At 32.7% G+C, this 135,505-nt stretch overlaps 20 protein-coding genes and 1 pseudogene across 42 annotated transcripts; 9 read left to right on the top strand and 12 right to left on the bottom strand.

Annotated features, from left to right (window-relative positions):
- Positions 1-329: 329 nt before the first annotated feature.
- On the bottom strand, positions 330-9,769 carry LOC101216971 (pentatricopeptide repeat-containing protein At1g71210, mitochondrial). Of its 16 annotated transcripts, none has more exons than XM_031880592.1 (8): positions 9,292-9,753; positions 5,343-9,143; positions 3,413-5,054; positions 2,991-3,090; positions 1,425-2,845; positions 982-1,079; positions 780-901; positions 446-606 (listed from the first exon to the last, which is right to left on the bottom strand). In XM_031880592.1, exon 2 carries the CDS (start codon positions 8,947-8,949, stop codon positions 6,208-6,210), a length of 2,742 nt encoding a protein of 913 aa, XP_031736452.1. In that variant the 5' UTR covers positions 8,950-9,143; positions 9,292-9,753; the 3' UTR covers positions 446-606; positions 780-901; positions 982-1,079; positions 1,425-2,845; positions 2,991-3,090; positions 3,413-5,054; positions 5,343-6,207. The 16 variants fall into 16 exon arrangements, 14 of the variants coding, with proteins under 14 accessions (XP_031736452.1, XP_031736450.1, XP_031736446.1 ...); XM_031880590.1 differs by having other exon boundaries at positions 1,425-3,090; positions 3,413-3,452; positions 4,947-5,054; XM_031880587.1 differs by having other exon boundaries at positions 457-606; positions 1,425-1,631; positions 2,724-2,845; positions 2,936-5,054.
- A 9,219-nt stretch (positions 9,770-18,988) lies between these two features.
- LOC101221073 lies at positions 18,989-22,078 on the top strand. Its single transcript, XM_004144689.3, has 3 exons — positions 18,989-19,154; positions 19,896-20,054; positions 21,600-22,078. Exons 2-3 carry the CDS (start codon positions 19,907-19,909, stop codon positions 21,743-21,745), a joined length of 294 nt encoding a protein of 97 aa, XP_004144737.1. The 5' UTR covers positions 18,989-19,154; positions 19,896-19,906; the 3' UTR covers positions 21,746-22,078.
- A 1,583-nt stretch (positions 22,079-23,661) lies between these two features.
- LOC101221312 (probable L-cysteine desulfhydrase, chloroplastic) lies at positions 23,662-27,569 on the top strand. Of its 3 annotated transcripts, none has more exons than XR_968639.2 (3): positions 23,662-25,370; positions 26,835-26,931; positions 27,140-27,569. XR_968639.2 is itself a non-coding variant. In XM_004144690.3 (2 exons), the coding sequence occupies exon 1, from the start codon at positions 23,992-23,994 to the stop codon at positions 25,357-25,359; it is 1,368 nt and encodes a 455-aa protein (XP_004144738.1). In that variant the 5' UTR covers positions 23,672-23,991; the 3' UTR covers positions 25,360-25,370; positions 27,140-27,569. The 3 variants fall into 3 exon arrangements, 1 of the variants encoding a protein (XP_004144738.1); XR_968640.2 differs by having other exon boundaries at positions 26,822-26,931; XM_004144690.3 differs by lacking the exon at positions 26,835-26,931 and having other exon boundaries at positions 23,672-25,370.
- An 875-nt stretch (positions 27,570-28,444) lies between these two features.
- LOC101221548 (nuclear envelope-associated protein 2) lies at positions 28,445-32,835 on the top strand. 2 transcript variants are annotated; one of them, XM_011650581.2, is made up of 6 exons: positions 28,452-28,729; positions 29,031-29,379; positions 29,560-29,667; positions 31,425-31,886; positions 31,971-32,072; positions 32,359-32,835. In XM_011650581.2, the coding sequence occupies exons 2-6, from the start codon at positions 29,182-29,184 to the stop codon at positions 32,530-32,532; spliced, it is 1,044 nt and encodes a 347-aa protein (XP_011648883.1). In that variant the 5' UTR covers positions 28,452-28,729; positions 29,031-29,181; the 3' UTR covers positions 32,533-32,835. The 2 variants fall into 2 exon arrangements, with proteins under 2 accessions (XP_031737349.1, XP_011648883.1); XM_031881489.1 differs by having other exon boundaries at positions 28,445-28,729; positions 31,425-32,072.
- Positions 32,836-35,836: 3,001 nt separating this feature from the next.
- Positions 35,837-39,257, top strand: LOC101217212 (probable receptor-like protein kinase At2g42960). 2 transcript variants are annotated; one of them, XM_011650579.2, is made up of 7 exons: positions 35,837-36,112; positions 36,756-37,412; positions 37,913-38,017; positions 38,181-38,303; positions 38,420-38,590; positions 38,708-38,837; positions 38,925-39,257. In XM_011650579.2, exons 2-7 carry the CDS (start codon positions 36,778-36,780, stop codon positions 39,141-39,143), a joined length of 1,383 nt encoding a protein of 460 aa, XP_011648881.1. In that variant the 5' UTR covers positions 35,837-36,112; positions 36,756-36,777; the 3' UTR covers positions 39,144-39,257. The 2 variants fall into 2 exon arrangements, with proteins under 2 accessions (XP_011648881.1, XP_011648882.1); XM_011650580.2 differs by having other exon boundaries at positions 38,754-38,837; positions 38,925-39,044.
- A 2,591-nt stretch (positions 39,258-41,848) lies between these two features.
- Positions 41,849-41,967, bottom strand: LOC116402295 (annotated as a pseudogene).
- Positions 41,968-43,776: 1,809 nt separating this feature from the next.
- On the bottom strand, positions 43,777-49,197 carry LOC101221775 (inactive glucose-6-phosphate 1-dehydrogenase 4, chloroplastic). The gene is made up of 12 exons (XM_004144692.3): positions 48,980-49,197; positions 48,289-48,532; positions 47,952-48,208; positions 47,429-47,523; positions 46,847-46,961; positions 46,512-46,717; positions 46,248-46,356; positions 46,134-46,171; positions 45,938-46,058; positions 45,660-45,862; positions 44,554-44,754; positions 43,777-44,438 (listed from the first exon to the last, which is right to left on the bottom strand). The coding sequence occupies exons 1-12, from the start codon at positions 49,067-49,069 to the stop codon at positions 44,201-44,203; spliced, it is 1,917 nt and encodes a 638-aa protein (XP_004144740.1). The 5' UTR covers positions 49,070-49,197; the 3' UTR covers positions 43,777-44,200.
- A 3,388-nt stretch (positions 49,198-52,585) lies between these two features.
- On the bottom strand, positions 52,586-56,245 carry LOC101217444 (GDSL esterase/lipase At1g09390). The gene is made up of 5 exons (XM_004144756.3): positions 55,772-56,245; positions 53,706-53,900; positions 53,421-53,581; positions 53,047-53,311; positions 52,586-52,972 (listed from the first exon to the last, which is right to left on the bottom strand). Exons 1-5 carry the CDS (start codon positions 56,004-56,006, stop codon positions 52,740-52,742), a joined length of 1,089 nt encoding a protein of 362 aa, XP_004144804.1. The 5' UTR covers positions 56,007-56,245; the 3' UTR covers positions 52,586-52,739.
- Positions 56,246-58,919: 2,674 nt separating this feature from the next.
- Positions 58,920-61,497, top strand: LOC101217670 (WAT1-related protein At1g09380). Its single transcript, XM_004144757.3, has 7 exons — positions 58,920-59,098; positions 59,295-59,357; positions 59,544-59,660; positions 60,036-60,291; positions 60,384-60,542; positions 60,627-60,778; positions 61,253-61,497. The coding sequence occupies exons 1-7, from the start codon at positions 58,920-58,922 to the stop codon at positions 61,431-61,433; spliced, it is 1,107 nt and encodes a 368-aa protein (XP_004144805.2). The 3' UTR covers positions 61,434-61,497.
- Positions 61,498-66,770: 5,273 nt separating this feature from the next.
- LOC101222006 (trafficking protein particle complex subunit 4) lies at positions 66,771-68,852 on the top strand. The gene is made up of 3 exons (XM_004144693.3): positions 66,771-67,066; positions 67,274-67,442; positions 68,356-68,852. The coding sequence occupies exons 1-3, from the start codon at positions 67,007-67,009 to the stop codon at positions 68,550-68,552; spliced, it is 426 nt and encodes a 141-aa protein (XP_004144741.1). The 5' UTR covers positions 66,771-67,006; the 3' UTR covers positions 68,553-68,852.
- Positions 68,853-69,080: 228 nt separating this feature from the next.
- Positions 69,081-69,652, bottom strand: LOC105434718 (the record flags this gene model as incomplete). The annotated part of the gene is made up of 2 exons (XM_011651811.2): positions 69,081-69,284; positions 69,439-69,652. Coding segments are annotated over 2 exons (336 nt in total), but the record flags the coding sequence as incomplete, so codon positions are not given.
- Positions 69,653-72,658: 3,006 nt separating this feature from the next.
- On the bottom strand, positions 72,659-73,132 carry LOC101217914. The gene has a single exon (XM_004144758.3). It carries the CDS (start codon positions 73,130-73,132, stop codon positions 72,659-72,661), a length of 474 nt encoding a protein of 157 aa, XP_004144806.3.
- A 1,688-nt stretch (positions 73,133-74,820) lies between these two features.
- Positions 74,821-75,375, bottom strand: LOC116401638. The gene has a single exon (XM_031880825.1). It carries the CDS (start codon positions 75,373-75,375, stop codon positions 74,821-74,823), a length of 555 nt encoding a protein of 184 aa, XP_031736685.1.
- Positions 75,376-76,013: 638 nt separating this feature from the next.
- Positions 76,014-78,352, bottom strand: LOC101218151 (octanoyltransferase LIP2, mitochondrial). Its single transcript, XM_031880824.1, is given in 6 exon segments — positions 76,014-76,262; positions 76,264-76,579; positions 76,581-76,634; positions 76,636-76,700; positions 77,151-77,204; positions 78,299-78,352. Coding segments are annotated over 6 exon segments (792 nt in total).
- LOC101218389 (alkaline/neutral invertase A, mitochondrial) lies at positions 78,230-82,378 on the top strand. The gene is made up of 6 exons (XM_011650574.2): positions 78,230-79,334; positions 79,988-80,147; positions 80,386-80,597; positions 80,877-81,370; positions 81,531-81,579; positions 81,758-82,378. Exons 1-6 carry the CDS (start codon positions 78,543-78,545, stop codon positions 82,082-82,084), a joined length of 2,034 nt encoding a protein of 677 aa, XP_011648876.1. The 5' UTR covers positions 78,230-78,542; the 3' UTR covers positions 82,085-82,378.
- Positions 82,236-83,222, bottom strand: LOC105434559. The gene has a single exon (XM_011650575.2). It carries the CDS (start codon positions 83,153-83,155, stop codon positions 82,592-82,594), a length of 564 nt encoding a protein of 187 aa, XP_011648877.1. The 5' UTR covers positions 83,156-83,222; the 3' UTR covers positions 82,236-82,591.
- Positions 83,223-86,317: 3,095 nt separating this feature from the next.
- On the bottom strand, positions 86,318-93,957 carry LOC101222247 (intermediate cleaving peptidase 55, mitochondrial). Of its 3 annotated transcripts, XM_031881261.1 has the most exons (15): positions 93,564-93,948; positions 93,374-93,484; positions 92,482-92,556; positions 92,087-92,350; positions 90,849-90,941; positions 90,461-90,667; positions 89,716-89,819; positions 89,481-89,547; positions 89,274-89,381; positions 88,921-89,013; positions 88,568-88,658; positions 88,277-88,347; positions 88,034-88,089; positions 87,734-87,794; positions 86,318-87,337 (listed from the first exon to the last, which is right to left on the bottom strand). In XM_031881261.1, exons 2-15 carry the CDS (start codon positions 93,419-93,421, stop codon positions 87,224-87,226), a joined length of 1,452 nt encoding a protein of 483 aa, XP_031737121.1. In that variant the 5' UTR covers positions 93,422-93,484; positions 93,564-93,948; the 3' UTR covers positions 86,318-87,223. The 3 variants fall into 3 exon arrangements, 2 of the variants coding, with proteins under 2 accessions (XP_031737121.1, XP_004144742.1); XR_004214571.1 differs by having other exon boundaries at positions 88,282-88,347; positions 93,374-93,957; XM_004144694.3 differs by having other exon boundaries at positions 93,374-93,947.
- A 1,362-nt stretch (positions 93,958-95,319) lies between these two features.
- LOC101222484 (importin subunit alpha-4) lies at positions 95,320-102,948 on the bottom strand. Its single transcript, XM_004144695.3, has 10 exons — positions 102,413-102,948; positions 101,827-101,923; positions 101,655-101,746; positions 101,420-101,551; positions 98,758-98,943; positions 98,488-98,651; positions 98,173-98,251; positions 97,839-97,967; positions 97,450-97,577; positions 95,320-96,039 (listed from the first exon to the last, which is right to left on the bottom strand). The coding sequence occupies exons 1-10, from the start codon at positions 102,629-102,631 to the stop codon at positions 95,652-95,654; spliced, it is 1,614 nt and encodes a 537-aa protein (XP_004144743.1). The 5' UTR covers positions 102,632-102,948; the 3' UTR covers positions 95,320-95,651.
- Positions 102,949-113,758: 10,810 nt separating this feature from the next.
- Positions 113,759-114,825, bottom strand: LOC101222722 (transcription factor bHLH149). The gene is made up of 2 exons (XM_004144696.3): positions 114,658-114,825; positions 113,759-114,568 (listed from the first exon to the last, which is right to left on the bottom strand). Exon 2 carries the CDS (start codon positions 114,520-114,522, stop codon positions 113,956-113,958), a length of 567 nt encoding a protein of 188 aa, XP_004144744.1. The 5' UTR covers positions 114,523-114,568; positions 114,658-114,825; the 3' UTR covers positions 113,759-113,955.
- A 7,146-nt stretch (positions 114,826-121,971) lies between these two features.
- LOC101218624 (probable pectinesterase 66) lies at positions 121,972-123,517 on the top strand. The gene is made up of 5 exons (XM_031880823.1): positions 121,972-122,198; positions 122,278-122,503; positions 122,680-122,910; positions 123,012-123,259; positions 123,361-123,517. The coding sequence occupies exons 1-5, from the start codon at positions 121,972-121,974 to the stop codon at positions 123,515-123,517; spliced, it is 1,089 nt and encodes a 362-aa protein (XP_031736683.1).
- Positions 123,518-125,389: 1,872 nt separating this feature from the next.
- Positions 125,390-132,056, top strand: LOC101222961 (solute carrier family 40 member 3, chloroplastic). 2 transcript variants are annotated; one of them, XM_011650572.2, is made up of 14 exons: positions 125,390-125,967; positions 126,358-126,592; positions 126,715-126,778; positions 127,208-127,332; positions 127,416-127,505; positions 127,625-127,804; positions 127,884-127,958; positions 128,167-128,268; positions 128,344-128,461; positions 128,547-128,693; positions 129,064-129,170; positions 129,262-129,375; positions 129,632-129,925; positions 131,745-132,056. In XM_011650572.2, exons 1-14 carry the CDS (start codon positions 125,798-125,800, stop codon positions 131,751-131,753), a joined length of 1,830 nt encoding a protein of 609 aa, XP_011648874.1. In that variant the 5' UTR covers positions 125,390-125,797; the 3' UTR covers positions 131,754-132,056. The 2 variants fall into 2 exon arrangements, with proteins under 2 accessions (XP_011648874.1, XP_031737156.1); XM_031881296.1 differs by having other exon boundaries at positions 125,393-125,967; positions 128,344-128,446.
- The last annotated feature ends 3,449 nt before the right edge of the window (positions 132,057-135,505 follow it).

The following is a 135,505-nucleotide window of genomic DNA, read 5'->3' as shown; positions in this document are numbered from 1 at the left end:
GGTCTATTGTGGTCTATCAAATATAAAAGAGTAATTTAATATCTTAGCTTTATTTATTCAATCATATGAATTCAAATTTATGTTTTCCGATACAACTCACAACCACCTGCCATCGTGCCAACATAAATAAGAGAAAAAATGTGCATGTTAGATATGCAGCCAAATTTAAAAAAAGAAAAACAAAGCATATGGACTCGTATATATGTATGTTGAAGATTAATGAATGATATATATAATGTGGGGTGTAGCTGATTGTATTCTATTTTAGAAGTGCCCATAAGCATTAAACCCTGATGGCTCTACAAGTTGAGAAGAATTTCAACAAATGCTTAAATAATGTAATTGCACGTATACCGATGTCTCAACTGTCAACCTAATGATAATATAACAACTATTTTTTAAATTTATATTTTAGTTTCTATATTTTAATACGACTCATAAATTCTAAATTTAATATAGTCGTATCTAATAAAGATTGGTATTAGATACAAAGTCAAAAGTGTATAATACATTTTTCTAAGCTAAAAACTTGTTAGATACAATACAAACACACATTTTTTTTGTCATCAAATAGCCAACTTCCCAGTTCCCAACTCCAATGCATACCTGCGCCAAAACATTAATGCACATTTCTTCGTCAACTAAAGAATAAGTTATAAACATAACTCAACAAAACATTGTATCAAATAAACCAAAGGATTGAAGATTTAAATCTCCACCCGCACATATTATTAAACTAAAATTCTAATAATGAAAATGACAAAGAACAAAATTGTTACCTTCTAAAAAACTTTGAAGATTGAAAAAACTTGATTCGAATTTATGTAGGTGAGAAATTGAACCATCGATCTTTAAGATAATAATTGTGTGATATCTTGTTCGTCTTTACGAAACAGCCAACCTTTTCAATAGAACGAACGTGATAGAAACATTTTAGATCTTAAACTGAGGTTTAAGACTGTCTAAAATATAAATACATACTTATCTTCCAAAATCTTGAGTTAATCCCTTTAAAAGATAGATGAAACATTTGGCCACTAAAATTATAGCGTTCGTGGTTACTGCTTTTTCTGTCTTGGCTGCAATAAAAAAGTTGAACTCATTTCAATCAACTTGACGCAAGGAATGACTTTCAACAACATAAAAGAAGCAAGAATATGGAAGTTTCTATTCATCTTCCAACTTCATGCTCAATGCTAGTATTACTAAAGCGATAAGTAATCTTTTCACCCTCGCTTCTATAGACATTTTTTTTATATTCGTGAGTAAAGGTCAACTTAGTTCATTTCTTTTTTAATGAGAAAGGGTAAGGAAAAGGCTAACCTTCTTTCCTCTTTCTATTTTAAATCTTCCAACATAGAGGAGGAAACCATTTTTTAATTCTAATCCTATATCATTTATTGATAGATAGGATAGATAGTCACCTGACAATGGAAGTCCTCAAGGATAGTCAAGAAGAGCATTGCACAAGGCATCCCATGTGAGGAAGGGGTCTTGAAAGTGAAACGACATGAACAAATCAACAGCCTCCAAGTGTGCATTCTTAGTTTGAACAGAAATTGCCAAGTGTTGAGTCCTCATCATTATTCAGCACAGCAGTTGGAACACAATGGAAAATGTAGAGATACTAACTACACAATCACAAGTGCAAGTAACTACAATCATAGAAAACTCTTGGGAGTTTTTTACCTTGAGTTTTTTTATGTTTTAAATTTTTTTCTAAACCATTTTCTTATGATTGGTGAGCATGAATTAGCTAACGAATTACCAACATAATACTGACTATAAATCATATTCTTATGGTTAGTAGATTATCAAAAGTTAAAAGTTAAATTTCAATAAATTTAAGAATTTAAAGGCCTAAGATTCCCAACCAAGGTTTCAAGGTTGGTTCTTTGGCTATATTGATCTATATAGCTTTTTCCTCTATGGCATGAAAATTACTGCCGCGCTGTCAACAAAGTATTCTTCTTTGACAACTTTTTATACTGCACTTGCACTTGTTAGTATGTTAGGTTTCCACCTAACAAGAGCTCCCAAGAAAAGTAAAGAACAAAAAGGATAGAAATATATATTGCCATATCATTTAAGAAACTACGATGTACAAATTACTACCAAAAACTTCACACCTTTGCTCCCAACTCACTCCCTCTATTTACAACTAAAAGTCCTAACAAACTCACAACCTAATTACTAGTAGTATGCCACTACTGATAACCATACTAATAATCCCAATACTTCCCTAACTAGGGGTCTTAGTCTAGGGCTTGATTGATCTCTTTATTCATACAATATTGAATGATATTCTTTTGGGCTCATTGAAAAGCATTTGTTGGACTTTTCTTGAGCCTGTTTCTAAAAAGATCAGAAACCAAAACTTGGAAAGAAAACATTGCTTGAGCAAGAGAGCAGAGAGATTAACTCCTAAGATAAATGCCTTAACCGCTCAAATTCGGTTTGTTGAACTATAGTACTTTAAACGCTGCATGTTACAATGACTTGATTTTACAAAAAAATCATTATATTTGCAATCTTCAAGGAGACTCTATCCGAAAGGAAATAAAGAAACTCTACCATGAGGCATTTCTACACATCATCTATTTATAATGTGGGGAAGTTAAACCTATATTTTTGTTTAAGTCATAGACCAATCCTTTGAGAGCAACTCTATTGTGACAAACCTCTGGCATCAGGAAAGTAATTTGTAAAAGTGGCCTACTCACCTTGGCATGTGAGGCAAAAAGTTCTGCTTGAACAGAAGCCACATCTACTGCAAATTCATGACGAGTTCCTACGTTGGTGCTGAACGAGTGGCTCTGTGGAAACCGTTCACATACGTCCATCCCTTCAATTAAAATTACTGGTTAGATTCATCAAAATAACCAAGAGATGCACAATCACACCAGCATAAACTGACCATGAAAAATACACATACAATTAACAGTTATTATATGCAATTACGCATACATAAAACAATTCTAAAAGAATACATCCATCAATTGTCAATCCATGTTCGAAGGAGCAATCTCGATCTGTCTGACATGTAGGATTTCCAATGTGTTGTCTTTCTTTTGTTTTGTCTTTTTTTTCCTGAAGGAAAGACAACCTTTCATTGATATAATGAACAGAGACTAACACTCAAAATTACAACGAAAGTTGAAACAGAAATAAAAGAAAACAACAATAGCACTAAAGATTCTATAATCCAAACAGAAAATTAGCCATTAAAAATAAAGGAAATCATTACAAACAAAAGACTTGAAAAGAAAAAAATACTGAAGACTTAGAAATATAACACCACACAAACTTTCAACCCAAAAACCCGGCTGGAGATACTTTGACAGCAAAACCTACAACTGATGAAACATAGCCTTAAGAAATGCTCCAAACACTTCATAGATGCTTGACGAACCTCCAAAAGAAGCTGCTGGAAATCATAATGAATCGATCTCCTAAAAGAAACAACCCACGTCAATTAAACTCCAACCCAAACAAAAGCAATTGGAATAAAAAATTGCCATCAAATAATAGATAACATAGCCTCATAAGGATATAAAAATATGTAAAAGCCTCCACCCAAACATTAATCTCTTGTCTTTCTTTTGTCTTCCACTTCAAGATTAATCTCTTTTCATTTCTTCAATGAAAAGTACCTTCCGTGTGTGTGTGAGAGAGATAGAGAGAGGGAGGTGGTAGGGAGGAACGCTCTAAAGAAAACCTCCCTGCTTGTTCCAGATTCAAGAGGCACATGATTGAATGCCTGATTAGGCAAGAATCACAAAGGCTCTAGAACAAAACAAATTCAGAATATCTTTCACAAAGATGAGGAACAAAAAAACTCTTGGTATAGTTATAACTACACAAAACCATCTTATTGCAGCGGCCTTCAGCTGGGATATTGCCACTGCTTTGCATCGTAATGTATCTCCTGGACATTAAGATGATTTAGACACTCTTGTTCACATTTTTCAGAAATTTAGAGTTATGTTGTACAGCACTGCATATTTTATCTTTAGCTTCAACATTACTCAAGACTTCTTCAGACTCAAACTGGCAAGTGCATGTTTCAATCTGTTGGTATTGCTATAACTTCCCTTTTCTAACAAGAAACTTAACGCATACAAATTTTGAAAATGAGTGAAAAAGAAAATTATATATAAAACAGCAAATACACCCATATAAAGATTTAGTTTGGCCAAAGAATATAAACATTGAAAGAACCAAATATTTCCAATGTATTCGCCTAAAGGGAAGGTGGAGAAAGGAACTTCTCGATCATCTCTCTACAATCACTATGTCCAGCCTACTCACACCAAACTCATCAAAGAAACAAGTCATGCCACATAGAAAAAGTTGCACACCAAAAAAAAATGATCCAGGTCCTCTGATTACATTCTGCAAAAGATTGCAACACCAGAATCCCACCAAATCAGGCATCTACTTAGGCACTCTGTCCAAGGTGCTTTTGCGCACCAGGCCAAACTAAAGCTTCATCTTCTTGGAAATTTCTATTTTCTCAAAGGAGAGGTGTTTAGCAGATGAAGGAAAAAGGACTGTTAGATACCAAGATTAGTATAGGATTAGGGATATAAGGGTAATTAGATAATTAGCCGGTTACCAAGAGTAGTGGTTATAAATAAGAGGTTGGTGAGGAAGATGGGGGTTGTTGAGTAGTTAGGCCTCGAGTAATATTCTCAAGAGAGGGGTCCCAAGTACCATAAACTTGGATAATATTGTAGCTCTTCATTAATTCTCAATATATGAAATATACTGATTCTTGTTAGGAGGTATCCTAACAAAAACCCTCGATGGATTAGGACACCAAAAGCAAAATGTCCTTCTCCCCACAGAGGACTCCCCAAACAACAGAAAAACAACAATATTCCACGTTCTGTATCAACTGGAGAAAAAACTCCAAAGTGGGAGTTGGTTGAGCCATAAATTACCCATCAAACCATTATTTAAAAGAAAATAAATGGTATAAACTTGGAAAGCAGAGCCAAGGCCAACGATGCTTTTAACCACCAATGTTGTCAAAAAACTGTACTTGCCTCCTGCACCCAACAAAGAATCAATAAAGACATTAAAGAGAAATGCCTTGATGTACCCACTCTTTCAGAAGAAAATGTCCTTAATGAAAATAAACAATCGCAAGAATTAAAAGTAAGTCAAAAACCATGATCAAGTTGAATTAAAGGATAGTTGGGACAAAATATGAATGTGTGGTCAATTGTATCTTCCAATAAATCACCCAAAACAAAAATCATGAGAGAAATCCAATAACTCAAATAAGTGCAAAAAGTGGAATACTAAAATTAGCTGGAAGGTAAGAAGAAGATTACCAGAACAACCATGTCATCAGCTGCAACAAAAGACCATCGAGCACAGACAGACTGAGTGTTAAACGCAGTCTATGCTAAGAGAGCTCAATTGATAGTCCTGAGTCTCCTGACTAAGTAACTGTCAATGAGCATCCATAAGTAAACATACTGAATTGATTCATTGCTAGCATTATGAGTAAACACAATGAATTTGAATCCTTGAAGTAGCAATCCACCATCCCCCTCTCCCCCACGCACGTGCACACACACAAAAAGAAATTTTCGTTACTTCATCATGAAAAAACATTAAAAGAAATTTTCTTTTTTAAAAAAAAAAAGAGAAAAAGAAAGGAAAAAAAAGATTCAAAGATTTTTGAAGTCTTCTGAAACTTCCCACTTATTATGTTTCCTTACATTTTTTATCTAGAATTTTACATGCTATTTTTCAGTTTTTTTTTCCTCGAGAACATTGGAAAATTTAATAAATAAATAACGAATGCACTTTGCCAGCATAAAGAGAAGTATAGTTCCAAATATTCTGGGATTCCTTCAAATGCATTGACGAAGCATTATATTGGTATCATGTGACTTGTTACTCATCTTGCAAACAGCTTACAAAAATTTAGATGAGGACTCTAATTCAAAATTACAACAAATCATTATAATTTAAAATAAGAAGAATTATTTCGAACTGTAGAAATGGTTGGATTGGAAACCACTATCTCTTTGACTAAACAATCTTCTACACCACTTGTTCCATGAAATATTAGGCCAAGAAATGCATTGATGCTTTGCTGGACAAAATCTTCAGGGTTTCCCACTCTTCATTGGACGAAATAAAATAATATTTTGAGGAAGGAGCACAAAGGGCAAAAATTTATGTAGATCACGACCTCATGTGAACACTGTTGGATAAAATAAGTGCTTGGGTACACTCTGTCAGACTGAACCCTTTTTTATGCATTATTTCCAACAATCTCTTAGCCTCTACCGTCCTCCCTTGCTTGAAAAGACCATGAACCAATATATCATAAGTCCACTTATTTGGCACATACCCTTTCTCACACAATCGATCAAACAATTCAAATGCTCGTTCCATGTCACTTGTGATTAACGTCCTCAATAATAGATTGTACGTATAGATATCAAGTGGGAAGCACTTGGCAATCGCTTCTTCCAGGTTCTTAATAGACTGGCTTACTCTAATATGGCCAGAAAATGCCTTAATTAGCAGGCCAAGCATAGAACTTTGAGAAGTCTCCACCTGTCCCACTCTTGAGTTAACCCAGGCTTTATAGAGCTTTTGAGTCTTCAATGAACTATATAGGAGTACATTACCAAGAAAGGATGTAAGTGGACGCCCAACTTTATCAAGATCGTTTAAAAGATTTACCACCGCATCATATCTTTCGTTTTGACAGAAATGCTTAGCCAGTTCCTCGTAGCATTCAATACTAGGTACTGTACCCTTATCTCTCAGGTGCTTCCAAAAATCAAATGCAAGATTAGTCTTGTTAGCTTTGCATAGACCAACAACCACGACGTTGGAGATTTTCCTCCCAATAGTTCTTGTCTGAGACAAATTACTTAAGAAAATCAAAGCATCAGAAATGCGCTCACTATATAAGTACCCCCTTAGCAAAAGAATGTCAGAACTCAAATTTGGTTGGATTCCATTTCTCAACATCATATGGTATACTTCATTTGCAAGCTCAGGCTTTTTTGCACGTCCAGCTGCATAAATGAAGTTATTGTACACCTCAGAATTGGGTTCTTGACAAGATAACTGTAACTCAAGCAAGTTAAAGAATTGCTTTTCCATATTCTCCATTTCAATAAGACAGAGAATGACAGATCTAAATAGACCCCTAGGTGGATTGTGACCCTTTTCCAGCATCTCAATTAGTAGTCTTGCAGCAATATCACCCCTTCCTGACTTGATAAAACCTTCTATCAAAACAAAGTAAGTACTCCTTGTGGCTACTACATTTATTCTATTAAGTTCACAATGAATCAGGTATCCATCTTCAACTCTCCTAGCCCTACATAAAGCATATATAAACTTGTCATATGTGGAATCATTAGGCATACAGTTCCTCTCTAAGGCAAAAATAACCAACTCCTTCATCTTATCGAGCTTTCCCTCTCGACACAAAGCACTTGCAAGTATAGAAAATGTTTTTTTTCCTGGAAAGTAACCTTCATATATGGAGCATTTCAAGATGCGGTATGCTTCATCGGTGCTTCCATCCCGACATAAAGCATTGATCAAATAGTTATATGCCATAGTATTGGGGGAAATCCCAAATTCAAAGTTGGAGTTGTATAATTCAAGTGCAACTTCCACCATCCCAGCTTTGCAAAGGAAACACATGGCAGCATCCATTGTAACTTTATCAGGGGAAATATGCTGATCCATCATCTCCGTAAGCAAGTCAAACACCTCCTGAAGCCGGTTTTCTCTTAGAAGTCTATGAATCAACATATTATAACGAAAGACATCAGGAATGTAACGTCCATCTAACTTGCTGCTATTTAAGAACTGTAGAGCACTCTCCAACTTTCCAGCCCTAATAAGTTCTGTAATCCACACACCATACACATGCTCCATTGAAACTATCTGTAAGTCTCTAAACCATTCTACCAACTTCCATGCCCGCTCAAAGTTTCCACTTTGGCAAAATGCACCAACAAGTAAATCCAACATACGCCCATTCAGTTTTTTCCCACTATCTACCAAGTCATGCAAGAATGTTTCTGCCTCATCCAACTGATTCTGCTTGCAGAAACTTTTTAGCATCAAATAATGTGTGATCTCATTCACAAATCCCCTCAAGGTGATCTGCTTGATAATAACATTCACTGCATCAAAGCAATTTTCCTCAACAAGAGAATTCAAAAGAACATGGTAGGAAAAAGGATCAAGATCAAGGCCTTGAAAGCGCATTTTACCAAACAGATGAAGAGCAAAAATGGGTTTACCAGCAGCGGCATAACCCATAACCAAAATATTGTAAAAACAAGGCATGTGGTAAAGTTTATGTTGCACACAGTTTTCAAGGAAATCAAACATGAGGGAAACGAGCTTGGCCTTGGAGAGAATCTTAAGGATGGCATTGAATGTGGCACGTGTATGGAAGAACCTTTCCTGGCGTCCAGCCCAGTCAAAGAACTTGAGGCAAGACAGAACATCCTTGGAGCCAAAACGGAGGACATCTAACACAAATGACTCATTGAGGCGAAGGCCAAGCCTTGAAAGAGCAAGATCAGCAGCGGAAGGACGATATGGTATTTCTTGGTCATCTCTAGCCCCACGGAGGATTTGGAAGATTTTACCATACAAAGGGTTGCTTCCAGATTTGAACCACTCCTTAAAGGACGACGCTACTTCCTTGGTAATCATCCCATCTGCACCAGCTGATAAGGTTGAAGCAATTTTCCAAGGGAAAAACCTAGGAATATCCCTGTTTCCATTACCACTAGTTCCAGCAGCAGACGAAACAGAATGTAAATTGGGACAAAGTGAGGCAGATACAAGAGCATCATTGAAGATGTCCTTAAACGAGGAAACAAAAATTCCATTTTTTGTTTTAGATTTAACTCTAGCAACACGATGTAGCAAAAGCATGGTTAATTACACGACTTAATCATATCTCTCCAGTAAAATTGAGAAAACAATACCCTCCAGGCAAATAAGTATTTCATATCGTCCCTTTCATTAAGCTGGCCAGTTCTACAACGAAACCTGAGATGTAACTCCTAGAATTCATATCTAACTCACTTCACATCAATTTCAACTTCATTGCAGAAGGAACCGAAAACCTGTTCAAAAAAAAAATGCCTCACTGCCAAAATTAACTTCATAAACCACTTGATAGCATAACCCAAATAAATAAATAAATAAATAAAAGAGAATGTGTAAGGAAGTGAATACAAAATGAACACATCAAAATTAGAACCTCAGCCTTACCAGTAAGTGGGGAGAGGGAAAATCTGAGCATGAGTGAAGATGGAGATTACCGGAACTGGGTTTCTCAGTCGAATTGAGAAAACCCAAATCGGGTTGGTTAGGATCTTTGTGGGGTTTGTTGGGATTAATCCCCTTTTCCTTCTCAGTTCTTATACCTCATGAAAACCCTTGTGTTCTAAGCTTCGGCAAACTGATCTAACTGAAGAGAGAATGAGTGAGTGAGAAATCTTTGAGCAAAGGGAAGGGCGAATGGCAGACGGGTAAGCTGAAGAGAGGATGACGGAGGCAGTGGCCGTCGCCGTCGGCAATGACGAGAGAGACGATGGAATCGCCGTCGCCAGTGAAGAGAAAATAACCCAAAAAAAGGGTTTTTGGATTCAATTGTATAGATGAAACAGTGGGTCATGGGTGTGGGTGATTCATACACATGGACTCCAATTTTTGGAGGTCCAAACCCAAAACGATCGACTAATGAAAAATGACCCCTGCTGCCCTACCATTGTATGAATTTACTAATTTGTTTTTCTCTATGCTTTATATTATACACTTTACGGTATATATTTGATACTAGCTACTCAATACTCGATACTAATTCTCTACATTTCTTTTATCGTATAAATGTTTGCAACTTCATGCTTAAAGAAATACATATTGAAAAAAAGGTAGAAATGTTAAAATAAACATGAAAAGAAAATTTATAAACATAAAACAAAAGAAAAACGCACATTTAAGGTTGAAGTGACAATTTTACAGCGTGTTATATGATATAAGTGATAGACTTTTTTATGTTAAAATTTTTTATTTGAACCTCTTGTTTTAGGCCCATACTTTGGTAGAATAATTAAATAGATAACCCTTAAAATGGTCATATGAAAAATGACCTAAGTTAGAAAGCAAAAGAATTCAAACGTTTTATTAGTGTCATCTTCCTATGTAATTAATTACACTTAACTTTGCGTTCTTTCTTCTTCTTTTTTTAGTCTTTTTCTTTGTTATTTTTTCTTTTTCTCTTTGTTATTTTTTTCTTTTTGTTGCTGTTCATCTCATGTGCTTTTTTTTCTTCTTCTTCCTTCTCAAAAAAAAAAAAAAACTCTTCATTCTATATATTTTAAATTTTGAATGAAAAGTTGTATGTATGATGAATAATGACGAAGAGACAATAAGTTTAAAGGTCGAACAAGAAAAATCTCTTAACAAAAGAAAATATTTGACAGAGAAAAAATTATAGATGTTGAATTACAAACATAAATTAAAACGAGAAAATATCAAATAAAAAATTGCCTAAAGAACTAGAAAAAATAGCTAAAACTAGAATGAGAAGCTAGAAAAAGAGGCTAGAAAGAAAAGGTGGAATTAGAAGCGATAATCCGTCAATTTCAAATCGTTGCACACAATATGAGGGCAAGATGGTACTTTCATGACGTAAGTAAAAGACCATTTTTTGAGCAAATTTGAATCATTTTGACCTCTGAAAAGGGCTCATCTATACAAAAGTCTATGTATAGATGACTCATTTCGAAGGTCCAAAATGACAAATGACCCAAATTTTTAAAAAACGTGAAATGTTCGTGTGCTTATGTCACATTCGCAAGAAGTTGTAGTGTTGCCCTTTTCTTTTACTATGTGTTCTCCCTGCATGTTTTTTCTCCCTCTATGTTTTCCTTTTTCGACATGACAAGTCCACTTGAGCAACTTTGCACACGATAACTTATGTGGAAATAGAGTGGTGAAGAGTAAGAGAGAGAGCTAGTGAGAAAGTGTGTGAGAGAGGAGTGTGTGCTTGAGAGAGCGAGAGTGTGTGTGTGAGAGAGAGTAAGAGTAACACCAGATGGACGGGACTAGCGAGAGAAACAAAGCTAAGTTTCAGCGAAAGCAACACAGATTTTGAGCAAGACAAGTGAGAGCAAGACTGCTTTTTCGTGTGCGTGAATATATTTATATAATTTCACTCAAATTCGACGTTAGCAAAGAGTCATTTGACATTTTAAAAGTTTCTATAATACTCCTTAACTAATTTAAAAAATTGTTCAAAGGATTACTTATCATTAAAATTGTTAGGGTTGTATTTAAAACAATGAACTCTTAATAAAAGTTCAAAAATACCATATTTACGTATTTGAACAAAAATCATTAATTCCTATTAACAAAAATAACTTTAAATGTTTGGAGTTTTATAAAGTTTGAAAAGAATCAATTTTAAAACAAATTATATAGATATTCTAATTTCTTTTTTCAAGTTGATACTCACATATTTCTATTAATTTTTCAATTTTTTAATTTTACACCAATTTTCTCCCACAATTAAAATAGAAACCAAATTTTTTTAAAAGTATTTTCACACAATTTTAAAATCCAAATCTCATCTTAAAACATATCAAAACCATAAACATTCAAATAAAAAAAATATTTTGACTATTAATACACACTCAACTACTAAGGTACGTCATAATAATTAAGTTTAGAATCATATAGTGTTTTATTTATTTTTGTTCTTCACAATTTTAAAATCATTTCCAAACATCCACCTAAACCATCGAAAAGGTAACAACGTAACGGAAACAATTACAAAGGAAGCTATTTTTCAAACATAAAAGGAAAAAAAAACCTACATGACCAAAAGTATTCTTATAAATTACGGGTAATCTGAGTGTATGACCATGTACAAATCTTCGAGCTACCACGAAAAACACTTTGGAATTTAAATCAATCAAGGATGGCCTTCCTAACAATTCCATTATATTAAATACTATTGAACTTGATTATATACCATTGCTATACCACTAGATGCAACTTTCCAAAACAAATTGAGAGACAATAAGTAGAATAATACATATGGAAAAGAGTAGCAATGCTCCATGCACAATTGCCTTTGAACTTTTAGTTTGATCGCCATCGAGAAGCTCATTAACACAAAATCGATGTAGATCATCATACAGTTTCCTCCACTCTATTGTAAACGATCTTGAACTATTTACGTGGAGACATTAAAAAGTTTTTTTCGGTGTATAAAACTAACTATTTCGTTTATTGATGACTTAGGTAACTTTAATCTTGATCTTAATCAAAACAACGATAGGAAACAAATTTATTAAACATTTTTAAAGTCAAAGAGCTTATTTTGACGATTTTTATATAGAAAATTAAAATCTAAACTTTTAATTTAAGGATACACACAATACATTGAAAAAGTTCGCGAATATCACACGTGTTATGGTTATGGTTGTATATAAGCAAAGTATGTGGCCAAATTCAAGCAAACTTAGGAGAAAAGAAATGAAGATTATAATTCAAAGTTAGAATAAAAAGTAATATAATTGATGGAATAAAAGAGAGCAAAAGAGGAGTATATAATTCTTCCAAAAGCATGCAATTAACTTAACATAATATATGCTTTTCCCATCCCCTCAAAGACTCAAAACATTAAGAATCTTCAACTATGAACCATTGATTTAATATGACTTGAAATGGAACAAAGGTCTAATTTTGGACATCCTCAAATGAATAAATCAAACAACACACCCTAACTAATATAAAAATCAGAGAACAATTTTATTAAGAATAATCAAAAGTCCCATAAATTTATTCTTTGATTAAACTTAAGTTTAATCGATCCAAGCTCGATCCCTAGATTTTAGATTTATTTTCATTTAGTCTAAGCTTTAAAACGTTTCTTTTTAGTTCTTAAATTTTAAGTTTGGTTTCAATCTAGTCTTTTTATTTTAAACCTTCCATGTTTACTTTTGAAAATTAAGTTTTGTTTTAATTTCATCGCTACGTTTAAAATAAACCTAAAGAAAGTAAAATATAAGAAACTTAAACTTATAATTCAAGTTTGACATCGTGTGTGTTTTTCTTTTTACTTTTATATTTGTAAGTATTCGAGCCGGTTTATATACTACAGTACAACTTGTTTGACTCTACAACATTTAAGTGTCAAGAAAACTCATAATTTAAAACATATTATTAAGGTGTAGAAACTAAGTGAATTATCCAATGATAGACAAGAGACTAGACGTGTAATTTAACTTTGATAGCGTGTGTATTTTATTTTGTTTACATTTGTGAGTGTTTGAGCAAGTTTACGTGCATTATCTTGACTAATGTCACGAACAATGTAGCTAACCCAAGAGCACCATAGGTTGAAGGGATAGTGATGATATGTTAGGCAATATTTATGGTTTGGATAGTGTGTGTATGTTAAATGTGTTAGAAAAAGTATTATTCTATATAGTTAAAATCCAAGGGAAAAAAGAAAAATAGATAGGCATAAAACTTTATATGGAGGGAGATTGAGTTATAATGATCACTCAATTGATGAATGAAATTTGGCCAAAGAATGAGGACATGTCTTATTATTAGTCTTGTCTAATTCACGTCTTCTATTATAGCTTTAGGGTTTACGTCGGGTGGATATTCAATCACAATTTAATATATATATATATAATATATATATATATATATATATATATATATATATATATAGTAAGTGATCTTCATTGTATTATAAATATACAAAGGAATATTAAAAGAATAAAATTTTACCATTATTTCTGAACCTAACTATAATCATATGGTTTTATTTATTTTTTAGTTTTAACTTCACAATGTTGTTTTATTAATATGCTTAGTAACACGCAAATGTATAGTTGGAAATTCATTTTTGTATTGCATTTTAATTAATATTATAGATTATAGATCACCGATTATGATTATGATTAATTTTAATATGGTTCAATCTTTTGCATAAATAATAAATAGTATTGTTTGAAGATGGGGTTTTAGATGGTTTGCTTTGTGTCCTTTGTTGATGCATGGGATCCCATGCTAACTATTTGAATACATGCACGTATATGATTCTATAAAAATAATTGTAATAAAGTTGTATGAAAATTTGAAATCTCATAACATTTCTAAATGGTTTTCAGTTAGTTAATTATGATAATAAGAAAACAAAAATAAATATTATTTACTCTAATTATTTATTTGTTCATGGTATATATATATATAATTTTACATATTTTCCTTAAAGGAATAATATTTTTTCAAAGCCAATCTCAAAACTCATCAAATTGGAGTGTTTGTTTCTCAAACAAATGTATGACAGAACAATAATAATATAACTATATACTAATGTATCATAATTAGTTGGGCAACTCAATTTTGTAATTCTCAAACAATAGAGTAAGAATTATTACTTCAAAATAATATATGTTGTCAATAAGTTTGAACTTAATCTTTACTGTATAGTATATATATATATGTAAGAGTTACGGATAAAAATCTTTATATCTTCAAATTCGTTTTATTTTTAAATCTTTTAATAATTTTAAATTTGTTCATTATTACGTGTATTTGACTCGTTTAGACCATAAAAACGACTACTCCAAACATGCACATTAGCTGCTTTAGAAACCTAAGTTTTTCAAGTACTCTGCACTTCCAACATTAAGCATTTGTGATTTACTTGCTTTCAAAACTCTATCAAACAAACTTTTAGACGTTTGATTTCAAAATCTACGTGTGGATATCTATAAGTTTAAATTTTAATACTTAAAACAAATAATTACAGTTATATTCATGCGAGTATAAATTCTCATATACTAATTGTTTTTTCTAATTCAATTACAAATACATCGGGTGTAGAGATCAAATTCGAAACTACTAAAACTGATAGTTTAAAAACGTATTTTATGGTCAATTAAACCATTATTATTCATGGTAAATTTTAGGTTAAACAACTTCATTTGTTTGCACGTAGAAAAAATAGAATACATGGACTTGTGTGCATCAAACCTCTCGCTATTTACACATTTGCTCTAATGTTGAAGTTCATTTTCTCAAAAAAGAAAAAAGAACTCAAGATTTTATTCGGAGAAGTTTAAGAAAGTAGAAGAAAACGTATGAACTATACGTCGAAAAAGATATTAATATCATATTAATTATATAGTTAACAAAACCATATATATAATGACATCACAAAAGTTTGGATCTCCCATTTACATGCAAACTATATATTAAAATATATCATAAATGTATATTATTATATATACAAAATCTCTTACACTGCCTACATAAATTAACAAGACACTTCTTCACCTTTTCTCTTCTTTTGTATCGAGCATTAAATTTACTTACTCTTGTATATATATGCAACTAATTTAGAATTTGGATTTGCTATATATAAAACTGTACATTTACATGTGTTGAGTGTAATACACTTGGAAGGATATGAAATTAAACAAGATCATTCAATATATGTTGAAGAGGGAAAAGATAACAACAATACGTACACACTTAAAAAAACATATATGAACTATATATCTATATACATATACACATATAAGATATAGATATATGCATAACAATAAAAAGAACTAATCCAAATTAAGTTTGGAATGAAGTTGTCATTGGGTTTGGGAGGAGCGGATTTGGTGATGAATTTTTTCGATATAAGCTTTGGCTTTTCTATCAATGCCAGGCTCAGCGACCCAGTGTCGACCTTTGTCGCCATCACTCGGCCACACCTTTCGTGTATCGTCCATCGTCATTGCATCATCCCACCTCTTTCCACCATCTCGAGACTTGAACAAGCTGAAGATTGAGAAGCAACACGAGGTCGACTTCTGGCGCTTTTGTCTCTTGTTGTTGGCTGATGAAGCCATGGCTAGGTAGGGCAACGACAAAGAGAGAAAAGAAGCAGAAAGTTCTGAGTGTGTTGAAGATTTGAAGAAGGGGTTATATTATTTTGGTTGTTTGAGGGAGAATGGGAAGTGAATGAAAGACTTATATAGGGAGAAAAAGAAAAAAGAAAGGAGGGGTATAAAATTAGGGTTTTTGTGTAAAGGAAGCTGAAAGAATATAATATAAAGGGGTGTGTTTTGTGTATGAAGACCTAGCTAGGGCTAAAGTTACATAAAATTAAAATTGTGAAGACCTAATCTAGGAATTGACATTAAGGTTCTTTTCCAAAAGCATATTTTTCTTGGTTCTCCTTCACTTTAGCACAAGTTTCACTGCTCATTTCTAATTTTTATTTTCCCTTTTTGCTTTTTCTACCTCTTGCTTTTTTTTTATACCACAATAATGCATCCAGCGCGATTCGATTCATGCCCTGTAATTGGTTTTTTCTTAAGAACATACTTTCTCGATCACTTGTGAGTTCAATGCAAAAGTGAATTATCGATATTTTGATTGGTTATTGGCAAGGAAATGACTTTACAAGGTTTTGACCGTACAGTTCATGAATTCTTTTTTATAGTTTTCATATGTGAAATTACAAATTTAGGTCTTACCCTAATGTCTAGGTCAAGTTATAAATTAAATATTTGTTTGATTTATTTAATTTTTATTTCTTATAATCTTTAATTAAGAAAAGATTTTGTTACTATTTCCTTTCATGATGGTGTTAAGGGAAAGGTTGGGATTGAATTGATTAAAAAAATGTACGAATTCGACTAGAAATGATTTGATAGTGATCGATGAGATCAAAGTACGTTGTGAGAATCAAATTGAAATACATAAATCTTATTTTTTAGCCAAACTTGAGGTAGAAGATATAAATAATTAATCATATACTTCATGATTACTAATATATTCGTATAACATACCGAACTTTTTAGAGGGTATTTTTGGCATTTACAATTATTTCAACTTTTTTTAATCTTTTAATTTGGATCTTCCATTTTGAATGTAGACTTGTGTGGAATCTCTTCAGACAATTCAGCTTTTGTTAAATTGTGTTTGTAGGAATATAGTTTTTTTTCCTTTCAATATACTAAAAAAGTGTGTAAACTCTCTTGAGTGATTCATATGAACTATGGAGGGATCTATATGGTTGGTCTTCACTATTTTGTTGTCTCCCCTATTGCTATAACTAAATAGTAAATCTCTTACTTTTCCCTATTCATCAATAAAATTTTCTATCATACTTTCCAACAATCACATTTAGCTTAACCTTTAATTTGCCTTCAATCCAAGTGTATATTACTTATGTGAAACATTTATTTTGATTCATGACTTTTTCAACGTTCCTTTAAGTCTAGTTTGATAATTATTTCGATTTTATTTGGTTTTATAAAATTAAATTTAGTTATAAATATGAATTATATGATATATTAGAAAAATTGAAATCAAATTCTAGAATTAAAAAAAAATAGTTTTTTCTTTTTTTCTTGAATCGACTAAAAGTTTAAATCTTTTGTTAGGGACTATAAAACCCATGGTGTGGTGTAAGAAAACAAACGTAAATTTTAAAAAATCAAAAACCAAATAGTTGTTGAATATGATATAAGTTTTTCTATGTTCTATTTTTTGTATATTTTTATTTGTACCGGTGACCCATTTTGTCCCCAGAATATGCACGAGGGCTAATTAGCATGAATTTTCTTTGCTCCATCTTGCTACTCATTTTCCTTCCTCTCGTTACTTATCAAACAACAACGACGATTTATTTTCCCTACGTGTGAATTCTTCCTATCGCTTCTCCATTCTTCATCTCACTTATTCTTCTTGCTCATTTTGCAAGTGCATATACAACCTTTGGTCCACCCTTGAAAGGGACCATATGTACACAATTTCATATCTTTAAAGAGAGTTGTCAGTCACGGTACAAAACTACTAACTTCATTCAAGAGATGAAAACATTCACATCTTTACCCCATTAACTCAATGGTTATACTAATAGTTGGAAAAACATATTATTGATTTAAAAAAATAATGGTTGCAGTGGTTAAGGGAATTGCCTAACAAAATAAAAGAAGAGAGAAAATTAGACGGAGAAGAAAACTTTCTCCGTGTGAATTCCTCACGAAAAATTCCTACTCGATCATTTTGCAACAATGAGGAATGAAATGGAGTAGAGAGTGGGAAAGTCATTCTCGATCTCCCCTTGCCTTTTTGGATATCTATACTAAAGATGATGAGTTGAGTTAGGTTATAAATTTTTTTTACCAATTCAAATTTATGGGTTGTTCAAATTGGCAACCCAAATGATCATCCAAATAAGATTTTTAACCTAACACAACTCTTAAAATTTGGTTTGGATGGATTTTTTGGGTTATTTATTTATGTTATTTTATTTTTTAATTATATTGTTTATTAATTTAAAATACTTAATATATTAATAACTAAAAATTTTATAAAACTCAAATATTAAATATTAAAATTTAGGTAGGATAAATCCAAATTTCAAAATATGTGACCTCATCCAACTCAACGTGAAAAAATATATATATATATAAAATTCAACCCAACCTAATTTTTACTATTTGGGTTGGATAGTCCGGGTTGATTGAGTTGTCGGGTTATTTGAACATTCTTAATCCCCACTCTTAAAGAATGAAGTTCCTCGATCACATAAAAATTAAAATTAATAAGTAGAACTCAAATGCACATAAATATGTTAGCAATCCATCAATAAATTACCGAAAATGCGAAAATAAAATTAGGACTATTTTTAAATATAACAAAAATGAACCAAAAAATATATAAAATATCACAATATTTCTATAATAAAAATCTATGCCTATTTACATCGTAATACACATACGTAGAAATCTATCTTAATCTCTCGTAAATAGATTGTGATATTTGACTATATTTTCATTTAAAATTATGGTAATACAAAAAAAGAGTTAGAAGAATAATAGGAAAAAAAAAAATAAAAAAATATTGTAAATTGAAAATTTAAAGTTTAGAAAAGCAATTTGTCAAGGGAAGGGAACTTCACTCTCTCCTTTGGTACTCAAACCTCAAATTCTTTAACCGGCGGCCGGCCGCGCCCAAAGCATCGGTACGCCGACGAAGACTTGTGGTCATCGCCTCAACAATTCATCTGTGTTTTTTCTCGCCCCCATTTTCTTTCGGTATAATATAGCTTCTTTCTTATCTTTCTTTTTAGTTCAATTTCTCTGCCTTCGTGATTCATTATTGTTAAAGTCTCTTAGTGATTGTTAGTAATTTCTTGCAAATCGAAAAACTGAACCCAGAAATCATAATTGGAATCCATTTATACTTTATGTAAAGTAAAACATAAATCTTCTAATTTGAAGAACCCACGCTCAGAATATGAAATGTCACATTTAAGACAAGGACTTTTGTTGGCATTGGTAATTCTGTTAGAATCTTCCTTTGTAGAATCAAGTGTTGTTTCTTGCCTTTAGAACAATCTAGCAGTGGGAATTAGAATCGAATCATCTTTAGAATCTTGATTTAGTGAAGTGAAATGATAATTGATGAGTGTAAAGTTTTTTACCCTTCATTGTCCATAGTCTTTATGTTTTGATCGTACATTGTTTTTTATCGATGGTTTCATTTCGAATTGTGGTGTATGTTCATGGTAATTTCAGGATTAGCTCGTATTTTTTACAGAAAAAAAAGCCTCAAAAGTTCATTTGGCCTCTAAAATTGTTTATACCCTAATTCTAAGGATCTCGTGATTATCATTTCTGTTGATATTACAAGGTCGTGATTAACGTTTGGAACATTGACTCAACTATTTTGGATTGGGTTTGCATTCATTTTATTGTTCCAATGACTGAATTCTGGACAAGAAACGATTGTTCTAAGCTTAGTTTATGAAATTGCCAATTTTTTATCTGGTCCAGGAAATTAGCAGATGGCACTTAGACGATTGTTAGGCTTTTCAGATGGTGAGATCATGAGATCAGATGCTAAGCCTTGTTCACAGTTGATGAAACAGACTGCTGGGTTATGTTCTGTTGAAGGAGCACTTGGGTTCTGGATTCTTTGTAGATTACATTATGGTCTGTCAAGTATTCTTCTCAGCTCATTTGGTTTGATGTGCATTATCAAGTTTCGTGTCTTTCCTTTTTCCTGATCAACTTCTAGTGAACTCAAATGGCACTTTAATCGTCAATTGTTTTCTAATTGATTCTACTATATTTACTTACTCCATTTGAATAGAAACCACAATGTTCTAGAATTGTCTTTAGATGTACATGGATTCAGTTGAAGCAGTTTTTTTGGACCAATGTGAAAATCGAGGTTGGTTAGGTTAGCTACCCAAAAGAGCAGAATAGGGTCTCCAACCCCTCCACTAAATTTTGGTTTGGGTTCAAAAGAACAGTTGAGGCCCAAGAGTGAGAGTTGAGGGAAAAAAATGGAATCAAGATTAGGATTGTGAAGACTGAAAAAGAAAGGTAGTCGAATAAAGGGGAGATGAGAGATTGATATAATTAAGCGGGGACGAGATATGAACGCCACACGAAGATGGAGAGGTTGAGATGGAGATTCTATGAATGAGACGAGAGGAGATGATAGAGAGATAGAAATAAGTTGTGTATGATTCAAGATGGAGAGAGATGGGGGAGACGTGAGAAGGAATTGAGAAGTAGACAGGAGTTTGAGATGAAGAGAAACAACATGAATGAACCCTAGAAATTCCTCAACCCAAAAACTGAACCAAATTTTCAATTCTCTAAAAATCCAACCCAATGCAAACCCAAAGAAAATTCTAACTCAATCCAATCCAAACCCAAAAATAAAAAATCTAACCCACACTACTTTGGTTTGGGTAGCCGGGTTTGCTCGAGTTCTTGTTCTTGGGTCATTTGAACACCCTATATTGTGGAGTTTTGTTAAGTATCATGACTAAGTTTACCAAGTATGAGTATCTCTGGAAGAACTTTTGAAACAGAAGTTTTTTTTAAAAAAGTCTTTAATTACAACCGCAGAAAAAAAGTGCTTAATTATGGAAAACATCTGTGTTTGGTTCTGCTTTCTTAATTGTACTTTTAGATTCTTTCTCATCAAGCACTTGGTTGAATGGGTCAAATGCACTTTATTAGTGTTTCTCAGGAAACATTTAAGTGTTCTGGACTTGGTTACTTTCAAACTCGTGCGAGTGATCTGTGCTTTTTATCTGTGCTAGAAGCACTCCCATACAGCATATGCATGATAGTTTGCTGACGTTTCTCACCTAACCTTTCATTCATGGCTTTTTGGCTGCAGTACTAGGAAATTGAAACATTTTTTCATGTTCTTTGAAAATAGAAAACAATTGCGACTTTGTTTAAATCAAAACCAATATTTATCCACCCTTTCCATTTAAAGTGGATTGCCTGTCGTCCTAGGGGATTTTAATACTGTACTCTTAAGATGCACATACATCAAACCACTTTTTTTCGCATATAAATGCATTAACCTGTCGACTTTAAATTTCAGCGATGTCCATGCCAAAGTTCTAAACTCTTAAAAATGACATGGCACTATGTTTATATTCATATCCATATCCATGCTTCTTTACTCGTACTTAAGCTTGTGCGATGCTGGATTGTGTTGTGTGATAGGTCCAAGAATTACAGTACGTAGGAGTCTTCGTTGGGCAGCTTGTGGAGCAGCATCGATGAGTGCAACCTCGGCTTTGCTTGTCCGATTGTTTAGTCCAGAATGTGAACCCCAGAATATAGCTGCTTATGACAATAGAAAGTTGTAAGGTAATTGACATTTATAGATTAATAATCTTATTGTATCATTAAAAAGTATTATTCAGATGTTTCCTTATTAGGAGCTAACTGATGTAATTAGTTTTGGTTAGTTTATGCTCTTGTTATTGTTATGTCTTGTTGACTCTTATCAAAGCCAAGATCCATGTTTAGATTGTATGTGTGGCTTCATGCCATAAAACTAAAAAGGAGCCTTAGGTCTACCTTTGTATTTTGTTTTTCTCAATAAAAGTTAGTTTATGAGTAGAAAAAAAGCTTTTAGTCATGTAACAAAGACCAAATTTTCTAATTTTATTGAATTGGATTGGTGAATATTATGTTAACTTTTTTGCTCTCTTTATGGACTCAGCGTTACTGATAAACAAATTTAGGTTGTCTTACTTGTTTCATCCCATGGTTTGGACGTTAGTGTATATTTGTTTGAGCTTATATTTAGATGTTTGTTTATGCCCAAAATGGTTCCAAATCCTTATTTTCTCCACTAATTTGGGTTTCAATAATTGATAGGAGCTTAAATGGAACAAATCTAACTACATAGATGAAAAAGAACGGAGTCTAAATGATAAGGACTAAAGTAGAAATTGAAAGACCTAATAATTAGGAAGCTATTTATACATGAGTAAGATGTCACTGAAATATCTCATGAGTTGAGTGGAGAAAGAGAGGAAGATGATATGGAAACCATATAATATATATTGCTTTTTAGGGGCAGCTCTGGAATTATTGTTAAAGCAACTTCAATTCCATTTGTTGATTAGACATTCTTTTTTGTAATGTTATAAACAACATATATCTTTTTCCAATCTATACATTACTTAGGTACATATCAAATATTCCTTTTATTTATGCAAATATAAATCATGGACCCACCCTCTCAACTGTTACAGTGAAGTTGTCCATTGCCTTTCATTAATCAATCTTGATATATACGCAAATTATACACATTCGGACCGATAAACTCATAGGATGTAACTAAAAAAAGAACGAACTTAGACTTAAATTGTTTCTATTTGACACATCTAACCGTGATTGTTAAAATAAAAATTTAAACCAGATGGATACTAAGTTAATGAAATTTCGCTATCAACTTTAACATGTTTCATTATATCATTTAAATTCCGATTTTGACTTATAAAAGTTCTTTCTCGTAGACACGTTTATATTATCGTTATAATAACATGTTGATTAAGCAAAATATAAGATAAGGATGGATGAAAAAGAAAATATATTGTCTTTTACTTAGCACAACCAATGTACAACTTTAAATCGCATAGTTGTCATCTATTTGATATGATTCCCACATTTATTCTTCTCAATCTCATCTCCTTCAATCGAAACGATCCTAAAGTGATTTTGAATTTGTTCACGTTATCAATGTGCCGATATAGTAATATGAAACCAAACAATTGATCAATGAAATTAATGAAGAAAAATGTATTATGTTTGAAAAATCACAATATTTGTCTTATCTTCTTTTTATTTTCTACGTTCATTTATCTTACTCATCAAACTTACAGTGACGATACACTCATAGATTTGAAGAAGAATTTATACAAAACCAACATCCAATGTAAAAAGTTTACATATGATGCTCTTATACTAACTACAAAACATGTCGCATATGTAGTATCTCAAGAACAAGAAGCTCAACTTTATACCGTTTAGATTATATAATTGAAACTTGAACCACGTTTATTTCACTACATAAAATTTAAGTCAACACAAACACAAAATATCTGATGAATTTAGTTTATTAGATTGAAGATTATAGTATCCAATTTTAAATTTCTAACTAACAACTACTGTATGGAAAGAAAAATGATTGAAAAAAGATGGTAGAGAAGGAGGAAACCTAATGGAAAGTGTAAAAGGAGATGAAAGCACCAAATTTTTATGTTGTTTGTGGGTGGGGATGACATAAAAGGACGAAGGGAAAACAAAGCCACTTGAAATAGTTTTCTCTGTTAATGGTGGAAGCCAAAATTTTCTCCCTTTGTTCATAGCACTGTGCAACCCCACTTGTCTATGCTCTCATTATTTTTCTCTTCATTCGTTCGCCTTGACGTTTTCCCCTCTTCCGTATTCTCCTCCCTCGAACAAAACCTCCCTTCTTATCGCATTTCTTCGACCCATTTCCCCATTTTCTCCTTCTCCCTCGTCACTTTCCTCATTTTCTATCAATTTCAGCTTCACCCATCACTCTTAACCCTAAATTCTGCTTACCCATCTCCCTCCAATGGCTTCTCACTGTGAAAAAAACCACCTTCCCCCCGATTCTACCCCTCATCTTAACGGTGACGCCAATACCCACTTGCCCAAAAGGCCTAAAATTGCCCCCACTTTCATTTCTGACTCAGAAATTCAATCCGAGTTTGCCCATCATGACCCTTCTGTTGCTCGGATCAACAACGGGAGCTTTGGCTGCTGCCCTTCTTCTGTCATCTCTGCTCAACAACAATGGCAGCTTAAGTTCCTTCGCCAGCCTGATTGGTTCTACTTCAACGGGCTCAAAAAGGGGATTCTTGAATCGAGAACCATCATTAAGGATCTCATCAATGCCGAGCATATTGATGAAGTTTCTATTGTTGATAACGCTACCACTGCAGCTGCTATAGTTTTGCAGAAAATCGCTAGGGATTTTTCTGAGGGGAGATTTGAGAAGGGTGATGCGGCGGTTATGCTTCACTATGCGTATGGTGCTGTGAAGAAGTCAATAGAGGCATATGTTTCTCGAGCTGGTGGGCATGTAATTGAGGTTCAATTGCCTTTTCCTGTTAAGTCTAATGATGAAATTATATTTGAATTTCGTAAGGCTTTGGAGAGAGGAAAGGCTAATGGTAGGAAGGTTCGTCTGGCTGTGATTGATCATATTACATCCATGCCTTGTGTGGTTATACCGGTTAAGGAGTTAGTTAAGATTTGTAGGGAAGAGGGTGTTGACCAAATTTTTGTTGATGCTGCTCACGCTATTGGGTGTACTGATATTGATATGCAAGAGATTGATGCTGATTATTACACAAGTAATTTGCATAAGTGGTTCTTTTGTCCACCTTCAATTGCTTTCTTGTATTCCAGGAGGTCCCCAAATCATTCTGATTTGCATCATCCTGTTGTTTCTCATGAGTATGGTAATGGGTTGGCCATAGAAAGTGCTTGGATTGGAACCAGGGATTATAGTTCTCAGTTGGTGGTTCCTTCAGTTTTGAAATTTGTTAATAGGTTTGAAGATGGGATTAAGGGAATAAAAAAGAGGAATCATGAGGCTGTTATTAAGATGGGAGAGATGTTGGCAGAATCATGGAAGACTCATCTTGGCTGCCCGCCAAATATGTGTGCAAGTATGGTCATGGTGGGGTTGCCTTCATGCTTGGGCATCTCAAGTGAATCTGATACTCTGAAGTTGAGAACACATTTACGGGAAGAGTTTAGAGTTGAAGTCCCAATATATTACCGTGCTCCGAAAAAGGGGGAAACTGCCCCTATTACCGGGTATGCACGAATTTCTCATCAAGTGTACAACAAATTTGAAGATTATGTTAAGTTTAAAGATGCAATCAACGAACTTGTGCAAACTGGCTTCACCTGCACTCAACTCTCCAAATGAGGACAGAGGAGGTATGATGTCTTTTGCTTTCATGAATATAGTCCTAAATCTTTTATTGATTTACATCAAGTTTTTAGATTCTTCATGACATTCTGAGATCTTATATGACCCACCTGTGGTTAGAATGAGAATCCAACAGGTTGGTATACAATAATTGGGGGAGCAAGTTCTCATAGTCCTAATATTTAATTAAATTACATGTGAAATCTAAAAAAAATTACTTCACGTGGGTAAGTATCTATTTTTCTCCCTCTCGTGTAGTTGTGTTGATTAGTGTTTGAAATAAGGAAGCCCTTTTCTTGACTTGGCCTACGTGCTTTATACCTACCTTTTTAAAGAACTCGATTTCAATCTTAATGATAAAATGATGGTTGCAATTTTTGTTCAGATGTATTTTCTCTAAGGAATTAGTTAGTTGTCTAGTGACAAGTAACCTAGCAGCAGCATTTATCCAATTTCTTTAACATGCCTTTGAGTTTTTCACAGCCAGAACAGTAAACTTTAGGGGAAGAAATAAGGCCTGTGGTGGCATCAAAATGGACAGACTGCTATCTGGTATTAAAATATCAAAGCAACATAATCCACAATTTGTTTTGGTGTTGAGACTTGAGAGTCCAATAAGCTCTTTTTATTTCATTCATTTATGAAATTATTGCTCTTCTAGAAAAAAAAACGTAGTTATAATTTGTCTACATCACAAATTGATCTATGGGAGTTCCTTCCTTTCTTTTCGAACCTTATTCTGTAGCCCATTTTGCTATTTGTTTGTCCTCGTCTTTTTCCATGAATGTGTGAATACCACTTGTGGCTTAGCCTTAGGATATTCATATCAGCTGCTTGAATAGTTAAGAATGTAAGCTTAAAAAATATTACTTTCTTTTAATACAGATAGTAGCTTTATGATTCATATTTGCAAAATAGTTTTTAGAAGATACTTTTAAGAATATTGATTAGTTGACCTGTTAATCTGTTATGTTATGTTATATTAAGATTATTGTGTACTGACACAGACCCATGATTTTCGAAGGACAATTTTAGCTATTATAAAAACAAAGTACCTCTGAGGACATTGAGAATTAAAAAAAGGAACATTTTAAAATTAGTCAACCTAGCATGTTTTTGTTGACCTTTTGTTCTTAAAAACAAAAGGTGGTTTTAAAACACAACTTCAGACACAACCCATCATTTGCTCTGTCTTCGAAAAATAATTTTCCAAAGGGAACAGCTGGGTGCTTCCGATTTGCAGTTCATAAATGATGATAAATTAGTGCCCTTTTGAATGCATTCTCCTTACAAAAACATATGTCTAAGAACTATTTGTTAAGATACATGTCTTCTGGCTGAATAGAGGCTGGAAGGTTCTGGGAATAATCAGGTGTATCAATTTTTTCTAACGATGTTTCATTTAGTATCTTTCTATAAAAAACAGAAATAAAAAGTCATGTAGTATCTTTCTGAACAGTTACATTGAACAGCGTTGCATCTTTGCTTCAGCATTCGGGTTGGGAGTTGATGTTGTGATAAAGTTTCTTGCATTTTGTGGTTCTCCATCTGATAAAAACAATCAAACATGTAAGATGGTATATAAAATTACTCCTGTATAGGCTGTATTAGGTTGTTTCATCATATGTATGCTGTAACAAAATGCACAAACACATGTACATGTTTCAATTTGGCTATTTCTTTCTCCTGATCATATAATTCCAAGATACATTTGTTGAATATATCTTGGACATGAAAGTTGCCATTAACAAGTAATTCTTGATTTCTGCATATACAGCAAAGGCTTATGAAAGCGGCACGCGGTGGTTCTCTTCTGCTGCATAGCCATGGTTTCGGTACCATGGGCACACCCCCAAAACACTTCAAAGGTGGATGCACCAAGCAGAAATAATGTCATTATCTTTTTAATGACTTGAAATGAAAGTCCTTGAGGACAGCTTAACTTGTGTATCAGGCTTCTTGATCAGAATAGTACTTGTACATATTCGAATCTCATGTTTTCGACTCTTATTTAACTATCAAATGAAGTACTGTTTTCGTCATCCGAGTAAGGGTCATGTAATGACAGACCAGACTGGACTGTAACTTTAGTAGTTGTCAAGCTCTTGAGTTTTCGTGCAGCAAGTGCTTTTGTATTCTCCATTACTACAAATGACTGATGATTTTGATGAGTTGCAGTTTCCTACGATCTAATTCCCTTGCATTTCCATCTGATGTTGGTGATGTGACATTCTTTAGTTATTGATGAGATTAGTTCAATGCTTTTTGTTCAGAGGGTAAATTTAACTGTGTTTTTAGGGAACAATGATTTGTGAGACTTATGAAAGAAGGTTTCATCCACTGTGGTTATATATTTTCTTCTCATAATGTACTGAAAAATCTGATTTGTCAGCTTACAATGAAGACCGAACTAATTGTAACATTATCAGAAACGGATTTTGTATTTTCTACTAGGTGACGTAATTTTCAAATGCAATCATATTAATTATTCTACTATAAATTTGGTCGTTAGTCCAAATATACTTTATTAAATAAAGGAAGATGCATAGAAACATTAAGGAACAATATAAGTAATGTAATGTAATGTCCAAATTTTGGCACACACGATGAATGACTTTTGCTTTTAGTTATTCAATCACGAGCAATAAATATTTTGAGTTTTGTTACATTTATGTAAATTACTCTTGTTACTAATTTAGAGATAGTTGCATTAGATTCAAAATTTGCAAATATATAAAAAAATTTTAAAATCTATCAATTATATACGATATATCACTAATACACCAGAGTCTATGATATAAGTCTATGACACGTAGATTTTGGTATATTAAAATGTTGTTGTGTGGTTAATTATTATTATCGATAATTGAAGGTTTGAGCAATAAGATCGGAAAGAGTTTTGGTTTGGAAATTTTGGCGGGCTTTGGGTCACTCGAATCAAAGTCACGAACCACACAAATCTCAGGTTCGGAGTAGTCAACTTTTACCGAACCCGAGGGTGGGAAGTTTCCCCCAGTTGCTTTGCTGTCGGCCTCTTCGATTGAAACCCCAATACTGACAAAAAGCAAAATTCAAATCCTTCCAAATTCAAAAATAACCCAATTAATCTAAATCAAATCCAATGGCTTCCTAAATTCACTCCTTCACTCTCCGTAAAGCTAAACAAAAATCATCGAAATATTCCACTGATTCGTTACCCTAATCCTTAATCCTTCTTCACCAAGTGTTAACCCAGAACAACAACAATCCACCACTTGGCTACTCTACTGTTACTTCTTCTTCTTCTTCTTCTTCAACTACACAAGGGTGGGCCATTTTGATTTTACGATTCCAACTCTTGGGATTTCTCATTTCAACTTCAAAAATGGTGATTTCATTTTCTCTCTAACTCATATCTTCATCTCTGATTATGGGTTTGTTTTATTAGAAGAATATTCATTGTGGGGTTGTGGGTTTTCATATTCTCTTTATGTTTGACTGAACTTTCCTGAGAAATTTATGGGTTTGTCTATTGGGTTGTAGTTAAATATGGGTTTTGAAGCTCTGTTGAAAATTTTGAGTGAATTCTTTCTTTTAATCATTTATTTCTTTATTCACTTATAGAAAATTTTATTTCCTTTGTCCATACTTTTTATTTAATGCACGCAACTACCCTCTTCCACATGCAGATGCATCGCTTTAGGTTTCACACTGCAACCCCGTGAGACCACTTATTGCGGGTCTCTGAGTTGAACTGCATAATTTCTTTGATGAACTTGCTTAGATATATCTTGAGAGGCAAATTTCCTTGCGTCGTTCGATCCAAATCTTGTTCTCTCGATGTCTGTTCAAGAGAAATTTTCTTCGTTGCCATCATCAAGTTCTGCTCGAGAGGTTGATCCATTGTTGAAGGATTTGAATGAGAGGAAGCAGAGCTTCAGGCGAAATGTTGTGTCGTTGGCGGCAGAGTTGAAGGAGGCTAGAAGCCGTCTTTCGTCTCAAGAACAATCGTTTGCTAAAGAGACTCAAACAAGGCAGGCATGTGATATTTTTGGATGTTTTCGGATTCTGAGGCATCTGGCTTTTTGTATCGTATTGTTTATAATTCATGCTTTTGACTCAATAAAATCGCTTTTTAGGTGTTTTTCCCTTGTGGGGGTTTTTTGTTGGGAGTTGGAGTTGGAGTTTGAGTGATTTTTTTTTGAGCTGTTTTTGCAGGAAGCAGAGACTAAGGCTAATATTATGGAACAAGAAATTGGGAGATTACATGCGGAATTGGAAGAAAGGGACGGACAACTCAAGGCTTCTGCAACTACTGCCACCAAGGTTTCATTCCCAACTCTGTTTCTTACAAAAAAAAAATTATTTTTCTTCCTTCTGGTGGGATTTAGGTTTGAATGATTAAACTTGGGCTGGTCCTTTGAAGTTGTATTGGTTTTTTAATAATTGCTTTAGGTTATCATACACTACTCGTGATTGCTTTACTTTTCTCTAACTGGTCAGATTGTGGTTATAAAGTTCCCAAAAAGCTATTCTTCTAAGTCTCATCTCCCTGGAGGCCTTTTTCTTTGCCATCTCTGTTTTCCTTCTTTCTCTTTTGATGGGAGGAAAATTGGAAAAGTACTATATTGTTACTTTATTATTATTATTTCCTTTCCCTCCTATTACTTGAATTCAAATAATTGCTTGATTTGAATATGCAGTAGGTTAGTTCGAGGGAAAATGAAGGCAAAACTTAAATGAATCGGAATGGAGAGATTGTCAATTTATTTTTGAAAGAAAGGAGTTCTATCATATCGGACAGCACATTTAAATTGAGTAGGATTTAGGAAAGGATTAATTAATTATCAATCCCTAATTTCTTAGAACCATCTTACGGCTTACCCTGTAACAGATGAGTTTTTTTTTTTTCTTTTTTTGGCTGAATTGAGACAAATTTGTTGTTGTTCAGTTTTCTTTTTCTGGGATTTACATGTGCCAATTGGTTGTTGTAATGAGCTTTCCTTTCCATTTGTTAATGATTTCTTTTGATGTGCATAACATAGGCAATGGATGGGGTATAGATCCTTCATTTATTATTTCCTTCATGTGTGAAGAAGTAAATTGGGCTTTTACGAGTTCTCCAACGAGAGGGTTGCTATTGCTAGATTCTAAGCTATGCCTTTGGGCCCCCCCTCCTTTTAATGGATCTTTATGTTGCCAAATTAACTATTTATGTCAAGCTTAGATAAACAATATTTAATACTTTGGGATGTCAATTTCTTTCTATCCCTATCTGACAACCGTTGGACCGTTTTGTTCTTTTTTCATTTTTTATAAAGAGTGCAGAGTAAATCAAATTCCCTACTACTACTACTACTACTATTATTATTGTCATCTAAAAAGGTTTTTTTTTTTTCTTTTTTTAAGAAATGTAAGATAGACCTTAAACTGATATTTCTTTTTACAATCTGAAATTTGTATTAGTTGCTCTAAATGACGAGCATGTCTTATTTGTATCCTTCCTTGGTCATTAAATCTCTATCGTAGCTTTATGGATATATGGAAAAGGAATCTGATAAAAACCATTATTATGCACATATAGTGAGAGAAATATATTTATAATTGACTAACTCTTTGACCACTTGTAAGTTATACCTTATGTTACAGTCTAGTGTTGTAGACGGAATATTATCCCTTGGACATGGCTGTTTGGCTTTTTTCCGGTACCTTGCAATCTAAAGAGTACAGATATTGTTATGAGATTAGTAAAGGTTTCATTTTCATGTTATAAAGATATTTTGATCTTGTTAAATTTGGAAATTGATAGTAATGACTTATTGCTGCCTTTGTTATTGTCTGGGTAAAAGCAGATATGTGTTTCGTGCTACCAGAATTAGATTTTTATAAGCAACCAAACGATGCCTTTTCTTGAGGGTTTTGGTTTATGGTTTCTTCCTTAGTTTTGTTGCAATGATTAAACAGATCCTCAATTATCTTCATAAGAGTTTTTTCATGCATTATAACCCAGCACTACGAGTGTAGTTTCTTAGAGTTGGCCTAATATCTGTCATTGTGATATCTGTATTTGTTGTTCAATGCAGTATCTCCATGAGTTGGATGGATTAAGATTACAGCTTGTCGCCACTCAAGCGACTGCTGATGCGAGTGCTGCATCAGCTCAATCTGCACAGAACCAGTGTTTGGTGCTTTTGAAGGAATTAGACGAAAAGAACACTTCTATAAAAGAGTACGAAGATCGAGTAAAAAGGTTAGGAGAACAACTAGACAATCTACAGAAAGATCTCCAGGCAAGGGAATCTTCTCAGAAGCAACTGAAGGATGAAGTGATGAGAGTTGAGCATGATATTTTGGAAGCTCTAGCCAAATCTGGTGTGAGCAAGGATTGTGAATTGAGGAAAATATTAGATGAAGTTTCCCCCAGAAATTTGGAGAAGATCAATAAGTTGTTGATTGCCAAAGATGAAGAGATAGCGAAACTCAAAAATGAAATCAAGATGATGTCTGCTCACTGGAAGCTTAAAACCAAGGAGTTGGAATCACAAGTATGCAAACTTATTTGGCTATACTGTTACTTCCTTGTATCATTTTTCGTATTCATTTACACATTTTCATTTTCTTATCAACAGTTGGAGAAACAACGACGAGCCGACCAAGAGTTGAAAAAGAGGGTGTTAAAGCTGGAATTCTGTCTGCAAGAAGCTCGCACTCAGACGCGGAAACTTCAAAGAGTAAACACTAAACCTTGTTTAGAATTTGATGTTTTATTAGCTGTAGTGTAGAAAAGACTTGCATTGAACATAAATTAGTTGATAAAACATTCTTGGGATTCAATGAATTAGATCAACTTGCTCTACAATAAGAGAGGAAGGTGGGCTTTCTTTTTGGACCCACCTGCCTTTCATGGCCCATACAATAAAACCAATGGCTTCCTCACCCTCTTCCAAAGATAATGTTTAAGTTTCTATTATTGAAGTAGGCCTCAGATGAAACTGAACTGCATTTGGTTCATAACAGATCGGAGAGCGACGAGAGAAAGCCATAAAGGAACTGAGAGATCAGTTGGCAGGAAAACAAGGTGGAGCCTGTTCTGCTGCAGATGCCGAAAAGCATAACTTTTGGGAAACCTCAGGGTTCAAGGTCGTGGTTTCGATGTCGATGTTGGTATTGGTAGTATTTTCTAAGCGATAAAGTAAATCATTAGAATGTATAGTAGTAGCATGGCTAGAAGTCATTTTAGAGGGCCTTACTACAGTATAGGAAGTAGAATGTAGAGGAGAATTTCGCCCTTATTCTCCCTTTTTAGCTCTTGGAAAATGTAGAAGAAAGACCACTAAAAAAATCTTTATGCTAACATGTTAAAGATTTATAGTGACAGTGGTATTTTCTAAAATCACAGGAAGTGATTCTGTATTTATATGTAGAGGATGGTACCTTTTGATGAATGGTGCTTCATCTAATTTTGTTTTAGAAGTAAAACCTCATTAACATCCATCACATTTAACATTTAGAAAGTTCATATAAACAGTCCATAGCTTGTTTAGAAAACAAAAGGAAAAAAAGAACAGCCTATAGCTTAGAAGGGAATTTTGGATGATTTGTGGCTCATTTTACTTTAAAAACTTTTTTTTTTCACAACCGTCAAATTCAAAATTAGTTAGATTCAAAATTAGCATTCTCGAAATCTATCGAGAATAGATTATATCATTTATAGGAGTCTATCAATTAGAGAGTTCTATTAATGGGAAGCTATCAATGGTTTGATAGATTCAATATTGTTACACTTAATAATCCGTCCATACGTTTTGGCCGACAAGGCGAGATTGAAATACCAGCCACAAAAAACCATTTCTTTCTTCCTTTTCACAATGCCTTTGTTTGCTTCATCCTTCAACATCAATTTTACAATTCATCAGCTACTTGACTTTCCCAACCACCATTCCCAACCTACATTCAATTAGTTCAATTTTTTTTCAATCAGGTTGAATAATTAAATAAGGCCCAAAGGCAAGTACATAAAAATAATAATTGCAAGAACTAATGTATTAAGTACTAGGTGAGCTCAAGGTTGAGCTAGGAGTGAGGCTTGATGCTATCAAGTAAGTTATTGCATGATAAGCCTTAATTTAAGTGGATCATAAATTAGCTATATGAGATCTAATGGATTGTAATTCAGCTAGGTAAGACTATGTACTACCAAAGAATTATTATGGTGTGACTAGGTAAGGATTAGAAGATAGTATACATGATTTTACCAGGTACGATCACTAAGTGCATAGCCCAAACTTGAAATAGTGTTCGACTATGTTATCTATCTTACAGGCTAGCAACTCATTATGGCCACACATAGAATTGTAGTTGTTTTAGATCGACGACAACCATGCCAACTTCAAGCTATTATTCCTTCTGTTTCTTCCACTTCACTAGTTTTGTTGTCTTCAAGAAATTTCCTTTTTGTGTGAATCAGTAGTGTTTTCCATGTCATCGTTCATTCTTACTACAACAACAATCACATAAGCCACATTTAGTATATTTTGTCAACGAAATTCCTTGTCTAACAGAAGGTTAAAGAGCGTTGGAGAATTTCATTCCTTTGAGGCTTTAAATGTATTTGATCAAAATATATTTAGTTGATCATACCACACCGATGCCTATTATTTCGTGCTTTGTAAGTTATCTTCTATCACAATATCCATCACTACATCTCACGTTCGACTAAGCTGACATGAACTCAATCAACTAGCTAGTTGTTCATCTAAAACCATGCCACAACATGATCATATTGAACTCCAAACCACCCCTTTCTTTACTACCTAAATTAATGCATTCTCCAAAATTATAACCATATATTACATTATTGAGACATCATTTCAATCAATAACTCTTTCCAAGCATACATATATAATCGATGTTATAACACTAAAAAGTCTAGTCAATGTTGCTGCATCAATTTGAACGTAACAGTACAAACCTTTATCTGGTTGTAAACCTTCACCAACTTGCATTATTATAGAACATAACCACAACCAAAAGAATCCTCATTGAAATCATTTGGTGGAAGCAATAATAACCAAATTCAATGTCCCTTTCAAATGGTTGCATGAATAATATATATGAATGATTTAAATTGAAAAATAAGGCATTTCATTGAGGACACAATTAGACATCTACCAACCATATCTGTTGGTTGATTTTAAGTATTAACCACTAACACTTCTGGATTAGCAAATAGCACCACCTAATTAAAGCTTTACTATTCATTAATTAGTTCATTCAAATCCAAATTTCCATTTTTAATCAAATAATTATTCAACTTAATTTCCCTTTTTCTTTCATTTGTAATAAGTATTATTGTATTCATACCACTTATTATTTTCTTAAATTTCTTCGTTGTATTGACCCAAATGAATAATGATAAATAAATTGAACACAATGGATATAACGGCATTCCATGCAAATCGACACACGTACTGAGGTTTAGAATGTCACGTTGCGTGGAGATTTTCGATATCTTAATTTTATGAAAATATTGAAGTGTTAGATAGATACTTCAAACAAAAAAATATAAAAATAAAAAATAAATAAAATTCGTAAATAAATAAAGAAACAAGTTTTCGTGTTTTTTTTATTTAATATCATAGTAACGCTACAAATGCCCTTATTTGAAGGTTTCATGCGATGACATTGAAAATGTGTTATTATAACGGACAGTTAAAGTTTATCTAAATTAAAATACAATTTAGTTTAAGTTTTCGACATTTACTTAAGAAACCAACCATATAGTAGGATACGACTTCTTAAGTATTTAAAAACTTTATTTTCACTTGAAAAAAATCCATTTTTAAACATTTAATGACATTCCATGTAGATCATATCCTTTATTCTTAACGTGTATCTATTTGACGATCATACGACTCTCAAATGAGAGAGAGTACTAAACATATATTATTGTGTAGTCAAGATTTTGTAGTAGTGAAAGTGAGATGATTAAGTAGCAAAATTAGCCTTTCAATTCAATGTAGATTATCAATGGATTTGCTTTTTTATGGTCCATAAAATCATTATTGTTACTTCTTTTACAAAGTTAATGGATTTAATTAAGGAAAAAATAAAAGTCAAAAGTGAGATAGTTAATTATCATTCTAAAGTATGTACACTTGTGAACAAATTAAGTAGCATATAGCTAGCGACATTTAGCTTAATCGTAACTATATCATGATCTTCTCTTCTTTAGAGGTCGCAGGTTCGATCTTTCATCAACAAATTGTTGTACTAAAAAGAAAAGAATAAAATCTTAGTTAAAGTGAGTTTAGTTCAACGGTAATTGATATAATTTTCATCTAGAGATCGGAGATTCAATGTTGTTGCTCTGTACTTAAAAAAGTAGATTTGTAGCTTTAATAGATTAATCATTTCTTTCAAAATGAATGGGCTGATGAGAAGTCATTATCACTTCAATCAAAATGAATCCCATGAAGAATTTAGCCAACATTTTCTTCTTGCACCTTCTTCTTGATTCTTTTTTTTATTCTTCAAATGCCTTAAAAAATTTAAATTATGATGAAAATTTCTTCACACTTTCTACTTCTTCTTAGAGCTATTTCTAAGTGTTGTTGATCTCTGCTGCAATATTCAGTGATGTCTTCTTCACAAATTCATTTTGTGGTTCATACAAACCATGATTGCTTCTATGGCTTTAGCAGATTCTTGGCTGTGGCAAAGGGTTTTCACATGTTGGCCTTGTAATAAACAACTACAACAAGCTCGCCAAGTAAGTGGATAAATCAACTTGTTGATTCTTTAGAGAGGAAAAAAAAAAACTTCTTTTTATCTTGTTTCTTTCATTAGTAAAAAATTCATACGATCGATGAGTCGAGGACGAGAATATAAAATTTGACCTGATAATGCTTTATATGTACTTTATATATGCTTTTTGACTTACAACAAAATTAATTAAGCTAGTTGACTCTGCGTCTCCTTCTTCGTTCTATCCCTAGTTGTCACCTATTAAAATTTTGGCTAAATTATATACAAAATTATTTATATTCTTTCGAAAGTGTAGTATTACACTTCGTTTCAAAACAATAATCCTTAAAATCTTTAGAAATCCATACAAATTTTGAGGCATGAAATAGTGCGGCGATACAAACTCATTGTCATACCATTTTAGGATCTGGTTTTTAAAAACTAAGAAATTTCTACTCTGCGATAATTTTGAAACGTTTATGAAAAGTTAAAGATAATATTGCAACTTTTGAAAGTGTATAGAAATATGGTTGAAAAAAAAACACAAAATTAAGAGATTTTTGTAATTTGATCTAAATTTTTTTGATTTAATCATGAGGATGTGAGTGATTGAATATATTTCAAACAAAACAAAAAGGACTAAGGAATTATTTCTCCACATTTGACAGGAATACAGAAGAAAACAAAGGCATGGCCACCAATGATCTAAACAAAGAGCTCTCAAAGAAAACAAACATATTTGGTCTAAAAGTATGGGAAGTCATTGGAATTGGAGTTGGCCTTTTCATAATCTCAATCCTCTGTATTCTCTCACTTTGTTTAACCTCATTCAACAAGAAATCAAAAAAATCATCACCACCCAAATTTCCTCTTACTCAAATCCCATCTCATTCAAAGGACATAAAGGCAATTCATATAACAACTACTGATCACAAAAAGCCAACGACAACCCAAATGGGAAAGTTTGAAAGCCATAATAATGATTACAGTGGTGAATCAGGAGGATCATTGTTTTATCCATTGAGTTATGGCTATGGATCACAATCAGGAGATGAAGGCAGCTCAGGAACTGTCACGACAACAACAATGTACCGACGTTCAACGTCGCCTACGACAACAACAATGACGGCTCCTTCGCCGTTGTTGGGCATGCCGGAGATGTCGCAGTTGGGATGGGGGTATTGGTTTACTTTGAGAGAGCTGGATTTGGCAACTAATTTGTTCTCAGAAGAGAATTTGATTGGAGAAGGAGGGTATGGAGTTGTGTTTAGAGGAAGATTGTTGAATGGGACACCAGTGGCAGTTAAGAAGATTTTTAATGGACAGTAAGTTGTTTTTAAAATAATGATCATAACGTGACGAACAGTAAATATGAGTATGCATAGTGTGATCATAGCACAAGTAATTTTTTGGAAAAATTTATAGTAGTATGATAGTACCTAACTTCATATTCTTGTTCATGATTTGACACTCAACAAATTATATTATATTAATAGAAAGTAAAATTTTGAAGTTGGGAGTTCTTAGAAATTTTCTTAATGATAACATGACAGGTAATAAGTAGCTGAAGTATGCATGATATTGTAGTACTAGTAACTCTTTTTTAAAAACTTCTATTGCTATGGCAATATCTACTACTCTTATTCATTTATTTTGTAGACTTCATCGATTTCTTACATATTTGGATATATTTACAAATTTTTAAAAAGTTATTATAAACTTAATTATTAGTTTTAAAAATCCTACTAACTGCAATACCATATGACAGTCAATGAGTTTTTCTCAACTTTTAAGGGTAAATAATTTGGCGTTTTCTTTTTCGTAGAGGCCAAGCAGAGAAAGAATTTAGAGCAGAAGTTGAGGCAATTGGGCATGTAAGACACAAGAATCTTGTTCGTCTTTTGGGATATTGCATTGAAGGGACTCATAGGTATCAAACACCTCTTAGATCTCTTACCTAACCATTAGTTCCATAAAAGGGGAAAAAAATCGGTTGGATTAACCTAAAAATAAATAGTTTTCAAGAGAGATTTGCGATTCGAAATAATTATAAACTGTACAATATTTTTATGCTTTTGTTTCACACTTTTTAGGATGTTGGTGTATGAGTACATAAACAATGGAAGCTTGGAGCTATGGCTACATGAAGGAATGGGGGAGAATACATATCTTACATGGGAGTCTAGAATGAAGATTATGTTGGGGACAGCCAAAGGGTTAGTAAAATCAAGTTGATCATGTTTAATTTGAAGTTTTTTTTTTTCTTTCTTCTTTTGGGTTTTGTTTTAAACAACCTATATGATTATTAATTATTTTTGTCATGTCACAAAAGAATTGCATACTTACATGAAGCCATTGAGCCAAAGGTGGTGCATAGAGACATAAAGGCCAGCAACATACTAATAGATGAAAATTTCAATGCTAAAGTATCAGATTTTGGGTTAGCAAAGTTGATGGATGCTAACAAAACTCATGTCACAACAAGAGTTATGGGCACATTTGGGTATAATTATTCTTCTTCTCTCTCTCTCTCTATATATATTATTCTCTTTTTGGATGATCCATATATTATATATAGTTTTATATTGTTGTTTGGTTCGGATCTATATATATACTATAGTTATGTGGCTCCTGAATATGCAAACACCGGGCTTTTGAATGAGAAGAGCGATGTGTATAGCTTTGGAGTTGTGCTGGTGGAAACAATCACAGGAAGAGATCCAGTGGACTATGGACGTCCACCCAAACAGGTAGGTTACGACATTGATATATATTTTGTTAAAAGTTTATGTAGGTAGTAAAATAAAATAAAGAGGGATTATTATTAATTTGTACAGGTGAACGTGGTGGATTGGTTAAAAATGATGATTGGAAGTAGGAGATGTGAAGAAGTGGTAGACCCAAAAATAATAGGGGTTGGAGGAAGGGCATCGACAAGAGGGTTGAAAAGAGTTCTATTGGTTGCATTGAGATGTGTTGATCCTGATTTTGACAAGAGACCAAAAATGGGCCAAGTTGCTAGAATGCTTGAATCTCAACATCATCATTCATTATAATTCTTCATCTTCTCATACACCTCCCTGCTACCACTTAACACTTTCTTTAATTTCATTTTACATCTCATCTTCTTTTATTATGTATAGAATATATATTGCTTTATAAAATATATATATTATTTGTGTGTGTTTTTTTAACTATTTGATTCTAAGATGATGGTGAATTGTGGTATAATTACACTTTACTTATCTTCTTCTATTCATAAGTTTTAAACATTAACAAAATTATCAGGTTTTACATCAATAAAAACATGATTAGTATGAGATTAACAAGCAGGTTGAGGCAGAGGCAACTTTCATTTTGCCAAAAAAATATACTGCTATTTTCCAAAATGAAACTTTATAAGAGAAAAAGATGAAAAATGTCTATTTGATTAGGTTTTTAGAAACAAAAAGTTAATAGATGGACAATTCCAAGAAACTACGAGATCTCGTAAAGCAGATGAGCAAGAGTGAAGATTTTAGCAGCAGCAGCAAGATCCGAAAGAGCATCAGCAGCCAGTCATTTTCCTTCTGAAAAATAAATGATCATTTGTGGGGTTACTGTATCGGCTGGGCAAGTAACTTTCTTTTTCTAATACTTTCAAGTTTTTAGAATTCTTTTTCGTGTGGATTTGGAAAGGGGTGGGTGGTCGGGTGACTCTCAAAACAGTTCATTATATGTTCTTAACTTTCATGGATCATGTTGCATGCATATTCTATACAAGCATGGTGTACGTACACCACTATCCATTACAAAGAGTTACCATGCATCTTTGTAAGTGAAAGTGGAGACATTGGAAAACAGTTTTGGTGTCTGAATTATATAAGAAAATATTAATGAGCTAAACCAAAATATATTGTAAAAATAAGATTTTTAGTAAGAAAATATAATGGTAAGTGCTCTACTTTTTTGAATGAGAATGTATCACACCTCATGGTAGGAGAGACGAGATTTTGTTTGTTTGTTTTATTTTGTCATATTATGTTAGTGGATAAATCTTAGCTTAGCCTTCCTTTTGAGATTAATATATGATAATGCTTCCTTTGGTGAATGGTTTCTTGATAATTTCATGATACTTATGACTGGAATGGATTAGGTGAAGTTCCTCTTAGTTCGTAGAAGGCAATTTGGAGAATGACTATGATCTTTCTTATTGAGTTCTTCCCTTGGTGTTTCTGCTTTTCTAGGATTTTTTTTTTTTTTTAGCAGATTTCTTCTTTCTTTAATTTGATTAAAAATAATTGGATCCATTTCTTAAATTAAAAATTTGTTGCATTTATCTTTTGTAGTTCAATGCACAATGGAAAGGATTTGTTGCATTTATCTTTTGTAGTTCACTGCACAATGGAAAGGATATTGCCTTAATATTAAGGCAAAACATGAGTATTTTCTTTAAGGAAAGAATTTGCCCTCACCCATTGGCTTTAGCTCTTGGGGCAGTTAGTGGATTAACAGAACTTATCATCTACAAAATTAAAAAAACTACCTACTGCCACGGTCGGATACATCCCAAATTGAGAGGAGGAAAGAAAAAACGGTCACAACCAAAGGTTCTAATTCAATTTATTTGATTTGCCTTCATTGTCATTGTACTTGTAGGTACCTATACACAATTATGGATGCATGGAAAACTTTGAGTTTTTACAAGTTTTTAGATGCTGGATCTGTCAGTTTCTCGAGGTATATATAAATAATCGTGCGCACAATGGTTGAATGCAAGATTGCTTGGTGCAGAGTATGACCAACTAGTACTATTGTGTGTGAAATAGATAGTTACATTATATGGTTATTATTTCAAAGATATACAACAAGTTGATGGATAAACTTCTTATAATGAACATTGATATAATTGCTTTAGCAGACTTTAGATAACTATGGTGTGTTCCATTGTCACTGCTTGAATAATGATATTAAAATTATTATATGTTGTATATTATATTTATCAATCTCTTAACATCTTCACTACATTAGTTTTAGAGTGTTGTGGGGCGATTGGGACTAGAAGAGCTATGAAATCTCTTTTCAATATCAAACTGGGTAGATGTATTTTCGACAATCTAAACGAAAATCTAACCAAAATGGATTCAATGAATTGCTACGACTCAACACTCAATAAAGCGTATATGTTTATAAACCCTTTCTCCCCAATCATCCAACATAGATACTTTTTTGTATCCCTTGTCGCCCTAAGTTTTACCCAATGAATTCTTAACAATCCAAAATTAAAAAAACTTTAAGTTCTACCAAAATTATCTACTCCAAAACCCTCAAAGAAAATATGTGAAAGGAAGTATCTTACCGTGCCAAACAAAAGAACAACCGTATTGTATGGTAGAAAGTTTTGGATTGTTAAGAATGTGTGGTAAAACTTGAGGTATAGGAATATGGAAAAGTCAGCGTAAATGTACTTTGAATGATTTAGAAGAAAAAGGTCGTAAACATGCACGTTTTCTTTAGTGGGTGTTGAGTCGTAGCAATTCATCAGATTTTTTCGATTAGATTTTCTTTCAGATCGTCAATAAAAGATTGTAGAGATAACTTGATAGTACCCCTATCATTGTGATCTTGGAAAGAGAATTCATGGCCCCCTCAGCCCAAACACACTAAGAATAATGCAGCAAAGTTAGAGGTTGATAAACTTTTTAAATAGTCAGAATCAGATCAGTGTGTATGACCCAACACCACACCAAGAGTGATATTCGATTCGATTTCGTAAGTACATTTGGTGCAACATGAGAACTTTTTAAATGGTCACCCAACTTAATACTATTATTGTCTAAATACGCTTAACTTAAGAGATCTAATGAGATCCAGTGTACTAGTGCTAGTATGATCGCACCCATAGACATTTATCAACTCGGTCGTCACATCAACAAAAATCAAAAGCATGCAAACCATCATAAAACTGTTAATTACAACTAAGAAAAAGAAAAATCAAAGAGAGAGATTAAGGTCAAGCCCCTTTTTTACTTCTACAACCTTGTAATGTTTATCTTCTTCTTGTTGTTTCTTTTCATTGAATTGTTTTGTTGTTGAAGATGAAGCAGCTGATAATTGAAGAGGAATGATGTTGGATTTGTTGTTGTAATTATAACCATCTTCTTCATTGAAATCTTCTGGTTGAAACTTCGGATTCCAAACCCCTTTTGATTTCTCTTCTTCTGTTAATTCTTTTGAATATTTCATTCCGTCTCTCATGGCCTTCGTGTTTTGAATCAAAGCATAGAACAACTCCATCTTTTCATCTTCTTCTTCTTCTTCTTCCTCTTGCAATTTTCTTCTTTTTCTTCCACTTTCCATGGCTTTTTTGTTCCAATGGTGAGATATGGATTAGAGAGAGAATTGCAAAAACAGAGATGTATGATATTTGAAGAGATGATCAAAAGTGATTGATCTTTTTGTTTACTTATTATTTGTGAAGAGCTTCATCATGATATGCTATTTAATTTGGATAATGAAGAAAAGATAAGAGAGCAATTTTGTTTGTTTCCACACTTTATTTTGGTATCCCATCCTTTTATTTTCCTCGTATAAGTTCTTATAAAATTTGACAAAATGATTTACTGTCAACTTCAAAGTTAGAGACTTGATTTCGTTAAATTTCTTTTTTTGAAGATTCAAATCGTATAAGGTCAAGTTTAGTCTTTAAATTTCTAAATTATTATTGATTTTTCTAAAAGATCAAGCATTTAAAAATATCATTAAAATTTTAATTGTTAATTGTGTCCAATAGATCTCAATAACTTTAAAAGTTAGAATTAATCTTTACATAAATTGAAAATAAGGTACACACCAAGAATTTCATACTCTTCTTTTAATATACACGAAATTTTCTTTTAAGATAATAACTAGCATGTGACATTTTTCATTGTGTCGTTACATACGATGTAGATTGCATCCCATAGTTGTTAAAAACATGTTATAAACGAGAGTAACTTGGTAGTTTAACCAAAAATGGATTCATCTTTTAACTTTCTTGCAATTACTTGGTGTGGTGTGGAAGCCACAAATAATTTATATCCTCTCTTCTTGATAATATGGTATTTTTATGCTTAGAAATTGATGGCCCAAGTGGGGTTCAATTTCAACCTACTGTCAAAGTATCATCTTCAACTAATCCATCATTAAAGGGCAATCATTAGTCAACTAGATTAACACAATCAATGGACATATCGTGATACCCCAGAGCCAATCTCAATGAATCAAAAGGAAGCACAAAGAGAAAAGAGTTTATCGAACAAAGCAAGAGATGAGTTTGAAATACAAAATCGATAACAAAGTCAAGAGATATTGAAGAGGCATCTTAAGGATATCGGGTTTCTAAAGGTGCCATTGAGAAAAAATTTGTATTGTTTCAATCTAGCCAAATGTCCGTCAGGATCCATAAAAAAGAATGAAAAAAGAGAAGATGTAAGTCGTCGAAGATGAACAATGTTAGATGATGACCACTGTCTGAATCATGGCCACTTCTTTTGCCCTTAATTTCCACAAATTTCATGGCGGCCTGTTTTTGATTAGTTCACCAAAAATATCTTCAAGTCTTTGTGGATCCTACACTCTCTCAAACCCTCTTACTAATCAAACATAAATAATTAAAAAGGATTGGATTAAAAAAAATGAATATCAGTTTATATCTTTAGTATTTAAAAATGGTAAAAACTATGATGTAGAACTCATAAATTTTATAGGTCAATCAATTTAGCCTGATCGTTACAATTACATTTTTGAAATCACCCGCACATTAATTCTCACAAGTGTAAATACATAAACAATTTTCAGAATAGATTTTGTGCAATGATTCTGTTGCATAAGGTGTCTGGGCCAGTACAATCCTCATATTCTTCCAATGAACATCACAAGAAACTAAGTTGAGAATCAAAACCAGCAGTTGCATCATATCATCATGTGGTTTTAATTCTACTAGGTAGGTTCAAATCTTATGTCCAAGACTTGCTTCCTTCAATTGATTGAACTAGTTGCATGATGAATGTAATGAGTTCAACCATTTGGCAAATCTTGTGTTGCCTGATTCTCGTGAGAGAGCTTTACCACATAATGAAATGTGTCCTGTTGTTTATTCCTCGACCCATCGAACTCCGTGTTTTGCCCAAAGATAATAAGCTCCGATAGGACCTCTGCCGCCGAACTCGTAAAGTTCTGGCTTTATGTTATTCTTCTTAATTTCATTCAGGATCGGAGTTAGGATGTTCCACGCAATTGCAAGTTCATCACTTCTCATGAACAAATGGCTATCCCCATCAATGACATCAAGGAGAAGATGCTCATATGAATCAGGCACGTCAACGTTGTACCTACAAAGAAAGAGAAACAAAAAACCATGAAAGAGAATAAAACAATATCTACATTAAAAACCAAGCTGGCAACTAGCAATCGCAAAGGACAATATTTTTCAAAGCAAGGTCGCACTTGTCTTTGTAAAGCAAATTGAGTTCTGGAGAGTCCAATCGCAATCCCAATCCAGGAATCTTGTTATTAACGCGGACAAGAATGGCCTCTTCAGGTAAGTCGCGCAAAATAATCTCATTAGTTGCGGATTCATTATTATACCCAAAGTGCTCACGGTAAATGTTCCCCGGAACCTGGCGAAATTGTATGCGGATCTCTACACTGTGTAATCTAGAATTCAGAAACGTATGTCTTATACTCATTGAGTCAAAGCAATGTTACATATTTATAAAGAGAATAAACTAAACCCTAGAGACTATGTAAAATTACAATAAAGGACATATGTATATATATATATATCATAACACACTGCATTTTAGAGCAATTCACCATCAATGATTATAGATATTCCAAAGTTGGTGGTGGTCGACCAATTCTACTAGTTGACTTGTAAGAATAAACAGATCTTAAATCAGAATGCATGTTATGAAGAGAATATGAAGAATAATTAAAATTATGACCATACCAAAGATTTTAAATAATCATTCTGTGGAACTTTTAACTCGTGTCCAGAACCAGCTTGAGTAAAATTATGATTCATATAATGGTATGTTTTAGGTATAGCTATGATATGCCATTTGTATTTGATATTCAGGTTGATATTTCAAGTTTTTCTTGTTTTGGTATCCATGAGGGTCCAGACCAGCATGCACACCTTTCTTATGGAACAACCTGTCTTAACCTATAACATTTAGGTATCAAGGAAACTCATAAGATATTAAATCCAAGGTAAGTGATCACCATGAATTAAACTCATGTCTTAGCCTTTTACCAAGATCATGTCCCCTATTTACTACTAGACCAACCTAGGATGGTTTCACCTATCAAACTCTCCTTCCTTTCAACTTTTGGTTTTTAATTTCTCTCGTAAATGGTCCTTCTCTTTCTTCTCTTTTTTGTTCCTCTCTTATCCATAGCTTCCAATGGATGCATGTGCAATAACAAGAAAGAAAACCAACAAAAAGTCATCCATTACACTTATAATCTTGGGATGACAACGAAGTCTGCCCCAGATTCCCAGTCCTACACTTTCTGACATGCAATAGCCTTACCAATGAAATATTTACCAGTGTTTAATTAGTCCCAAGCCACTTTTAATCAAAAAAGGGACGCCATCCCAACGTGCATTGTCGATATACAAAGCACCCGCAAAATATGTTGGGGTCAGATTGTCAAGAGAAAGGTCAACTTTGTCATTAGTACTAGATTTGTACTGTCCAAGAACAACATCACTGGGTTCCAGTGGGCGAATGGATCTCAGCAACTTAACCTGTAAAGAATCTATACATTTACGTTACAGTGATTGTACCATGCAATAGAACTTTCTTGAAAATTCTATATTTACCTTCTCATTTCGAATGGCTTCACCATCAAGACTAATGGGGGGTTCCATGGCAAGTAAAGCAATTGTTTGTAGTATATGGCTATGCACTATGTCTCCAATAATCCCACCACCGTCCAAAAATCTGCATGGAAGGAACTGTCAGGTAACAAGAAATCAAGACGAAGGTAAAAGAAAAACCAGTGAACTGTCAGGTAACCTTTTTGTTTGAACTCCAAGTTCTTCTGACAAAATCACCTGTAATATTTTTTAATTTGAGTTTAGTGAGTATTGAGTGTGAAAGGATTAGAATTTATTTTATACAAATGTGTACCTGCACACTGTTTATGAATGTACGACTCCACAGTGGTTGAAAAACTAAATTAGCAAACCTTAAAACTGTAAGGTTTTCAATAAGGTTCTTCCCTAGAAGATGATCGATTCTGAAATACAACGGTTCAAAGTTAATTTATATGTAGAAATCTAAAATAACGTAAAGAAAATGCACATAAAGGGTTAGCTTTGCACTCAGCTTGTGGAAGTTTTGGGTATTAAGTGTGGTGTTAGTGCTATGGAAGAACGGATAATGAAAAGACACCTGTAAATTTGCTTTTCCTCGAATTGAGAAAGAAGAGATTTTGTTATAAAATGAGACGACATCATGTCAAAGCCAAAAGGTTTCTCAACAATAACACGATTCCAACCCTTTTTCGTTTGAGCTTTACTGGAAAGAGAGCATGCAACATCTAGAAGAGCGTCTTGTGGCACGGAAAGGTAAAATATCCTATTAGCTTTGGAATGCCTCTGCAGTAAGTCAAATATTTTACAATCATTAATCAAAGATCTCTGCCTGCATATTGAAAAATCGAAAATAAGGAAATGCAATGAAAGAAAAAACTTTTTCTCAATTAGCCAGTGCTCCTATATAACCACCTCAATCTGCTCCATCAGTAAATTGAGCTTTGACATGCCCTTATTGTTGTCATAACCTCCATTTACATGGAATGTTCTACTCAGAAAAGTATCCATTTTATCACTGCAATTTTGTCTACAAAGAAACAAATTACATTTCACCAAAATTTGGTTACTTATTGCAAAACAGAATGCATTTGTTTACATGCATAACGTTGCAGAAATACTCTGTGAAATTCACTACAATTGACATCAGTAATTGTCAGCTCCAAAAAAATCAAGTTTATACAGTTGGTGATCACCTCAACAAATACTGAATTTTGAGGTATAAAAGGTATACTTTACTGTAGAAATCAAGCCTTAATAAGTCTTCACAGCATGCTTGGTCTTCATTTTTACATGCTATAGCTTCAAGTTGAGCATGCACTTGGAGTATACCACTCAATATACATTTTTTACATAACAATCATACATATTAGATTGGGTTTTGAATTCCAATTTCCTAAACAATGACTTATGGCACCATAGAACTAGATTTTTTACACATTTAACACATGACAGTCTAAGATATAAAGAGATTATCTAGGAGATATAGAGACATACTGATGATCAATACGGCAAGTTAAAGTGGCAGATATAATAGACCGCAGTTCTTCATCTGTTATATTCTTCCTTGAATAACCAAAAATCCCAACATTCTGCACCATGGAATATCAAAATAGCTGTAAGTCAACCGTGTTCACATAGATATCAAACTAGGAGATGCAATCTCCATTCATTTATATTTTGCATAAGAATCTCCAATCAATTTTTTGAGGTAGATCTCTTTAATAACCTGGAATATTTTATTGTGCAGAAAAACTAATCAAGACGCATACCATTCTCAACAATACTAAAATGTGAGAATTGTTTCTTTAGCACAAGTAAGGAGCCCCGCAAATAAAAATGAGTGTGCAGAACAACACGAAATTGAAGGAATGCCGAATGTGTGTGTGGAATATACATTTTAAACTGAACATTTCGAAATAAATAAAGTATATTTAGGAAACAACATACAGTACAGTGCACAAGACATAAGAAACAAGGATATTCTGTATTTATGTCATAGATGTGAATATCACCATACCTCCGGAAGAAAGCCACTATAATACAGAGCAAACAGTGCCGGAAAAATTTTTCTTGTTGCTAGCTCACCAGTAGCTCCAATGACAGCAATACAAAGGGATGGGACTTGATCATCCCGAACGACGTAGTTTAACATAGGGGATTGTTGCAAGGATCCAGAAGACCCAGAGGAATTTTCAACATCCACTGAAGCATCCGATTGCAGATTCTCAGATCCTTTAGAATGTGTAGCTGCTTTAGTTGTTTCTGAATTGGAATCTGATGAACCAAAATCAAAATGCTTAGTTTCCTCAAAAATTAAGTAGATGAAAAAATGGAAGCCAACTACATTGACTAACCACTGGAAATTTTGGATTCTAAGACCGATTCAGGAACTTGCCGAGCATGTGATGAAGTTTCCTCAAAAGGTTTCTTTTCAAACTCATCTTCTTTATGATTTTTTATAGTCTTCAACTTCTGTGATGATCCAGATTTCCCATTATGTTGCAGAACACTTAGGGTCTCACTTATCCAGAGCTTTAAGCCATGAAATATTTGGCAAAAATTAGAAGCTCTTCTTGACCTTAAGCTATTTCCCATAATCTACATCAACCCATAAACAAAAAGACACCCATTACTAAGTTTAGTAAAAAGAAGTTTGATTAACACATTGAGAGAGTGCTATTTATATAGACAAATAAAAGGGAAATCCCCAATTTTTTTAATGAGTCTTCCTGCCCCCATTCTACTTCTTCAGTTATAATATTTACAAAGCTAAAATCTCAACCATATGATCAAAGGATTAATAGATAAAGCTTTCCTCTTATGAACACCACTTCTTTCGCAACTTGAATTAACATATTGTGGAGAAGATCTTTCAATCCTTTCAACTAATCGTCATTTTTTCTTTTTCCAAAACATAGTTAGGAATTCTAACAAACTAGAATCTTTCATGAAGATCAAACAACTAGGAAGCAAAATTGGCAAGTGAGAGACAGAGCATGAGTTGAAGAAGTAATAGTGAGAGTTAAGGATATCAGAAACACTCACATGGGAACTCCGGTTGGGGATTCTACGGCCATGGGAGCACAGAGGAAGAGCCCCTGTAGGAGCCGAGAAAGTTGAAACTGAAAATGACATTGAAGCTTGTGTTGTTGGGTGAAGATGGTTTGATATCGGAAAATTCTCTCGTCCTCCTGAGTTTAACCGGCCATGGTAGGAAACTCGAAGACGAGTGCATTTCTCGAACCATGCTGCGGGTATAGGAGATTGTAGCCTAATATTGTTGGGCCTGGCCCAATTCAACTTTTGAAAAATGGACCAAATTTCTTTTGGAAAATTTGGTATTTCAAATTTATTGATTGGTATATTGAATGAGAGAAGTTTGTCTTTAGGTATTTTAAATGTATTGATTAGTTAATTTATTCTTTATTGGACACTAAATTAGTTATCCAAATAATGCAAATGTTTCGTTAACTTGTCTCGTAGTGTCGTGACAATTGCTCTATGACATTAATTAAACGAATCATCCAATAAATTGAATATGACGCGTTACAGTAAGATTAAGGAAAAAGTTAAGACGATTATTAACTCGTTAGTGCTTAACTATCCTAACCAACCAATCATGCAATGTTGTGAAAGGTTCATCATAATTAGTCAATCAATCACACACGGGCATGCATTGATTTGTGCTACAAATAATTGATATATGCACAAATAAATGCTACCCCTTGTGAGTCATTTACTGGCAAAATAAAATATACATATATATGCGAGGTGATCTATCCAAACATAATCAAAAGCATATAAATTCAAATACAAGCTAATATATTCTTAAATACAAGTCCTCACGACATAATACAAATAGTTTCTTCTTCAACCTAAGTAGAAGAGCGCTTATCTTAACCACTAAACATTGAGATCACGTTCTTCATCACCAAAACATGAAAATACATCTAAAATGGTATAGAATAGAGAAAATTAAGAAAAAAGAAGTTGAAGCTTGATGTTGTGTCTTAACTTAAAGAAAAACCTTTCATTTTCATTGATTTGTCGCAACGTCTTAACGTTAGGTCAAAATCTATTAGCACAAATACTTTTCATATCAACAATGTCATATAATACTCAACCCTTTTTAGGCTACTTTCTTCATAGTCAAGCCTAACATCATCATGCTATGCCTCTAGTGGTTAAGTCTTTTAACTTTGACACCACTTTGACTTCGACATTTCATTTGACCTATAAATACTTTGTTCGATCTTAATTTTCATTCTAATACTCAAATCTACAAAATCATCCATTAACACATATTAAACCACATAACAAACTTGAGTTAAGTTGAGTAAGATACCACATTTCATATGCTATAAAATGTTCTTTTATTTTTCTGACGTGGGGTCCTCAACAACTAGGAAGATTATTTTAAACTCTTACGTATGTATTATGTTTAATTTTTCAAATATGCAACAAGAGTGAAAAAATGGTTGCAAAATATTTCATCGTACACCGTCCAACATAGAAAGGAAAAAGAAAACACTAGGATGATACGTATCAACATGATAATGTATTATTTTGTTTTATAAAGTTTAAATCATTCTTAAATAGTCTTTAGCATGAGAAAAAGAAGAAAGAGGAATAAAGGTGGTGGAGAAGTTCTATAGAGTGTAGGATCCACGAAGACTTGAGATATTGGGGTCAACCGATCAAAATTAAAAAAACAAGCCGCCAAGGCATTGTTTGAAATTAAGGCAAAAGAGAATGGCTCATCATTTCATTTTTGGGTCAAACCACTATGGCTTTTCATAGCTTAAATCTCAACCCATCAAATTAACACAATGACATACTAAGAGGTAACCAAAAATATTATGGCTCATTTATTTCTTAATTATCTAAATGTAGATTCACTTTTCATATCAAAATTGTTTTTGATATTATGAGTAAGAGGTAACAAAATTATACTTTTTCTCTCTGTTTTGTTCATTATCCAAATTTGTAGTATAGCCCAAGTTGATGAGGCTATACAAAACATAAAATAACATAAGAAACCCAATTACTTTTTAATTCTCTCAGTAAAACTTTCCACATGTCTCTGCACAAACCTGTCTTCAACAGTTCTATGTGAATCATCTTTCTCTCTCTCTCTCTCTCTCTAATCCATTTCCACCAGCTATGGAAGGAGGAAGAAAAAGAAGAAAGTTACAGAATAATGAGAAAGAAGAAGAAGAAGAGGAAGAAAATGAAGAAGAAGAAGAAGAAGAAGAGAAAAAGATGGAGTTGTTCTATGCTTTGATTCAAAACACAAAGGCCATGAGAGACAGAATGAAATATTCAAAAGAATTAACCGAAGAAGAGAAATCAAAAGGGGTTTGGAATCCAAAGTTTCAACCAGAAGATTTCATTGAAGAAGATGGTTATAATTACAATAATAAGTCCAACATAACTCCTCTTCAATTATCAGCTGCTTCATCTTCAACAGAAAAACAGAGCAATGAACAGAAACAAGAACAAGAACAAGATGAAGATGAAGATAAGGTAGGAAAAGGGAAAAATGGGCTTGACCTTAATCTCTCTCTTTGATTTTTTTTTTTTTTGTTGCTTTTTTGTGTGTTATTAACACTGTTTTATAATGGGTCGTTGTTTTTGGTTTACCTTTATTCTAATTTGGTTGTTATCTTCTTAGCATTTTGGTTTATGCTTTTGAGCTTGCTCTGTTTCTTGTGTTCTGTTTCCATTGAGAATTTGAAGAACCTTTCTTTGGTACTCTATGGCAAATTTTAATTAATGTGGTTTCAAGGGAAAAGTTGTTGAAGACAAAGGTACTCTTTGTGAGAATGAAGCAACGTTTTTTTAGGACCGAAAGTGAGGTTAATCAATCTCAAGTTCATATGCTCGAGTTAGTATGTTTGTGCTTTAGGATTTGACTCATCATAATTGGAAGAAGTAGAAGAAGTAGATTAAGAAAGTAAGATTCAACTACTAAAGCTCAGCAGTGTTTAAAATCCAAGTTGAATCGTTTACACCAACTCCAACCATCCCTTGATTTTAGTTCAATCCTATCTTTGTTATCACATTTTCTTGTATGTAACGATAATCAATTGTCCATCTAGAATTTATGCTCTTCTTTTCTATATATAAAATATATATGTTTGTAGCAGATCAGAGTTAGGCATTCCAACTATAAACTTCTTGATTATATTAATACATCTTTAAGTTAAGCAAAGCTAAAATTATAAAAAAAAAAAAAGTTAATTATTTTATATTTCATATACAATTCTCTATAGTCACAATTGAAAAATCAGTAACCATAAATTGGGTTGTTTTCAAACTAATTTCTATTTTCTAAAGCTAAACTTATCTACCTTACTTATTACTTCTTGAAAAATGAAAACTACGGTAAAGAAATTGGGTTAAAAAAATAAAAACAAAATTCTTATCAAACATGAAAACTAATATAAACATTTACTTCTTTAAGCATTAACTTAATCTAAAATGAAGTTGGTTAGAAAATGGCATGATGTTCACACATAAGATAGTGATAGCACTTTACTCATCTATGTAGTTTCCATGTTGACATGTGTATTTAGTTATTTTGTATGTAGTTATTTTTCCCAATCATTTGCTTTTTTCTCTCCAAAATTATGCATTGAAAATCAGTTGTTGTTTAGAAGAAAAAAAATCAACATCATTTTTGAGAAAAAATTGCAAAGAATATACAATTGGCCTCCAAAATTGTTTCAAGTGAAGCAACGCATGAACACAACCGATGAAAAAGAAAAACAGGTTGTTTCTTAATGATATGAAATGAAATCAATTAATTGTGGCAAAAGAAATCAAAAGGCAATGGTGGAGTTGAATAAGCTGTTGAAAGTACTTTTGAAGCCACAATCTTGTTTGCTTCTTCACTATAATGAATGCCATCCCAACTTATGAACTTTGAATCTTCGTTACAAACTTCATATCCTGGCTGACCACATGTCACTCTAATGTTGTAATTGTATGGAGGTCCCCCGGCGCCACAACACGCCATTAGAGGATTGGAAAAACCTACGAAGATGATCGTTTATCTGAGTTAATGTACATAAGTAAACTTATGATCAGGAGTGAGGGTTTGAACTTACCGTATAATGAAGAGTTGGCAATGAGATCGTATTTGATAGCGTAAATATCAACGTAAACAATACTCGTGTCTTTCAATTCATCTCTCATGTTTTGACATAAACTTCTTAACGCTGTATTGAACAATGTCGCTACGGCGTTGAAGCTGGAAATGCATCCGTGTCGATCAAGACCTTTCATGGGAAACAATGAGATTTTTTGAGGTAAACAACCTAATGGTCCTGTGTTGTGTATCCAAAATTTCCTTCCACCTTGTTCATACAATGCCTGGAAAAACATTAGTTTTTTCAATAGAAGACGGCATAATTAAGAAAAATAAAAAAAATCTTCCAAATACAAGTGCGCTAGTACTAGTAATCACAAGGTCCACTCTCACCTTCACAGCATTCTTGATTTCTGAAATGATGGATGGAATTAGATTAATCACTTGGGAGTACGAAAGGTTTTTGGAAAAAGAGTCAGCAATGTCATTTTGGCCGATGTCGATCATGTACAACGCGTTCCTAAAACCGCTATCATCAATCAAATTACCATGACCTAAAACGAGACAAGAAAATCTCAATCAACTTTGCTCTTTACCTATAGAAATGGGGCAAAAAGAAAAGAGAAAAAATAACAATGACATAACACATCTCTATGGATATAAAATTCATAAGAATACCGGGATTTGCGTTAAGAAGTTCGAGCGTTCGGGATCTAAAGTGAAGGAACTGCATGAGTTGAATGTTGAGAGAGAAAGGAACATATTTGGGAAGAGTGGAAGATCCAACAATTGCAAAGTTTGCTCCATTTTTAAAATTTGATCCTGCTAATGAATCCATGTAAGGGTTTAACAACTTTGTGTTCAAGCTCTCACCTGCAAAACCCAAACCAAACAAAATTCCATGATCACGTTATAGTATCCATTGGATAACTATCTCGTTTTTACTCTTTTTAGGTTAATGCTCCAATAATCATAGCCAAATGTCAAGAATAAAAGGGAGGTTACTTTTACAATTTTTTTTTTTTTTTTTTTTTTTTTTTGCTTTAATCAAAATCATTATAAATGAGGCTTTAGAGTTAGGTGTAACTGATAAGTTTATATTAATCCATTCAAAATATCTAGATTCCATTTTAAGATTGATTGAAGTGATGATTTCTTTTGGGGTTTGTTCCTAATTAAAATTATTCAATTTACAACCTTTTGCTAATTATTCTTTTTTCTAATAAATGATTTGACAATAAGCAAAGGAAAACCCTATCTTTTTTTATTCTATGGGGACATCACATATTGACAAATTATCACAATAAGTAAATAGAATCAATAAATATTAACTCTAGAGAATTACTAAAATTTAACTGTATCTTTAACCCAGAAAGTCTTTAAAATTAAAAAACAGAATAAAACGCAAAAATATTTACACGATATAGAATCATTTTAAAAAAAGAAAGTGAAATAACAAAAATAACCCGCAATTAATTGGTTGGACAAGTGTGAAAAAATGGTTTGTACCAAGTTTAAACGATCTCGTACCCAATCTAAACAATCTTGTACCATTGTACCTAATCTAAATGACATTGTATCAAATCTAAATGGTATATTAGTGATACTGGTCTATCTCTATTGATGTGAGATAGACAATTGATCGTTTAGATATTAATACACGATCCTTTAAATCATATACATATATCATTTAAATCTTGTACCAAGAAGAAAAAAAGTAGATAGAAAATGAAAGAAGAATAAAAAAATTCTAGGAGAGAAAACAAAGAAATTGGTAAATATTTAAAAATCTTCCTCATTATTTAAGGACAAGCTTATGGAACTTTTCATTTTGTTACACGGATTCATAAATTTTTTTGTTATATTTATGAAAATTAACCTAAAATTCATTCCAATCACATTTTAATAAAAAAGGGAAAAATAAATAAATTGTAAAGAAAAGTTGATGCAAAATTGATGGTATTATTTTATTATTGTATTAGAATTTAAATTGCATAAATAGTATGTATATGAACATATAAATAGTATTTCAAATGGATCAAAGAAGAATAGTAATTTTGCAAAAGAAATGTGTAAAAATGTTAATAGATGAAAGAAGCAGAACAAATTAGTTTTTGAGACTAACTTTTAAGCAACAACCAAAATTATAATATTAACATTGTAACAAATAAAGTTAATACAAATTGATATTTTAACTAAGAGAGTTTTATCAAAAGCATGAGGAATAAATTCTATGTTACTTTTAATGTTACTTTAGAATAAATCAAAATATTTATAAAATATAATTAAACTTTTAAATGTTAGGTTGTCTATTAAAACTATTTACATAATATACTTTAAAAAACTAAAATATATTTTAAAAAATCATTTATTTTATATTTTCTTTGTGTTTCTCCAAAATAATAAAAAAAAGGAGGGAAGATAGGTGGGACCCGCTGATCACAGAGGAGGTGCCACGTGGAATAGAGAACACAGAAATCTATATTATGAGCACTCGCACACGATTCCGACCCGATACAACTGTCAAGTCGTAAACATAGCCGGGCCCACACAGATTTTCAAATTTTGATAACATCAATATCATCCCCAAAACTCTCATAAATTACAACAACACCACAAAAGACTTCAGATCTCATAACCCATTTCATCAAACACAATAAACGCTCAGATCCAACGCCACGTAATAATCCAATTGATAAACTTTCTTTAATTAAAAAAGTTTCTAAGAGAAGGGGCCCACTTACAGAGAAAGTCGATGAGAAGACGTCCGTCGGACAGCCGGCCGGTGGATCTCCGGAAGAAGGATCGGCCATTGGGGAGAAGAACTGGAAACCCAAGTCCGGCGACAAGGCCGCCCGTGTCGGAGTTCGAATCCCCGAAGTTGAAGATCACTGGCGGCCGGGCAATGCAGTGAGAACAAGCGAGAGTAAAAAGAAGATGAAGAAGAAGAAGAGTGAAGAGATCGACAATGGCGGCCATTGTTGCGGAGTCGGAAGAACTCTTGAAGCTTTTTTAATTTGTTGGGTATTAGATGCTTTTATTTCTATTTTTGTTATTTGTGTTTGGAGTTTGGTTTTGTCCTTTTGGAGAAAGTAGAGATATGGAGTGTCGGTGGGAAGCATTTTCTTGGAGGGTTTTGTTTTTTTAACTTCAGGGTTTGGATTTTTGTTAGTTATTGCCCAAAAAATCATAAAAAAAATTTGTACTTTGTGAAGTTAAAGGAAACATTTTAGAAATAAATTCTTTTGAATTACTTGGAATGAGAATGATGATAATTTAGAAGGGAATTTGGTAAATTTGACATTGATGATGTTTTATTATTTTGATAGCATTTTAGTCTACATGGTTGCTTTATGCAAGAACTGTGGACGACCTAGCGGTACTATGAACTAAGTCCTAATAATACTATGGAGAATCTTTGCAGTGAAACTAATAGTAATAGCATCATGCCGATCCATGGAGGACACCTTTTACAGCTTTGTGCTGGGGGCATGGTAGTGGTCTAAATTCTTACGGACAATTCATGAGGGGTTGATGGAAAGTTGAGCGAGTGAGACATTAGTTGTCGCTTTCGATTATGGTGTTATGAATCTTTGAAGAAAAGGATGCTTGATCAATTTCACCGATTGAAGAGAATTCAATTATTGTTGGTTAATGGACGAATAAAACCAAAAGTATTTACGACTGTAAAACAAAAAAATAAAAATTTACCGAGCCACAATTGAAAGGTATTGTAATACAGTTAGTGAACGGGTAGATTTGAACTCAAAACCTCCTATCTTCACGTACAAATATGTGACATTTGAGTTAAAGTTCATGTTGGCCAGAATCATCTTTATTGGTTTTGCATTTCTCAAGACGGGTATTGAATTTTCGCTTATCTTTTTAAAATTATTTCCTCTTCTTCTTCTTTGTATTTCTACTCCTTTTTGTTCACAATTTTTCATCTCATTTTCCATCATTTCTTTCTTGTTTGTCATCTCGCATCTTCTTTTACTACACAATCATTATACCAAATTTTAATACATTAGTCATCTGTACCAAATAGACATAGTTAGATCATTATCATTATATGTCCCAATTGAATTAGATAACTCATAGATCTAAACGATCGTTTATTAAGATCTAAATGATCTTAATACACAATCTTGTACCAAGATCGTGTATTAAGATTGTTTTATGTACCAATATCTAAACGATCAATCGTCGTCTATCCCATATGAATAAGTGAATAGATTCAAAACGATCGTTTACCAAGATCTAAATGATTGTGTACCAATATTTAAACGATCTTTTAGACTATATTATACGATTGTTTAAATTCAAAGCTTTTTTCGCGCATGTGTAATGGACTAATTGTGTGGTATTTTTGTTATTTCACATTGTGGATTTGTTTGGCTTTTTCATTTTCCAAACTTGTACTATATATAGCGTAAATATTTTTGTGTTTTATTATATTTTGAAAAAACTCTAAACTATTAAAGTGAGGTATGTTAAAGATCTTCTACTATTGTACTATCAATTTAATCAAAAACTCAGGTTGACTTAAGTATTTGGGTGTGTAAGGTGGATGACACCATATACTGTGTTTCTATTTTTTCACTGTATTTGTAGGCAATTGAGCTATTTCGTTTCTTAATAATCTTTGCCAACCTTCCCCATTATTCATGAGTTGTTATTACATTGCCATAAATGGTTGCATTTTTGTGGGACTTATCCTCTTCCCTAAACATTATATTATATTTCCAATGCAGAATAAAAACTTTATATTATAGCTACGTATGGATCATTTTCCCACATTAATTAATCAATTCCTCCCTTTATCCAATCGACTTGCACCACCTTTCACTAATCCCAAGCTTCAGCCATGCAGAACCCCAAATGAGCTGTATGCAATAACCCAACAACAAAGAAAAAGTTTGGCAAATGAAAAATCCCAAGAGGAGTATTCTCATTGTAATATTATGGAAATAGTTTCTTTTTCTTTTTTCTTTTGGGTTCAAGTTCTAATTTTATCCTTTTCTCCAAATGTGCCCGTAAGAACCAACTTTGTAGCCTAGTGGCAACTTTCTGTTCCATGCAAGTGCTTAAATTGTGCCAACAATGTTGACCTATGTGTCTTTCTTTACTTCCATTGTACTCTTGCCAAAAAATAAATAATAAACAAATCTTCCTTCTAATTATATATATCTCGAAATTGTATTTGATAACAAAACAATGCATGATAGTTTTGATGTATACGTACACATTGGCATATACATACGTTTGTTCATAACTATATCTCTTATCGTTTGAAGTTAAAATATATAATTTTGATAGTTTTTAGGTTCCATTTTTATTAAATGTTATTTTTCCCTTATGGTATCCAAATAAAATTTAGTCCCTATTAATCTTATCTCTATAAAATATGTTTTATTTGAAGACATATATGCATGACAGTGAATAAAAAGATGGTCATAAAAAAATGAATTAGAGTTAATAACATAAACTACTAGAATAAGATTGGCCATTTTGGGACGTAGTAGTTTTCTCTATTAATTTCGACATGAACATACATTTAATCCATACCCTTTAAAATGAACTAGTTAAATTACAATTAATACTCAAGTTAGCTTACCATTTAAATATTGAAATTCAAAATAAAAACTTTTAATATTCTCTCTCATACGTCTAACATAAATCAACATTATTATTGCATAACTTCTCACTGTACCTAATTCCTCTCTCCTTATTAACCTCACACACGCACACGTATATATATAATATATACTTGTTCAAAATATATCTGTCTCTCCTCTCTCCTTCTCTCTGTGTCCCCCATGCATGGATTAACAACTTATCTCTGATCTTCTCTCTCGAAAAGATCTCTCAAGAACAAGAAGAAGAAGAATAATGGAAGGGGATGATATTACAGCACTGATAGGGATGATTATATTACAAATATGTTATGCTGGTATTAACATCATCTCTAAGCTTGCTATGCAATCTGGAATGAACCCTCTTGTTCTTCTCACTTATAGACAGATTTTTGGCACTTTGGCCATTGCTCCTTTTGCCTTTCTTACTGAAAGGTATACCCCTGATTCTTTAATTTCTTTGTTATGGTGTCATTTTCTTTAATAATAATAATAATAATAAAAGAATCTTTAGTTTCTTGGTTTATGTTTGATTTTTTTCTTTTTTTTGTTTGTCATCTTGTAAAGATTCATGTAATCTTGTGTTATCTTTTTATTTTTTATAATATATTATGAGTTTTTCTGGGTGCAGGAAAACAAGGCCAAAGATCACTTTTGCAGTTTTGTTTCAAATCTTTGTGTGTTCCTTATCAGGGTGAGTCAAAACTCAAAAGGTTTCATCAGTAAGTTTTGAACAATTTTAATTCGATTACGATTTGGGTTTTTTTCTTAGTTTTCAAAATGTTTTGTTTTTTAAAAAATAAAAAGTAAATAATTATAATTGAGAAATTGAACAAAGAGCAGACCTAACCTAAACATTCTGAATGTTATGGGACGACAGAGCAACAGGGAATCAGATATTCTTCTTTGTTGGGTTAAAGTACACAAACCCAACAATTTCAAGTGCTATGGCCAATGTTCTTCCAGCTGCTACTTTTATTCTTGCTGTTCTCTTCAGGTCATTTTTCTATATGCATCATTTTCGTTCAGTTTTATGTAACGTATAATCCACTTGTTGCATCTAAGAGTCTACAATATATATAGAATGTCATGTACTATATCTATTCGATATTTGACACGTCGTACGTCATCATAGAAAATATGTTAATAGTATTTTATGGGTCCAACTATAATTCCATTAAATATTGGAAATTGAGGTAATATGAAAAATGATTGTAGTACTAGAAATTGTAATATAGCTTTATAAATTATCATTATTCTTTGGATTTAGGGGATGTTTTTTAAGAAAAAATTAAGGGTTTTTTTAATTTTTTTTTTCATCGAAAGGGCTTGATAAATAATGTATATAATATGCAATAATTTATTTGGGCAGACAAGAGAGTGTGAGAATCAAGACCAAATCTGGTTTTGCAAAGGTAATAGGGACAATTGTGTGTGTAAGTGGGGCAATGCTACTGTCTTTCTACCATGGACACACCATCGACTTAGGTGAATCAAGAATTCATTGGTCATATGTTGAGAGATTGATCAAGGAAACAACCCCAACGAATGGTCAAGGAAAGCACGTACTCGGTTCGATTTTGTTGCTTTTGAGTTCTTTTTCATGGGCATTATGGTTTGTCATCCAAGTAAGTAATTACTTTTTAAATCACCCATTACCCTAATTTTGCTACATTTAATTTTCAATCCACTTGAGAAACTTATTATATATACTTTGTAGGCAAGATTGAGTGTCAAGTTCAAAGCTCCCTATACAAGTACTGCATTGTTGTGCTTCATGGCCTTTTTTCAATGTGGACTTATAGCTGTGATTTCAGAGCACAATATTGCTGCTTGGTCTTTGAAAAGTTCAATCCGACTCGTCGCAGCTCTTTACGCAGTATGTACCGTACTTAGTTGTCATTACGATAAACTTTTGAGAAACTATTGGATATATGATATGTTATATGTTGTTTATTGACAGGGAGTTGTGTGTTCTGCATTGACATTTAGTATCACTTCATGGACTATACAAAGGAAAGGCCCTCTCTATGTCTCCATTTTCTCCCCTTTATTGCTTATCATTGTGGCCATAATCAGTTGGGCTCTCCTCCATCAACAACTCCACGCTGGAACGTGCGTATTCTCATGCATTTTTCTTCAATTCTAAACATTATTATCGTTACCAAACGGTCATTTTAACCATCTTACTCTTTAAAAACGTACATAAAACCTATCATATCTTAGCTTATTAGATTGATGTTTAAAATTTAATCTTAGTCTAAATTCAAGTTTCTAATATGTCTTGTTCGTAGACCCCATTTGAAAGTTATTCCTTTTGTATTTTAGTTTTTATGTTTTTTTATCAACTTTTTCTAATGTTTTAAAAAACAAACCCCCTTTTTGTTTTTGTTTTTTTTTTTTTTTTTAAAAAATTGATTAGGGATTTAAGTGTTTCTTATCTTCGTCCCATTGAAAATTTTGAAGAAAATAGAAAACTAGAAACAAAATTATTATCAAGCAGCGTGTTCATTTCAACGTTTCAGAGGTAGAATTTTGTGTTAATTTCTAAAGTTGTTAATTATTTGTTGTTTTTTTGGGATTCAACAGTGTTATTGGCTCTGTTTTGATAATCACTGGGCTTTATGCTGTGCTATGGGGAAAATCCAAAGAGATGAAAGTAGAAGATGCTCAACACAACATGGAAAAGCCAACAATAGAAAAGCATAATGGAAGTCATATTATTGAAGAGAAGGATGATTTTGAATTGCAAATCACAAACATCAAGTAAATGTGGAGAGGAAAATGATCAAAGAAAATCAAATGATGTGGAAAGATTTATATATATTCATCCCAAAATTTGTCTTCAAAAGTTCTTTTCAAAGTGTTCAAATTTGAAGTGTTTGTAAAGTTTTTTTTCTTTTGCAAGTTTAGCCCTCATGTATAATATATATGATATGTTCCCAAGAATTTGTATTGTTCAAAATTTTCTTTATGGAATTTATTGCTATAAGTTTCATTTTTTTTTTTGTTGTCAAAATTTAAACATAATGTAGTTGATATACATGAGTTTCCATATACCACTTTAGAGTCGATGTTTTGATCTCTCAGTCCAACTAAATAATTATTGTTTACACACACCTTCTTTTAAACTTTGGTTGGCTTAAAAATAATGATAGAAACAACTCCAAGTAGCAAAGTTATTGTTTTAGTTCAACAAATATTGGTATGAAGAAGCTCAGGAAAACGATGATAAGCTTTTTGGCGAATAGTAATGTCATATTCATTTAATTATGTTTAGCTGTTAGAAGTTCAAATATATTAGTAACCTTAGACATTTATAAAACTATTTATGGTATAATGATATATAATTAATGTTATCGAAGTTAAACATAACTCAACAATAGTTGATATATATACTCATTTACTTGAAAATCTAATATCGTCATGATCATTGTCACACCCTATCCAACGTACGTCCTTGCTTGGTACGTAAAACACGACATGAGTTGAGTATTTCTGACTCGTTAAGCACAAAAGATGTTCAGCTTAAGTCCTTGAGTTCTTGATACTTGGTTTTATCGCTTAGCTCAAACTTAAGTCCTTTAATCTTACTATGCGACAAAGAAAACACAACACAAGGGACATAAACTTAAACTTTTTATTTTGCTTTAAGCAATGTCTACAACACACTTTACAACAATGCAAATAAAACACTTAAACTGAAAAGGTAAACGCCTTGACAGCTTTCTCGCCTAACCGGCTCTCCAACAACCCTCACTTGGCCTTAACGGCTGGTTTTTGGAAAGTAAACTTTAAAACGTGGAAGTCAACGGACTTAGTGAGGTTTTAAGAAATTCTTTTCGCAAAACTTTTGCAAATATCATTTTATCAAATATAACATGAAACATAAATATAATATATCAATTTATATAAACATATCATTTCGCACAAATGCTTCATCTTGCATAAACACACATTGGTTATCAAACATTCTTTTTGCCAAGGATCCCAAATCATTCTCTACGCTAGCTAGGTCTCATTACTCTGCGTTTAGACTACTGTAACAACAACATCCGAGAATATACATATTCACTCTTGTTGCTCAAGTTGAAGCACAATACACATCTTTTATACATTGTCCTGTCTCATCTCACAATATAAATGGTGTTCTCTCCATGGTTGCTGACTCATTATGTGCACATAATAGTTAGCTCATTGATTGATAGTAAGTAACTAATGATTTGAACATCATATCATAATCAAATCATACTCTTAAAACATACAAGCTTTTTATGTAATTATCTTTAGAAACATTTATATTGAAATTTATGAGAACTTTTCTTACTTCTTCTCTCGCCTAGACTTTCGCATCTCGTGTAACACCTCAATCGCATAGAACCACTTAAACGTCGAAAAGTTCTAACGTGTACCATTTCCTCAATGCGTGCTTAATTAACTCAATTGTTAGCGCTAACAATTCAGTCTTTCTTAAATACGAGTGTTACCATCATAATCATCGTTGAAACAAAATTTAGGGAGGTGATCGAGTATCCCATTAGATTGTATTCGTGGTTGTTTATCTAAATCTGCAATAAGAATCAATAATGGTTTCATTGTTTTTCTTATTATACCTTGTAATCATGTGTAATCGGATATATTAATCCCACCATAGATGATATTCTTATCGTGACTGCATATTACAAGGACCAACACCATAAATTTTTTTCACTTCACATCATCATTTATCCTTTCTCAATTTTTGAATTCTTTGAATATTCGGTTCGGTTCGATTTAAAGAAACGGTTTGGTTTTTTTGGGGTTTGAATGGCCACCCCCACCCAACTGCAACCGATAACCCTAGAAATCACCGAGCTCCCTCCAGAATAAAACCTTAAGCGCCGCAACACTTCTTATATATAATGCCCAATTTCCAACCCGCCGATTCTTAGTTTCTTCTCTGAATGATCATATTCCTTTGCGACTCCCTTTGATTTTAGTCCCCATTTTATGCATTTTCGAACCCATATTAACACGTCTTGCAACTTGTTTTGTTTTCAGCATCATTTTCCTCTTAATTATCACCATATTCCTGATGGGTTTGCCTCTGTTTTTGTCAATTCCATGATTTCAAGCTCAATCTGCACCCCTTTTTCTTCCGATTTACATTTTGATTTGTTTGTTTAAAGCTTTAAATTTTGTTCCTTCATTTTGCCTATCACTTGTGGACGTTATTATTTTCAGAATTTGTTATTGTTATTCATTACAATGATGATTGTGGGAGATTGTAGTTGGTTTGTGATTCTTCTAGCTTCCATATATCAATGGCACTTTTTGTGTAAAAAAATCCACTTTACTTGAAAATTTGATCTTCTCTTCTGAGATACCCTGAGTCCCTGAGTGGTTTTTTTGTCCATTCCATGATTTAACAATACAATTATTTTATTTGCATTGCTGTGTGTATTTTTCCTTTAACTGGGTCTTGGGCCACATTCATTACATTATGTTTCAAAGCTAATTTTGAGGTCTTCACCCATCTAATGTCTAGCCCCAAGAATTTTTATGTTATTTGGTTTTTTCAACCTATGGTTTGCAAAGAACTTCGGGTGAATGTGTTTACTCTGCGGTGATCACCTGTCTAGGATTCACGGATATACAAAAGAACTTTTTGATCTACGGTTTGCATCAGTTTCGATTATCTTTTTAAAAAACGTCTCTGAACTTTCCAAGTCCTTAGCAGTTAGCACCAAGAAAGTGCATGAAATGTTGTGTACAGAAATTAACTTTTTGGTTATTTATGCTATTTGGTAGTGTGCTTATGTGCGGTCTTGTGATGATTAATTTACCATCACCAGCACACAACATATTCATAGGCTACATTCTTGCCATCTTTGTCTTTCAAGTTTTTCTTTAGGTTTTTTAAGGAAAATATATCCATGTTATGGCAGATGTCTGAATCACAACATGGTGCTAATTTTTAATCATCTGGCTATTTGTGTTTGTGCTTATGGACGGTCTTGTGCCGATTCATTTCTCGCTATCGGTACATAACAAAAACCTAAGCTACACTCTTGCCACTGTCTTTTACAAGTTCCCCTGTATAAAGTGAGGTGAACTATCTGTGCAATGGCATATATCTTTTAATACACATCTCAAGCCTTTTGATAATTCTTTGGTTGTCAATGTCTTTCTATCACACATCTCTTGCGTGTTTCTATTTTTGTGAATGACAGTTGCAATGTGCTTGTATGGTCCTCTGCTGATTAACTGGCTCTCATGCATCGTGATGTTCAAGTTTGTCATAGTGGAATTTTAGGGATAGCTTCCGTTGCATTGGCAAATATCTGAAACTAAGCTGTTTGTAGTAATGTAGCTGTCATTGCTCTTTGTGATTTTGTTGATTTGTCTTGGATTTAGTTGATTCTCTAGATTCTAGAATTCATACGCTTTTTCTGTTGTTTGAAGTCTCTGTGCTTATGGACGGTCTTGTGCTGATTCGATTGTTGAGCCATCAGCACATAACAAAAACCTAAGCTATATGAATGCCATTTATTGTAATCCTTCAGTTTTTCCCAGACTTTCTATGTGGGGAAGCTTTCAACAATATGTGGCTACATGTATACAACCTTGGTGTTCACTCCTTAAAAGCTGCATATTGCCTCCTTACTCCATCTAGTTGATATATCTGGATGTGCCCTTGATCCTTTGTTCACTTTTTATTTGTTTTGTACTCTGTTTAAGACGAATGCCTTTTCACTTCAGGCATTTTTTACAATTAAATTGGATCACAAACTTGCACATTCAATAGCAGATTATCATTTGTTGAGAATTGGTCATTTGTAGAGCTTTTCCCCCTCTGCATCCCATTGTTTCCCAAATTTCCATTTTAATTCCTGGAATATCAATCTAGGTTTTACCAAGATCACCGTTGAGCATGATCTTAGTCGTTCATGGATTGTGCTAGTTTATGTTGCTCGGATGAAGACTCCTCTCTTGTGTAGCCTATCCAGGGATATGTGTTTGTTTGCAGGTATACTCAGCCATTTTGAAGCACATTTGTGGCCGTATGATAATCAATCAAACGAGGAGGGAGATGGAATGGACACCTTTCCTAACACATCCTTCTCAATTCAGGACAGAATAAAATAGTAATTTGCTTCTTTCTTAGAGTTGGGATGTCACTCTTGATTTCAGAAGAAATGGAAGCAGTTAAGTACTTGGGAAAGGCACGATAAAGACGAAGAAAGAAGAGGGTGAAGTGGAAAAATTACAATTTTAGAAATTTCAAGAGATCGGTTTTGGTTTTGAATGAATGTTCGTTTGTCTTGAATCTTGACATTAAATACGTCAATTAGGATCATATGATAAAGAACTCCCATTTATTGGCTATCAATTCTTTGCTATTTCGCAAGTTCTATAACATTCCAGTCTTAGATGAAGAAATGATCAAATTTGGAACAGTGGTTTGTTATGTCTAAGCGGATGTGGACACTCGTGAGATATGTATATTGTAAATTCCACGAGGAATAATATCGATGGGGAATGGTTTACTGTTAACCAAGAAGCTATCGTTACTCAGCCATGTTACAACCATAAATGACTCAAGGAAGACCATTGAATTAGTTTTCTAAACAACAAATTGGAAACGCCCAAGGAAGGGTGACATCAACTTAGCATTAAACTTTCAATTAAATCCCTATAATTTGGTCTAAATTTCATTGTATATGTTAAACTAGTTTTTTTTTTATGCTTACATCTCTCAAATCAACCTTTAATCATTCATTAACATTTTTTAATAGACAAAAATCCACGTTAAATCATTAGTTACTTGGAGAGTCCAATAACATACGTTAACTATTTGGGAAAAAAAAAAAGAAAATCTTTTAAATTTGCTATATTTATAAATATTTTAAACATTTCTATCTTTTAAAATAATTTTTTTATTCAATTTAAGTTAAATAACAATAATATTTTCAAACAGTAAAACAAAAAGCATTAGGTTTCATAATTTGGAGAAAAAATGTAAACAATTAATAAAATAAATTTTTATTATAAAACAACCTAGATTAAATTTAATATTTTTTGAAAAGTATTTTAATTCCCCTATTTTAGTATAGAAATTGAAAAAGAAAAAAGAAAAAAGAAAAAAGAAAGTCGTCGTAATTACATTTGATCCCCGCCACTGGCAACTCCCCCCCAGTCTCAAGCTCCCCGAAACTCCGCCTTAAGATCGGCGTTCACTGAACTGGATTTTGCGCCTTCCAATCTACGTTCTTACCCACACTTAATCCCTATCCACACCCATATTTATTTTTATTCTCATTTCCTTCATAATTCTTCAAATTTTGGATAGATCTAAAGACGATGGCAGCGATTTACAGCCTCTACATCATCAATAAATCTGGTGGTTTGATCTTCTACAAGGTAATCAACCTATTCAAACTACTTGTTCACGCAATTGGAAACACAAATTTCCCTTCATTTCCACCTGGGTTGAGATTTTTTAAGCTTTATTTCGTTTCTGGGAACCCCAGATTTCAGTTTTTTCATCTCATATTACAAAGATATATAATTCGGTTCTGGGTATTCTGTATGGCTTGAACCTCTTATTGGGTTTGTTTTAAAATTTAGGATTATGGGTCTGCTGGACGAATGGATACGAATGACAGTTTGAGAGTGGCGAGTTTGTGGCATTCTATGCATGCCATTTCCCAGCAGCTTTCGCCTATAGCTGGTTGTTCGGGTGTTGAACTTCTTGAAGCTGACACTTTCGATCTCCATTGCTTCCAGTCACTCACTGGTACGTTTTTCCTTCCTGTATTTTGTTTACTTTTTTTGCCTCAAACACATGGTTTCTGCCTCACATTCTGTGATTCCATAGATAAGCAGTTAAGTGAATCCCAGAGTGGGAAAGCACAGCTGAAGTTCTAGAAACGTTATTGATCTTTGTTAAGTTTCTTGTTGAGCTCGAGAACTTATGAGGATGGGGATTCAAACATAACTTTTGGTTGAAATTATTGTGCCTGATTGGTTGAGTTTTGCTTGATTGTAAAAATGATATTGATGCTCTAGTTGAAAAATGTAGCCTTTTTCTTTATAGCCATGCTATAGTCTCCATAGATATGAGTGTGGGGATTCAAATATAAATTTTGGTTATTGAAATTGATCTTTGTTCAGTTTATTGTTTCAAGTATAAGAATGTATGAGAGTGGGGATTAAAACATAAATTTTGGTTGAGATTATTATGTCTTGATTAGTTGAGTTGTACTCAGATAGTTAGAAATGACATTAATCCTTTATTAGAAAAGTGTAGCTTTTAATAGCCATACTAATATACCGTAGTCTCCTTCGCAAATATTTTTGTGTTGTCAAACTTTTGGAGGAAAAAATTAGCATGTGGTCAACAGAAACCACAAAATTAGTTTTTTGAAATCTCGACTCTGTAACTGTTCATGTTTAATCTTTTGTCATTACACTTTGCTACTTGCATAGGGGGAGGAGATTTAAAGATTGTTTTGATATGGATATGAATGGCTTTTGGTGTGAAGAATTAATAAATTTTTCATTATCAACCAACCTACATAAGAAATAGAAATGCTTGTTCCGAAGTATAATTTTATATTTCCTTGTTCAAATTTTTTTTATCTCTGCAAAGTGTCACGGCATTAACTTTATAAAGAACCAGAATCATGGATGGAAATTGTCTGTTGCAGGGACAAAGTTTTTTGTTGTGTGTGAACCTGGGACTCAGCACATGGAGAGTCTTCTGAAGTACATTTATGAACTATACACAGATTTTGTATTGAAGAATCCATTCTACGAGATGGAGATGCCTATACGGTGCGAGCTCTTTGACATCAACCTAGCGCAGGCAGTGCAAAAAGATCGTGTTGCTTTGCTTGGCCGATGAGCTTAGGATATCCTTCATTTTGTCAGTATTAAATTCAAGAAAGAAAGGCTCATGATATCATTGTGCAGAATACTTGATAATTTACCATCCTTAATGCTAAATGTACTCCGTTCCTAGTGATTCATGTGAGATTTGGTGGAAATAGAATGTTTCTTTTCAGTGTTGTTCATCAGGAAGTCGGGGTTAGTTTTATGCCCATTTTTTGTCATGTATACAGATGTGGATCCAGTTAAATGACAGAGCAATGTTATAAGCTTTTGGGATATGGTTAATTTAAGCAGCCAAAGTACTTACATTTTACTTCGACCAATTTAGATGAATGAAAGCATCAACTTCATGATGTTCATCGTTGAAATATAACTATGAAGAAATACAAGATAAACCACCCTCGAGCACACCAACTCAAGCTCTAGATCACTAAAAAGTTGTCTACCTTTTCTCACTCATCCTATCTTTATAACAAGACTCCGTAACTAACTTCCTACCAAATTACCCCTATACCGCTTTAATACTACCATACAAATATATTCTTATCTACGTACATTACACTATAACATAGTTGTGTAATGAGGCTGTGTGCACTTAAGTCTGGCAGGGATGAGCGAATAGATCAAGTGGCAAGAACATGACCTGCGACCGCATCCATTGCAATGAGGATTCTCAAGTCCCTCTTCCTCTCGACCAATGGGCTATCTGGTGTTGGTGGTCTACAGGAAGCCTCTTCTCTTGGTGCTGCTCATTCAGCCTCGACCATATTGGCATAGTCTTTCTGATTGAAGTAAGAAATTGCCTGCACCAATGCCTGCCTGACCTGGCTTCAACCGATTCTGCAAGTCTTGAGAGCAGCTTTCGTTACTGTATCATCAGTGCTGGCCTGAAGTTCAACAATGAACTGAGGTCCTGGAAGTGTTTCTCAGCACTTGGTTATTTGCTATCAAGACCAAACCAACATCATCTGCTGGACCTTTCAGATTTTCATTGAAGGTTTTATTGCAAAACCCATAATCCTCATTTTGATGGCATATTCGATTTATCTGCTGCTGTGTTGCCGGGTCACCCAAAGCTGGATGAACAATGAAGAGAGTGAGGAAGAAGGTTAGCAGTTATGAAGAATATGAGAAAGCGATTCTTACTTGGGTGCTAATGTTTGGAATTCTGACAAAAGCAGAATAAGGTGAGAGTAGCTTTTATAGGATACTTTGTGCTGCTATTGTGCTGCTATTTTATGCACAATCTTGGCATGCATTCTTATACATTTTCTCTTGATTTTCTGGTTGGTGATTTCAGTTCAAATAACTCAAATTAAAGTAAAAAGGAAGATATATATTAATTGTTTGTTGGTTTATACTTAGCTATAGTAGATCTTTTTGCATATCGTTTTGGAAATTACAAGTTGAGAGAAACAAATCTGATCTTGCATGCTATAGTGGTACATTCAAGAATTCAAATTTCTTCCTTGCATGTTATACTCTTTTTCTAAAACTTCCACGATTCACATTTCTTTTCCATATAATTACAAAATTTTTCAATTTATCTCTTTCATCATTTACTTTTCTTAGTCTAGGGATAAATCAAAACATTACGTAGAAGAAAAATTCAACTAACAAACTTATTTAGTTCATATTCAACAGACAAACTCAAACAAAACAATAAGAACAATAAGTAATGTTCATTGTTTCATTACTTATTGCTTTTATCAAACATTTACTGAATGGTGACCATTAGCAGCAGCACATTGATTTACGCTTATTGAAATATCACAACATAGGATCATAAGTTTGTTCATGACTTCAATATACAATGAATTGATTCTAATGGCTTGACTACACTTTAGAACAAGTCTCTTTGATGCCACCAATGGACCATTCTCTCTGAAGATCTTCTGCTGTGAGAACTGATAAGCTTTTTGGATATTTGATTGAATTTCATGGTAATACTTCACACAATGCTCAAAACTTTTCTTCTCCTCGGGATCACTCTCATTCTTACTTAGTTTGTAGAAGGTATCAAGGTTTTGATCTGCTTGTTTCTTGGCCAGATTGCTGCATATAAGTGAGAGCTTAGGGAGGTTGGCCGAGACGGTACGGGAATCATTATTAAGGATTTTCTCACAGAGCGACGGATTGGAGGTTTTAGAGCAAATGGTGACCAGATTTTCATGGGGGATTCCATGAGAAGGGAAAACGGTTAGGGAAAAAGCTGCCAAAAGAAGAGCTGGGATGAAAGAGGTAAGATTTAGACAGCAATTCATTGTTGGTTTCTTAAAAGAACAGATTGTATGAGCAGTGGCTTTCTTTGGAAACTTAGAAAAAGCTGTTTAAATAATAAGTTTGGGAGAAAAAGTAACTGATTGTGCTTTGTGGGATGCCACTTTCTTTCCTTCAAGTACATTACAGGGAAAAAGTTAAGGATCCTTCTTGGAAAAATAGCCACATGGGATACATGCAAGTTAAACTCTTGAGAAACAACAATGGGAAAGCTGTATACCTCCTTCATTTTAGATATGACTAGACTAGAGTCTTACCTGCTTTACGACCTTACTTCGACAAGTCTGTTCTTTAGGTTGTACAATTGTGTCATTGAGTTCAAAGAACTTTTTCTACTTATTCACATTTTACATTTCCTACTAACCCAATTCAATTTGTTGACTGTGAAAACTTCTTTTAAAGGTTAGAGGTTTGAGATCCTCTTTAATAAAACAATATAGTTTTTCTTCTTTGGCTAATTTATACTTGTCTGTTTTGGTTTGGCCAAATGTGTTTTTGCTTTAACTTTTTAACTTCTGTTTTTGAATTCTTTGTTAAGAATTCCATAGCTAAGAAATGAACATACAAAAACTACTTTAAGTGTTGAAAAACAAAATTGATCATTGTTGTGTCGTGTCGAACCACTGTCTTGAAACCAAAATTCAGCGCAACCTCAGTGCGAAATTGCATATGTCGATTGTTCTTCAAGGTTAACACAACTTTCTACTCATGTGTGCACTTGTGGGAGTCAAAATAGAATCAGAAGAAATTTTTTTGCTCCGAGAGAAAGAAACCTAGGTTTTTCCTTTGAAGAAGAGAGAGCTCTACGACATCAAAATACCCTAATATATATATATATATATATATATATAAAGTATATTGATTTTAGAACAACAAAATAATAATAATAATTATAATTAATTTTCAATTATAACTAATACATTGATAGTCATTTCCAACAATCCCCATGAATGACTACTCTTATATTCTAGTTAAAATAGTAATAAAGCATTTCGTTCTTAAAACTCGAAAGTGTCCATTTTAGTTTCTTAGAAAAAGTTTAAAACAACATTGAGCTTTTGTACTTAAAACGACCAAGTATATATAACGTTTAGAGTTGCTTTGGTTTCTAATTTGAGGTAGGGAGAGATTTAGGAAAAATAGTTACAAATATAACCGTTAGATTCAAAAATTGGATTTGATTTACAATTGTAATATAATATAGATCCATCTCCTAGAGTTTATTACAATTCAAAAGTTGCAAATATAGCAATTATAACCAAAATAATTAAGTATATAACAAAATTGCTACATACTTAATAATTATTCTAAAAATTGTTATCTAGTGTAATTACCCATTCTAAATTTCTTAAAATATAGTCATAAATATTTGTATCAAGGAGTTTTAATTGGGTATAAAGTGATCAAAATGATTACTTTTAAAGTATATAGACCAAAACAAACATTCTGAAGCACAATGAGCAAATTGATGCAAAAATTGAATGTGCACGAATCAAAGTTAACAATGCATGGATCGAAGTGAATTAAAATTCAAAGTATAGAGAAAAAGATAGTATTTTACCAAAGTAAACATAATTCAACGTAATAAATTGATATGTATTAGTATATTTGACCAAATTCGCTCAAAACTATTTAGTAGAGTGGTGACTATTTTTTAAGCACTACCTCAGCCTAAAATAGTTAAGTAGAGAAATAACAATGATAAAAATTGAATAATATAAACTCCATTTTAATTTTTGAAAAATCAATTGAAGATCTGTGTTAAAGTGTGCTCCCCAAATGATCATCAAATGGATTATTACATCATAAAACAACACACAAGCTTTTATGAATTTAAAATCAACTAATGCTAGAGCCAGATGCTATAGCCATAGCAATGAGAATTCTCATATCCCTATTAATTTGAAAAAGTGGGTTTTGTTTGGGTGGTGGTGTAGTGCTGAATATCGAAGTACAACTTGCTTGTGCGCTTGGTGCTTTCCTCTCAACATTCAACATTTCCTTGTAATATTTTTGTGAGAACCATCGGATCCCTTCTACAAACGCTTCATTTACTGCATAATATCCATTTTCACACACTAGTAACGCTTTCTTTGTTGTTGGATCACTTACGCTTCTCAAAAGTTGTTCAATGTAAACAAGTGTACTAGATGCCTTCGTGTACACTTGATTGTTTGCTATTTCAGTTAGTCCAATATAGTCTGCTGAACCACTTTTCAAATTCTGATGGAAGGTTTGGCTGCAAAACTCAAATTCTTCCACCTGACGACATATTCTATTGATTTTATCTTCAGTTCCACTATCAGCTGCCATAGTCGACTGAAAAACGGTGACCAGAACGATGAACAAGGTAACCCACAATTGAGAAGACAAAAAACATGTTGATAAAGTCATATTTGAATTTGGGCAAAGTGAAAGGAAAAAGAGTGTTGAATTTATAGGATCTCTTTGTAAATTGACTCGTGTTTTTCAATGACACCCTCATTTTTTTCCATTTATTTTCATCCATTCTTTTCAAACATCTTCTAATTTTGGATTCTTTAATGGTAATCAATCACTTGTCTACTTTAGTATATATGTATGTTTGAATTGACACATTCCTAAATTGGATTCATTTATATTAAAAACAAAAAAAAGAAATCTCAAGTAAAATATTTATATTGAATATCACTTTTTATATGATTAACCACAAAACAATGGATCTTGAACAAAAAAAATAAATTAAAATGATTATAGTATTGGATTGGATCATGTCTAGTAATGGTAATCAATTCATTTTATTCAACAACACTTCCACTTCTGTCCATCCATTTCCTTAATTCCATTTTTCTTAAACACCTTCCTAATTGTAAACTTATGATCAAGTTAGGGTTGTAAAAGCAATTATACATATGTATGTATGGTCGTGGGAGTTAAGATATAGATACTTGATTTTATCAATTAAATGTAAGATTTTATAGCACAACGATCGAAAGTGATTATCGCGTTGAGCTAAGTAAGCATTTGCTAGTAAATTAAGTTTAACTCTTACAAGTTTTTCTCTAAATTATATTAACTCAAATTCTAGGTAAAGTACATCAATATAACCTTTACCATGCAATGTCATAATTCCAAATCCTCATTTAATTTCTATATTGGTTTTATGTCTAAAAAAATTCATTTCATCACATTAAATGGAAAATCTTTTGAAAGTATAGGGTTGTTGATTATCCAATATTTGTTTGCTGCAAAACAGAGATATATACCAGAATATATCCAACTTTCAATAGACTTGGTTCTTTTTCCATATATTTTCCAAAGAAGTGATCAAAGTACTCAGTTAGATTTTCGAATTTCGAAGTATTTAATAAAGATTGGAACTATAAACTTGTTAGTTAGTCACTAACTCATCTATATTTTAAGTGTGATTCCATGAAAATGTTGGTGGTCATGATATTCATAATCTTGTCCTACAAGATAATGTTCTAAGGATGCCCCTCACAATCAAGTTCTGGCCTAGAGAAATTTTTTTATATCTTGTTTCGTTGCTTTAATTAGTTCATTTTGGTTATGGTACATTTATGTAATATCCCAACCTTGAGCTAATGATCATTGAGTGTGCGGATGACAGAGAGAAGAGAGAAAGAGAACCAAAGCTGGGAGAGCTGGTGGTTCACACAAGGAAAGAAGAAGAGACTAAGAGTTTTTTACTTTTTCTTTTCTTTAATTAACATGTACCGATTTCCTTACAAACTTCTTATATAAGATAGACAAACTACTCCTTTCATTAAAATTTGATTTTTAGATATAAATCCCTTAATATCAAATCAAGGAGACAATCAATAAATTTGGTAAACTCATTCACTCAAAACCCTTTTAGCAAGCTCACATGACTGTTTTGTTAGCACTAAATCAACCTAAAATAGTTGAGTAGAGAAATATTGATAACACTTGAACAATATCAAAGTATAGAGACAAAAAATAGTATTTTGCCAAATTAATAAATTGATATGAATTTAAAATTAACTAATGCTAGAGCCAGATACTATAGCCATAGCAATGAGAATTCTCATCTCTCTATTAATTTGAAAAAGTGGGTTTTGTTTGGGTGGTGGTGTAGTGGTGAATATCGAAGTACAACTTGCTTGTGCGCTTGGTGCTCTCCTCTCAACATTCAACATTTCCTTGTAATATTTTTGTGAGAACCACCGGATCCCTTCTACAAATGCTTCATTTACTGCATAATATCCATTTTCACACACTAGTAACGCCTTCCTTGTTGTTGGATCACTTACGCTTCTCAAAAGTTGTTCAATGTAAACAAGTGTACTGGATGCCTTCGTATACACTTGATTGTTTGCTATTTCAGTTAGTCCTATATAGTCTGCTGAACCACCTTTCAAATTCTGATGGAAGGTTTGGCTGCAAAACTCAAACTCTTCCATCTGACGACATATTCTCTTGATTTTATCTTCAGTTCCACTATCAGCTGCTATAGCCAACTGAAAAACGGCGATCAAAACGATGAACAAGGTAAGCCACAATTGAGATGACAAAAAATATGTTGAAGAAGTCATATTTGAATTCTGGCAAAGTGAAAGAAAAGAGAGTGTTGAATTTATAGGACATCTTTGTTATTTGATTGCTTCATGTTTTTCAATTAAACCCTCACTTTTAATTTTTTCATTTATTTTCTTCAAATTTTTTCAAACATCTTCTATTTTTGGATTCTTCAAATAAAACTATAAACATTTGAAATGATAATTAATTATTTGTCCACTTTCACCTATATATGTTTGAATTGACATATTCCTAACTTGAGTTTATTTATATTAAAAGAAAGAAATCTGAACTAAAATATATATTTATATCCAATATCATCTTTTATATCACAAACACAAGACAATTAAAAAAATGACTGGTATAAATATTAATTGGATTGGATCATATCCATTGTAATTAATTCATTCTCAACAATACTTCCATTTCTGTCCATCTATTTCCTTCCATTTTTCTTAAATACCTTCCTAATTAGTTGGTATTCACTATAAGAATTAAAAAAATTTCTTTTATGGGTATGTAATGGAATATGTAATTAGCAAGTGTGGAGGGAGAGTTTGATTTAATGGTCACTCACATGATTAGGGGTGCAGTTATATCAGATGTTGCAGCAGTAACAATAGATTGAGAATCAGTTTTAGGAGAAAACTTGAGTTTATAATGGGAGTGAGTAGGAGGGATTAACAAAACTTAACAAAAGTATAATTGGTTTATAACAACTAAAATCTAATTCAGTTAAAGGAATCTTCTCCACCTCAGTTTTACAATAACCAAATAACTTAACAAAACAAGAAATCAACTGTTCTTCCAAAACTTCTTCACTAGGAAGCACTTCCTTAGTCTCTTTTCTCAACTATGTTACATCTTTATATCAACAATCCCACAAGGGCACAATATGCTTAATTAAAAGACATCAAATCAGGATCCACATTAAAAGCTAAACCATGAGAAGTAACCCCATTTGAAATTCTAACTCCAATGGCTCCAATTTTCCTATCTCCAACCCAAACTCCCGTTTCCCCTTTCTCCCCAGCTCTAGCTTTCACTCCATACAAACATGCCATCGTCTGTCGTTCTAGCTTCTCCACATACTTTCTATCCCCAAATCCAACATCTCTAAGGGAAATTATTGGGTACAAAATGGATTGATTTGGACCATCAAATGCAATGTCTCCCCCTCTCTCAGTGTAGTGAAGTTCAGTTCCTAGCTTCGCTAGATCGGACAAGGATTAATAGATTATGATCAGTTCGCCTTTTTCCAAGTGTGTATGTTGGTTAAGAGTGTGTCTGGGATTTTACTAGATTTTCTAGTAGAGACTAGTCTTTCTTGAAGATGAAGTACCTTTTTAGGAGCTGTTTAAAGAGCTAGAATGTGATGAAGTAGATTACTTGAAATCAGAAAGATGTTGGAATGCACGAGGAACGAATATGTGAAGTGTGAAAACTTTTGAAAACAAGGTTTGGATTAAAAACAATGAGAATGAATCCAAATATGAGTTTTGATTTCATTAGATTACATTCCTATTTCATTATAGTCCAACAAACACCTCCTTAATATCTATGGTTTGGAATCTAAATAGAATCGAAGAATATATAGACACAGAGGGAGCCTTTTCGGGGATTTAGATTCGGCTCTCTGTGAAGTAATATCAAAATTTATCTCCTCTCTATGATATGCTTTAGTTGTTGAGATTGATTCTAGAGGGTGCTTGATTTGCATAACAAGAAATGAAAATGAAGGGAGAGCAAAATGTATTATTGCTTAAAGGATTGATGTAAATCCACACCATACCTGAAAACAAGCAAACTGAACAACTTGCAATCCCAAGGCTTCATTCACACATGGCTAAGTTATCAGCATGGAACCATCTCAACATGAGTATATTCAGAAAAACAATATAACATTAATCTCAAAAAAAAAAAAATTCAAGAAATGGTTGAGAACTTTAACAAAACCATCGTGCTCTAGAAAAGATTAAGATGAGTTCTCTTTTTTTTTTTCAGAATCCAAACCTGGTACCGAATATATGTCACTAAAATGATTTTTTTTTCTCATGACAGCAACGTAAACAACAAGATCATCCAACAAAAATGGAAGGAAAATAGCTATAGAACGAGAACATGTAAAGCTGAGTATTGTAGGAATACTTTAAATTGAAAAGCTATTAAAAATGGACATCCAAATTCAGTCCTCTCGTATCCTTATTGGAATGGAAAGCAGTAGCAATTTTTAGGAAAAATCCAAAGAATAATATCCACTTATTCTCAACATTGCTCTTCTGCACAATTTACTTAAATATATGAACCTCATATATTATATTAAAATACACGTTTACATAACAAGTAATGTTCTAGTTCATAAAAATATCTAATTTGTTGCAATAGAAAATCCACACATAAAGAGGGTGCCACATGTAAAATTTACCATTGTTGGTTCCTATGGGTGTTTGACATCTCTAGATTATCACTTTTGATGTAGAAAAATTATCAACGTCTTAGTACGTGTGTGTGGCCGTGTTTCAAGAGGGCATCAAAAACTTTTAAGATGTCCTCTATTTCGGACGTTCTAAGATGCTCGAGAATATAATATTTAGATATCAAGATATCTTACTATTTAAAATAATTACAGATCTAAAATATTTTAGGTATTTAATGTTAAAATGGATAAGTAAAATATAAATGTAAAGTTCCATAAATACTTTTGCCTTTTAAAGGCAATTTTGCTAAATATTGGCCCAAATAAGAGAGAGAACTAAAGGAGGCGGAAAATCTAAAGGCAAAAACTTGAGTTATTCATTTCCACTTGAGAAGAATCCAACAATTCCCTTAAAAGAAGGATTATAGATTTGTTTAAAATCTCAAAATTAAACTTGAAAACTTTTCTAATTTGAGAGGAAAAAAACCCACCACTTAATCCACCAATTAGACAACTTTACCTACCTTTTTCTCGTTAATTGCATCTATAAAATGAAACCCAGTTAACGTTTTTCCCATACCAATCATTTGCTTCTTCAATTTCAGATACCATTCTTCTTCAATCAATCAATCAATCTCAAGTTTCCCTTTAAAAAATTTCTCTGTAATTCGCCGCACGACTGTTACACGTAAAATTCTTGAATCTTATCCACTTTTCACTGATTTGATTTTCTCTGGTTTCTTTTTGTTCTGATTCATTGTTTTGAATATGATTGCTTTGCTTGATAATTCGACGATGAAGGCTTCTTGTAGGCTTCTAATTAGTTGTAGGAATTCAGGGTTTTTTGGGTTCTCACCTGTAAAATCCTCATATACTTCGCCCCATAATTCTTGTTTGAACTTTAGCTTCAAATTTCATTCTAATGGTCGTTATACTTCTCACCCTTTTCATTTCTCGAGGTCTCAACGGTTTTTGAAAGGGACCCAGAATTGTTCTATGGCTAGATTGACTTATGGCCAATCCAGGGTAATAACAAGGCCTTGTAGTTATAGTATTTTCCCTGAAACCAAAAGCGGTGTGTCTATAATTGCTAGAATTGCCTCAAAAGTTCGTGATTTTTCGACGTCGATTGAAACCCGTGTGAATGATAACAACTTCGAGAGGATATACGTTCAAGGTGGTTTGAATGCGAAGCCTTTGGTTGTTGAAAAGATTGACAAGGATGAGAATATTGTAGGAGAAGAAGATTCTAGAATAGAAGTTGGTAGTGAACATGTAAATGGCGAAAACTTAGAGGATTTGAACAAAGCTAAGGTTATTACTTCCAAGAGAGAGGAGTCTGATATTGAGAAAGAGGCCTGGAGATTGTTGCGTGAAGCTGTTGTGACATATTGTGGAAGTCCGGTTGGGACTATGGCTGCAAATGATCCGGCTGATAAGCAACCATTGAATTATGACCAGGTCTTTATTCGAGATTTCATTCCTTCTGCCCTTGCGTTCCTGCTGAACGGCGAGGGGGAGATTGTGAGGAACTTTCTCCTTCATACCTTACAGTTGCAGGTACCTTTTTCCTTGCTCTTCATGGCTTTTGTTATTTATCTCTTTTACTTATTTGTCTGATTTGGTTGTTCTTAATGTTTATGTAACGTTTTTAGAATCTCCCTACTTTTTAGAATCTTCCAACTTCTTAATGATTAGGAAAATTTCTTCTCCATACCCTACAACTGCTAGTTCTTACATAAATGTGTTAAATTTTGATCATTTTTAGTAAATTATTCGATCTCACTCACTCTATGTGGGTATTTATGATATGGGATTCCATTGACCATTTAACCAACATTTTCAACCAAAATATTAGTAGCATTCATGGTTTTAGCCAAGTGTTCTGCAGCTGCATAGAAGAATTATAAAATGTGTATCGAGTCCTCGGGCACAAAGGATATAACTTAAATTTTAAATTTAAGGATGTACTTGCATGTGAGATATCATTTCTATCTCAGAGGTATTGTTCTGGCTTGAGTGTGTAATTTTAGTTTGAGAAATTTTTCTTGTCAGTCGACGATCTTTTGTTTATTGCTTATGATTGTTCAATTGACACAAAGTGTTACTGTTTCATAACAAATTTTGTATCTGGAGTTAGATTGATTCAAAAGAGATTCCTATATTGCTACTTTGTATTGTATGAAGCTTAGAAAAGACACTTATTTTTTCAGAGCTGGGAGAAAACAGTTGATTGTTATAGCCCAGGACAGGGCTTGATGCCAGCAAGCTTTAAAGTCAGAACTGTTCCCCTTGACGGCAATAACTTTGAGGAAGTCTTAGATCCTGACTTTGGAGAATCAGCTATTGGCCGTGTGGCACCAGTAGATTCAGGTTACTACGATTACTTTGTTCTTGTCTGTTTGTCATCAGCAGTCAGGGTTACACTTCAATTCATTTTAATTTAGCTTATAACTCCTTCTGACGATGTTTTGAGGTATAACCTATTTGAGTCAAGTATCGATTAGGAGAACTATTTTTCTGATTCATGAAGCCAATTTTTTCTCCTTTTTAGAAACTACTCTAAATAGAAACATTTGAAATTAATTTTTTTTCCTCTCTTCTTTGATAGGATTGTGGTGGATCATTCTTCTAAGGGCTTATGGAAAAATTACTGGGGATTATGCTCTACAAGATCGGGTGGATGTCCAAACAGGGTTGAAAATGATACTTAACCTCTGTCTAACAGATGGGTTTGATATGTTTCCTTCCCTGTTGGTTACTGATGGCTCCTGCATGATTGATCGTCGAATGGGTATTCATGGTCATCCCCTTGAGATCCAAGTGAGTTTCAATGGTACTTAGACAAACTGCACGCTTCATTTAACTTATTGCCTAAAAGAATTTGAATTTCACCCTGGATTCACCTTCAGTTCTTGATGCTGCTTCTGTTGCATTACATTGCATGCTTATTGCTTCTTAAAGCATCCAATCCATCAGATGAAACTCTTCTTTTATCCTATCCCTATTATTCCAGTTTCATATTAACCATGTGTGGACATTTTGCCTTTTTTCATTTAAGTTTTGTCATGTGCATCCATCATAACAAGTTCGATTATGCAGGCCTTATTTTATTCAGCTTTAAGATGCTCTCGTGAAATGCTCACTGTGAATGATGGATCCAAGAACTTAGTGAGGGCCATTAACAATCGACTCAGTGCACTATCGTTCCACATCAGAGAATATTACTGGGTTGATATGAAGAAGATTAATGAGATTTATCGCTATAAGACAGAAGAATACTCCATGGATGCTACAAACAAATTCAACATCTATCCTGACCAAATCCCTCAGTGGCTAATGGACTGGGTACCAGAGGAAGGAGGTTATTTGATAGGCAATCTCCAACCAGCTCATATGGATTTTAGGTTTTTCACACTTGGAAATCTTTGGTCTATTGTTTCATCTTTGGGTACACCAAAGCAAAATGAAGCTATTCTAAATCTTATTGAAGCTAAATGGGGTGATCTTGTGGGTCATATGCCTCTTAAGATATGTTACCCTGCTCTGGAGTATGAGGAATGGCGCATAATCACTGGCAGCGACCCCAAAAATACGTGAGTTTTATCCATTATATGTAATATGTATTATGTTCTAATTCTCTGCCTTGCATTATCCTTCTCCGTAGAGTATCTAGATCTACTTTATTCCTATAAAGAAAATTGTTCCTGTGATTTGTTGATGCTCATTTCCATTTATCTTTTTGACTCTTTTCAGTCCATGGTCATATCATAACGGTGGATCCTGGCCAACACTTCTTTGGCAGGTAACATAAAAATGATGATAGCAGTGAGATTGGTCCTTCACTCATTGCTTTTCGTGAATAGACGTTTCGGAATCGCTCCTTTTTTTGTTTATTGAATTAAGTAATTGCCTTGTAGTCCACTAGTGGGGACCGGTCTAATAGTTTCATATATAACAATTTTAAGTCAAATATTTTGCAGTTCACTTTGGCATGCATCAAGATGGGCAGATTTGAAATGGCCAAGAAAGCAGTTGCTGTGGCTGAGAAGAGGATTTCAAATGATCGCTGGCCCGAGTATTACGACACTCGTACTGGAAAGTTCATTGGAAAGCAATCCCGACTCTATCAAACCTGGACAATTGCTGGGTTCCTGACATCAAAAATGCTGGTTGAGAATCCAGAGCTTGCATCATCCTTATTCTGGGAAGAGGATTATGAGCTACTTGAGATATGTGTTTGTGCACTTAGCAAGACGGGCAGGAAGAAATGCTCTCGCGGTGCTGCTCGCTCACAGATCCTTGTTTAAGGTAACTCCATTCTTGAGGAATGAGAATACCTTTGCACTTTACTGTACAGCTATAAGTCAATAGGTTATAGCAATTAAATTAAAGAGTTAGTTCATAGTTCTAGAGGATAGCAGAATCTCTGTTTGTTTTGCAAGCAAGAGACAAATATGCTGATACTGTCAGCCAATTAATTATAGTTGATTGGCAATAGATTTTTTTAGAACTGAGAGAGAGCCTGAATATTGATCTGTGGGCTCTCCTTGAACATCTTATGTGTAAATTATTTGACAATAATACATTTCCATTCGCTAAAAGTCATCCATCTCCCTCCCCCGCCCAGAAAAGCCATTTAAAGCTTTGTTTAACACGATTACAGTAAGTAAACTTCATACCAATGTTTATTCAATAAAATAAACTGTCAACATAAAAAAAAGAAAAAAAAGAACATATAGCTAACATATTTGAGCCAACAACAAACCAGTAATAAAGAGGAAGAGAGAGCCCCTTGTAACTTCAAAGAAATAAACTCAAACCTCCTTCACCTCAATAGCTGCAGCTGCAACTGCTCCGTTCACTACTTCCTTCTCTTTGTTTTCCTTCTCTTTTTTCTCCTTCTCTTTGTTCTCCCTCTCTTTGTTCTCCTTCTCTTCCACAACCTTGACTTCTTCTTCAACCTGAAAGGCTGACACGGGGAAAGTTCTTGACAGTCCAGTCGTAGACTTGAACGTGATTTTCCCGTTCGGTGGTTGATTAACATAGATGTCACAGAGTGGGAGCCAAATCATGAGCTCCTTAGCCTTAACTCCAGTAAGCTTCTTAACCTTGTTTTTCTCCACATAGGCTGTAACTTCGGTGCCATAAGTAACCAACCTATCAATGTCTTTAAACTTATGAGTGTAGCTTTTCTTCTGCTTCAGCCAAACAAACCCCGTCTCTTTCACAATCCCACATTCCTCCATATCTTTCATTGGCAACAGCCCATTTGGAAGATCCATTTCTTTGAGCAGCTCCCTTGATTTGATTTGGCACATCTCATCTCCATAGTAGAGCTCATCAGCTTTGGCTTTGATATCTTCTGTGATTAGAGACATTTTTTTTTTATGAGTTTAGAGCTTCTTTCCTTGTTTGATCACACTTGTTTTAATTGTGAAAGAAAAGTGAGCATGTTGGACTTTATATAGTTGTTTATTTGTATTCCCAACCATAAGTGGTTGTATGGTTGGAAACTTTAATGTATAGAAGCACAAGGTTTAATGTGAAAGGTGAATCAATTACATTGGATAAGTTGTCTGAGGTATTTGTCAAAATGTTGCTGTCATGCATGCTTATGGTTAGGAGACTGGGAAATATATTTTGATTATACATCTAACTACGTTGGGGGTCGTGATTTATTTATGGTATGTTTTGGAGTGATTATGTAATTGTTAAAATTACTTGAGAACGTCTCATTTTATACCCTTCAGAATTGATTTTCATTAGTCGAATATTAAGTTGTTTTTTAATCACTAAAGACATATTTTGAAGTAGTTTTCAATATGTCAAAAAAAAAAAAACTAGTTTAACAATCTCGAAAAATCTCTCAAACATGTCCTTGATTGATTGTGTATATAGTTTGAATTTAACGCAGTTAAAATGAACTTGTTTATATAGTTAGTTTGAATTTAACTCTATTAAAACCTAATGAGTATGAGTGGTATTGGTATTGGTATTGGTATGACCACCGTCTCTACTTCTTATTCTCAATTATTGTACTCAAAATAGAATTTAAATCAATTAAAACAAACTTGTTTTTTAAGTCAATGAATATCTAACTTCACACTCATTCGGTTTGCATTGATTTGGAGGTTGCAAAATTAGGTATCGTAGCCTTAAAATATGATGTTCGTTCATAGACTTTCAAAACGTGTGATTTTGTCATTCTTCTTTTAGCCCATGTTCGTTTAGTTAATCTACTTTTTCAAATTGCTCTTCGTTCTAAAAGAATAAGGGTCAAAATTAATCGAAATCCTATTAATTTAATTAATAAAACAATAGAATTAGAAAAACTTTTTCTTTTTTGAAAATTAATTAATTAGATATAGAATTAGTTATATAGGAAGTGCTTTATTGGCCTACAAAATTTGAAAGAAATTGGTGCTGAATTTAGGTATTTTATTTTCCACTCATTCTTCGTCTAATAATAATAATCCACCAACTAGCTGCCCCATCATTCATTAGGTCTAAGAAAAATTAGTGAATGACATTGAATTTCAACAATCACTCTATTTAAGAAAAAAAAGCATATAAATAAATGATGTCACATCATAATTTGAATTTTCATTACCTTAAAGTAACTTATTGTTATATATATATATATTATATATATATATATATTATGAGTTGTAGTCAAATGCTTCATTCTTAAACTTTAACTTAAATGTAGTTTAAGTTAATTAGAGAGACATGAGAACTAACAAAAATGCACCCTTCCTAAATTTATTATTAATTACAAAGATTAAAGCATGATATTTCTATGCATCCAAAGATTTGAACGTTTACATAGTGTGAATTAAAAAATTTGTTATATCATAAATAATTCATTAAATAAACTAAATAATAAGCAATGATTAGTAGCGTTTAATTTGATAACGACAATCTAGAAAAGTTTATGACTTAAATTGATATAATTTTTAATATTTTAAGGAATAAATGGATATTTTTCAATAATTTCTTGAAAAATATTAAGTACAACAAGTATCATAGTTTCTATATAAGCACTTAAAAATATTTGTGTTTATAAATAGTAGTAGATTTCACATTATTTTTTAAAATTATATGGACGTATGAAATAATCATATTGATCACTTTTATGAGATATTATTACAATCGGATTTTCTTTTAAATAAATTCCAACTTTTTTCCTTACTACTTTTGAAAAATTAATAAAGAAAAGGGGAAGCAAATATTTTTGCAAAATCTCATAAGAAATAAAATATTGAGAAGTTCCTCAATTTTATATTCTCCAAAATATTATTCTCATTCAGCTTATGCCAATGCCATGTGTTCAATTAATTGTTATTCGATTCTACTAATCCAAAGTTTTAGTAATAATATAATTAAGTAGTTTATATCATGGCATATATATTTTTCGATTGAAATAATTATATTATGGAAAGCTTGTTTGATTCTATAAACCAACATTAATTTTGTGAGATTTTATAAGTATTTTTTCTAACTAAATATATGTTCTATATTTGTGTATGAAATATATTTAAGTAAACATTACCCTTTATAAGTGTATAAAATATTTCCTTAATCATTTCTCTTTATACTATCCTTATTTAAGGAAATATTAAAATGTATATATAGGCAGAGAATAGAGTTGGTATTATACATGAGAAAAAAATAATAACAATGGCTAACTGGTCGATTACAGAGACACTAAATGGAAGCAATTTCTTGCATCTAAGCTTGGATGCTGAAGAAATGTTAACTGAAGCGGGTTTTCTTCTTAACTATTTTCCAGAACTGTATGGGGAAGCAGAAATCGACATGTACGATATGGTTTCGCACAAATATTTTAAAGCAATCATGAGTAGGCTATCCAATGCTAACCAATTTGTTATTAGTTGGGGTCAAGACTTCGTCAACAAAATAAACTATACGAATGGAGATGAAATTTTGTTAGAACCTCGGGCCAAAATCCTATGTTTTAAGATTAACAAAGTTTCGGCTCTTAGAACTTATCCAGAAATGTCTAGTCAATATCGTTTCTATGGTAATTGTTAGGTTTTCCTTTTTTTTTTTTTCTAGTAATTTATTTTGGGAGAGTTTAGGATGGGAACTAATTTGATAGTTTTTATTTTTAGTATTATGGTTGTTATTTTGAATTATTAATATTAATTAATGGTTTTTTTATGTTTAAATTTCTGCATCTTTTTTTTTTTTTATTCACCTTTAATTTTCTCTAATTTTCATGGAAATTAAAGTTCCATTATTATATATTCACACACACGAGCAAATATAGCAAATTAAGAAAATAATAATAATAATTAAACAAAGATGTATGGTTGTAAAATTGATTTAGGATTTAACTTGGACTAAAATTGGACAATTAGACCAAATAGCATTTTAACTTCAATAATCATAATCAATGGTTTTGTGTTTGATTTTTTTATGAATTTTAATAATAAATTGATGAAAACCAAATGTTATTATTTGAATAATAAAAAACTTAAAAGATAATATTTTTAAAGTAATCTACAAAGGAGGAGTTAACAATAGTAAGAGAGTGCCATACTTTCTTTAGGCAACAAATTCAGGAGATGGCATCCTTGAAGTCATAACCAAAAACACAATAAATGGAAGCAGCAATAGCAGGAAGCTGCACCATAACTACCAAACATTATTTCAAAATATTACTGCTTATTTCTTACAAAAATTAAATTGAGGCCATTGGATCTAAGGAAAATTAAATTGAAATGAATTGTATCTAAAAACCAACCAACTGCTACCCTCCTAACTACCTGTCCATGATCATGAATGGAATTGAAGTATATAGATGGTACAAAAAGGCTACTTATATTAGTGATTGAAAATATATTCCTCATGGAAATTGTGATGAAGGGATCCAAACGATGCTTGAATCGAGTCGGACCCATATGCCATGGTGAATACGAAATGACAGCAAGATGAAAGTGATGTGAAAATAGCAGCCTCATGGGGATGATGATGGTGATGGTGGTGGTGCCTCTTTTTGGCCACTTTATCAAGTGAGCTTAGTTACTACTAAATTCGATGACGTTTCGGTGCAATGATTACCACAAGTTGCCAATGGACAAGGACTCCACAACTAATACTAAGAAACCAAAATGTGTTCTCTCCTTGCAATTCTTTTGAAACAGAAAGTACAGATGATATAGTCAATTTTGATGTCACTAGCTGAAATCCTCCACCGGTGCAACTCATAACAATGGTCGCATCTCAACGTCGATACTCAAGCTAAGACTAGTGACAGAAAATCCACATCCCCATTGTCTCACCATCGCGCTTGCATGCCTCATTTGCACATCAAAAATACCAAACTATCATCCCGAACAATCCTGACTCAAGTATACTTTGGATAAAATCATTGTCTCCCATTCTCAAATATGTCACGCCTAAAAAGAGTCCACATATGATCAACAGGTTGAAGCTTTCATAAATTTTGGGCCATGCATTGTAGATCCAAAGCAGAAGTTGTTCAGCAATGACTCTATCTGATTTATTTCTTTTGGGATTGAGCCTGTAAGGACCTGATGCAAGAAAGTAGGATTGATTAATTCATTCCTAGGAAGAACAAATTGATTTATCAGATCTAGCCATTGTAAGATATAACCAAACTGCGAAACGCGTAATCCAAAATCCAAACTACACACTAATTCATGATGAAAATGGAAGACTCTTTGACAATCTGAGGACGACAGTTGTATAGCACATGATGTAACATAAAGCTCACTTTCTGGCCTAAAGGTTACAGGTTTATAGAATTTCGACAGCCCATTTTGCAGTCGCTACCATCATTAGAGAATGACTAATTTTCCCCACATTTCTCTTTAATCAACTATCAGACCAGACTTGTCCACTCCTCAAAATAAATAAACAAAAGCTTTCAGAACCATCCATAAGAAACTTGGACTTGAACTACATACCTCGTAACCCGATTCGGTTATAAGGACTTCATCTTCAATCCTTATCCCAATACCAGCAAATCTGCAGAGTACATTGTAGCAAAATATTTTTAGAAATATATAATTAAAAAAATAGAGTTGAAAAGCAGAATCTAAATGTTAACACAAGGATAAGTTGCAACAAGACAGAACTTCGTGATCAAATTTACTTTTCCAAATCTAATCGTGAAAACTCCCTATCCACCGGAAACAAAACGACAATAATAAACTATGTTGAAGGACTAGCTCATTTTTTGTTACTTGATAAGCTTTTATTTTTACCTCTGTGGACCTTGAAAAATGGATGGGATGTAAACTCCCGGTTCAATTGTTATTACCTGCAAACAACAAAGAATCTCTTAGAAATTGAATTCCAAATGAATGCAACACTACTAAAACTAAATATCAATACATGGTTGATTTAACGATTTTTCCTTTTAAGAAAAGACATCTCTAAATGGGACGAACATGTGCACACAGAAAGAAGGGTCCATGTCCAAATATATGAATAGGAACGAAACTTACAACACCTGGCTTCAACGGCCGATCATAACCAACCCTAGGGCAATCATGGACATCCATTCCAAGGTAATGGCCTGAGCAAAGAAACCCGAAAGGGAAAAGAAAGTTGATCAAGTAGCCAAATTAGAATGGATATCATGTCATTGATGGGGACAAAGTAGGAAAGTGTCTGAAACTGGAAACTAACACGTTGATGAAAAGAAACATGTACCACAAAAAAAAAAATTAAATGTGGCATGCTTCTTTCAATTGAAAAGAAAAGGGGTTATTTTTTCCCCAAGGAGGTAAAATCACCTATAGAAGTGGGATTTAGATGGTGGAAAACATCACTTTTCAAGTTTTTCAAAATGCCAAGCTCTTTGAAGCCTTCTCGAAGCATTTTCGTCTGCAAACATGAAAAATATGAGAAGGGCCATGAAATTGTTCAATGATTATATGGCATTGTTAATATATGAAAAAGTGAGATGCTTAATCAAGTGAAGAACTGACCAAAATGGAAAAAATCGAACATATTGCAAGGAAAACTTTAGAAAGACTAAACCATAGAGAAACTATGTTAACTTCCTCATGAGGTCTTTCTGCACCAGATTTGTTGCTATTGTCTATATATCAATTAGACTTCGAATGAATAAGTACACAAAACTTACCGCACATTCGTGAATGTGCTGTATACTAGCACCAGGTTTGCAAAGCTTTATGCATTCCTTGTTTGTTAATAGTATAAGCTCATAAAGCTCTTCCTGAGATACATTTAACCAAGTAAGTTGAGGCACAAAAGAGGGTAAGATCTAAATCCAAAAACAACAAGATCAGACATTCAAAAGAACTGAGGTCAGCTTAAAGAGTAGTAACAACGACTGTCACTCCAACTAAAGCTTTCGTGTTCACAAAGGCATGCATGGAAAAGATTGACGTTAGAACTCGGCGAAACAAGAAGTTTGCTGAAAATCCTCACATTGTTTGAAATAGATAAATAGACTTGGGGAAAAAGGTAAAACACCTGAGCAGCAGAAAACTTTCCACAAGGGGGCCAGGTACGAGTAAGATCGCTAACATAACCATGCAATTCGCACCCAATATCCATTAGAACAAGATCCCCTTCTTTGACCTGCAATCATTTATCATGTGCATACCACCTATGAATGAACATACTCTTTCAATCTTTCACAATAGTAAAGCCTAAGTACTAATTGATGAATTCACTTACTTTCCGATCATTTCGAGAATAATGTATAACACTACCATTACAGCCACCACCCACCACAGGATTATATCTGTGACAGAGAAGGTAAGTTGAGAATCAACTGTAAAATCTTGCATAATTTAAAGTCTCCTATTAAAATATAAAATTAGACTTTGCACAATTCAGCATACAGTTAAGAATAAAATGAAAACATCTAGATAGGGGTGCTTCTTTAAATCCAGTTATGAAGAGCACTCACGCCATCCGTTGGGCACCTCTCATTCTGCACTCATATTCTACCTTTGCGGATAACAGACTCTCATGAGGATATGTCTTTGAATGCATCATTGTCTGCAAAAGAGCCTAAAACCAACAAAAACAAACATAGGAAGCATCATTTTTGTAAAAGTAAACTTAGAAAAAATTGACAACATGTGGAAGAAATAGTTGTGCTTTGAAGAAAAAATATTGCACTCTCGTGATATTTTATCCTCCCTCAATTTGAAGGCGGGATTTCTCGTGATGATTCAAGTCAGTGATTAATGTCTCATAAAAAATAACAATTATTATAAAAATAAAATAAAATAAACTCCTATTTATGAATAACTTTGGAGTCTGAGGAAAGTCCATTTTCCCAAGACGAACTGACTGAAGACTTACATGGTACAAAAGAGGATTTAAAATCAAGTTGACAGGTCAATTCTGAAAAACAAATTGTCCATTTTTACCATTGTGCTCTAGCTAAGTTGTAAAATAAATATATCAAACTAGAAGTCTATGACTGAGCTACTGAGTAATTAGATAAAAGACAAGAATTGTATAAGACAAAAACGGACAGCCTTGCTGCAGAGGGATGAGAAAGCCCCTCTTCCAACAAAACTATTGAGTAACAGCCTTCCAACCATTAATTAATTAATTCTTAACAAATAACTGAGTTCAAAAGGAGACATTCAATACAAGATCATGAAGCCAACAGGATAAATCAACAAAAATCTTGTAGGTACCTGACAAGCAATTGAAGCAGATTCCTTCATTAACTTCATCTCTGCTGTTGATTTTATTAACCGCAATTCATGAGTAAAAAGTGAAATATCTTTCACTTGGCCATTCTCTGCCGCTTTTCGGAAGGCCTCTAAATCCACATAAGCTGGACTGGCAGTACTTGAATTATGAAACAACTTTGAGGACCTCCTAATAATATCCGGAAGTATCTGTGGTCCAATACAGAGGGTGAAAAGAAAAATACTTGTAAAGAGAACTTCATGGACAGCGAAAATGCCTCATTCAGTTCCACAGAATCTTAAAAGTAAATTCATGAGTGATGTAAATCAGCCATGACAAAACAAACAGATCTCAGTATTGGCTCTATCATATTTCCTAGAATTTACTCACCTCACGCAACTTTCTCAATGGATATGCTTCATCAGCCTTGAAAAATTCCAATGCTTCATCGACTCCAGCAATTTTCCCGTTCCAAAGAACATCCTGATAAAATATGATTAAATTGCATGGCCACACAACTGCTGACCTCTTGATCATACTCAGATCTTACTTACCTTACAGAAAAAATGAACAAGAAAACAATAGACAAACCCTGATGCATCATTCCTTAGTTAACCATCACAGCAAAAAACTCAAGATGAAAAATCTTCAGACCAACCCACAGAAATGTTAAAAATATTATTCACTCCACCACAATAACCAACTTGTCCCATCCTAGTAAAATCAGCTAGCAATGCAACAATGGCTAGAAGACCTTGAATGTCACCTTACATTTTAACTAAATTCATTTAAGAAAATTGAAAGCAGAGATCTTGCTTCTGCCAGTTTAGATTTGGATGGCATTGTCCTAGAGATATCATTAATTTGCTCCAAGAGATCATATCCATTGGTCCTTACAGGGAAAGTCAAAAACTATCTGGAAAAATGCTCCTTGAGTTATCCCTCCTTCGGAACAACAGAATACTCTGTGTAGAGTTTGTGGTTTTTGTTGAGATATTGTACAGTACATTGCTTCCTCTTAGATACAAATGCTTAATGATTTATGTGATTTCTTCACTTCTAAGATAGCCTTGACTGGGGGTCTTTTCTGTAATCACCTTGCTTAGGTTTTGAGAGAAAGCTGTCTTATCTCCTTCAAAATGGATGGTTTTCATCTTGGTTCAAAGAGTTCATAATCAAAGTCCATGGAAGTACATTTCTTAAAGGTCTCAGTTTGTTCCTACCATCTGTCAAGTTTGTTTTACATAATGGAGCAAAAACTAAGTTCAAGAGGTTATTTGGTTTGGTAATCTTTGATCTTTCATTCCCATCTTTTCTCCTCATAAATATTTGTTGTCTCTTTGTTGATAAAGTGGTCTTAAAGGATATCTGATAAGGTTAAGAAGATAATGGTGTTACAGTGAAAACTGAAAGTGAACATTTTTAAAATGAAGAGAAGTGCATAAGGGCACACAGGAATGCAGTTACATCAAAAACTAAAAGAGAGATGAAAGAAATAAAATTTGTTTATAAACTTAACTGTGTTCCTTAATTTTATATCCAACCACTTCAGAAGTAATTACTACCAAAGAACCTAAATTGTTAGGGAAAAGAGTAAAGAATTATTAAATGAATAAGAATAGACATACATAAGGCTTTGTTTCAGGCATGAACATGCACAATCCAAAGTCATGACTCAGAACTGCCAAACCACCGGGTTGTAGACATCCAGTGACATATAAGTAATCAGCATCTTGTCGAAATGTGTAAGGCACCACATCGGTCATCATTTTCACTGGCGCAGCTGCAATAACGGCCAAACTATTCTCTGGTAGAAGCTCCAGCAACCTTTTTCTTCTCGTAATGTATTCATCAGCAGTTATTCCTGGGGTAATTTCCCCTTCTTTCATCAACTACAAGGTTCAGCAACTAAATGAATATATTTCTAGAACTTTACCAAACAATAATACCATTTAATTATTAAGCAAAACCATAATGGAGGCATGCCTAGTGCATAGCCTCTGTACTTCATGTCAAATCAGACCTCTGGATGAGAAGCAGCTGTAGGCTGTCCAATGTCAAGTATCTTATCAGTACAATATCCCCGGAAAGCAACAACCTGCAAACCAAAATACAACAACATCAACACGTTGTGCTTTTTTTCAAGACTTGTAAAGGGATCGTATTCAAATGGGGAGGCATTTTTATCACAAAAAGCTTAAAAACATAACACATACAAAAATAAACAATAATAAAAAAAGAAGAAGAAGATTCCCCAAGAGCCAAGGAGATCAGGAAAAGAACTCCAATTCGCTAGAATCATAAAACTAATCTAAATAAAATACACCATCTTCTCTTAACTTATCTTTCTAAATTCTAAGAATTCATTCCACCAAATCTCCCAAAAGACTTTGGACCACATCAAACAACAATTTCAGGCTTTTCTATAAGATTTTGACCAAAAAAAGAGCAGCTCTTAAAGTCCAACAGAAGGAAGGATTTGATCCTCTTTGAAGCTTTCCTTCCACTTGAACAACCGATTGTTGAGCCTGGAGGAGGCTCTTGAGATGTCCTTGACAGCTTCTTCAAAAGGACCCCACAAGAATAATCATCGAAACTCTCCAAATTCCACAATCTTTGATTGGGGAGAGAGTTCGGCCTAAATATTTGCAACAAATTCTGCAACTAAAAGATTTCAATTCCAACCAACACTGTTATCTGAAAGAATTTTTACAATCATATTGAAAAGAAATCTCTTGCTGGAAAGAAGAAGCACGTCTGCTCAATTCAAGAATCACAAACACTTCAACTCAATAAAAAAAATGGATAATTTTGAAAACAATCAACATAACAAACTAGTTTCTTACAAAGCAACAATAGATAACTCATTGCAAATGGGGTAAAGAAAAAAAATATATAGATGCACAAAAACGCACCTGCTTGAACGTTGTTCTGGGCAGTAGTTTCTGAACTAGAGTCCGCATTGTTGGCTGCTTATTCTAACAACTTAGCTTCAGATTATGAACAAGATTGCATCTTTCTGCTCCCTGCAATTTGGAAAATGGAAACTGAAGCTACCCTTTTTAGTTATTGATCTTCGGGAGCTAATTTATAGGTCAAACTCACTTCTAACTGATCGCTTACAACACACGAACACTGAGAACACAGCGCCTTTTGTGTAAACGTTTCCGCTCCGGCTTCCACCCCGTAATAAAAAGAGATTTTTGTAAAAATGATCCGATTCTAAAATGACTGCGGAATATTCAATCCTATAATATGAAAATTAACCTTCTAAAACTGAGACATTCTGCATTAACAATTCAAATATTTGGTCATTCGTACAGAAATAAGCTCAAAAAATAAGTGTAGATCACACTCTTGAGGCCAACCCGACTGACGACGAATGCCATCGACCTAAGATGTCCCAGATCAACAAATTAGAGGTTTAAATTGTCCATTCTCAATGTTGTATTGTTAGTTAACAAGAGAAAAAAAAACTTCACCATGAAGCAACGCTTAATATCTTGTTAGCTTGAGAGAAGAATCAATTTTGATACACACAAATGAGTTAGATCATATCCATTTACACTTTCAACTTTTAATTTCATCAAATTAGATATAAAACTGAAAAGAAAATTACTCAGAAATAAGTTTCAAATTAACAAAATTAAAGTAAAATTTAGTTATAATGTTTGTTTTACCTAAAATTTATCATTTTGATATTCCTACCTGTTTTATAATTCATTCAACATATGAAAGAAAAAAATTTCTTAACTATATATATATAGAAATTCAATAAGACTCAAAGTTGCAACACTTCCTACAAATTTAGGGTTAATATTTCAACACTTGTCATAGTTTGAAGTGTTGTTTGATAGAAATTTAAAATCTAGGATTAAAATTGTTACGAGACGATAATTTTCAATCTAAATTGTTTTCTTTCAATAAGTTCTATAAGAAAGTGGTTGAATCTATTTAACTTTTATATTTTTGTAGTTGTTGGTGCTCACACACGTCGTTATATCGCGTCATTCATAAGTTCTTTGCTGACCCATTTCTTTGGTCTAGTCTCATCCTCATAATCAAGCAGCACGAGGGTGTTTACTCTGGCGTGACGTTAAGTCAATTACACTTTGATATCTAAGTTTGTACAAAAAGAGTATAATTTAACTAAGGAGAGAGTAAGGTCGGAGTTTACTTACTTCCTTCACTTGGGAGTGTCATATTGGAGTATTTGTATGATCATTTCTCTTATTTTAAAAATAATCCTATTTTCTTCTTACTTTAAAAGTATCTATATTCTTTCAAATTTTGTAATATTAGTCTTTTAACTTTTCCCTAACCATGTCAAAACTATTCTTGAAGTAGAAAACTTTTAAGACATCCCACGAAATTTAGGGATCGAAAACAATATGATGACAACTTAGAACATAAATTAGGAATAATCACCACTCACACTATTGGATGTCATGTCATTTCAATTTTCAATAGTGGATTGAGATTCCAGTGATAATTTCAAAATATTTATGAAACATAAATGATGATACTGCAATATTTGAAAGATTGTGAGTATTTTTATAACAAAAGGAAAAACAACATTTGAACTTTATAATAAGTAACATTTAGTTGTTGTACATTACCATTTAAACTTCAAAGTACAGACTCCAGAGGCCAAGTAGTTGGCAACCAAATTCAAATCAAAAAGTTTTTTTTAACCTAACTTAAAACTGTCAGTCTGTCACCCAAATCATTGTAACAAGGTCTTTCTTCTTCATAAATCATTGTCCATTTTCTCAGATGTAATTTTGTTTTATAGGCAACATAGGATTTTGATTTGTCATATAAAGTAGAAACCAAAGGCAAGAGCAGACCAATATGTATATATGTTCTGTGTAAATACAAAGTTAAGTTTTGGATTATGAAAAAAGCAATATTATATATGTATATATAGTACTAAAAAGAAAGGAGAAAAAAAGGCTTGACATAGATAAGGCTTTGGCTGACCAAAAAGAAAAAAATTAAGGGCAAAACTCCATAGAAGTAACAACCATGGACCAGATCAAAAACCCTGACCCTTGTGAACCAAACAAGCTAAAACATCATAAAAGTTGAACCCTTTCACTACACCAACCAACCAATCAAGAAAGAAACAAGACACCAAGGGGCCTACAACAAATCTTTTGATATAACAGTTTCACAAAAACCCTACCCATTTCAACCAAACTTGAACCCACCAGGTGGAACATTTGGCTGGTTTGCACCAAATGCAAACCCGTGTTGATTCGCATCTCCATTCTGCTGCTGTGGGTTCTGCTCCTGCTCCTCGTCTTCTTCCGCCCAGTATCTCTCCAACATCTTCACCGCCTTCTCGTAGATTTCGTTGTTGTCGTGACTCTGCAAGTTTTCGATCTTATCAAGTCCTTCACACTCATCGATGGCTTGTGCATAGATGTTTATTCCTCCATTCATTCCCATGTCCTTGTCAGCTTCCCCAACCTTGAGTATATTATCAAGCCCCTCCAGGCACACTGTCACGATTCTTGGATCCGGACAGGTTAGAAGGTCGCAGAGCGGTTTGATGCAGCCTTGAGTCACCAAAAATCTGCATCGAATAATGATTGTGCTAAATCCACAGCTTTTACCAGCAAAAACATAGCTAAAATTATGAGCCAGCGACCAAGGTCATGCAATCTGATAAGCCTAGCATGTTATTTGTGAATTGTGTAACATAATATACTAGCGAGGAAAAGAACAACTGAAATTCAATCTACCTTACTAAAATTTTTAAAAGAGAACATGTTAGAAACAAAATTTAGTCATCGAACTGGTTCAAATGATTTTTTTTATCCAAGGAAGATATACTATATGGTGCGCACATCAACAATTTAGCGTTAATAACAGGCATAAAGACAACTTATCCTCATTCCATGTACACTTCATTATCCTTGCCGGGGAAGGTCAGACTTTCATGAAAATCAATTTTTTTCCTTGGCATTAAAATGGAAGGACTGGCACTCTTGACTGTATTAGGAGGAATTGGCGCTATGACGAAACACTCTTAGTAAAATAACAACATTTATGTACCAAAAAACTAACACTGCTTCCCCAACAATTCAAGAAAACCAAGGGCGGATAAACCAGACCGATCAAAGTGATCTCTCTTTCAGTTCCAGCGAGGAGACAACTGAACAAAACAAAAATCCCTACAACCTGAGATTGTAGGCTGCTGTTGTACACTCTAGGGAAATGCTTTTGAGAATTTGGATCATACTCTATGAGGACTGTCCATAATGTATTTGATTTCCGATAGATTTTTCTTTTTGAGATGTTAGGCATGTTTAGCTTACAGAAAAGTTACCACCTGATGATAGAGAAGGTCTTGGCTCGTCCACTATTTTGGTACAAGGAGTTCTAGGACAGTATGTAGAATTTCTCAAAGATTCGTGCATTATTTGACTTGAGATGAATGGGAAATTTCAAAAGTATTTTAGTGATTTAACTCTTCTCTAAAGGTAAGAAATTATCATGCATCTCTTATGACATGATTGAGAGCGATTTTTAAAATGTTAAAATTACTTTTATTTTCACGTTCAAAATCAGTCCAAAACAATGTTGTAATCTTTCAAATCAATTCAGACAGTATAAAAATAATGTTTATAAGTATAAAATTGAACATTAAATTACTAAAGACATGTTTTGGAGTGATTTAGAACCTACCAAATGTGATTTTAGCAATTTCAAAACCACTACCAAAAGTTCCCTAATTCTTGTCTACTGGAGATTATTTTATAATTAAACCAAGTTGAGATTTGAGCTTACTACTGCTAATAGGAGTGAGTTGCCAATGCCTTGGACCAAATATCTTTTTTCGTGTCATAGCTTAGGTTTTTTTAAAGGGATCTTGTTCTTTAAAGTTTGATTGCATTCTTTCATCTTTCTAAATAAGCTATGTTCTAGTGTATATAGGACTCCAGATCATCAAAGCGCGAAGAACTAGTAAATTATTTCTTACTGAATCTGCTGATGAGATCCTCCCGAGGTGGCATTGGAAATAGCCCACCCAGCCTCCTTCTTGATGTCAAATTCTGCATGTTGGAGGAGATGAACAAGAGGAAGGATTATATTTGCCTCGATAACTGCCTGTACATACCAAATCAACGTCACAATCGTATTGAATAGACACTTCAAACTTTTATCAGAGGTGTATGCAGAAACAAGGGAAGAACTATGTTTCAGTGACATTTCTTCCAAGTTACTAACAGAACAGATAATGATACGTCAATTTCGCAGGTTACAGAAGACTTTAAAATGCAAACAAACAAAACCCTATTTGCCTTTTATCTATACTTGGCCCGTTTTCTATCATAAAGCAGAATCTATAACAAAAGCCAAATTTGGTACCTGTATCTGAGCTCTATTTCCAGCCGTGATATTTGAGATTGTCCAACAAGCTTCTTTCTTGATGCTTTTCTTGTGATTTTGAGTGAGAAGTTGATAGAGATTAGGTAGAACTTGGTTGTCAATCACAAACTGAAAAGGGAGGGAGGTAAACATGCAGAAAAATCATTAAAATTGACGAGAAAAAGTAAAGAGAAGATCAAGAGAAAAATCACAGAACAAGATTAACCCAAAAAAGGGTAAATGCCTAATTTCTATCATTTTTCTTGTAAAGAAGATGCATCAAAAATATTAAACTAATGGAAAGACCTTAGAACAAAAAAACATAAACAGGTACCTGCGTCTGAGCATCATCACCAGTAACAATGTTTCCAACTGTTCGAAGAGCTGGCACCAGAACTGATGGTGATTGGTGACTAACAGAAACAAATCCTGGTTAGTAACAATTGTAAAAAACATCGGGAAAAAATTATGCATGATCAATATAAGCAGAGATATTGAGATGTGCTAACAGGCAGTGCTTTTATGATATGTTGTGTAACGTCCTCGGAATTATTGAGGTACGCCATAAACAGGCAAGGAGAGGCTGACACCTCAGGAATAAAAAAATACAAAGATAAGGTAGGAGCTTAATTGAGATCTAGGAGCTTACAGCAGAAGCTCCACAAGTCTTGGGCAAACTCCTGCTTCTATGACAGCCTGAATTTTTTCATTTGGGCCATCTGATAGGTAGGAGAGAGCCCAGCAGGCATCTGTTAGAACTTCTTCATCATTCAAGTGGATCAGTTGCCTTAGAACTGGTAAAGCAGGTTTCACCTGAGTAAGTACAAGTTAACAAACACAACATTCAGAACAAAAGAAGTAAATATTAGAAGAAACTCAAAGTTGGATCTTGAACTCGCAAAGCCAACTGAAATAAAACCTGATCAAAAGGAGTTGGGGGCTTCCCACGACAGAAATTAGATAAAGTCCATGTTGCATTCCTCAGCATGGATAATTTTGAGTGCTCATTTAGTTGACCAAGTAACGGCACTAGAGCACCATGGCTAAGAACAAGATCCCTACAACTTGGAGAGTCACCAGCAACATTACCTAAGGCCCACACAGCCTGTGCAAGAAATAGGAAACGATGGTATTAAGCAAATCAAGTAATAGTGGTGTTGTCCAAAAAAAGACTAATAATAATAAGTAAAGACTTTCCGTGCCAAATCATCCTGTAAAGGCAAAGATGTCATTATATTTTACAGGAACACAGACTGTTGAATAGAAATTTGAATCAAGTTCGAGGCATAGCATAATTGGAAAGAAATAGCTCTATGAAAGGTATATGATTGAATATTGATAGACCATCAATAGTAATACAATATAGCAGAAGGAAGACAAGTGGAATGGCACGTGCACAGGTGATGGAAGTGGAAACCACCTTAGTGGAGACCACAGTTAATTACATGGGGGGAGGTTAAAAGGGAGAGATGGAAGGAAAGATGAAGGTGGTTAATCAGTTTCTGGAAGTGGAGGGCTGTAATTTCCTGGAGAGCAGGGAATGCAGAAAGTGTTCGGTTTCTGTACTCTGTAGCAAGTTATTTCTATTATCGTGAAGTACTTTTCTGTTTTGATGTTTTATGTTGAACTTGGTTAATTTCTATATTAGTTCTTGTGTTGTTCTTTGTTTTCAAGGCTGTGTTAGTACTGTTGTTTTCTGTAAAAGTTTGGCTGTTCAATAAAATAATAGAACACACTACTTGGTGTTCTATCAAATATATCCACTGCTCCAGAAAGAACAGAGATCAATAGTTTTAAGGATAGACAAAGCACAATCATAACTATTCTAGTAATTTTTCAATTCATATTATTACAACATAAAAAATAAACACAAACGTTAGAACTTATTTCAACAAGATGGTTTTTATTTGAAATTTGAAGCTTCAAAAATGGCCTTGGTCAAAGGATCTCCTCTAATGGTAACGATGTCATGCACATAACCCACTCACAATTTACTGACAGCACTCTCATTTTCAGAAACCATAGGCTATAAAAAACTCAAAAATCTAATGAGTATCCATGAAATCTCTGAAGTAATGTTAGAACTGAAGGGAACCGCAATATATCAGTAGTAATGGGCTTAATTGCTGCTGTAGCGTGGTTGAGGCAAAGGCAATACTCTCAGCCTCAGAGCACTAAAACTAATTGGCTGATGCTTTATCTGAATTTACTATTTTACTAAAAGAGCATTTTGGAGTCCAGTGGAAAAACAAGATTAAGACGAACTTAACAAATGGAAAAACAATCGACTAAGAGGTAGCTTTTTTTTCTTTTTTGAATATTTTATAAGGTGTAAATTCACATAATTCAGTAAGTATTCCAACTTTTATATTTCTGTCTTTAAAATCCATATTTTCTTGGAGGAAGCTCTTCAAAGACTTTCTACAGCATGATATGATGATTTTAAAGCAAAAGGTAGCCCCTTGCGAGTTGAAATACAGACTACAATAAAGCTCCCAATTGATGATTGGCGCAGTTGGGTAATGATAATTGGTGATTTAATTTATGAAATTTATCACAATCAAAATCTCTTCAAAATGGCTTTTGAGATGCCCAAATGAACAAGGAACATCCTCTGATCCTGGTATCACCAAAAAATTGAAAATATGGATCTCATCCATCAGGCTGGTGTCCTCTTGATATAAAGACCAGTACTATATGCCTCGTGCATTTCATAACGAAGAATCAGTATCTTCTGAAGTCATTTTATAACGTCCAAGGCATAAAATAGGAAGAAGATTAGATTGTGGAGAGATTGTTGAGTGGATAATTGCTCTGTTGCTAGCTCCTTCCCTGATCCGTATGCCAGTAACAGAAGACATGATCAACTATTGCGAGGGCAATGAATTAATAAGCACGAGCTGGAATTTCACCAAAAGATAATGTAATGAGACCCTGGTTTTACTAAATGCTATGAAAAAGATTAGTTCCTTGTAAGTTCTATCCTTCTTCAAGGGATGATAAAAAATCTGGAAATTAGACTAGACTCTAGTAGATCCCCAAACTGTCGCACATCTAAAAAGATGAACTTTTCAAGACTTCTCGGAGGCTTGGGGCAATATTTTTAATAGAGTTAAATTCAGAAACCCAAATTATTGCATTCCAAAAGACATGAGGAAGATCTGAGCCACCACTTCCTTCCCCTTGATTTTTTAGACTTTTTTTGGAGCAACAATTGTAATAGTAATTGAATTCAAATGGATCTGCCTTGCATATCATAATCTGAAAATATGTATGATGATTCTACTGGAAAAAACACAATTATAATGAAATCTGGACCCTCATAGGAACACAGTCAACTGTTTGTTTACATTTGTTCTTTTGGCCTAGAAATGGAATATTCTCATTCCCACCTAACTTTTATTGTAGTTATGACCGTTTACAGGCTTTCACCAACTGAACTACGTGCATATGTATAACTTCCATCAGTCAGAAAGGCTTTGCCATCTTTTGGCACAAATATTGTCCGTTCACAATGCCTAAAGAAAAGCTACTACCATTTCTAAAAAGATGAAAATGAAAAGGTAAGAATTTGTGCCAACCTGCTCCCTGACATCGTCACTGCCTGAGCTCAAAAGCTGTACAAAAATAGGGACAGCACCATGGTCAATGACAACTCGTGTATGCTCTGATGTTCCAGATGCAATATTGGTCAAGGCCCATGCTGCTTCAAACTGCATAATTGAAATCATCGGTCATATTGGTGTCTTCAAACCATTCAATTAAAACCCAAAGGTACAGAAAGAAAAGTGAACAAAATGTTTCAAGGAATCCAACTTGCAACTGGGGTAGATCATGCCTTCCAAGAAACTCCACAAACTTGGGAACTACACCAGCTTTGATTACTTCATCAATTGGAGGGCTACGCTCTGCACATAAATTCAAATCAAGACTGAACAACAATGGATGAAGAACAGAACGTGTTCATTCATTTCAACAACACCCTTACCAATAGACAATAGCTTTCTAAATTGGGTAGTGGCTTCAAGCTGCCCTGCTGTATCAGCAGACCACACCCCTTGTACCAATACAGGAATACTCTCCAACTGAAATTGCAAAGCAACATCAAAATTACCAATCAAACATAAACAAGATCAAAAGAATTAGGAAAGATCCATATACCAGTTCAATACTGCTGAAATTATTTCGAGCAAAGTGAGAAAGAACGTGGAGCGGGATTCAAAAAAAGAACTTTCCACAGAGTGGCAAAAATGTGCAGAATAATAGTAACAAACTTCTAAAGTGACTCGTGAAAATAAAAGATTACAGAAATTGCCCTCGTTTGAATGTTAAACATGGAAATCACTTCCAACAATACTTCCCCCCGGTTCAAAACTATTGGTCAACAAAGTTAGTCAGCAAAACCCAGAATCAGATTTAGTAAAATCAACGAATCAGAATCTAAATTGCTAATACAATCCTCCATTTCCGCAGAAACCCAAATAGGAAAAAAGCAAATCAAAGAACCCCATATGAAAGAAACTAAAGAAAACAAGTCCAATCAATCGAAATCACCAAACAAGTAAAACCCATACACGCTTCTCGGCAGCGACAGCATTCTGAGCAGCATCAAGCAATTGCTGGGAATGCAAGAGAAGCCCTTCTCTCCTCTTCTTTAGCAAGTTATCCTCACGCTTGTTCTTCCTGATCTCAACAAGATTGTCCTCTCTCCTCCTTCTAGCCTCATCGGCATCGACCCCGGTCTTGTAAGACTTCTTGCGGACATCGGTACGGGTGGTGGGTCGGAGAGACATTGCAGGAGGTGAAGTGGGTTGTTCTTGGAAGGAGATTTGAGAGGCTGGGGTTGGTGGGTTTGGGGTTTGGGGTTGGGAAGGGTAATGGGGATTGAGCTGTTGTTGCTGAGAGCGGAGATGGGCAGTCTTTGGTTGGCAATTTGGTGGATGGATTGATGATGGATGGATGAATGGATGATGGATTGGTTGAGACTTTGGAGGAAACAGGGAACAGCCCTACAGTCAAAATGATTTTGAATTTGTTTTCTTCTCTTCCAACTTTCCCATTTTACTCTCTCGTTCTGTTTTTGTTCTTCTTTTTTCAAATCCTACAGAAGAATTTTAAGGTTTTTTTTTTAGAAAAGATAGAAATTTCAGGTTGAATTACCAATTTGAGCCTCTTTGAATAGCCATTGAACTTCTTTTTTTTTATCTTTCTTGTAGCTGACTCATGGTTATAAATGTTCAATTATAAAAGTGGTCGTAACATGCAATATTATTTCAAATTAACTTGATTACTATGTTAGCTATTTCTTACCCACCTTCTTTCCTCCTAACTTCTATTAACTTCTAATCCAAATACAACTTCTTACATTCAAAATAATCTTTTTATACTTTTTGACAATAAACGATAAATATGATTAAAAAATAATAATAGTCATATTCAGGTTATAAGAAAGAGCTGTCATGCTCGATTTTTGGACAAAGCCTAATCTATTAGGTGTGGAATCAAACCATGGACTTTTTTAGGGTCCCCGTTTGGAGACATGAAGGGTACTCCACCTCATCCCCGACCACAATTAAACTTATATTCTATACATGTACATGTACACGTATATTCAACTTTTTTACATTCAGTCTTGTTTTAATTTAGCTCATTTTAAGCCCAACTAAAATGTCCAAGCCCAAGTTCCAACCCTAAATTGTTTCATTTTCACTTTCAAATTCAACATAGTCGTTCCTCACGTTTAGCAAGCCACTCCTCACAGCCCAACATCGGAGTTTGTCGTCGAACAAGCTACAGAGTCGGTTGTTGATCTCTTGTCATTTATCATCAAAGAAGTTGCCACCAATGTGTATCTTGTAGCATGTGTTATCATTAATCTCAATCACTATAAGTTATGTTTTTTTTTTAACATTGTTACATTTTTATAAGTTACATTGTTCCATCAATGACATTCATCAACAATTCTTCTCATTTTTATCGCATGAAATACTTCTGATCTCCCTGTTACCACAACTAGGGGTGATCATTAATTGGTTATAGTCAATTTTTCTACCAAATCGCAATCGAATAGACTATGGTCATTTTAACAAATTATCAAACTTGACATCAACCGTTAATGAATAAATGTCAGTCGATCGGTCGATTTAACCCGTTGAAGTATTTTTTTAAAAATTTATCGATTCATAACTTTTTCAAACCAACATCGACTAACCCCTCTCGTGCTCCGATTGACCACGGAACAGTTTGGTTCAACTCGATTTTTCAACGTATCATGCTCATGCCTAAACATAGTCCTCATGTCTAACCATAGTCCTCCAACTAAATTTGTTGGTGGAAGTAAAAAAAATATAGGCAAACGTCTCACCAGCTATACTCTTCAAATCACGGATCAATGTGTTCAAGTTAGTAGCATTTTGATTAGTCCACATATGCCAACAATCCACACAAAACATCTCCAACACTCAGCTCTCAGAAACTTTGCAATATAGTCTAAGTGAGTGCTTCAATGGTTTTGATATGACCTTCGTTTCTAAAGTTTGGAGTATCAATCTACCACTTCACAACCGTTGTATTAAAAAAAATGCAAACTTTTGTAACTTGACTAAAACATCCTCCATACACGAAGTGTTTTATGATTATATTTAAAATGAAAAGTTGGATTTGGTTAGTTTAAAAGAAAAATCCAATGTTTGTTTTTTTAATCATCTTCATTTTTATATAATAATTTGTTTCTATATACCATATCTATCGACTAAAATATATCATGATAGATACAAATAGTATATTTTCCTCAATTTATAAATATTTTGAAAAGTTTTAACATTTAAAATAAAATATAGTTTTAAAACTCTATTTCACCTAATAATTATGATGGCATGTAAAATTTAGTCTAGTTTATACACTTACCAATAAACATAATAAAATTGGAAATTACTAAAACATGCATAGCTAAGTTTAAGATATTTGTGCCTACAAAGAATTAGAGTTGTTTAGATTATAATAAATCTCATTAAAATCATGACTTATCTTATAATCTGCTAATTATAATACCAAGTTATGATTATTTTGCATGATGCACTTCCAAAAATTATACCAATCAGCTCTAAATAAAAATATATATATATATATATTGAGAGAGAGTCATTTACCTTAATTTTTTTCTATCACATCTAAATAAAAAGAATAGATCTTGAACACACGAAAGAAAAATTAATAAAGAATTAAACAAGGTGCGTTCTTCTTCCTGATAGCTCAATCATAAAAATTTCAAAGTTAAAGCGTTACTCGATCATAGAAAAATGTCGGGAATCCAAATTTCAAATCTTGGACTTGAGGTGTTACATTATTAAATTTTAAAATGTAGTTTTAAGTATTTATTGTTCGTAGGGTTGTGTTTATTTCAAAACTTATCGAATAAACAATTTATCCTTTAAATTTTAAAATAGAAAAGTTTTTAAAAATATAAAAATGGACAAAATAATTACTCTTCATTATATGTAATAAATTTAAAACTACTTTAGAATAAACATATTTATTTTAATCATTGTATTAATCTTTTAGTAGTCATAATTTAATGGAAAGTGTTTGAGTTGATATTCAAATGTAACACTTAAGTTAAGGCACGTGACTTAAAACCTTTCCATCTATGCATCTACATCTACTTATAAATGTCAACCATCAAATTTATATCAATCAATGTATAAATTAAAAAATACTACAAAATAATAATGGTTAATTATAGTTTTAGAGTAATAATAATAATTAATGATAAAAGATTTGAATTATTTCCTTTTTTCTTGTAATAAAAGACATATCATGGAACTTGATCTATTTCTTCTAGTTTAATGTACACTTACATTAAACAATAACTAATTTATTTAACCTATACACTAATTTCAAGATCTCAACTGTCACAATTTTTAATTATAATTTTTGAAAAAAGTTAACAAAAAAAGAGATTTTCTATCAATAAAGTTTAAAAACGTTTCTTACCTAAAATTTTAACCTATGTGGTAATTAAATAATTAAAAATCTTCCAATTGATATTGAATTTGTTGATAAAATTTGCTCTACGCACGGCCGCGCTTAATAATTCCCATTCCCACTCTGTCTTTCAAGTTTTGTAATCTCCGCTCACAAAGACTCTCCCTATAATCTCTCTACACTTTCCGGAGTAGGAGACTGCAATGGCGGGAACCTCACCGAGATCCGCATTCCCTTGGGCCGAATTCGATTTTTCCATCAGATCCTCCATTTTCCGATGGACTCACCTTCTCTCCTCGCTTTTCTCATGGAACTGGACCTCCTCCGCCTGGTTCCGCCGCTGGCGTCGCGGCCTTCTCAACTTTTCCATTATTGACGAAGTCCTTTGGTCCGTCACCACCGCCTTCGAATCCGTCGCCTTAGTCTCCATGATCGGTTTCTTCTTCGTCTTCTACGGCTGCAACTTGTAAAATCATTATTCCTCGCTTCCTCAGCGGCATTACAAACCACAGTTCCCTTTCTACTGGTAAGAACCGATTCATTCTAATACTTAATTTGTGTTTGTTTCCGGTTGAATTTACGAGTGGGGATTGTAATTAGTAGGAGCCCTAATTTGATTGATCTTCCTCAAAATTAGTAGTCAGTTCGTTAGGGTTTTTCTTTCTTTCTTTTTTTGTAGAATATTCTTTATAACATATATATATATAGTAATTAATTTGAAATTTGAAATTTGAAATTCAAAATTTTGGTTTATAATAATGAAAATGTGAAAATAATGGGTCGTAAATTTGAAATTGAAAAAGACCCAAACACAACACAACAAAGACAGCTATGTATCACCAATTATAATCAAACGCGTATAATTAAATTGGAGACAGCTCCTTTAAAACTTACTCACTAAGGATTTTAATTCATACATATTTTCCTATCACTTAGACTATCGTAGATCAAAATTTGAGTTAACTCAATTCTTCGAAGATAAAATGAAAAGTAAACTGAAACTTCATAAAAATGTGATGTTTTAAAACTTATGAACCAATTAGTCGCATTGGTTTAAAATTGTCTAATAGTTTTGGTATATTTGATTTCTTTAAAATATATTAAACATAGCGTAAAAAATATGGTGGATTTATAATTTTACTAAATATATCACTTTATATTTCTAAATATCACTTAGTGTAAACATTTATTTTAAAAGATATTCTTAGTAAATGTTATTTATTTATAAGAATTGAAAAGTTTAATATGAAGAATGATATTTATTTATAAAACATGATATTTTGTTTGTATGTTTTTTATTCCAAAGGGAATAAATAGTCTTTCATTTTAAATTCATCATGTGAGTATTTATATATCAAAGATAACTTTGTCATTCTTGTTTTTCTCTATAATTTGTTTTTAATTTTTAAAAGTTGAAAATGACTTGTTTTGTTTGTGAATAATAATTTTGATTTTTAAGTCTCCTCCAAAGGTTGGTTCTTGGGCTCCCAATTGGCCCATTGCCCATTTTTGTTAGATGTATTTTCAAAATTAAATACTTATAAAAGTTCATCTATAGTTAATAGAAAATTAAATATATACTTTTTGTCATATTTTCTTAGTTATATTACGATTTTTGATTTTAGATATTATACATTTAAGTTTAAATATTCAATAAGTTTGTCAAATTTTCATTTTTTTTTAAATGTTATTTGCAATATTTAAACCCTAAAATTATAATTTAGTTTTATTTCTAACAAATTTGTGAATTTAAAAATGGTTGAATGACTCAAAAACATATTAGATAAGAAAAAGAAAACCAATTTGAATTTAGATATTGTTTTAAAATTTGACATTTCATGGTCATTTTATCAATAAATTTAAGCATTTATGACACAATTAGAGAATGAATGGAAAAAGAATTGTAAGAGGTGAAATGGAAAGCTTATAAAAACTTATAGTCCTTTGTTGATTACAAGGAAATGTCGATTCCCTTTTTTTTAAAAGATAACATAGCTAATTAAAGTATTAATTATTGTAGATAATTCAATTGAAGCACTCTCCATCATATTGATATGGTAATTAAAATCCTACTTTTTTTACTCCTAACATCCTTCAACTAAAATACAAACTAACTATCTTGTTTAGTTTTTAAAAAGTGATTTTATTGTCTATTGAACAAAATTTATTGCAATTGAATTTTTCTATAAAATGTAAATATCTTGTAAATGATCTATTTTTTATAACTTTCTTTTTAAAAACCAATGGTTTCTGAATTGTATTAGAGGAATATTAGTAGATTTCACCCATTATTTTTCTTCTCTTAATTATCATTATTATTTTTACCCTATGAAATCATTATGAATTTGTTAGGATTTCTCTAGTAGAAAATCTGAAAATAGAAATTTGAATAAACAAAGAATTAAATGAAAACAGAATTACATTTTATGTTTAATTTTCAAATATGTGTTTGGTAGTAGAATAAACTTTATTTATTTATTTTTTATAAAATTTGAAAAAGTTTATTGATAATTTATTTATGAACATGTTTTGTGTTAAAAAAAATTCGTATAAATTTTAGCCTCTATGATTTGAAATATGTTAAAACGAAAGTATATTATGGTTTACCATTAAACTTTACTCATATGATTTGATAAAACCTTCACAATAAATAATCTAAGAGATCATTTGATAAAGATTTATTTTTAACTTTATCCAAAGTATAGGAACCAAACTTAAAATCTAACCTAATTTAATAATACATTACATAATACATATTTTAAAATTTTTTAAAAATATATTTCTAAATTGTTTTATCTTTTATTTGATATAACTATGCATTTTAAATTTTAAAATTCAATTTGTGGGTAAAAAGAAAACATTAAAAAGTTGCTTTTAGAATTTGCATTATTTGAACCATGTTTTTAAAGACATAATTCAAGTACATTTGAAATCATAAAACAAAATTTAAATTGTGAACTAAAAAATACCCTTAAATTACTGGGAAGCTTAAGAATATAAGTTGAAGAAGACAGAGACAATTTAACATTAATATGTTATCATAATTTAGAAATGAAATGTACAATCTTTAACAATATTTTAATAGAAGTTAAAAAGAATTTATCTGGAATACCAAATTTTAATTTTGTCAATGGATAAACGACAGGAAGATATATATATATGATGGTTGCAATCTACGTAGCATCCAAATATTTTGTTTGATTCATATTTCAACCCTACAATTATTTTTTAATTGTTATTATTATTATTATTATTATTATTTTGTAAGAATAAAGAAAAGAAATGTTTGGAGTAAAAGGTTTGAAAATGGCCATTGGGAAAGGGACTTTTTCTTTTCTCCTTTGACAAGAAATTTGCACTTTGGTAAAAGCTTTGTTTTGTCAATCTTTTGTTGGCTGACAGAGAAAAGTAATGTCAAATCATACAATCTTTTTACTACATACCCATCATATTCATAACAACAATATCAAGATGATCAAATTTCTTTAGCTATTTTTATTGATACTCAAAATCTACATCATACACTAAATGGTTCATATATTACCTTTATTTGAGCCTTAAGCTAGCAGAAAAACCCAACTTTATCGACGATACTTGTATCGTTTTTCAAATAGTGAAAAAACTGTGGAAACTTAAAACTATGAAAGGAAGGTATCTAAATTCCAATATTGAATTGAGTTTACTCTTAAGTCTCCTAGTTAGAGCATGCATTTGGTATATATATGTTTCATTGAGCCATGCATAGATTTCGACTTTGGTTGAGGCAAAGCAAATAAATTTGGACTAAACACATTTAATTTTGAAATTTCTATTCATTGAGTCAGTGAAGGGTTTATGTTTGACATATCTTTCACGTGTTTGATTTTAAAGCTAAATCATTTTTCTAAAAAAATTCAAGTGATCGACAATCATGCAAAGTAGACTTTGAAGCTATGCTTTATGACATATATATATATATATAATATATATATATATATATATATATGATACTACCTCCATTAATTGGTTGTCACGTCAACATTTGATTAATACAAAAATTTTCTTATACTACCGTAGTAATGATATTGTTCTTATTAATTGGTTGTCAGAAAATCTAATCTAATAATAATAAGTAGTCTCAACCACCACTCATGAAAAGAACATTTATGAACTAAGAAATAAAACTATTGTATATTTTTATTTTATTTCTTACATAGTGCATAACTATTAAAATAATTATTGAGATAGTTACAAATATAACAGTTATATTAAAAAAAAAATTAAATATATAACAACATTTTAAACAAATTGTAAATATAGCAAAATTTGTCAGTGATAAATCATAAGAGATTATCAGCAATAAAAGTTCGATAGACTTTGTTGTATTTATAATTTTAAAAAAAAATGTTGATAAATACTTAATTATTATTTATAAAATTGGTGTAGAAAATGAAAAATGGTAATAGAGGTAGGACCAACATGATTTGTCGTTTTATGGTGGGATAGTTGGGCCCAGCCCAATATTATTGGGTCCAAGAGAGGTGGGTTTTGGGGTCAGGGTTGGCCCACTAAGAAAAGAAAGAAAGGGTGGGAGTGGGAGTGGGAGTGGGAGAGAGTTAGATGCGTTCATTTCCATTGTTTTTGTCCTCTACTTCTTTAATCATTACAATCTCTCCATTCATTTTCATGCCATTAAAATATTCACATGCTCCTTTCTTTTTCTCTCTTTTCTTCCTTTTCTTTTCATCATTAATCTAACTATATTACCTTCTATTCTTCTTCTTATTCATTTTAACCCCATATTAAATCTGCCTACCTCATCTTCCAATCTCAGTAAACTAACACCATATACCTGTTCTCAACTAGGACCGATGTTGATCTACAAAACGAAAATACATTATTACATAACAAAATAGTATCCATCCAATAGTATATATCATCACCATAAATCACTACCTCAACGAACAACCAACATACAAAGAAAAATATGGAAATTACTTTATAATATTATAAAAGGAAGTATACAATAAAAGACAAAATAGAAAATAAAAAATAGAGAGTAAATAAGAAGAGGACAAGTGTGAATGATGACTGAGCTGTCACATACAAATGCTCCATTACCAAAATGACACGTCGCACGTCTTATATTGACACGTTTTTTTCTTTTCTATTTTCTATTTGAAAAAATTGCACCCTCATGTTCTAATTTAATAAAATACTTTATAGCTACGTCTAAAATCTAGAAGAAGTCATATAAATTTAAACCAAACATATGAATGTATGAAGGAAGAAGAAACTATGATATATGATTATTAAACTAAATGGGTTTACATACAAGTTTGATATCTATGTTTAGTAGAAAGTTGAATATTTGATGGGATGAAGGTAAAGAAAGAATAAAAGGGAAATGAAGGGGAGATTAAATGAAGCACATGGGAAGCACGTTGAACATGGGATGTGTAGAACATTAAAGAAAAAGGCAAAAAAGCAATACAAGAACAAGACAGAATCACAAGCAGATTTCAAATTCATCCTTTTTTTTTTTTTCTTTCTTTAAATCAAAATAATATATATTTTTAAAAACCAAAAAAATCTCCGCCCTTTGTTTTATCTTTTTTTTTTTTTTGTCCACTGGTGTAAAACAACACGACCAATTACATTTTGACCCAAATACAACACGTAGCAAACATATGTCGACAGACAAATAGTAGAACACACACATTTTAACCTATTCATAACAGTAGTACTACCACCGTCGAATTGAAATTTTAGTCTCAACTTTTTAAGTTTGTATCTTTTTTTTTTATCGGTACACAACAACTACGGGAGATGAAGAAGGTCGTGCCAATTATCTTAGGCTCATTTTAGTATGTTTGTATCTATTTAATTCTTTAACATTTGCCTTCAAACTTCTAACTATGTGTACCTTAAATTTAATTTTTTTTTTAAATGTAATTGATCTATTGATATATAGTACATATTTAAATATTATGTCTGATGAAACGTTTTAAGTATATATAGTACAAAATTTGTACTTTTAAAAGTTTAGTAACTGAAGAAGTGTTTGAGACGAGGAATTAATAGTGAAGAGTAAAGGATCATGAAGTCAAAGCAATTGAGAACTCTTGGAATCCATAACATACATGGTTGATAAGGTATTAAATGGATGTTTTTCAACGATGAGATTCACAAAGTCTCTGAGATAAACAATGAGCGGAATTTACAACTTCATACTTCTTTATTTCTAAACTTTCAAACAACTCGTTCCACCAAACACACTTGCAACTCCATAGCTTCACTTTAAGCATCAAATAATGTGTGTAATAGACTCTTGCTATCAAATTTGTAGGATACTTCTTCAAAAGAGATGAACAATGATCAAATTATTTTAATCCATGTCTAATTAAAAACATAGTTTAATGAATAAAATGTTATTTATATTTCAAAAATAATCCATGGTTTGATCCTTCACTTCTATTATTATTATTATTTTCTTCCTTGATGCATAGGAAGTTTAATGTGTCATTTGACCAATACCACAATCTTTTGATTTGATTGAAATAGTTTATGTGGATGGCAGATGATTTCTTTTTGTAATAAGAAATGACATGTCAATCTTTTAGTACATCGTCAAAATTTAAACTATGTATTCATATCAATCGAACGGTAATTGTTTTAGCTAGTGTAGAATATACACGTTTTTAAGTGCCTTTTGCTTACAATATAAGTAAAATCGTTTGAATCCAATATATGTCATCAATTATGCTTTATCCACGTTGATTTTTTCCCTTTTTTGTTTGGTTTAAAAATCATTACAAGAATATAATTTTTATTTTTTTTGTTATGTACATCTTTAAAATGATTATAAGAATAACCATTTCTTTTGACGATTTTTCTGGTATTAGGAGAAAAGTCGTAAAATTTGAATCTAACTGATGGTATGTAATATTACTTTATGTTGATTGGGCTTTTGTTCATTTTAACTATTGTAAGTGATCGTAAGCTTAGTGAATTAACATAAAAACGTTTTTCTTATACATTGTCGAGTCAAACTACTTAAGCATGGCTAAGTGTTATGAATTTGTATTGATCTTTTATTTGATATAGAATACGTAATTTTACTGTTAACTTGAACATTTGCTTAACTGACCTAAAATATGTACTCTTATCAAAAGATTAGAAGTTTAAGTCTTATACTTCGTGCAAGAATCAAAAACATTCAAAAAGTTCATTAATTTTTAATAAATTAAATGGCAAGTGCATATTCTAATTTAACTAAAAATTTAAAATACACTTTTTTTGTATTGAGTCAGATAATATTACAATAAATGATAAAATTGTTAGAATCTAAAATTTGAGTATATTTTATAAATAATTTAATCAATTTTGCTATATTTAAAAACAAACTATTTTTTTTAGCAATACCATAAATGCGTTAAAAAGTGTATAAAAAATCATTGGTTAATCTCATTGTTTTTTAATAGATATAGTTATGTATGCAATTTATAATATATGTGTAACTAATTCTAATAAATGTCTCTACTTTAAGTATCTTTCTTCTTAGGTCATTTGTTTCCAAAGGGTTTATTTTTAACTTTTGTTTTTTAATTTTGGGTTTTTAAATAAGAAGGTTGTATTTTTAATTTTGAAAAATTGGAAAAGAAAACATTTAAAAAACAGAAAAAAGAAAAACAAAAAAAATTGAATTTGTTACCCAACAAAACTTAGCTTTTGAAAATTGTAATCTTTTTAATTTTGCAATCACAAATTTACAAAGAATTTTAAAATCTTGAATCTATTAGATTTGTGTCAGAGAATTACCAAAACTAAGCTAATAAATAATATTCTGATCAAATTCTAAAATACTTTATAGTTTAACCTAAAAATGTTAATATTTATGTTTAATAATTGTGTAATAGAGATGAAGCGATAAATCAAATTAGAGTATCAAAATTTCAACCAAAATTTAGACTCTAAATTTATAATTTAAAATATACAATAAGATTACATATGGAAACAAACAAAACAAATAAAAATAATATTACCGCCGGGAAAAAAATATATATATCAATTGGAGAATAAGGAAAAAAGAAAGAGGAAAAAGAAAACCACGGCGGCGATCCCGATTTCCGAATCTACGGAACGATTATCAATCTCAAGAATCGTTCGAGATTCCGGCAAAATTCCTTTGATTTCCGGCGAGGAGTTCAGCGAGCGCCGTCATGGCTTTTACCTGCATCTCTAAAGCCGATATATAATCCGTCGCTTCTTCCAGAAGATTCGGGAACGAGAGTTTCCGACAACCAGGAACCAAGCGGCCAAGAATTTTCACCTTCCTCTGCACCGCCGGTAACTTCCTAACCTTCTCGGTCTTGAGCTCCGGTTTACGAGCGAGCAATTTCTTCTTCGTCCTCCGTCGTCGTCTGGCAAGGCTCTGGCGGAATCGAGTGGCTAGAATGGCTCGACTCCATCGAGTCCTCCCCTTGGCTGTAGCGGCGAGTACAGAATCCGCAGTTCGGCGAACTAGGTTTCCGTTAAGCGGAGATGAGGAGCGTGGATGAGTGACTCGGCGAAGCGCTTGGGTGAGCCTGGATGAGTAGATCTGTTGCTGGATTTCAGTTTTCCATCTGTGTTGAGTAGGTTCGGGGGTTAGAATTTTAGGTAGACACTTATTGGAGTGCTGCAACAACGTTTTGGAATTGTTCGAATCATCGGCGTCCATGGAATAGTAGAAGAAAGCGTTGAATCAGAGAGAAATGAGTGAGAATCTGCAAGACGAGAGAGAAACAAATGAATTACATCAGACAAAAACAAGGAAGTAGTGATTGAATGAAGAAGAATGAATGAATGAATATACCTTTGAGAAATGGAAAAATTGAAGAGATTTGAATGAAGAGTTGAGTTTTTAGAGAGAAAGATAGAAAGGGTTTAAAAGAATCACGGGAAAAATCACGCGTTCTGAGTCCTTCAAACACGTTTAATTGCCTTTCTCTTCCTCTCTCTCTTCTTTCCCATTTCTCTTCCCCATTTATATACACACACATATATATATATATCTATCTTTAATTCCTACTTCCTTTTTCATATATATATATTTAATATATCTCGGTGGAGATTCGAATATCTAACATTTTCATTCTAAAATCAATCGAGACGGACTAATTGCGTCAAAAGAATTCTAGATTGTTAGTGTTACACGGAGATACATGTTGATGTTAGAGTAAAAATATTACAAATAGCTTCGTCATTTGCAAACTCAAGAGGAAACTTTGAATGACTCTAACTTGAATTTACTCTTTTGTGTTTAGCTAAACCATACACTCATTTAACTAATTTAGTCGTTAGAGTGTAGTTGCCTTTGACACCACATTGGTGTGAGTATTCTTACACGGGTCACGAAAGAAAGACAATGTTATAGACTAAAGAAGTGGGTTGTTCAAGCGCGTGCACGAGACTTGTGAGATGTACGCGTTTTTCATGCTAACGTAATATATTTAACATTTCTTATCTTGTTCGTTAACTTTCCGATTTACTAAATTTAAGCGAATTTTCATGCCAATATACTTACACTTGGAGTTTCTAATATTTTAAATAAATTTCGAAAACTAAAAGTTGTAGGGTTTCATTTGATAATATCATAGGGTTTTTTTGGTTCCTTTTTCCTTAACTGCTTACTTTTTTCTTTGAATTATAGGATCCAATGAAAACATCTCTCCGTTTAATTAGTTCTCAATACAAACATTTATTTAATAATGAAAACGTCAGTTTCAAACATAGTTTAGTGATTAAAACGTGTTTACAGTTACCATATATATTAAAGATGTTCAATCTCTCACACCTATAGTTGTTGAAATAAAATGTTGACATGAAAACTTATTATAAAAAAAAATTATATCATTCAATAAATTAGTTATTTTTTTAACTAATCCATCCAAGTTCATAGAATAACATCTATATCCATTTCTTAATTGTAAAATATTATAAAATAGAGTAAAAATTTATATTCTATTACGTAATAGGCATAAAATTTTGTTATATTTTGGTTAGTTTAACAAAAATGAAAATGAATATTGTTTGATAGTGAAGATATATAGTATATATAAATGTAGCTCTATATAGCCCTAGTTTGCATTTCTTTCTCTCTTTATCAAATGATAGGGAGATTCTTGTGTTTTACTTTTTCTTTTTGAGAGATTTAGATACATTACTACCCATGTGATGTTATGTTTCCTTTCTATTATTTTATTTCTATTTCTATTTCTATTTCATTTCATATACAATAAATATGCTACACTATATTATTAATTAATGCCATTTAATTTTATTCATATAATATAAAAAGACATTCTCTTTCTTAAAGTTAACATTATTATTCTTTTATTTTCAAGGCTCCAAATCCTATTTTTATGCTTATTTTAATTTTCTTTCTAACCCTTTTAAATTTTGCATTTTCATACATTATTATGTAAAAAATACTGAATTGTCACGAAATAAAAGTATTCTTTAATATAGCAAAATATTACAATATAAGTATTATTTATTTTTACTATATTATTTAAAGATAGTCTTATTTTAAAATTTATATATATATTAATTATGTGACTAGAAAGTGGGGATTTGTTGATTGCTTTTCTTTAATCTTTGACCAATTCAACAAGCAAACAACTTTATTAGTATAATATATTCATGAATACACTAAATAATAAAGTAAAATAATATTAACAATATGTTAATATATCTCTCAACAAAATGTATTAAATTAACATCATTACCATTTACTACTAACTTAACTCATTAGTCTAAAAAAATTGCTAATCAACTTTTTTTTTTTTTTGTCTTACTTTCTAATTATATTTACATTGACCCTAACTAGATTATATTTGATTTCAGATTTTTTTTTAAAAAAAAAGTGTACCTCATTACATGAACCTAAAGACGAAAAAAATTAAACAAACTATAACGTCGTTTTAAAGATCAATACAAACTAATCGATAATATTATTAATGATAATATATTAAATTTTAAAAAAGGAAGTAATTAGGTGGGAGGAGGATATTGGTATAATATATATTAATATTGGTTGCTAAAGTTTTTAAAAATCAATAGATGGCAACAAAAGAAAAGAAAAAACAGGTTTTCAATTATTGTTATTATTAGAAGCAAAAAACATTCACTTTGTCTCCATCTCTTCTCTTCAAAGCAAATTCCATCTTTTTATATATATATATATATATATATATATATATATATATATATATATATATATTATTTATTTAAATCATTAATGGTTAAGTTATCCATTTGGATTATTCTTTTTAAATGATAATTGACCTTAGGAAACATTCTTTTTTTAAAACTTGAATGTTCGATCCATTATCTTGTGGTTGTTGTTCATACTTTTCTTTGTCATTACAATAACGAACATATGTGTTTATTTATTTATTTGATTAATTATCAAACTTTTCTTAACTAAATCCAAACTAAAACTTGAACTATATTACTTAATTAGGTATCAGTAAGCCATTTTATTATTATTAAGCAAATAATAATAATAATACAGAATTTATCATTAGTCATGAGATTGATAAATAACATAAAACCACTATATTATCCATTAATTATAACTTTTTTTTAAAAAGAAATATTACATATATATATATATATAAATATAACTATAATAAATAGATAGTTTATTAGAATATATTTATAATAATCATGGTTAGGGTATAGTTTGATTTTGATTATTAAAAGAGGAGAAAATGGGTGTGTTGGGAAGCACTAATTGAGGTGTGTGTGTGTGTGTGGATGTGGGTGTCAACAGAAATTTGTTTTCATGCAAGGCAATGATTAGTAGTGATGTAATTAATTAGCCAAATGAGCAAATAGACTAAAATGAAGAAGAAAAAGAAAGAAAGAAAGAAAGAAAGAAATAAAGAAAGAAGAAGAAGAAGAAGAAGGCAAGTGGTTGTTTATTTGTTTTCATGCTACTTTCAATCATGTGCTCTTCCTCTATTCTTTATTTCTCTTTTGGATTCTTGCTTCTTTTTTGGGGATGTCCCCTCTCTTTTCTTTTCTTTTTAAATTATGATTCTCCCTCTCTCTCTCTTTTCTTCTTCTTCTTTCTTTTATGTATATATATATATATAGGTTTGGACTATTCTTTGTTTTGTTTCTTAGATGTGGCAATTTCTCATCCACATTTATTGCTTCTCAATAATCCCTCTCTACACCTTCTATATCATTCCCATAACCCTACTCCCTTCCACCCTCTTTAACCCCTTCATTTCCTTCTTAAATCCTAATTAATTTAATCACTTAATCGTGTTAAGCTTGTTTAAACGTTTCTAATGTTTGTTTAGAAAACTAGACGATGAAAGAAAAGCAATTGTCTAACTAGCTCTCATATTAGGGTTAGTCTTAACTTAAATAACTTTATAAACTCTTTCTTTCGTATTATTCTAATCTCACATCCCTCTTTAATTTTGCAAAATTTGTCACTCTCCCTCGTGAAAGATTCTAGTTTTGACCCCACATTTACACATTGTTAATTCTAAAAGAAAAAGATATAATTATTTTTTTAAAAAAAGAATAGAATTATTAAAATATAAATAATTTTTGTGTGTATATAAAATATAATAAGACAATGACATGACAATGGGGTTGCCTACCTTATTGGAGGCATTCTTCTATATTTGTTGCTTTATTTTTGCCACTAAAATACTCTCACATCAAAATATGCTAATCTTCATTCACAAAATTAATTTGTGATCTAATATTGCTCCCCTTTTTCTTTCTCTTCTCTAGTAATGAGAATTCAAGTGATGTACTTGAGTTATGTTACTCGTTGTACTCATACATTGTGATGATTTGAGTCTCTGACTTCTAGTATATACTTTAACCAGTTGAAGAGCTATCTTAGACTTGACGGATATTTTTAAACTAAATTATAAGAAAAACGATTGAACTTTACTATTTGGTTTTCATAAAAAAAAATTCTTATATATATATATATTTGAAGTTATACTATAACTATAATCCCCTCAACTATCATTAAAGAATATAAATCATTCAGAATTTTAAACCAAATCGAGACTTAGAAATATTTGGGGATAATTAATCTAAACAATTTGACACTTTAAATTTTCATTTGGTCATTGTCACATTATTTTCAATCTTAAAATCTATAGAACTTCTACTTCAAGGTCGTTTTTTAAAAATTGAGAAAATTTGTCTCCTTTGTGTGAATTTTACTTGAGAAATTCTCTTGCTCGATTCTTGCGTAAAATTTCGCCATAGGAAATGATACGTATAACCTTACCATTTTATTTTGATAGTATTAGGGATAAATTTGAAACAAATGACATAAGGGTAAGGATATTTCTTTTTATAATATATATAATTTAACCCTTTTTTAAATATGGTAAATAAATTTTTTAAATTACACTTTCCATTTTGCAGCTAAACAAATTTTATTTTGATCTAATTACTATAAGTTCAAAAACAATATATTCATATTTGTCTATTATTTTCTAAATTACCCACATCTTCTTTAAAAAATTTGTTGGTTAATTCAATATTAGAAGTTAACACACCCATCATATAATAGCTTTGAGGCATTATAATGATTTCACCCCATACATTTTTTGTATACACTAAAATTGACTCAAATTTAATATATGAATTCTTGTAAGTCAAAAACTAACTCAATTACAAAATTCTCATTTAAATTAAATTCAACTTCTCTTTTTTTCCTTTTAATATAATATGCCTCAAAATAGGGCCAAACAAAATGTGTTCACCCCACTGAAATTTTGAAGTTCTTAAACTTTATTATATGTTCTTACTAATCATCATTAAACCCCTAGCAAGTTGGAATTTCTTTTATAAATTAATTACATATTCAAAATACCCAGATAAGATAAGGTATGCCAATTCATATTACTTTTATTCTTGTTAATTAATTTTAATGATTGTTCAAATTAAAGATATATATATATATTACTTTATAGTATGTTTTTCTTCATGTTCCCCCTATAGCTTTTTATCTTATATAATTTAATGTTAATTCTTTCCTTCAACTTGCAAGCAACCAATAAAATTTAGACAGCTATTTTAGTATATAATATATGTGTTTTTATGAAAAGAAAACTATATATTAAAATCAGACAACTTTACTTTACTGTTAATCTCTTGCCTTTAGTTCTTATGGATAATTGAAATTAATTATTAGTGATGATGATGATAATATATGCATTTGCTTTGGAATCTTGTTTTGATATATCAACAATGATCTTAATCAAATCAATTTATCATGCAATTTACTTAAAACTCTCGCAACTAAACTAATGATGGGATAAAATCTTTAAAACTTATGAACCAATTGATTTAGGCTTTTGTTGAAGGTTTTGTTTTGAAAATATGTTAAAATGTGTCGTGGATCCACATTTAAAAGATAGGGAAGTGGGACGCCTTTTCAATATATACTATGGATCATTATTTGACATACGTTTGGTTGAGTTGAGTTGGTTTAGAAAGTTTATATGTTTAAAGTGTAAAGTTAAGTTGGGTTAAGTTATGGTATATCTAGTGCAATTTTGTTTAACCTTAAGAACTCGTTTTATGGGTTTTTTTTTTCCTTTTAATTTTGTTTTTGTATTGTTTTTGCTCTTTTTGTTGTGTCATTCTAACTAAGCACGCTTTCTCAAATTCATAACGTATATAGCATACTATTACTTATATGATCAACAATAACCCTACGCTATATTGTTGCGGTCGTAGAGCATATGAGTTAAAACATAACATACAAAAATAGGGTTGTTCATTTAGATAGTTAAGCTAGCTAGTCAGTTCTACCAAGTAGACACAAGTAATACCCTCCTTTAAATTGTGGTGGGACTTTTTAGAACAAATCCGTTTTTTGGGATGCTTAATTTATGACAAGTATATTATATGACTATAAGGATGATTCTATCATTCTTAGACAATCTCTCAATATTGAATTATTATTAAGGACGATTATTAGATACTATAAACTAATAATTTCAAATTTGTATATAGAGCAACTTTCACTAGCCAAACTTTTTTTCATTTGTTAATTTTAGTATATTACTGGTCGAGTTGGTTGTTGGAGTTAGTTTTTGGAGATGTATGATAAATGGTTACTGGAGTTGGTTGGCCAAGTGTGATCATATAAGTTGGCCACCAAAGTTGATCATTCAAGATAGTCTTTTCGTGGTCTTTGATCGCTAGAGGGGCTTGTTATCAGTGTTGATCATATCAAAGATGATTTTTACACGAGTTTTTCACTAGAGGTTGTCGAATTCTGAAGATGGTCGTCAGAGTTAGTCATACAGAGTTTTAGTTAAAGATGGTTGTCAAAACTCAAAGTTGATCGCGTCGGAGTGTGCCATTGGCGATCAATGAAGGAAGTAATTGAAAACATTGGAGCGAGGGCGAGAGAGTTGGTAAGTATAATCAATTACACTCCGTCGAGTTTTAAAGTTGGTGAACTAAACATTATATCTATAAAAAAAATTAATATCTCTAATTCTTCACGTGGTTTTTTTTTTTCTTAAAACAAAACGAATAAAGAAAAATTATACTATATACTAAACCAAACAGTGATTTGTTTTGTTACTTTGTGCATTGATTTAGCAATTCATCAACAATCATTCAATAATGACTATGGAAATATTTGATGCGGCCATTAAGATAGAGAAGATTAATACCTAATCGGGATTTCAAACAATTAATTTAATCACAAATCACAAATGTTAATCACTGAAATCATTGGGATAAATATGCATCCATGCAGAATTCTCTACAAAAAAAAAAAAAAAAAAAAATTGAGCAGTTGATCCCTTTGAAATATTGCAAAATCCATGCAGGAATATTCCTGTTTTTGGTACTGCAATTAAACTCTTCTTCTAAATTCTAATGGTTCTTTTACATGAATAACATCCCATCTCGTCATCTCATCAGTAAAAGCAAAATCAAATAAGATCATGGATGATTCCCAAAATAATTTGCATTTATGAATTCATCTATTTCTTTCTATGTATATGTATGAATACAAGGCCTAATAACTCTTCAGTTTCACGATTATTCTGATAATATATAAACGACTTATACTTTCTAACTGGCATCTAAATCCAAAAAAAAATTGTAAAACATGCAGGTACAACCTCCATTTCTCTTGCTCTTCACTCTGTTCAATGCTGTTGTCTTTGGTTTTGAAGCTGTGAATCAGGCAAGAGACTTTGTCCTTACGATTCAATCCGTTGTTATTGTTGACAAGTCGGGAAATGGCAATTTCCAGACCGTTCAAGCAGCCATTGACTCAGTTCCACCTAATAACAATCATTGGATTAAGATTCAAATAAACCCTGGTGTATACAAGTAATAATCCTAATACAGTACACATTATGAAATTTGGTATTGAGGTTTTATTCTAATATTGCTGGCAAACCTTTTGCAGAGAAAAGGTGACAATCCCACTAGAAAAGCCTTTCATATATCTCGAAGGAGCTGACAGCAGTAATACGGTTATCACGTTCGATGACCATCAACAAACAGACACTAGTGCTACATTTACTTCACGTCCTCCCAACATTATTGTTAGAGGCATTACTTTTGAGGTGCTGTGGCTTCTAAAAACTGATTTTATATTCATAGCATTATTTGAGATTTTGAAGCTATGTAAGGTGCAAGTTAAGTTTGTAGTTAATGATATATATCGTACGGCGTACGCACCTGAGATAGGTTTGAGCAGGATTCTATAGCTCAATCATTGATCAATGTCTGTCTTGTTACGGAATTAATTGTTGCTTTTGTATGGTAAATCAACATGCTTGATTATGTGTTATTGTGATGCACACAGAACTCATTCAACCTTCGAGAAGCTCCAGAGCTGTTTTCTTGCGATGATGGAACTTACATTACACAAGCAATAGCAGCAAGAATCTACGGCGACAAATCAGCTTTTTTCAACTGTGGATTCAAAGGGTATCAAGACACGTTATGGGATGTACAAGGTCGCCATTTCTTCTCACATTGCTACATTGAAGGAGCCATAGACTTCATCTTTGGTAGTGGCCAATCAGTTTATGAGGTACTCAGTTCAAATGTCAATATTCTGTCATTTACCCCATTGAAAGAGACTTACTTTTTAGCAACTTGGGACCATAAATGCATGTTCTTTTGACAATGTAGGATTGCATGATAAATGTTAATGTTGCAAGTCTTCCTCAAGTCTACCAAGGATACATTACTGCACAAAGTCGACAATCAGCAGCAGATCCAAGTGGATTTGTATTTAAAGAGTGCACCATAAAGGGTAGTGGGAAAGCTTTGTTGGGGAGAGCATATGGTCCTTTTTCCAGAGTTATATTCAAAGATGCTATAATGGGTTCAGTGGTAGCACCAGAGGGATGGTACGCCTGGCACTTCAAGGGCAAAGAGTAAGTTCAGGGCCAGAGTTTTTTCAAGCTGCACAGTGAAGCATAATAGTCATTTAGGACTTATTGAATTGCCAAGTTCTAACTGGTGTTACATTCTTTAGGGAAAATTTTATGTACGTTGAGGAGAATTGTACCGGACCAGGAGCTTCCACTTCCATGAGAGTTCCATGGGCAAAGACACTTGATGCCTCGCATCTAACAGGCTTCTCCGTGGAATCCTTCATTAACCAAGATGGGTGGATTCCCACAGTCCTTTGAAACATTCTGATACTTCACTCATGATGATTAGAACCTGCGTTTTGTTAACTCACTCATTTCAGTAAGTTTTGATAGTTTGGTTGAATGTTTTCCTTCTACAGGTTGTGTACTAATTTCATACGAAAATTGTTAATAATTGGTGTTTCTTTTCTTTTTGCTTGTTCCAAATGTTTCCTTATATAAAGAATAAAATAAAAGGAAATTTCAGAATTCTCTTCGTGTTTCAAACCACAGCATGTGTTAGATAGATAATTTGAGCACTTCAAATCTTTCTATGAATAACAAAATATATCTTTTAATACAAGAGTCAATTTGGAATCTCATGGAGAAACACATGACTTGTAATAGTCTTCATACAGTACCTTCCAATTCAAAGAAAAGAGTGATCACTTTTCTCTTCTTTTAAAAGGACTGTCAACCTACAAAGGGCCGGCCTTCTTTGACGTCCGCCTAAGCTACGCAAAAAGGCCAAAACCCAATCGTAAGAGACAACAAACGACAAGTTTTAAAGCGATTTTAAAATAGTCAAAATCATTTCTATCTTGTTCTAAATCACTCTTCAACTTACTTTTAATCATTCAAAATAAATTTGATGTTTGAATTTACACTTTTGAACAAAAACTTTCTTACCTTCAACATTTTTTTCTAACATCATATGGAGTGAGAGAACTTGATTGATAGTACAAGCAAATCCTACTCCTTTTGACCACTACAACTGATTTTGAATGAACATAATATTTATAAGTGACTTTGAATGTGACACAAAAGTGAATTCAATCACTTCAAAATCACTACCAAAATCATGCCCGAACTTTCACAGGGACCTTTCATAATTCTTTTCCATTCATTCAAAAAGAAAATTCAAACACCTAATATCCGACCTTCCACATTAGGAATGCCCTAACTTGAGTGGTCAAACTAATTACATACAAACTATATCCTAATTGAACATGATCCTCAAGTATAACCAACATACTATCATCATATTCATTCAACGATATATGCAGTAAACACCTCATTAACTCTATACTCAAATTTAATGTCCGGAACAACAAAAGTTAAACAAAGAAAACTATCATGTGAAGGTTAATCCTATACATTAAAACTAAACACTATCCTCAAACCACTTCTCCCCGTTATGAATAAATAAGTAAAGATGAAAATCAAATAGAGACATGTTAGATTAACCTAAATCCCACCCGCCAATATCTCATCAACAATCGTAGCTGATGAAAATTTTCCCTAATTTCCGAATCCAATCCAATACAAAAACAACGAAATTCGTAGATTGAATTCAGTCACAAAACCCCGAAAATGTAAAGTAACAGAGTCTGAGTTGATTACCTGGTAAAATATCAAAATTGTTTATGGTGGAGAGCCATAGCTAGATCTTTCAGCTTGCGAACATGTGCGACAAACATGATTGAATTGTTCGCTGAAGATTGGTTTGCATTCGAGGAAGCAAAATCGAAAACTATTTCTTTTTATGATAATTTTCTTTTCCTTTTCCTTTTCTTTGAAGTGATTTGTTAGAACATATATCACTAATGATTATATTTTTGTTCATAAACTATGACTATGACTTCAATTTGAGTCTACTAAGTTCTTGTCTTTCCATTTCGAAGTTGATTGTAATTTATTCATATATTCAATATTTTCTTCTATCCCTTAAATATTAATTGATATAAATAATTATAACTTACAATTTGTCAAAATGAGTTTAAGCACACTGATTCAATCAAAATCAGTATTGAAGCTCCAGCTTCTACTATGAATACTCATTAATTTCCTTCTCAATTTCTTTTGTAAACATGTTTACGCAATCCAAGTTCTAAAATTTCTTATGGCCCACGAACCCCAGTGTCTCCGAATCACTTCCTAATTTGAGGCTTAAAATGATCATACGCTACTTAGCTTTGAACTCTCCGCTGGACGCTACTCCGAACCAATATCAGACACAACAAGGATAAGGCTCTTTCCCACCTTCTTTTCCGTTCCAAAAACCATCCATTACCCACAACATTTATCTTCCCAGATTGTTCGTCAAGAATCAGATTGTGGGTTGCTTCCAATTTCCAGCATTTTCGATTAGGATTTGAGTTGTGGGGTTTTGACTTTGGTAAAGAAACCGTTCTGGGGATTCTTTTTTCATGTATTTAAAGAATCCCCAGTTGTTGATTTGTGCTTGAAGGGCTGTATGAGTGGGCAAAGCTCCATTTGTAGGCTCTTCAAGTTTGGGAGCTTGAACTTGAAGCAAAAGCAGCAGCAGCAGCAGCAGCCATGGCTATTGGTTACACTCTCGCGCTAAGTCAGCCTTACTCTTTTAGTTGTTTCAAATTTTCAATTCGTGAAGTTTCTTTATTGTCGCATTCTTCTCGAGTTCGCTATCGCTTCGTTTCTTGCCGACGGTTGAAGAATCTTCGTCAGACTTGCATTTCTTCTAGCTCCAGGTAATGCCCACCGGCGATTGTAACATTATGACGTTCTTATATTATATAATTGTATGAGGGAGCTTGACGTAGCTGCATTTGTCTGAATATTTCTGTTCGCTCGTATAACAATTGATCCCGTGAGTGAGTTTGAATTTACTGCTGGTTGGTGGAATAGAGTTTTGTGCAGCTGGGGAGCCTTAGGTTCGTTTTTTGTGTTTTACTTGGCTCCACCATCATGTAATGAGATAATGAAAGTACATCAACTTAGGTCAATTGGGCATATCTTTTTCCTACCTTCAAATTGTAAACATTTATGTTCACCAATTCTCTTTAGTAAATCTTGAAATATTGTTTTTCATGTTGGAATTGGTGATTAACTATCTATCTACTGAATTTTTTTTGCTTCAGGCTTCAGAGGGTCATTTCAAAATGTTCAATAACCAACTCCGATGTACAATTCGATCAAGTTTCTGTAGAAGACGATGTGCAAGAAGCTTTATCTTCCGTAGAAGCCGATTGTTCACTTGCAATTGTGCAATTGAATTCTGGATTCCTCGAGGCTGATACTTTGACGCTACAGACAGAACCTCTGAGTTTATTGACCGAAGGGACTTATGTCGATAGTCTTTTGACAACTTTGCCTGTATGCTGCCTTGGAAATTTCTTTTTCTCTATAATTTAACGTATTTCACCTTATTATGGATGAAGATAATAGTTCAAATCAGTTAATCAGGCAATAGATCGACTCTTTTTCTGTAATTGTAGGTTTTATCTGAGGAGGAGCAGAATGTTCTTGCAGCAACTCCAGCTCATCCTGCTGGATTATACGGTAAGACCCTCCCCCCCCCCCCCCCCCCCCACACACACACACACACACACACACCAAAGTTTAGTGCTGAAGGGATATAAATGATCCTAAGCTAATATTTCTTGCAATCACAACAAAGGTTTTCCCCAACAAGAGTTCTAAATTTGAGAAGTTTGAAGACGTGAAAACCCAGGGTCTTGACTTTTGTCTGAGTTAAAATATCTAAATCATTTAACTATTATGCATTTTTTAATAAGAATTTTCAGTTCAACTTTTAAAAAGATGTTTGGATCATATGGTGCTAGATATACCTCTATGGCTGCAAGGGTGATGCTTCAGCTATTGTTTGACTATGATTTGATACTTTCAGATATGAACTATGATGAGGCATTTATGAATCCAGCCTCCTGGTAGTTGTTTCCAACCATAAATAATACCTCTATCTTACAGCTTTATATGCCTCGTGTATCGCCGGCAATCTGGTAGAACAGCTTTGGAATTTTGCCTGGCCTTCTGCCATTGCATTGCTTCACCCCAGTCTTCTACCAGTTGCAGTTATGGGATTCTTTACTAAGGTAACTAGCTTTTCATCAAGATAAATCATTTTGAATTATGGTGCAAGAGAAATGCTCTCTAATATGTTAAAAAGTGTTGACAGCTTGCATTAATAGTTGGAGGTCCTTTGGTCGGGAAGTTTATGGATAATTTTCCCAGAGTACCAGCATATACTTGCCTGAATTGTGTTCAGGTATTTTTGTACATTCAAATATGCTTAATATCAGAAATCTGATACTGAAGCCATTATAGAACTCGAATTGAATTTAGCCTGGTCTTTTTTACAATTAAAGGTTTCTCTGTTTTCTTCAGGCTGCTGCGCAATTGCTATCTGCTTCAATGGTCATTTATGCCCATACGGTTCCACATACTGCTGCATCATCTTCCATACTTCTCCAGCCTTGGTTTGTTACACTGATCTTTGCTGGAGCCATAGAGAGGCTATCTGGAATAGCACTGGGGGTTGCAATGGAGCGTGATTGGGTTGTGTTGGTAGGTTTGTTTTAAAATTATTCGTATTCTTGTTATACAAGGTATATCTCTAAAACTAGCAATTTGTTTTGATGTACAGTTAGCTGGAATCAATAGGCCTATTGCACTTGCAGAAGCTAATGCTGTTCTTAGTAGAATTGACCTTCTCTGTGAGGTAAATGGGGCTTCTGAATTCCACTTCTTTTCAGCTCCATGTAATCTTGATTTTCTGTTGGTTAATCATTATAGAATCTAACAAAAAGTTTCCATTTAGGCGTTCACCATGTCCCCTACTTCAATTAAAACAGAGTTTCCTGAGTTTGTCACTGGAGTATCTATATCAAAACTTGCACTCAATTGACTAGGGTATTCTTAATGTGCAGATAGTTGGAGCTTCTTTATTTGGCATTATCCTTTCCAAGTATGACCCAGTAACTTGCTTGAAGTGCGCTGCAGGTTTAATGTTATGGTCCTTGCCAGTTGTGGTAATTACTTGTTCCCGTGCTAATTAGATGTTTCGTGAGAGGTACGTTTGTTAATTGTTATACATGTTGCACCAGGTCCTACTTACGTGGTTAACCAACCAACTCTCTACCGGTGTTCTTGATCGTGCAAAGTGTTTGCAAACTTGTTGTGGCGATCCCACTGAAGTAACTTCACCAGGTGCTGAGAGTATATGTAACCTTCACTAACCATTATGTAATCTAAACAAAGTTGCTTTAATAGATTTATTTTTTTCTAATATCAGTTTTTGTGCTTTCAGTGAATGTGGGTGTAGAAGTTATTAAAAATGGATGGAAAGAGTACTTGCAGCAACCAGCGCTTCCTGCAAGTCTTGCCTATGTGCTCCTCTACTTCAATGCTGTCCTTGCTCCTGGCAGTTTGATGACAGCATTCTTAACTCAGCAAGGTATATTTACAACTCCATACTCAGAATGATTATCGTACTTTTAAAGTTGTTCTTCCAAGCAGTTGCAGCTTCAACATATGTGATTCCCTCTTATAGAATCATTAGCATTATTGTTCGTGTAAAACCTTAGCTAGATCACATTAACAAATTGCTATACATCAAATAATTTAATTCCTTGGTCCTTGAAAAATTGGTGGATCTAATTCCTAACTTAATCAATGACCATACTGCTGCCAAAATCCCCTATACTCCTCTCTTTGGTACTTGTGTTCCAGCAAAAATTATGATTATTCCTTGACTTGCTTTCTGAAACTTTGTTCTTTGGGTTTGAATGATTAAATTTTTACTTCAGGTTGTTATTAACTTACAGGTCTTAGTCCATCTATAATTGGTGGTTTTAGTGGATTATGTGCTTTCATGGGTGTTACTGCGACCTTTGTATCCGCAAATTTAGTCAGGCAATTTGGAATTTTGAAGGTTAAATTTTCTTCCATGTTTCTTCTCGTAATACCATGTGGGTTCTATATCTTGGGCATTGTCTCACGCACTACCTAGTTCCATTTGTCAGGCTGGAGCAGTTGGGTTAATATTTCAGGCTGCACTTCTGACAGTTGCTGTTGCTGTGTACTTGAGTGGGTCCCTTTCCCGGCAGAGTCCTCTTCTTTTCTTCTTAGTTATGATTGTAAGAATCAAACTCCTACACAGAGTCAGTTCCAGTGGGCAAGCTAATCTGATTTTTTAAAATTGTGGTCCATAAATTAGCTTGTTTATGTTTGAAATTTTACCATCTGCAATTTAGGTTAATGTTATTCATAGACAAGGGAGGATTTGACTCATCTTGTTTATAGGATGTTAACGAATGCTGGTCTTAGCTCAAAATTTGATGCATCAGATAATCTTTTCATCTTTTGTTTCCTAAATGATTGTCCTATATGCAGGTTTTATCTAGGCTCGGACACATGTCATATAATGTTGTAGGGCAACAGATTCTTCAAACTGGTATACCATCATCCAAAACGAACCTCATTGCAACAACAGAGGTCTCAGTCGCTAGTTTAGCAGAGTCTATAATGTTGGGAGTTGCAATAATTGCCAATGATACTTCACATTTCGGATTCCTAGCGATGCTGTCACTTCTATCTGTTGTTGGAGCAGCAGTGATTTTCTGCCAATGGTTGTTGAATCCAACTGATGAACAAAGGAAACTTTTCTCTTTCAGCTCTCAGTTTGAGGTAAGTAAAAAAATGCCCAGCTAAAATTCATTGAAACTTAAACTCACTTGTGTCGGTTGGAATATTAAACATATATCAGAAACAAAGGGAAGTGGTATCACTGTCATAATGAGACCACTTCAATAACTCTTTGTTTTTAGTTTATCTTTGGATTTCTTGACTGGACTTCAGTGTCGTTGTTAACTGCTTATAGATATGGTTTTTCTTAAAAGAATTAGTTAGATCTGCTGTGAAAGATTTTTAATTGGTAAAGTAATTATATCTGTCATAGTAGATAAGATTAGATTTAAAGAGCACTCATGAAGATTGCACTAATGAAACCTGCTGAGAAGTAGCAAAGCTGCCGTTTAGCTAAAAATTTTGTCTAAAACCAATTCTGTCCCTGTTGGCAAAGGCGGGAAACAAGACCCAAAGAAATCATTACATTGATGGTGCCAGTGGAAAGAAAAACCAACTTAAGTTAAATTGACCAAATAAAGAATTCAGTTGATGGATTTATAGAGTCTACCTACCACTTTGTACGAGTGAGAAGCTGAAAAACAAACGCTATAGAGGACGATGGTGTGTTATGCTGTGTCAAAGTAACTTTGAGTATAATCTCTTATCTAAAAGACCTTGTACCAGAGTTAATAGAAATGTACTTATATTTGAGGATCTTCCACACTTTTGATCAATGTGGGATTACATGTCTTCTTCACAAATTCCTTACGGCTAACTATAGGAGTGTTTGGCTTAATGAGTTGAAGTTGAGAGAGTGAAGTCAACTCCACCCTTGCTTGGCCCAAGAAGTTTGGACCACACATCGAAAAAAACATCAATTTCAAGTCTTATGAACTTTTCACCAGGGGCCAATGACTAAGCAACTTTCCAAACTTCACAACTCTCAGACTAAACAACCTCACTTCTCGTCTCAAATGTCCCTATATAATTAGATTGCCGATATATAAGTATGTATACAATGAGTTCTTTTTTTTTTTCTAAAAAGAAACCTACAAGATGAATCAACACAAATCAAATAAAAACCTTAGGAGGGGGAAGAGAGTGTTACCATCGCAACCTTTCAGATATGGGATGGGCAATTGTGTGGCACATGTCCTAACTCGGTAAACAAGTCAACCGTACTAAAGAGTATGACAAGGCTTGGCAGGCTTGCATATGAAAAATGTGAAATGTCACACCCAAGGTCAGCGACATCAAAAGGAAAGTAATGGACTAAATTAAGTACAAAACATAAAGAAAAGGTGGTTTGTGGATGTTTGGACATGTGGCTATAGGCAAACAATTTCCTGGACAAGCATGCTCATAACAAAGAACGCCATACACCCCCCACTAGTACTTACATAAAAGCCTTCAAATCTAGAACGATGAACAGGAAGGCCATGCCTCTAGAGATGGGATCGTACGTATGGGGTATATAATCAAGTCTTTTGTTGTCAACCATGGACTTAAAGTTCTTGTGTACAATTTTCGACGAGTGGGTGGAACGGAAAGGTCATAATGCCCTTAGTTTTCTTGTCAACTAAATGTAGTGGGGTCAAATGATTGTCATGCACTTGCTAATATGAAAGAAAATTAAATTAAATTAATCTTATCCAATAATAATATTGATAATAAAGAAAATTAAGATTTTTTTTTTAATTATGTAAGATATGCATTTGGACCATAAACTTCAAAAAATTTAAATCTAATATTTTTTTTTTCATGAAATTCTAAGTAAAGCTGAAGGATATGACATGTCACTAAAAGAAACATTTACTCGTAACTTGGAGATTATGATTATCGTTTATTGTTTGCCTGACAACTCATTCAATGTTGGCAGATGTCCTGATGCTAAAGCTGTGTTTGACATAAGCTGGAGCTGTTGGATTCTTGATACGTAGGACACAAATTAGTATGTAAATTGGGAGGTCAAGCCCATACCGTTCTCTCTTTAATGTGCTTATATTTACTTTGTGGGTAAATGAATACACAGTGAAATGAAACAAACCTCCCACGACATATTTCAAAAGCTAGACTAGACTCAATATCAATTCTGACATTGTACATACCTTTCCTGTTCATCTTGTAAAGCAATCAGTTCATTTAGCTTGAATACTTTTTCCTTCTATGGTGTGAAGAATCTTTTAGTGAAGCTCCATTTTAACAAAAAAAGGGAAAGGAAAGAATAAGAAAAGGTCCAGGGGGGGGTACCTTTGAATCATGCTGCCTTTTCTTTTCAGCTTGAACATGGCAAGATTAAAGGACTGTTTTACTGTTTCATGTTCTTCACTTAATTCTTGCATAGTAGTAAATCATCATGAATCCATTATCTGGAAGGATCAAGATTTTTACCTCACTTCCTCTAGAAAATTACTGAGATATTTGAGTTTTGAAAAGAAGTCTGAGTAAGATTCTGAAGTTTTTCAGTTTCTTTTTAGTTAAAACAGCAAAGAACAGAGAGTACCTTTTGTGTTGGTGTAATTCCACTTCCATGGTTCCATCTTCAGCTGATAAAAAAAATGTGCACAATAGTAACTGTTGCTTGATGGTAACCATCAATGGCTTAAATTGTACCTCATCTTATTTATTAAATTTCTCTTCTCTTGTTTTTCTGCTGCTTTCATGTTCTGAAAAAAATTGAAGATGAGTGGCCAATTAGACTTTAGTTTCATAGTACTGGACACTTCTCCATCTACTTTACTTGTCCCTACTCATTTTGGCATTTATTGTCATAAAATATTGTGATTTTGTTCAAGCTCACAAAGCCATTAACTCTTCTGGGTTAACCTTTTTTTCTTTTCTTCCCACTCAGTTTCCTTTCATCAACCAGGTTAGAGAGATTCAGCTACTAGTGAATAAAAGAAAGAAAAAGGTCGCCCTATTCTCCATTGTGCAATGGAATCTACTTTCTTTAGGTTCTTTGAAACCCATGCTTCCAACTTTCTTTAGGTTTTTTGCTCAATAGGAAACTATATTGAATGAGTTGATTGAAATAGACAAGATTGATATAACCATTGACTTAACTACGAAAAGTGGACCAAACAAGATAGTGAAAAACATCAATCTTGATGTCAAAATGTATATCAACATCAGGTCGGTTTTCGAAATAAGCAGATAGAAAACAACAATTGAGATGTTGAGTATGGATTGACATGTTAGAAGAAAGACCTAAATCATTAGTGGAAGACAAAAATTACGTGGTTACTCACTAATAACATCTTGTCTTCTTGAAAAAGATATGCTATTTGTATACAACCCTACATTTCTTTTTCCTTGTCACCAAAAGAAAGACCAGATTTCATTCAAGGTTTGTGTTTACAAACAGTCTCATTTCTCTACCTCGATCTCACAAAAGTGTTTAGAGTTGAAAAACATTTCCATTGTAAACCCCATGATGTTCTTTTTTTTAATCCATTTATGAAACAAATGGAAAGAAATTTGAATGGAAATTGACGGTTTTAGAAATGGAAAGCACAAGAGCCAAGAAGTTGAAATCTTTGTGTGAAGCTAAGTGCGTGCATTGGCCGTTGGGCACCGGGCAGCGGCTCGTAGAGGTCACGCAGCACCTCACCTCGTAAGCCTACAACGTCCCATTCATCTACTCACGTGCACGTACACGTGCACCTTTTTCCCATTTCCTTTTTTCTTTTTTTGTTTTTATTTTCGATTAGTGATTCCTTCTTATTTTTCTCATCAAACTTACAATTCCTTCTTTTTAATTTATCTTAACACTTGAAATTTGCTTAGTTGTCATGTCGAGTTAATACTCATGTGTTAACTAGTAGAATCGATAACGTTACATACGCATATGTATTTGTCTAAAAGATAGTAATAAAATTCTAAAAAATAAATAAATAAGACTTTTTTCTACTACATTTTTATTATCTGTTGTAGTATTTAGATTTATTTATAATATTTGTATATTTTCATGTTCTTTTGAAAATTCGGAAATTATATTATTATTAACATTTTATTTATCAATATGAGTGAAATTATTTATTTTAAATTTTTATTAACATGTTCTAATTAACTCAAAATCTTTATTTTACACAGTGAACCTTTTTAAGAGAATATATATTATTAATTTATCATAACCTATAACCTATAATGAAAAGTTAAACGAAAACTTATGCTCGATTTTTTAAATGTTAAACATGAAAATACCGCTTCTATCTATTCGTTTTACTTTTGAAATCCGATTAATAATAGTTAAAATGTTGTGAAGAAAAAGAACCACTGAATTTTTTTCAAATATAACAAGACATATATATATAAAATTGCAACACTCCTGATATTAAAGTTTTGTTAAACTATAGAGTGTATACATATGAAGTAAGAAATGAAAAGTTATGCCCCTTTAGATTATATATATATATATATATAAATAAGGGGGGAAATGCATTGGGAATGATTAATATAGTGAAGCTGTCAAAGTTAGACTAAAGGTCTTTTCAAGAACAAATTTTGATAGATAACACTTTATATCTTTTCTTAATATACATGTGATTTTGTTACTATTTCATGCTATCTATTAAATTCCAATTCGTTATTTACAGGATATATATATATATATATATATATATATATAAGAATGATAAAGTATTTAAAAATTGTTATAGATATAAAAGTAATTAAAAAAAAGATAGTAAAAAGTTAAAATGAGTTAATAAATAGTTTGGATGATTTGGTATATTTTGAGTGAGGGTTGGTAGGTGTTGTTTATTAGGATTATAGAGAGGGGAAATTGTGATTGGAAGGAATTAGAATGGATAAGTGAAGTAAAGGGTGAGTTGAAAGAATAAGAAAGGAAGAGAAATGGATTACAAGTTACAAGGAAAAGAATAAAGAGAGGAAAAGAGAGGAAAAGAGAGAAAAGAGAGAAAAAGGGGAAATCACGTGAAAGAGGTAGAGGAAGAGGGGCATCAGCGTCAATTCATATACCAAAAATGCTCCCGTGTTTGTCGCGTGCATTCTCCCCTTTCTTTCTTTCTTTCTTTCTTTCTTTCACCGCTCTTTGACATTTGACCTTTTCTAAGAATATCTTTTTTATTTCTTTCTTTCTTTTTAAATTTAAAATAATAATAATAATAATTCAAATTAAGTTATTACTTTATTTCTTTATTATTTTATTGAACACACACACACATATATATATATATAGAAAGAAAAGAAAAAAAAAGAGGATTCTTTCTTTCTCAAAGTTTGGAATGAATTATGAATATTTTGTCTTTTGATCCATTTTGGGTTACACTTGGATGGTTTTTGTTTTTCAACTTTTAAACACTATTTTCCTCTCTTTTATTATTATTATTATCATATCATTTATTTTAATCTCTACTTCTTCTCTTTCTATAAATTCAACCATTTTTATTCTTTTTTAAATAATCAAACAAACCTTTTAAAAAATAGACTAAATATAGTAAAATTTTAGACTAAATAGACAATGATTATTTTGTTTGTTCATCAAGTAGACACTTTGATTTGAACTCGGGAAATTTGCAATCTCCTACCTCGTCCCTCGGTTATGTCGCCAAGAGATACAAAATATTGGATTGGCTTTATCTCTTAGACAATTAGTATTTAAAATGCACCATGTGATCT

Source organism: Cucumis sativus, chromosome 2 (genome assembly GCF_000004075.3).
Source record: "Cucumis sativus cultivar 9930 chromosome 2, Cucumber_9930_V3, whole genome shotgun sequence".
Classification (NCBI taxonomy): domain Eukaryota; kingdom Viridiplantae; phylum Streptophyta; class Magnoliopsida; order Cucurbitales; family Cucurbitaceae; genus Cucumis; species Cucumis sativus.
This window is presented reverse-complemented; position numbering and strand designations above follow the sequence as displayed.

Bases quoted from the DNA above. Each gene is read 5' to 3' on its own strand.
- LOC101216971 (XM_031880586.1), bottom strand. From the start codon at position 8,949: ATGCTTTTGCTACATCGTGTTGCTAGAGTTAAATCTAAAACAAAAAAT.
- LOC101221073 (XM_004144689.3), top strand. From the start codon at position 19,907: ATGGCACTTAGACGATTGTTAGGCTTTTCAGATGGTGAGATCATGAGA. The intron at 20,055-21,599 runs GTCTGTCAAGTA...GTTGTGTGATAG, and splicing joins TCTTTGTAGATTACATTATG to GTCCAAGAATTACAGTACGT.
- LOC101221312 (XM_004144690.3), top strand. From the start codon at position 23,992: ATGGCTTCTCACTGTGAAAAAAACCACCTTCCCCCCGATTCTACCCCT.
- LOC101221548 (XM_031881489.1), top strand. From the start codon at position 29,182: ATGTCTGTTCAAGAGAAATTTTCTTCGTTGCCATCATCAAGTTCTGCT. The intron at 29,668-31,424 runs GTTTCATTCCCA...TGTTCAATGCAG, and splicing joins CTGCAACTACTGCCACCAAG to TATCTCCATGAGTTGGATGG. The intron at 32,073-32,358 runs GTAAACACTAAA...GGTTCATAACAG, and splicing joins AGACGCGGAAACTTCAAAGA to ATCGGAGAGCGACGAGAGAA.
- LOC101217212 (XM_011650579.2), top strand. From the start codon at position 36,778: ATGGCCACCAATGATCTAAACAAAGAGCTCTCAAAGAAAACAAACATA. The intron at 37,413-37,912 runs GTAAGTTGTTTT...TCTTTTTCGTAG, and splicing joins AAGAAGATTTTTAATGGACA to AGGCCAAGCAGAGAAAGAAT. The intron at 38,838-38,924 runs GTAGGTTACGAC...TAATTTGTACAG, and splicing joins ATGGACGTCCACCCAAACAG to GTGAACGTGGTGGATTGGTT.
- LOC101221775 (XM_004144692.3), bottom strand. From the start codon at position 49,069: ATGTCATTTTCAGTTTCAACTTTCTCGGCTCCTACAGGGGCTCTTCCT. The intron at 47,524-47,951 runs GTATGGTGATAT...TCCATGGTGCAG, and splicing joins ATAGTGGCTTTCTTCCGGAG to AATGTTGGGATTTTTGGTTA. The intron at 44,755-45,659 runs GTAAATATTTCA...TAGATTACACAG, and splicing joins TTGGGACTAATTAAACACTG to TGTAGAGATCCGCATACAAT.
- LOC101217444 (XM_004144756.3), bottom strand. From the start codon at position 56,006: ATGGCCGCCATTGTCGATCTCTTCACTCTTCTTCTTCTTCATCTTCTT. The intron at 53,901-55,771 runs GTAAGTGGGCCC...TGGGTTTTGCAG, and splicing joins TCTTCTCATCGACTTTCTCT to GTGAGAGCTTGAACACAAAG. The intron at 53,312-53,420 runs GTGAGAGTGGAC...ATGTTTTTCCAG, and splicing joins AAATCAAGAATGCTGTGAAG to GCATTGTATGAACAAGGTGG.
- LOC101217670 (XM_004144757.3), top strand. From the start codon at position 58,920: ATGGAAGGGGATGATATTACAGCACTGATAGGGATGATTATATTACAA. The intron at 59,099-59,294 runs GTATACCCCTGA...TTCTGGGTGCAG, and splicing joins TTTGCCTTTCTTACTGAAAG to GAAAACAAGGCCAAAGATCA. The intron at 60,779-61,252 runs GTGCGTATTCTC...GGGATTCAACAG, and splicing joins CAACAACTCCACGCTGGAAC to TGTTATTGGCTCTGTTTTGA.
- LOC101222006 (XM_004144693.3), top strand. From the start codon at position 67,007: ATGGCAGCGATTTACAGCCTCTACATCATCAATAAATCTGGTGGTTTG. The intron at 67,067-67,273 runs GTAATCAACCTA...TTTAAAATTTAG, and splicing joins GTGGTTTGATCTTCTACAAG to GATTATGGGTCTGCTGGACG. The intron at 67,443-68,355 runs GTACGTTTTTCC...TGTCTGTTGCAG, and splicing joins TTGCTTCCAGTCACTCACTG to GGACAAAGTTTTTTGTTGTG.
- LOC101217914 (XM_004144758.3), bottom strand. From the start codon at position 73,132: ATGGCAGCTGATAGTGGAACTGAAGATAAAATCAATAGAATATGTCGT.
- LOC116401638 (XM_031880825.1), bottom strand. From the start codon at position 75,375: ATGACTTCTTCAACATATTTTTTGTCATCTCAATTGTGGCTTACCTTG.
- LOC101218389 (XM_011650574.2), top strand. From the start codon at position 78,543: ATGATTGCTTTGCTTGATAATTCGACGATGAAGGCTTCTTGTAGGCTT. The intron at 79,335-79,987 runs GTACCTTTTTCC...TTATTTTTTCAG, and splicing joins TTCATACCTTACAGTTGCAG to AGCTGGGAGAAAACAGTTGA. The intron at 81,371-81,530 runs GTGAGTTTTATC...GACTCTTTTCAG, and splicing joins GGCAGCGACCCCAAAAATAC to TCCATGGTCATATCATAACG.
- LOC105434559 (XM_011650575.2), bottom strand. From the start codon at position 83,155: ATGTCTCTAATCACAGAAGATATCAAAGCCAAAGCTGATGAGCTCTAC.
- LOC101222247 (XM_031881261.1), bottom strand. From the start codon at position 93,421: ATGCGGACTCTAGTTCAGAAACTACTGCCCAGAACAACGTTCAAGCAG. The intron at 90,942-92,086 runs GTATGTCTATTC...ATATTTTATCAG, and splicing joins TGCCTGAAACAAAGCCTTAT to GATGTTCTTTGGAACGGGAA. The intron at 90,668-90,848 runs GTGAGTAAATTC...ATTGGACCACAG, and splicing joins CATTGAGAAAGTTGCGTGAG to ATACTTCCGGATATTATTAG.
- LOC101222484 (XM_004144695.3), bottom strand. From the start codon at position 102,631: ATGTCTCTCCGACCCACCACCCGTACCGATGTCCGCAAGAAGTCTTAC. The intron at 101,552-101,654 runs GTTGGATTCCTT...TCAATTATGCAG, and splicing joins ATGATCTACCCCAGTTGCAA to TTTGAAGCAGCATGGGCCTT. The intron at 97,968-98,172 runs GTACCTGTTTAT...CTCCCTTTTCAG, and splicing joins GTGATGATGCTCAGACGCAG to TTTGTGATTGACAACCAAGT.
- LOC101222722 (XM_004144696.3), bottom strand. From the start codon at position 114,522: ATGGACGCCGATGATTCGAACAATTCCAAAACGTTGTTGCAGCACTCC.
- LOC101218624 (XM_031880823.1), top strand. From the start codon at position 121,972: ATGCAGGTACAACCTCCATTTCTCTTGCTCTTCACTCTGTTCAATGCT. The intron at 122,911-123,011 runs GTACTCAGTTCA...TTGACAATGTAG, and splicing joins GTGGCCAATCAGTTTATGAG to GATTGCATGATAAATGTTAA. The intron at 123,260-123,360 runs GTAAGTTCAGGG...TACATTCTTTAG, and splicing joins TGGCACTTCAAGGGCAAAGA to GGAAAATTTTATGTACGTTG.
- LOC101222961 (XM_011650572.2), top strand. From the start codon at position 125,798: ATGGCTATTGGTTACACTCTCGCGCTAAGTCAGCCTTACTCTTTTAGT. The intron at 127,959-128,166 runs GTAAATGGGGCT...CTTAATGTGCAG, and splicing joins GAATTGACCTTCTCTGTGAG to ATAGTTGGAGCTTCTTTATT. The intron at 128,269-128,343 runs GTAATTACTTGT...ATGTTGCACCAG, and splicing joins TATGGTCCTTGCCAGTTGTG to GTCCTACTTACGTGGTTAAC.